Source organism: Rhipicephalus microplus, chromosome X (assembly GCF_043290135.1).
Source record: "Rhipicephalus microplus isolate Deutch F79 chromosome X, USDA_Rmic, whole genome shotgun sequence".
NCBI lineage: Eukaryota > Metazoa > Arthropoda > Arachnida > Ixodida > Ixodidae > Rhipicephalus > Rhipicephalus microplus.
The window spans coordinates 347,235,098-347,379,276 of record NC_134710.1 but is presented as its reverse complement, the minus strand read 5'-3'; the positions used below and the strand labels follow the sequence as shown (position 1 = coordinate 347,379,276).

Genomic DNA, 144,179 nt, shown 5'->3' with positions numbered 1-144,179 from the left:
GGTGTACCCTCCACCCCATCCAAAACTAATCAAAGAAGAAAGTTTTATCTTCAGACGCCTGCAAAGCAACACCTATACATATTTGGAACAATAATGCATCGCCTCTGCCCAACGACACATGACCACATGTGCCCGGTCTGCAGCGTACCGGACACCCTAGCACACTTGCTCCTTGAATGTCAGTGCCATCCAAAGCACGACACGCACCCGGAGTGGGACCAAACACTAAGAACGACCGACGACCACCTAATCAAAACGTTGGAGGCCAAACTCGTCCTCAAGCACCTGGAAGACCAATGAAAACCTGTTACCAGGGCAAAGATGGCAGTCAAAGTCAGAGGGTTCCTGGACTAGGGAACACTCCCACCTTAGGTTGATACCGCGCATCGCTCGGAACACTGTTTCAAAATGAACGTTTATTTCTCTCTGTATCTTACCATCACAACAGTACCATATCATTAAGACAGACGTTGTAGTGCAGGGCTCTGGAAGTTTTGCCTAGCTGGGGTTCTCTTTAACGTGCACCTAAATCTAAGCTCACGAGTCTCAAGTATTTTCACCGCCATCGAACGCAGCTAAAAAAACAGTGTGGTCATTATTGCCGTAACCAAGAAGCAAGTATGCGATAAGGTAAAGTTCAATTAAAAAAATGGCTGTAGTGCGTGATATCTTAGAGTCAGGTTTAATCTCCACAGATTCAAGATCATCCAATTCATACACCACTTAAATTCATCGCTCACTATATATCGGTGAGTTACAACTTTAGAAAAACATTGTTGCTTGAATCGCATTGCGTAGGGACATAATATATCCAATAGTACCTGGCTCTACATTATTCAGTACAGTTCAGTTTGTTCTTATTTCTTTGTAAAACGCATGACGCAGATTCACCGTCACATGTCATGAAGTTACTCCCCTGGTATATTCAATTTAACTCATCGATTATATACATCTGAAATGTGCAGCGCATTCGTTTTCTTTCTTCATCGGTGATGACTATGTTGTACGTTGAACAAAGATGGCCTATTTTTTAAGTATCAGCGTGACACAACGTGGCATTAGAACTTAAGTCTTTTTTACTTGTGACCATTTTAGCTAGTCATATGAGGTTTTTATTACGATGAAAGCATTTGCGCACTGTGGCGCACACGGGTCTTGGCGAGCCACAATATGTGGAGGAGTTTGGGTTCCAGCTTTAGCGTCCCCGTTGCTCTTTGTGGTATTGAAGACGCCATCAAATAATGTGAAATAGTTACGCGCTATTTCTACGTTTTGCTTCTGTATAATTTATCGCTTCTATCATGGTCTGTCAAATGTGACTATGTGGCATGTGCTGGCAGATGGTTGCCCGTGCGAACGCATGTTACGACGCTCTCAGTATTTGAGCCTAGCCCCTATAAAAGACGATTCTTTCAAACACACAAGAAATCACTTTTGTAGATTATTATTTATGTTTCTTCGGAATCCCACCGTGGCGGGCGTTAATGTTTGTCGAACCAGTCCTTTCTATGTTTTCTCTCAATGAACTTTATTGTATTGAGACTTGCATCAGAGGTGTAGCCTGGCGTTTTTTTCCGGACGAGGGTGAGGAGTCATTTAATCATAACTCATGTATAGTCGGGCAAAAGTATAGCAAAAGTATAGCCTGGCGAAGATGTGCTTCATGGGCTTCACACTTCTCCTTAATTCAACTGGAACTTAATTGCGTCGTATGGCAAAGATACACGAAAAAGTGCCCCTCAAGCACCATAAATAAAGATTTGGGTGACTGTACGTTCGTGCGTGTGATTCTATCACGTGGCTGCATGTGCAAGTAAAAACGTATGTATGTATGCATGTGTATATATATACAATTGGCAAATCTCTAGGGGGAGGTTTGAAACGATTGGCGGTCGCACGATTCATCATTATGGGGGGGGGGGGGAGGGGGGGAGTTTCACTGCTGATTTCGCTACACATATAAATATAGATTAATGGCATCACACGAACAAAACCTGGTGCATACTGTTCTTTATGCCCTGCAATAGCCAAAACAATTTTTAGTCTATTTGTTTTCAGCATTTAGACATACATATTTTGGTAAGAGAACAATACTCGCACAATTGAAAAAGTCAGCGAGGCAATGGAGGTAAGTCATAATGTGGCGCTATTGTTACGCTAATCACTACATTCTTTAAAATAGCACCAGTAGTGCTGTTTTCAAAGATGTCCTGAGTATCTGCTCGCCCCGCTGCGGTGATCTAGTGGCTAAGGTACTCGGCTGCTGACCCGGAGGTCGCGGGCTCGAATCCCGGCTGCGGCGGCTGCATTTCCGATGGAGGCGGAAATGTTGTAGGCCCGTGTGTTCAGGTTTGAGCGCACGTTATAGAACCCCAGTCGGTCTAAGTTTCCGGAGCCCTCCGCTACGGCGTCTCTCATAATCGTATGGTTTCCCTCATTTCAATCAATTAAGTGTCTGCTCATGGTTTCCCCTGGTTGATAAACGAAGCCCACGGTATTTGATAAATCCAAGGATACACTGAAACGCGCATCGGGAAGTAGCGCCATCTAAGAGATTCAATGTGATAAAGTCAGTATCGAGGGCGAAATGCAGAAAGAAAAAATATGATTGCTCTATCTGGCAACCCATGACCAAATAAACGCGCTGTTTTAGAGAGTCGAGAAGGATAACAACATTTCTCTGGCAACGTTTTCAATGAAACAGTCAACCATGAGATAACGATTCATAGAATCGAAGACATCAGTGTCAGGGCCCGTTCTGTATCCTTGTAAAGGGAGGAACGCCGTCTCTGGCTGCGGACAACAGGCATGGCGTTTTTTTTTTTTAAGTAAGCCTGTCCGAGGACGAAGCTTTCTTTTGTGGGTATAAGAGCGGAGCTTGGAGTTTTTTTTTTTCTTTTCTTTCGGGAGGCTTATTTATCAATAGGAAAAAAAATATCTCGTGATTAGTATGTTGTTGTAAATAGCGCAATTCGATGTATCTTGAACATGCCTTCACACGCTTCATTGGCATTTTCTTGATAATAAGCTGACTTTTTGCTTTTTTTCATCTTGCAGAACTTCATTGCGTAACGCCATTCGTATTTTCAAAAGTCATGCAGTGTAATAGTTAAAACACTTGTCTGTCTGCGCGTGCGTGAGTGCAAGCGTCGGGAGAGGGGGGGGAGGGCTGGGGTGCGAGCCATGTCCGAAAGAGTTCCAGTAACATAAGTACAAGTCACATGTGAATAGACTAAAAAAAGTACTCGAGCAATATCGCGCAATTTAGCACAGGCTGTTACGGCAATTCTGTTGACTGCGTTTCACCTCGTCACTTCCATCTTTGAAGTTAGAGATACGACGAAGCCCGTAGATTCAATGATAATAACGAAAATAATGATATCGGGTTTGTCCTGAAATCTCTACTCACAAGAAAAATACATTTAAGGAAGCTTCGCACTAGAGGTGCAAACGTGAAAGGAGTGCAAAACTGGGCAACCGTTTTCGTTTTAGAGAGCAGCCCTAAAGGCCTGACCCCACGCATCTGTCACATCGCGTCAGCACGAGGCTTTTTGACGCGGCGCCAAGCTCTCCCCCTTTAGAGAGAGTGGGCACGTGGCTACGCGAAGCCGCGCGCTCTCTCTTCCACGTGGGAAAAGGCGCGACCAAGCGTCAAAAAGGCACGCGCCCACGCGTGTGGTCAGGCCTTTAGGCGTCCGTTCCTGCGTGGAGTGGCGTCGCCGTCAGGCTACTGTGGCTGGATTTACTCTTGATGGGCACAGTTAGCTGCAACTTCCACGTGTATTCAATGCAGCAACCCGCACTCACACTCTCGCGACATAGCGCTGAGTGACGCTGACGTGAGCTCACGCAAGGGAGGCAAGAACTGAGAACTAGTGCGCGTGTCTCCATACGGACATGAGGACACGTCTCGTATGAATATGCATCCTATTCGCAATGCGTGAACGCAGGGTTACATATAACATGGGATACACCATGGGGTACATAAACATGTGTTGCAGCAAAAAAAAAAAAAGGCTTATCCCACGTACAGTGGCAATTGATGATATGAGAACCACGAATGAAGAAGGTTGATATGTAAATTTAAAATAGGCCCAGCGCTACGAGGCAGACGCAAATTATGCACTACAAGACTTCCATTTGATGCATATCATGTTTGGACCTGTCATTTTTCTTCGTCGACCGCTTGCGTCACGTAATAGCAACTTTTGTATATGTGAAACTAGCGAAATGGCCGTGAGCGCATTATGAGCATGCGACGTGGTGATGTTGTTACATGAGACGCCATTCGTTATTATCAAGTTTGCACCGGTCATAAACCTTCGCAATCCATTCACGTCCCGTAATACCAAATTTGTTATAAGTGATGCCTGTGAAACGGCCGCGAGCGCATCATGAGCGTGGCATGTAGTCATGATTTAAATTATATGCCTTTCATGATCTCCACATTAGGGTTTGTCCCTTAGTCTCCCGCCACGGTGATCTAATTGCTGAGGTACTCGGCTGCTGACCCGCAGGTTGCGGGTTCAAATCCTGGCTGTGGCGGCTGCATTTTCGATGGAGGTGATAATGCTGTAGGCTCGTGTGCTCAGACATGTGTGCACGTTAAAGAACCCCAGGTGGTCGAAATTTCAGGAGCCCACCACTACGGCGTCTCTCCTAATCATATGGTGGTTTTAGGATGTTAAACCTCAAATATGAATCAAATCTACTAAGGGTCTATAACTGATGTTCCCCATGCATTCATGTCATTATGATACGAGTTTTGCAATATGTCATGAGAACAAACCACCTTAAAAGCAGCAATACTATGAAATGCAAGTCATGGCATTCATGACATACATGTGGTGATTTTCATGTTATTACTGGTCACTTGTGCTCGTCGTACAGTCATACTACGCCATACCACTTTTGGTATGAATACCATCATCGAAACAGCCAGGAGAGCTAATGGTTGTAGGCGGCTAGTTGATGGATACGCTCAAAGTCACCGAAGTTAACTAAGAAATGTTTCGCATTTCAAACAGTGAACTATATATGCCGTACTTACCAATCCAATACAAGACGAATATGCGGGCTCACAGATTTTTCGCTTCACTTGAGCCAGCCAGAGTTGTGTTGGGCTTGGGCTCACTTGGAAGTGGAACATTCACACACCCTTTTTAGTGTCCAACCACGGTGGCCTAGTGGCTAAGGTACACACCCTTTATATAATGGCTAAGGTGCACAGTGGTATGTCGCATCCAGACGTTCTCGGGTCTCACCAACAGCGTTTAACACGCTACCAAAACGTTCAAGACCATATACTGTTGATTTTTACAAGGAACCGGGCGTAGTAGCACTGCGGGTACCAAGATGACACGATAGCGCGGCGTCGCTGTCTGGCAACATTGTGTTTTGGCGAGCGTCACTTCGTTGGCGGCATGTAGTGGTACAGTGGCTAGTAGTGGGTCAAAGGATGAGGTCAGCTTAATACGCTCGCTCACGTGGGCTCCCTCGAAAGGTGGTGCCTCGATGTTAATGCCGCTTCCCTCGGGATGAGGGTGGTAACACTCAATGTGCAAGAGAGCGTCATATTGGGTCGAAATTCTTCATGCAGGCACCGCCTCTTACTGTCACACGGAAATATAATAATAAGCACAAGCATGAAACTGCAGAAATAATAAGCAGTAACAGCCACAACCTACCTCAGATATTCTATTACCGGCAACTGCAATATCACGCATGCGCGAGCAGAGAGCACTTTGAACCATCTGTACATAAATACTTTTTTTTCATATAAACACACATATCTTCACTCTATAAAAAAGTCCCAGATTTGTCGAAGACCATGAAATGAACACGATAGCAACAAATTGGAAGGTCACGCGCAGACTGGCAAGCAGATCGAAATGTGCCCCGCATAGACAGTTTAGTTCAAAATACTGTAAAAAGTGTTGTTTACGGTAGTAACATAGACGCCAATACTATTTTTCATGATTTAGGTTTTTCTCGCTTCCAGGCTTTGTTCACAAAAAGAGTTGTTCTAAGATACAACTGGTGTTGGTGCCATACGTTGCGCGTCTATCTCTGAGAGAAAAAAAAACTAAAGTTTTACTGTGCCCGAATTTTTTACCAGATGTGGAGAAGTGTGTAGAAGTGAATATATTCTCGAAGTTTTCTATGATCTATCTGAGGAGTTTCTTCAGCTTGGTCATAAAAGCAAATAAAAATTCTCTCTGAGCTGTGAAATCACGGGGCTATGGTCTACTTGTATAACACATATGCTCTGGGTTTCTCCTTCGTTCTCTTTTTCTATTTACTACCTCTAAATAAATAATGATATTAACATGTAATCTGTTCGTAATCTCTGCCGGGCCTTGTCGCTCAAATCCTCGAAGACTTAGACAAGCTCGTTTCATTGTGTTTCTCATGCATGTGGATTATAAAGTTTTATTATTATTATTATTATTTTTATTATAATTAAATCTTTGTATCTATACTGCTCTAAAAGAAGGTTGAACGGTCTTTCAACTGCACGAATTTGAAGCGAAGTTCCGCAGATGTTTCATTGAATAAGTGCCCTGCCTTCAGCGACGGCGAAATAGACGGCACGGCCCGACCCAAGCCCACTATTTCTAACCCGAGCTTGGCTCTAAAGCTGGAGTTTTTGGCCCAAACCGGCCCGGGACACCGTGAAAGCCGCCGGGCCAGAGTTTTCGTTATACCCGAACGCGTGCACTGCTATAGCCCCGATGTATTCGTCTCTACACCCCCCCTCCCCCCCCCCCATTCCCGTGCCGCCCCCGCTCTGTTTAAACACCCTAATCCCAGTTTTGCACGACATAGCTAGCGACATCTGGCGTAGGTTAGTCGAACTGTTGAAAATACCTCTTTTAAAGCGTCCACAGATGGCGACACCTATCTCTAAAATACAAAGGAACCATTTAGAGTGTACTTGAGGAAGAGGAGGAAATAAAGCAGAGACCTATCTCTAAAACACAAAGGAACCATTTAGAGTGTACTTGAGGAAGAGGAGGAAATAAAGCAGAGACCATTTGGAGGTCGAAGTGGCCTCACTCGAACGTTTCTTTGAGAGGCCATTATCCCTTTCGTACAAGGAGAGAGAGGGGCTCCTAAATAAAAACAAGAGAGGTTTGCTTAGCAGCAAGCCCCAAGGCTTGCTATAAAGTGGCGTTACTTGGTAGGAAAGAAAAGAGCTGATTAGGCATATCAAATATTATTGTTAATGTTATAAATAATAATATTATCATTATTGCTTGTATTAATAACAAAAATAGTAATATTATTTATTATTATTAACATTATATTACTACAATTAGACGTAAACCGGAAGAATCTTGTCCATATGGACGGTTTCCGATATTCCGCATTACTTATCTGCAAGCTTTGGGCACAGAGCCCTCTGAAATGAAATGAAAATTAGCGTTGAAACCCGTCTTTTTGTGTTTATAACATGTAACCAAATAATTCAGTTGGCCCACTGCACTGAGCTAGACGTGCGGATTCACTTTGCATACACCACTAGAAGTTTTAACAAACGCATGTTCCTACGCATAGGCACAAAGGGGGGGGGGGGGTGACTAACCCTACCCACTCTCTAGTCATCTAAGAGATGTGGCGCAAAGTGAACCCTTTACATTCAAACAATTGGAAGGGGAATGCTGCCACTCGGGGGCGGGGCAAAATCAGCCCCTGACATTGACATAATAGGAAGGGGGGGGGGGGTGCTGCGATAAACCTTCAGCCCCCCCCCCTTTCTAACAGGGAACTCGACGCACGCCTATGTGCTAATGCACTGCATACGCGTTACAACATGCACAATCTGGCGTGCACTCACTTGCAGGTTTTCGTTGTTGCATTAATGGCCTTTCGCCACTTGCTTCTTCTGACCGGTTTGTTTTCGCCACAGAGGCATTGTTTTTGCTGACCACGATAGTTTATCGGGATTTGTTTTTCGGGCATCGACACTGCAAGGCTACGCTCGTGCGCAGTGAGCTGGTCTAATGCGTCTGAAAGTTAAGATAGATAGATAGATAGATAGATAGATAGATAGATAGATAGATAGATAGATAGATAGATAGATAGATATATAGATAGATAGATAGATAGATAGATAGATAGATAGATAGATAGATAGATAGATAGATAGATAGATAGATAGATAGATAGATAGATAGATAGATAGAAAAAGAGATTGCGTTATGCAAAGAAATGCGTGGCATTTAATAAATAACTGTACGCCATGACATCAGTTCACAGCCATGCATAGACGCCTACATGGCAGGTCAGAACAAAGGTATTATCAAACAATGATAACTAAAAAACACCGCTCTATACAGTAGCCTCATAAATACCAGTACGCTGATTTCACACAAAGAGTAGGGCGCTCTTATTTTATACAAAAATGAACACTAATATCACTTATTATACAGATGCATTGCAGTCAATTTCAACTCGCGAAGTCAATCTTCACTCATTGATGATCTAACAGTATATAGAACCCCCTCCCCCCCGGGTTCCCATATCTTGTGAAGTGGCATGTAGTTCAGCTTCGTAAATGGGCTATAATGTTGAAGTTATTTTCGGATTGCTTGTCTCATTTTAAAATTTGATGCGTAGTTTGTAGTTATACGGATAACGTGGTAATTATTTCGTACTTTAAATAATGCCACTGGCGAATACGCATAAGGAAAAGTAAAAATGAAACTAGAAATTTTTTTTCTGGAGTTTGGGAACATAATGCTGATTCGAGTATAAGTAATAGAGATATGATTTAAGCAAGTAGCTTACTCAGACCCAGTATGACTTCTTTAAAAAGGAGCTGTTGGGGGTTATCTATTACACAGGTATTCTGGGTCAGTATTTTTATATGCATATCAAGTGGCTGTTCAAAAGAGATTTCAGAAAGAAACAATGCCAGCACATTTAGACCCTTCAACGACTTTTACATATTGAAAAATTGTTGTAATATTGCTATGTGGTGTAAATATTGCGCTTTTAGGTCTAACTGTCACTGCGTTTGTTATGTTCTCATTTTAGCGGCATGCCAGTAGATATAAATACACCTTCTAATTTTGTCATGGCATTATTAGAAGTGATGAGTTGGTTTATTTAATTAAAAAATAATCCTTATCCGTACAACATCTTCGGAGGCGGTATGCATGTTTGTCGTGTCGTTAGCACAAAAGTTCAATAACAGGATCCCTTTATGCTACCCGTAGTTACACTATGAACCAAACTTAGAGATGACGTTTTCATGAGCCCTCTGCGTTGGCGACGTCGAAAATACAAGTTGATTACTTAGAGAGTGAGCTAACCAATAGCGCACTCGTATAGCTTCTTGCACAAAATATTGCCATTTCACTGAATCGCTTGCTTTTGAAGTGCGAATGAAAAAAAAAGAATAAGCCATTTCTTTGTTTCGAACTCTTTAATGCACTCCTGCTTGTGCAAGGTTTGCTCAGGTGATTTGTTTCTAAGAGAAGAACATTGAAAAGGTGTAATAGATTGCACTTATCGGGCGAATATTTGGAAAATATAATCTGCATTATTGTTAAAAAGTATGCAAAATTACTGGTCCAACAGACACATGTTTGTAGTTTGAAATTTCCCGTGCCATTATTTTTGTAACCAACCAGGGCTATTGCAACCTAGTTTTTGTCTAAGAGATCTTCGGCTGCTAAGCATACAATACACAAATGAATGGTACTGAACTGTTCTAAGATACGTCAACAGATGCACACCTTTCTGTAACCATACCTCCATACTCAGCCCAGCTCGTGCTGCTCCGTTCGCTTTTTGTATTTCGCCTGCTTCTCCTAAGTGTATGCGTTAATAATGCAGTTATTCACTTCTTCATTGTGTGGCAAATATTTTATTTTCTGTAATGAAACCCTTTCACAATGTAAACAGCTCAGGGGCGCCAGACAGCGAGACAAAGAGATAAGATCTGAAAACAAGTTCCCGTCACCTGAGGCTACACTACCTTTGAAGGGAAACCAGGATGTTGTATCATCTGATACTTGCAGCTGAAATAAAAAAGGGAATAGGCGTGCCAAACTGTGTCTTACTCAGCACCCTATAGGTTTGCAATACTGTAGTTGCTTTCATTGTGGTTGTCACTGGGGCCTTGCCTTTGAGCAATAAAGGAAAAACACAATGGCATATTAGTCCCTTGGATGGTGACAAATAAGCAGTGCTTAATTAAACAGTTTTGTGTACCAAACGGTGTGTGTATTAATGGCTGAAATTGTGGTGAAGCAAAGGAGTCGAACTTAGATTGTCTTGTTCATTATGCAGATCCCAATGATGTCTCCGGCTCTGAGCGCATTTACTGCTGCCGCGACATGTTGCCAGTCTCCTTCATTACTAGCTCCCCAATGAATAGTGCCCTCGTCGCAGCAGCTTCTTTAGAGGTACTTAAACAGCCTTTTTCAAAGTACAACAGATGCTGGCTAAGTAGACTTAACCAAGAGTGTAATGTTAATAATCAGATTAGAAAAATAACTGGTGAAATGTACGAAGATCTTTCATAAAACTTCAAGGGAGAGAGAAATTTTATTACAAACGAAATTATTTTAATATCTATTCTTAAAAAAATCCCCAGCGTGATCCCTCCCACCTATAGTAGTATTTTTTATTCAGGCCTCAGAAACAGATGCATTGACGGAAGCCACTGTTCAGAGTACGACGCGAAAAGACGCTTAAAGTTTTCTTCCCGAAATCAAGGTCAGAGCACTTTAGAGCCCATTGCTCAAATTACTGAGGGAGCGCAGGTGGGGTGAATGTTTTGTTAATGAAGGTGCATCGCATAAAGCAAAAAAGAACGTTGGAAGGGGAAATAGACAGACCATACTGTGGTCTTTGTCCTCTCTATGTGCGTCATTCTGACGCTCACGGATTTCTACGCTTGCTAATCGTGCAGACATTCGGACAATTCTTCATTGGCAACATTTACTGGGCACTCTTATGGTTACGTGCTCATTGTGCTCACAATACTGGTGCGCGTTGGTGGCCTAAATATTATTATCTGGGGTTTACTGTCCCAAAATCACGATATGATAATCAGAAACGCCGTGGTGAAAGGCTCCCAAAATTTCGACCACCTGAAGTTCTTTAACGTGCACCTAAATATAAGCACGCCAGTCTCAAGCAATTTTTCTCTTGAAAATACCCCTGCCGTGGTCGGGATTCATTCCCGCAACCTTCGAGTTAGCAGTAGAGCACCATAATCACTAGAATGTCATGGCAGCGCAATGGCATAAACATTAAGAATAAAAGCTGAGTACAACATGAAGCAGAGTTGGTGCTCAAAGTTCTGTTTGCTGATGCACGTCTTATGGTTAGGGCAACGCTCAACGTAAGCAGAAGATTGTCTGAGTCGAAGGAATAGCACAAATAGCACACATGATAGTTTAAAGCCCTCAACTGCAGGGACAGTTAAGAAATGGTGCCACGTGCATGCAAGCCCTCCGAAACACGACGACTTCTTAAAATGAAAATTGTTCGTGATGCAACCACCTGCATTTAACCTCATATGGGGTACTTCGTTCTTATGAAATCTGTGTATTTCCTATGTAGTGCCGATGGGAGTACGCCGGCTCACCTTATGAAGCCACACGAGTCAACAAGCTTCAAAAAAAAAACAAACAAAAAAACGCCCCGCCACGGTAGTATAGTGGCTAAGGTACTTGGCTGCTAACCCGCAGGTCGCGGGATCAATGCTGCATTTTTGATGGCGGCGAAAACGCTGCAGGCCCGTGTGCTCAGATTTGGGTGCACCCTAAAGAACCCCAGGAGGTCGGAATTTCCGGAGCCCTTCACTACTGCGTCTCTCATAATCAAATGGTGGCATTGGGACGTTCAAAGCCACACATAATTGATAGCTGTGATGGCGTAGTGGTTAGAGCATTAGCCTCGCATGCAAGAGGTCCGTGGTGCGAATCCCGATGTCGCGCTGTTTCCAACTGGATTAAAAAAATCCGCGTGGTGATGGAACTTCATTAAGAGGCCTGCGGTGCGGCCTCATCGGTGACCACCACCGGTAACGCACTGCCTCACCAGAGAAGAATTGACCACCCTGGTGCAGTATCTGGCCACCACCTTCCACGTGCATACGCCTGATAACTCACGGCCCTCGGTCTCTAGCAGCTGCGAAGCAACTGACCACGGCGGTGGTCAGATCTGCAACGCAGCAGAGGGTGCTAAGAATCTCTGGATCCGGACAGGCCGCCATTGGAACCCGAACTTGGCAACGTTTAACGCTAGAACCTTATCTAGTGAGGGAAGTCTACTTGTACCATTCGAGGAGCTAGAGGGTGTTAAATTTATTTATTTATTTTATTTATTTTATTTTCAGATTTACTGCCAGTCTTTGAAAAAGGGCTTTGGCAGGAGCGGGCAGAACAAATAAAAGAATGCGAGAACATACGCAAATACGTCCACAAAGCAACCACAACAATGAGCGGGAACAAAATAAAAAATAAAAATATACAATTACGCAATCAACAAAGTGACAGCAGGTACTATCAACAACTTGTTTGGTACCAAGCCAGACCTACACTGATAGAAACAATTAATAATATACAAGACATGACTGGAAAGAGCAGGAGAAATCTGGATTGTACAAGAGGACACTGTAATTAGTAACACCACCGAGGTGCATCGCTAAAACAAAGCAGAGTTACAATGTGACACACTCAACAACAACAACAACAAAAAAAAACATCAGAACGACATTATTGTTTCACAATCACATATCAGTTGCAGATGTCGCGATACTAGGAAAGCGGAGTGACGACAAAGATACCGAAAAAATTACAGATAATCTGACAATGCTTTAGCAAAAGAATTTAGTGTATTACAATCAATTACATTGGATGGAAGTCGATTCCATTCACGCGTTGTTCTCGGAAAAAAAGAGTTTTTGAACGTGTCTGTTTTACAGCTAAAATCCTTTATCTTTTTCGTGTGGTGTGATCGCGTCGAGCGCTTACCAACCCGGTCGATAAAATTACTCTTGTCTATTGCCAGCTTATCATGGTAAAGGGAGTACAAAAACTTGAGCCATTCACGCTGACGTCTCTTTTGCAATGTATCCAGCTCTGATTCTGCCAAGATTGAAGTTACAGATACTTGCCAGCGATAGCAATTATGAACAAACCTGATGCCCTTCCTTTGAACAAGTTCTATAGTTTATCAATGTTGTTTTTTGTGTACGGATCCCATATAACTGATGCATATTCGAGGGAGGGCCTAATGAAAGTTTTGTAAACCAGTAACTTTATTTCTTTGGTTGATTTTCGCAATGACCTTCGAAGGTATCCAAGTTTACGCATGGCTTTATTTGTAACATACGAAATGTGTTCTTTCATTCCATCTAAGGTCCGAGGTAATAATTACGCCTAAATATTTGTACCTTTCTACAACGGAAAGAGTGTGATTATCTATGTAATATGGAAAGCTTAGGGGATGCTGTTTACGCGTTATTGACATGGCTACCGTTTTAGTCTTGTTAACACTCATTTGCCACGTTGAACACCAAGTTTGTATTTTCGCTGAAGAAGAATTCAAAAGAACTTGGTCGCAGCGGCTTTGAACTTCATGATAGAGGATGCAGTCATCTGCGAATAGTCTAATTTTAACTGGTATATCCTTTACTATGTCATTAATGAACGCAAGAAAGAAAAGTGGCCCAAGCACCGAACCTTGAGGTATACCGGATATAACTGTCTCTGCTGGAGAGCACGTACCATCAATTGTTACACATTGTCGTCTTAAATTTAAGTAATATTTTATCCATGACAGAAGTGTATCGTTCTTCAGTATGGGTTGAAGTTTTAAGAGCAGCTTTTGGTGCGACACGCGATCGTACGCTTTCTCAAAATCTAGAAAAATAATATCAGTTTGACCTTGCCTGTCAAGGGTTTTGGCGAGTTCATGTACTGTTTCTAATAGTTGTGTTACGGTAGATAGGCCTTTTCGGAAGCCATGTTGCCTGGGGTCAATAAGTTTGTTTTCATCTAGAAATGTTGATAAGTGCTTAAACATAATATGTTCCAATATTTTTGCGCATGTACACAAGAGGGTGATAGGTCTATATGAAGTAACCAAATGTGGAGTGTTCGATTTAGGTATAGGCGTAATTTCCTCTGGGATCTTAGATTGGGATAAGGATTTGTTAAATATAAGATGCAGATAATGTGAGCTCCATTCAGCGTACCTCACCAAGAAGTGGTTATCAATACAGTCTATTCCGGGTGTTTTCTTACGATCAATTTGAAGCAAAAGAGAAAGGACACCTTCCTGGGATATCGAAATGTTGCTTATTGGGGGAATGTTCTCGAACTGATTGACTGAAGGTGTAATAGTGTCATCTTTCGCGAATACTGAACAGAAGAAGTCATTAAAAGACGTTGCAAAGGTGAGTCGGTCAGTGACGTTTTCCCCGTTAACTACAATGTTAGAAATTGACTTCTTATTTGAGGAAAAATGGCGCCAAAATTTTTCAGGAGACGAGAGAAGAAAATTTTTCATAGTTACTTTGTGGTACAATTCTTTAGCCTTTTTTAATGCTTTCTTGAAGGCGTTTGCGCATTGACACAAGTTTTTCACTGTTAGCTGGTGATGGAGACTTGCGATGCTGTTTTCTTAATTTTTTTGTCTTTCGTCCCATGCACACCATTTCCCTTGTAATCCATGGATTAACCCTATGGCTGAAAATTCCTCTGAAGGGCACAAATCGTTCAATGCACGACAAAACAAGTGATTTAAAAAAGTGCCACAAGTCTTCGACAGAGCAATCATTTGACTCGGAAAGAGAATAGAATGTTGGAAACGACATGTCTAGAGCGTCAATAATGTCCACATCTTGAGCACGTGAAAAAACTGGAACCGACCGTCGGTATTTCTCTGTTTTGGTGATACAATTTCCAGGGATCGACAAGAAAACCATTTTATGATCTGAAATTCCTTCCATTACTTGTACATCAACGTTTCGACTTGCAATACTCTGGCTAACAATAAAGAGATCCAAGAGTGAGCTCTTGTCTTTCTGAATGCGCGTGGGTTGTTTGACTAATTGCGTTAAATTATGAAAGAGCATAAGGTCCACAATAGGTTCCGCCGCACAGACGAGTGGCTGCGGAAAATCACCGGACCAGACGATGGACGGAACATTAAAGTCTCCAGCTAACAACACATTGCTTGTGTCACATCTGCTAGAACACAGGAACTCATTCAGTTTTTCGAAGAATGTGTGATCACTATTTGGGGGGCGATAGAATGCGCCTACAGACAAATTTAGGTCGTGTAAATAGAGTTTGATAATAACACATTTAACGCCCGGTATATCGGTTTGCCTTATCACTTGCAATGATTGTTTTACCATAACAGCAACGCCACCACCACGCGTGTCTCTATCTTTTCGATAAATCTTGTAGCCGGGTGGTGTAACTTCTTCATCGCTTATATCATAATTTAACCACGTTTCGGTGATTATCAGGATGTGAGGGCGATGTGTCATTACAATACTCTCCAAGTGTTCAAGTTTATTCATGACGCTACGAGCATTTTGGTTCAGGCATACGAGGGGTTTGCCATCTTCAATTTTATTTCATTTTTTGCGTACTTGGCTACCCCTGCCCTTCTTTAGGGGAATTCTTTTGTTTCCTTGGCTACCCCGGCCCTTCTTTACGGGAATTCTTTTGTTTTCAGTGTTATTCCATTCGAACAGCTCGTCATCAATTTTAATTTTGTCGTATTTCATTGTAACCTTTCCGCCTGCCTTTCTAATTTCAGAAGTGCTTTCCCACAGTTTTTTTCGTTTTTCTCTTGTGACTAGGGAGAAATCTTCGGAAACTGATATATCAGTACCTTTAAGCTTAAAGCAGTTAGCCAGCACTTCCTCTTTTTCGCGGTAATCAAACAATTTTAATATGACCGGTCGGTTTTTGTTTGTTTGCTTGCGCCCAAGTCTGTGCATTCGTTCTATTGATCTCAGCTGTACGCCAAGCACACCCTTAAACACACCTTTAACAACAGCATTAGCAAGGGCATCCGCGGTTTCCTTTTCATCCTCAGGTATACCGAACACAATAATATTATTGCGCCTACTGCGGTTTTCTAAGTTAATCACTTTGTGTTCCAAATATTGGACAGTTTTTTCCAGGCTTGACAATTTCACATTTACTTCTTTAATGTCCGAGGCCACAGCTTCTACCTGCTTTAATTTTGCTTCTATCGCCTCAAGCCTTGTTTGAATGTTCTTCTGGCCGGTGAGGAGCTCATCAAGAAGTTCCTCAACCGTAGGGCCTGGGTTCGACTCGATGTCCCCACATAGCATCAGTAAGGACACTACAAAATTCCGAATGACCAAACAAGCCAAAAAGACACTTTGTGGGCACGTCAGCTGAATCAAACAACGATTACTGGTTTTGACAGAATAATACTTGTTACCGACCTGTACAAAAAAGAGAAACGGATTTGGCATGTTGCTCACAGGCCAGCCGACGTGCCCACTAAAGCGGTAGGATGGGGACGGTCTTCTTATATGCTGCTCAATTGATGCCGATCGCCCAGGAGGTGGTGTCCACCAGCGGTTGTCGGCGAAAGTCGGTCCATGTGCGCATGCGTCTTCAGTCTTCGCTGCCGCGATGACTAAACGTAGTGCATCTTGCTGTGCGCCGGCCTCCGATGATATGCCGAGCAGCAGGAACTGTACAAAAAGGAGAAACGGATTTGGCATGTTGCTCACAGGCCAGCCGACGTGCCCACTGAAGCGGTAGGATGGGGACGGTCTTCTTATATGCTGCTCTGTTGATGTCGATCGCCCAGGAGGCGGTGTCCACCAGCGGTTGTCGGCGAAAGTCGGTCCATGTGCGCATGCGTCTTCAGTCTTCGCTGCCGCGATGACTAAACGTAGTGCATCTTGCTGTGCGCCGGCCTCCGATGATATGCCGAGCAGCAGGAACTGTACAAAAAAGAGAAACGGATTTGGCATGTTGCTCACAGGCCAGCCGACGTGCCCACTGGATATGAAAGGCTCAGTGAGGTTAGGAGGACAGATGAGGCATATACGGTGCAACAGAATGGGCACGTCCTTTGCTGTCGGGGCTTGGCTGACAGAAGAAAACTGGGAGTGGGGTTCCTCATTCACAGAAACATAGCTGGCAACACAGAGAAATACTATAGCAATAATGAAAGGGTGGTAGGTATCGTGATTAAACTCAATAATAGATACAAGATAGAGGTGGTACAGGCTTACGCTCCTACATCTAGCCATGATGACACGTCAGATGAAAGCTTCTATGAAGACGTGGAATCAGCAATGAGTGAGATAAAAACACAGTATATACCATACTGATGGGATACTTCAATGCAAAGGTAGGGAAGAAGCAGGGTCGAGACCAGGCAGTAGGATATTATGGCACCGGTACTAGATATGCCAGAGGGGAGCTACTAGTGGAATTCGCACAACGCCATAATTTACGGATTTTGAATACCTTCAACCGAAAACGAGGGAACTGTAAGTGGACATGGAGGAGCCCTAATGGCGACAATAAGACCGAAATAGGCTTTATACTGAGTGCACACCAAGGCATCGTGCGGAATGTGTAAGTGGTTGGCAAGGTACGATGCAGTGACCATAGAATGGTGCGGTCTCGAATTCACCTAGGCTTGAAGAACGAACGACAGAAACTGATACGCAAGAAGCCAATCAATGATATACCACTTAGAGGGAAAGGACAAGAATTAAGAGTCTGACTTCAGAACAGGTTGTCGGCGTTTATCGAGAAAACCAACCTTAGCGTTGAGGCAATGAATGATAATCTGACGAGTACTATTACGTAGTGTGCAGCGGAAGTTGGAAGTACGGCACTTATACAGGACACTGGCAAGCTGTCCCAGGAAACAAAGAATCTTATTAGGAAGCGTCGAAACATGAAAGTACAAAAGACAAAATAGAGTTGGTAGAGCTTTCAAAGTTGACGAATAAGCGTAAGGTATCCGATTTAAAAAGGTATGACGTGGAGAGAATTGAACACGCTCTGAAGAACGGAGGAAGCATGAAAGCAGTGAAGAGAAAACTTGAGATAACCGAAAATTGAATGTATGTGCTAAGAGACAAGAAAAGCAAAATAACTACCAATATGGATAGGATTGCTAATATAGCGGAGGAGATATCTGTAAAATAGCCAAGACAACCACGACCTTAATATAAGAACCACCAGTAACCGAGATTACACCCCACCAGTAATGATAGAAAAGCCAGAAAAGCCTTGGAAAGCACGCAAAGGGAGAAAACTGCTGGTGAGGATCAGGTAACATGAGATCTGCTGAAGGATGGAGGACATATTGTGTTAGAAAAACTAGCCACCCTGTTTACGAGGTGTCTCCTGACGAGAAGAGTACCAGAGGCTTGGAAGAACGCTAACATCATTTCAATACATAAGAAAGGAGATGACAAGGACTTGAAGAATTACAGGCTGATTAGCTTGCTCTCTGTATAGTACAAGCTATTCACAAAGGTAATTGCTAACAGAGTAAAAAAAACATTAGAATTCCATCAACCAAAGGAACAAGCAGGATTTCGAACAGGCTACTCAACAATCGACCACATTCATGCTATCAATCAGGTAATATAGAAATGCTCAGAATATAACCAACCACTATACATAGCCTTCATAGATTACAAGAAGGCGTTTCATTCAGTAGAAGTATCAGCCGTCATGCAGACACTGCAGAATCAGGGTGTCGATGAAGTATATATATACATCCTGGAAGAAATCTACAGGGGATCAACTGCTACCGTAGTGCTTCATAAAGAGAGCAACAGAATACCAATCAAGAAGGGTGTAAGGCTGGGGGACACAATCTCCCCAATGCTATTTACCACGTGCTTACAGTGGATTTTCAGAAGCCTAGAATGGGAACAGTTAGCGATAAGAGTTAACGGAGAGTACCTTAGTAACCTGCGCTTCGCCGATGACATTGCATTGCTGAGTAACTCAGGGGACGAATTTCAACTCATGATTACGGAGTTAGACATGGAGAGCAGAAAGGTGGGTTTTAAAATGTATCTGCAGAAAACGAAAGTAATGTACAACAACCTCGGCAGAGAGCAGCGCCTTGGGATAGGTAATAGCACTCTTGAAGTTCTAAATGACTATGTCCTCTTAGGAAAGGTAATAACCGTGGAGCCGAACAACGAGACTGAAGTGAATAGACGAATAAGAATAGGGTAGAGACAAGTTGGCAAGCACTCTCAAATTATGACAGCTGGATTACCACTATCCCTCAAGAAGAAGGTGCATAACAACTGCATCTTGCCGATACTTAGTTATGGAGCATAAACCTGGAGACTTACAAAAAGGGTTCAGCTTAAATAGAGGACGACGCAGCGAGCAATGGAAAGGAAAGTGGTTGGTGTAACCTTAAGAGACAAGAAGAGAGCAGAGTGGATTAGAGAACAATCAGGGGTGAAAGATATCATAGTTGAAATCAAGAAGAGGAAATGGACATGGGCTGGTCATATAGCGTGTAGACAGGATAACCGCTGGTCATTAAGGGTAAATAACTGGATTCCCAGAGAAGGCAAGCGGGCTAGAGGAAGACCGTAGTTTAGGTGGACAGATGGGATTAAGAAGTTTGCGGGTATAAATTGGCAGCAGCAAGCACAGGACCGAGTTGACTGCAGAACGTGGGAGAGGCCTTTGTCCTGCAGGGGACGTAGTCAGGCTGATGGTGATGAGGATTATGCTGATGATGATAATGATGATGATCAATAAATAAATCAAGATTAAATATGTGCAAAAAGTACCCATTATGGCATTTTTAGTGTTTTTATGATCGACACGACGAGATGTCAAAGAGATTCAGGAGCAACGTGCAGAAAAGTACTTCTCAGCTGCACGCCTCACTCATACCTTAAAACTTCTGCTTTCTTCAAAATCTTTCAAACAACAGGCGTCATGCCTAGAGCTGTAATCTAGCTCACCATAATACAAGACTGAATTCGCAAAGTAACTCATAATTCTAAACGGATGCAACATACATTTTTGCACATATCAGTCACTAAAAGATTGTATATTGTGTTGACTAAAACATGCGCTCTATTTTTTCATCATAATGTACTTAGTTTTAAACAAACTTTTTGTCTTAACTTTGTGACGTCATCGTGTGCGACATGTTTCAAGTTGGAGTGCTTTATTTCTAACTTTGGATCCTCAAGCCCAGTAATAGAGGTCACCAGTGCTAAGTTCTTAAAGTGTACCGATATATATTCAAGTGTAACTCTATCCTGTATATTCCAACAATATATTGGCGAATATATTCTATCACCTTATTATATAATCGAAAGGGTGATTCCTGTGCATAAATCTGGAAGTAAAAACTCCCTTCAACTACCGGCCAATTTCACTAACCAGCTTCCCTTGTGAAATTCATGAACATGACCTTTTCACTAACATTCTGATGTTTCTAGATCCTAACTCATTCTTTTCAAATGCTCAACAGGACCTCTGAAATTTTTGTCTTGCGAATTAGAGCTGGCTTCATTTACCTACACGTTACACACCATTATTCAATATCATTCTACCCTTGATTTTATTTTTCTTGATATTGCAAAACGTTTGAAAAAGCTAATTAGAGTTAAGGAACAGTTCGTACATATGTAAGTAGCAATAACAGCGATTGGGCAATCTGTGATACCATGTAAGTATTCGCAAACTAACGAAAGTTTAATTTAGTAAGTTTATGAAGTTTCTAACGAATGAATGCAGAAGTAGTCTTAGTGTAGTTGGGAAATCGAAGAAAACTGTATTTAAAAAACACAGTGGCTTTTGGATGCGATGAACTGTTAGTAGCTCCAGAGCTCAGTAAGTGAATCAAATCTGTGACCTAAGAGTATGCAAAGCTGTATCGAGAGACTATCAAGTGCGTCCGGCCCCGCGCTTCAAGCTAGGATTCTGCTTAGGTCACAGTTACTGCTTACAGTTCGCTTCAGACCCCTGGTTTCGCTATATCGCATGCAGAGAGAGAGTATTCTTTTCACGGCCGCTCAGGTCCCCTCACAATGGCCCCTATCAATAATCAATCATTGCAACAACTATTCGTAGGTTAAAATATTACTATAGTGTGCCCTTTTTAGCACTCAGTGTGTTACCTGCTCTCGAAAGCTTTAAAGAACCAAGAACTAGTGTACAGACAAAATATCTTCCTCTAAGCGTTGGCCCTGTCCGAATGAAAAGACGCACTTGAAAGCTTTCAAAAGGTCGTCACAGAAAAGTTTCGTTTCCTCATTCCAAAGCCATCCTCTTATTGTCCCTGAAGGGACATCAACCTTTTTTTTCTAAAAGTAACTTTCTTCCGTATACGTGACATAATTTTCACCAATAAAACAACGATTATGACATTTCTGGACACATCGGCTCATGGTTTTGTCACAACCTGAAGCTCACATGTGGCCCTGCGGATCGCTCCTTGAAGAAACTGGCTTACAAAGAAGATTTTTTGTAGTAACATGTGAGTAAATATGTCTACATGTCACAAATCACGCAGCCTTTCGGTGGATGCTAACGGGAATAATCTTTTTCTGATACAATATGTTCTTTTTTTTTGTTTAACTGCTCCTACCATGGCAAAGCTGCTGCACTCCGCTGAAAAAAGATCTGTCCATTTTTTTCTTCATTCTTCTTGTACATACGTGCCCGGAGTCCTAGTTATGATATATTTCTTTTTAGCGAATGAATAAACGTGCTGTTGATTATAGGAGGTCATGGTGGTTGCAATGTTTCTGTAGATAAGATTTGCCTATAAAACCTGGCCAGCAGTCACTCTTGAACCTGTCTTTTCACGTCACCCTTAATCGCATGGCACAACCTATGCGTCCACCATCCCGGAAATTTTATTGAACACAGACTCGTCAACAAACCCTCTGATTCTCTTGCTGTCTCAAGTGTATTGCTTTCTCTCGGCAGGTTTCGACTGTGGAACCCTCGTCTGTATATTTTTCTGTAACCGCATTTAATTGCGTGATTGAATAATAAATGACTTTGACTTTGAAGGAGCCCCGCCTGCAGATAATGACGAAGTATTATATACTGGAGCACTTCATTGCGCATGGTGTGCGATGGATAAGTGGCAACCCAAGATTTGAACATCCATGCAAGACTGAATGCAAGTCCTGTTCCCAATCTGTATTACAGGGTGGCTTTCGTTCGGCTAGGTCAATTTACAACACGGAACTACCATCGCAGCTTCCGAAGCGAACGATTGTGTTGAGGCTGTGGTTAATTTACCCGATAGATCACTGTCACCTGCCTTGGGAGCTCTGCAGTGCTAAGGTGTCATGTATTCCATCGGCAGTGGCACCAATATGCAAACGTAAAATTTCGATTCTCATTGCGATCACTTGAAAACTTCTCTTAAAAAACGGTGGTGAAGAGCGACACAATTTCGGTGGAACAATAGCATGAGATTGCTGTTAAACAGCCCCATGTGTCACCCAAGCAAATTATGTTTACTAAGAAAACAAGCAGTCAGCGTATACAGAATGAAAAGTTAGTTAAATGTACCTAAAAAAAGCGTGGTGATTAAGCAATAGTATGAGTAACGTTGTGTGCTTTTGTACCAACGAGCTGAAAGGCCTAAATTGGTGGGAGCAGGATGTTATGTGGCATTCAACACTGTCTCTTTCTGTGTGTTTTGCTCCTTTATATTTATCGAAGCAACATAGTTCTAAACGCATCCAAGCACAATGTCGTGGAACGGATCGCTCTCTTATTAAGAATTGTACTACGATTTGAACATAATAAATAGAGCAATTGTGTGAAACGACCGAGAAAGAGCCAGGGAATGCCCCAGTCAGGATGGACTAGCTAGTAGAATGCTGTTCTGACTTACGATCATATTACCACGATTACATGTGCATGTGCGGAATTCCCATCTACGTTCACATGCTCGGGGATGCCGAAAAAAAAAACAGGAGAATCCATGTTGAAAGAAGTAATCGCTATTAGTTGCAGGCGCGGACTGCCCCATTGTTTGGTGGGTTTTTTTGTTTTTTTTTGTTCTCACCCCATTACGAAGCAGAGACGGGTAAAGCATGGCGGTAGAGACAGGCTTGCTCCGCTACACCTTGCTAAGAGGTTACATCTGCCTCTCTCTAAAGCGGTGCATTGTCTGCGGTCTCTAATCACCGCCTAGGACGAAAGAAAGAAGCACCATACAACCCCCCCGCCTGTGTGATTTTATCGTGCCCAGCCTACGCGTGTTTCTGCGAAAGCTGCATGAAAACGAAAGAGAGCCTTTGCGAAACTTGATGGCCTGTTTCTTGATAATAGTCGGGCATGGGAACGTCTCTCCGGCTCTGTTCTGCGAAGTAAACTGAGCCGAGGAGCAATTTGAGGGGCACGTTGTAGGTGACTAAGAGGTCTCATTTTTTGCAGATCTTTATATTTCCTCCCGTTTGACACGTGCAGAATTTTCCTGCACACACCAACGCTTTCGGAGAAAGTTCGAGCCAGTACTATACAAATCAGCTGGGCACATTGGCATTCTAATAGAAAATACATGTACCTGCCTCATCAGTGAACGAATGTGTTGTTTTTTACTCCCCCTCTTTATGCAGTTTTGAGTCATCAACATCATCCTGATTATATGTGTATACCACTTCGAAGAAGTGTAACCCAGTGCCAAGCGTGTAGTCAGAAGTTTTATTCAGCGAGGGGGCCACCTCCTTGATCACGGGCGGGTACCTCTTGAAACGGTCCCTTTTTGCTATCTATGCTATGGCGGAAAAAAACTTTGGTGGGGTGGAGGAGGGGAAACTGGTTCGGTGTACTACCATTTGGTTACGCACTTCTCCAGTGATCTCTGATTACCCCCATCTTCTCTCAGCTCGCTCCAACGTATTTCTACTGAATTGTTATTATAAAATGAAAATAGGATTTGCCAATTTATCATGACAAACGTCCAAGAGATGAATGAACCGGGTTTCTGTGTTAAGCAAGCCGCGCGAGCACGATCCCGCACACACGCGAGTGACTTCACTTTAACGCAAATATAGTGTGTATACAAAAACATTTATCCCCTAACAACAATATTGTTATCAGAGAAATTGAAGTGCATCTACAGAAAAAATCAAATTATCTATTTTTGGTGAGCCCGGACTTGCTACAATTATTACCAGTTTTAAAGAATAATGACAACTCACCGAAAACAGTGCCAAAGAAAGGATAAGGAATGTTGTTAAAGGAATTTAGGGCACATGGGAAGAAACGAAAGTGGACTAGGAGTGGACGATGCGCAATACCATGCACTGAGACATCATCCCTCCAACCGCTTCTTAGCGTATAAGTTATTGGGGTATTTTATAGAGTAAATGTAATGGTATAGTGCCAGTCATGGCTTGCTTTGAAGCCCATCTTATTCACTTCAACGAATTTTTCATTCTTTATGTGTGTTTTTTATGTGAGCTCAGTAAATACGTAATCTAAATTGGCGTGAATACTACAGAACTATACGCTACTGACACGTTTATTGCATACCAACTCGGGCATCTTCCCACCTTGTGGCTGACAGGCTTTACTGAGGAGCCATTTCCCTGACCTGAATTGAGGGCTGGGCAAAGTTTCTTTAGTCTAGTGTTGCTTTAGTGCTCAATATTTTGTGATAGTGAATAATCATGCTTGATATTTTGTAATTACACGAGCTGCTCATGCTTTGTGTGCCTTTCGCGAAGCACCGATACTGTCACTAGGCAAGCTTTGGCTGCGTAAAACGGAAAACAATGATTGACACAAAACGTTACTGGGGAGTTTTCAACTGTTTTCGAATGATTTCGGCTTTAAATAGAAACTATACTGAACATTTTACGTTGAATAATACATGGCTATAGATTGTGATAGGCATTTGTGTTTTTACGTTAGATAACTAGTAAACTTATTATAGAACCGAACCCGTCATTAAGCTGTCAGAATGAACAATTTGCCATGTTGGTATTTTGTGATTTGAAATAGAAGGAGCAAAAAAGACGACGGATAAACAGAAGGTCAAAACACACGCGCATGGCTCCATCCAACAATGCTTATTGAAAAAAAAAAACTAGTGCTGATAATGCAGATAATCTCGTCCCGTTTTGCGAACCGTGCTTTTCTTGGGGGGGGGGGGATAGTTGGAAGGAAGCTGCCGTACCTTTTAATGAAGCTTACTAATTCATTCATTAATTTTTTGACCTAGTTGGTCGATCACTTCTGAAAGGAAAAATGCTGTAGTGCAAAGCAACACACGGAGAGAGAGAGAGCTAACCTTAGAAAGGTCAGGAATTTTTCAATGGTAGCGACATTGCCGTGCTCCTTGTCAGCGCGTTGCTTATGGCTACGATTTTTTTTTTTTTGCTTCAGAAGTCACGTTTCTCTGCTGCGCAGTCTCACTGAGAGATTTGAACTCTTAATGCAATAAAGATATGAGGAACACACTCACGCAATGATCACCGGCTTCAACGGCAGTGAGGGTCACTTGGCCATATAATTTAGAAATTTAAAGTGGTACTGAATTTTCGCGCATGCTCCGTGGTTGCTAAAAGTCCAAGTAAGTTAAACGGATTACTAATAGAGGCAAAAAAAAAATATGCAAGCGGTTGCTCATTGCATGAGTGTGGCCTTTACAACTTTATTGCGAAAACAGTTGCGATACTACAATGTGACTGCACAGTATTGAAGCGAGACAATACTATCTTCTTGAATAGCGCCTGTTTTTTCTTTGAATAAACTTTGTTGGAAGTGGCGCCATCTGTGTGTGTGTGTGTGTGTATGTGTGTGTGTGCTTGCATGCGTGCGCACCTTTTCATCCATAACTTTTGCGCTTTCTAAATAGAATCATGTAGTTAGATTTGTGATGCACCGACAACCATAAAGAAGATGACCTTTCCGCGTCCAGATAGTCCTTTTAAGTGGTAGTCATAATGCCTAAACCACCACGAGACAATTATCAGAAAAGGTAAAATGTTAAAAATTTATGTACGTACTACGAACTAAAGAAATCAATGTTGCAGAAAAAATGAAAAAAAAATGTTGACAGCTGTCTGTCAAATTTGATTTGGGCTTTCACAATCAATTTAGCAGTCAAAATTCCATGTTTGAGTGAAAACAGCAGTTGTGTGTTTTAAAAATGTGAGTGTGATTTCAATAAAAGCAGAAGAATGATTATAGTGACGCGCAAACTAAGATAATAAAATAGTTTCTACCTATACCGTTGGCTGTCAGTTCAACAGGCTTACGTTTAGGTTCTTTCCTCATGAGATGTTTGATAGGTACTAAGCCCGTGGAAATAAAATACGCAATATTGCGGCATTCGCAAGAATAATAGTACAATCGCACGTACTTCTGCGTAGCATATGCTACATAAACAGGTCTATTTGAAAACCACTCTGATTTTATTTGAACTGAGATACACAAAGCTCTTATCACACGAAATTTTGTTCCATATGTCGAAAACAAGGGATGATTTTTTTCTGTCTCATGTTTTAAAAAGGAAGAGAGATATTTTGGAAAATAAGTGGAGATGTTTGTTTGGCTTACGCCTGACATTCAACAACATGTTCTGCGTGAGGATTATGATGTCATCATCATCCTCCTCCTCCTCATCATCATCATCCTGACTACGCCCATTGCAAGACATAGGCCTCTCCCATGTTACGCCAGTCAGCTCGGTCCTGGGCTTGCTGTTGCCATTTTACTCCCGCAACTTCCTAATATCACCTGCCCACCTAACTCTCTGTCTCCCCTTAACACACTTGCCTTCTCTTGAAATTGAGTCTGTGATCCTTAATGACCATCGGTTATTTTTACTGTATTTGAGACACGTGAAATTATTGTTTGTGTGTGGGTAAATGAGTGAGGAAGTTAGTATTGTTGTGCAGGAAAATATGCTGGGAATTTCGTGAACATTTGGAGGGAACAATCCCCGAAATAGAAAATCATGTCCTTGAATGGGAATTTTTCGGCGTGGAACGAAACATCAGTAGTACAGAGGCCCATACTGGTGACTAGCTTCTGACCAGAGGGACCGGTGGAAGCGCCAAGTGTGTGCCAATACGAGTCTCGCAGCGTCTTGCGTCGAGAAAGGTATCTCGGCAATTTCTGTCGAAGCGTCAAGTCCTCCTTTAGCAATCTCATCAGCTCAGATGTTACCTTGTATTTCGCAGTAGGCAGGTATTCACTTTAGAACAATGCGGTGATGGAATTCAGTCGCAGGCTTTGTTACATAAGCGTTTGATGTCCCTGATGAGTTGGCCCTGCGTGCGTGCAGGGTTCAGAGCCTGCAGCGCCACACTTGATTCAGTAAATATGACCAAACACACAGCTGTCTGGTCAACAGGGTACTTAAAGGTAGCCCATAGTGCAGCCAGTACAGTGGCTGTAGATGAGAGGAAGTGACTGAGAGTGGCTTAGATGGTGACATTAAAAGATGGAGTCCAGACACCAATGACGAATTTTGCCAGCGTAGTAGAGCGGTCAGTGCAAATCTGACGGTGAGCTCTGTAGCGGTTTTGCACGTGCTCTCAAGTTAAATACGTGATTGCTGGTTCGGGTGTGCGTCTCTTGTTCATGAACCCATGCATTGAGTCGTCTATGTTAAACGAAAGAGTTTTCTACGATGGCTCCGAAGGCTTTGATGCACTTTTATAACGTAGTGGGAGCAAGCTCCGTACAACAGGAGTGCTGTCTTAGGCAAGCGGATAGTCCGACACACAGATGGCATAATGCAGGTGGAATAAAAAAAAACCCCTCCAGCTGCGGAAACACAGCAGATGAAGGCCGTCTACTTTCTCGGCAAGGCTTCCGATGCTTGACGCAATCTTTGGTAGGCCAAGGCAAATCATCGAGGCTTTTGTACACCATTTGGGCTTTCGCTTAGGCTTCAGTCAGTACGTGTATATTGATTCTGTATATGCCATGTAAAGGAGAAAAGCTGCAACGTAGAAGGCCTTCGCAGAGGATCGAACACATTTGCAGCAGGACACTAACGGAGCAGCTACAGGCATTGCTTGATAACAAGCGGAAGATGTTCACGTATGACGCAACCATTTCCTTTAATATCCGAACGTGGGGCGTCCACATCCGGTCGATTGTCACTCCCAGAAACTTACGGCATGTAACGTACCTAATGTGAGAATACGCTACCTTTAACGCATTGCGCGACACATCATGCGCTATGTTTTGTTACACACTGGCAGCTCTGGAGAGATCGAAACATAAGGCGGTAATTCCTTCTTCTTCTATTTGTTGGGTATGCAAGAGCACTACGTTTTCTCTTAAGAAATAAAAAAGTTAATATAAGTAGGTACATTGTCACCTTCACTTCGTTTTTTTTATTATTTGTTATTTATGTTGTTTTTTTCCCATGCAGAATTCTCGTACCTGCTGCGGGCTTTATGCGAGATGTACAAGAACCAGACATTCAAGACGTACCTGGGCTTTTCCCCATTCGTGATTATACAGGACCCTGAAAACGCTGAGGTAAGTTTACAACGATGTCCGCTGTGGTAGTATAGTGGTTACAGTGCTGGGCTGTTGACCCGGAGGTCGCGGGTTCGATTCCGGCCGCGGCGGTCGCATTTAGTGGAGGCAAAATGGTTGAGGCCCGTGTACTGCGCGATATATCATTGCATGAGAACAGCAGATGGTCCAAGCTTTCGGAGCCCTTCACTACCATGTCTCTCATAATCATGTCGTCGTTTTAGGGCGCAAAACCTTATATATCAAGTTTAGGATAAGGAAACTATACATACCATAGCACGACCTGCGGATCTTTTCTGGGGGCATGAATCACAAGACATACAGTTGTTTAGAATCTACGCGCTGCCGGTCCAGCACCTACTTCTCTTTTTTCGTAATATTCACGTGCATGTCTTGTAAAAAATAACATTGATACGAACTATGAGGTTCCGGTTTATCTCAAGAGTTAAATCAGGTACGTACATCAGGGTGTAAGTTTACTTCACACAAAAAGACGGATAACTGTACGGATATTTATTGAAAAATAAGTGAATGTGTTCATTGAAACAGTCGACAGTTTTCTTTTGAGCGTTCCGGATTGTCACAGCAGCTGGCGGAGCATGTTAGAACCACGCGCTTTTTTCCACGTGGCCTCTGAGATTGGTTTCGGCAATGAAACGGAACATGGAGTAAACCCAAGGCATAGACTACGCCGCACAATCGTCGAGGTGCGAGTGCGCCCAGAAGACACCGAGGGCAAGGATTAGAGTCGCCGACAACTTTCATTCGATAGCTCTCCTTCACCTTAATTAAAGCTCGAAGTAACAACCGCTCTTTTAATAAATGCGAAGCATTCCTTCGTGTACTGCAAGCACATGAGGCGTTGCAATGAATCTATCTATCTATCTATCTATCTATCTATCTATCTATCTATCTATCTATCTATCTATCTATCTATCTATCTATCTATCTATCTATCTATCTATCTATCTATCTATATTAGGTCTGGGTGCTTTTCTAATCACCTCTTTAACGTGGGCCCGCAGGGCGCGGGTTCGAATCCCGGCTGCGGCGGCTGCATTTCCGATGGAGGCGGAAATGTTGTAGGCCCGTGTGCTCAGATTTGGGTGCACGTTAAAGAACCCCAGGTGGTCTAAATTTCCGGAGCCCTCCACTACGGCGTCTCTCATAATCATATAGTGGTTTTGGGACGTTAAACCCCACATATCAATCAATCAATCAATCAATCAATCTTTAACGTGGAGGAAACCAAATTAGTAGGAGGGTAAGAGGATGTGACGAATATACCTGGCTGGTCATGAGAAGAATTAATAACTTGAAAATATTGTACCAAACGTCGTCAAACACTCTCCATCAAACCGGTCTAATTCATATCCGTTGTCACGAGGAGCAGTATGCGGGTATGCGCCGCAAGAGATTGACAGCGTATATCTATTAAGAAAGCGCGAGAGCACATATGGGTAATCTAAATGCAATATTGCTTAGAAAAACTGGCACCGGCAGCACTCACTTGACGAATGCAAAGAAATATCAAGTTCCCACCAGAAATCGAACCGAACTATTCCGTGCAGCAATCAAGTATTCTACCACAGAGCCTCTCGAAGTCTAGAAACGGCTTTGAAAAAATACCCTATGTATGCGTCATAGTATTTTTGAAACGTGAAGTTTGAATCCTGTGCTGGCTATCTAAATTTATGATCAGTATATACGTATTCCTATGATATAGGCGTCGCGTAGGGTGAACGTCGGTTGAATACGTAAGCGGCATTCACTCAAGTTCGTCTACGTAGTAGTAACGAGGGCTGCCATCGTCCTCTCAAGCACAAGCATATCTATCAGCTTACGAATTCTGGTGTTGTCAGTACCCATGTGCATGTTGCCATCGTTGCGCAACTGCACACAACGCGTTTTACAAATATATGTTTCTGTTCAACATGTATTTGTGCAGAAACTTGAAACATTCTTACATATCTATAGTGCCATTTCAACACATTGCGTTAAATAAAAATTTACACATAACTCACCTTCCCTCCACATGCTTCGCTTAACATAATTTCATGGTACATTGGATTTTTTATGCAATTTTTACTGTATTACTTTACAGCTGCACCGAAAACATCATTATCTGTCCACCTAAACAACGTCCTTCTAATGGTTCTTTTCTATGACCTTGTGCTGTGCATACCCGCGTAACGTAGTATCTGAAAGCTATGGGCATGCCAGGCCAAAACTCCGCAGTTGTATGGCTGCAGCAAATTATGACAAACTTGCTTGGATCACATTGTAGTTTTCTGACGTTTTGCTCAAAGTGAGATGTTACACCACTCTAGTACGATTTTCTAACAGCTATTCCAACGGCGTACTTGAGTGCATTGAGGCCTGCAAGTCTTACCCTACGAGCTAGAACTTCCTAAATTACTTTGAACGCTGAGTACCAGGGCTTGACGTCAGGGAGGCCCGGGGTATCCAGTGCCCCCCATCTATTTTCAAGAGGGAGGCTCGGCCCTCCCTCAGCTGCTCAACTGCGGCGGGAGGCACCCATTCGACAAGTGCTAACGGCGATTTTTTTTTTTTGTAGAAGTGCTTTGCGCAGGGAGCTCGCAACACCAATTTCCTTAATAATGATTTCATCGCGAATGTTGGGTTGATGCAGCTCGACCAAAACAAGAAACCAGGTATTGTCATACTGCTGCATACAATTTCTTGGGGTGTTCGCCTTCATAAATCAGTGGCTGGGGTGCTCGGCTGCTGACCCGAAGGTCGTGGGTTCGATCCCGGCCGTGATAGTTGCATCTTTATGAAGGTGAAATGGTAGAGGCCCGTGTACTGTGCGATGTTAGTGCCCACTTAAGAACACCAGATGGTCCAAATTTCCGGAGCCCTTCACTACGACGTCTCTCATCATCATATCATGGTGTTGGGACGCTAAACCCAACATGGTTTTTTTATCGAGGCACTGCACATGACGGGCCTGGCATTGTTTGATTAAGCTTCTTGGCACAGATTAATGGTTCACGAGGCACCTGAACGTTTAGCTACATGTTCGGTAAAAGTTCAATCTGGTCTCTTTACGTTAGCAGTCAATTTTCAATCGTTCACTTTAGAATCAAGAGTCAGATTTAATACTCGTGATGCATTCATTTTGCCACCTTGTCAGTAAGTAAATGAGAAAATGAAACATAGCAATGTCGTGCCTAAAGTTCTCGATGTAGCGAGTAAAATAACGGTCTGCCTTACGGCTTTCTTGTCGCGTTTAAGCTCACATATGTTTAACCGTCATCATCAAGGATTATTTCTGAAAAATTGTTTCTAAAATGACAATTTCAAGATTCTTGATTGGACCAGCACAATATACAGGTTCCAAAAATACACTCGGACTTATACCTGTAGTACATTCATGCACATCTGTTTAACTTACTTCGTTAATAAAATTTGCTTCACGGCAATGCGTGCATATATAAATATATATTATACCTCACCGCTCTATGAGAGCCCCCTTTAAATGAAGGGAAACTTTAAACCCTGCTCTTTGGACATTAAATGCAAACGATAAACGAAATATAAATACAATAAAAAAAGAGGTAAGAGGCGAGAGATCCGGTTTGCGTGACCGTGGAGGATTGCGACTCAAGTTCCACGGGCAGCCGACGCACTTCTTTGTTTAGGCTCTAACCGTTTTCAAGGGAAGCGCGTGTTCCAGTTTCTGTGAAAGTTTTTCGCTGCATTCATGCTTCCTCCTCGCCGCGTACGTTTTTTGTGCTCGCGTCAGCCACCAGTGACCTTGAACACAAAGACGCACCTTGTGCTCCACGTAATGACATATGAATAAAGAAAGATTATTTTCAACAGAAAAACAACCATGCAGGGTCAGTACAATTTGCCGGTAGTTCAATGAAAACCGAGAGTGCTTCCTGGCTGCTACAATTATAAACTATAGTTCGCTGTTTGAAGGAACGTTTTACAACACACATGTGCATTAAGACCAATGCAAACATTCCTGTGACAAATTAAGGCCGGAATGCAAACATGAACTCAAAAGAGAAATCAGGGCAACACGAACTCCGGGATTTCATGGCAAGTGTGAAATCGTGGCGTCCAGCGTTTGTGTTTCTACTTCTTTCTTCTGTCTACATATCAACGCCTACCACCTTTGATCACAAAACCCTACCAACTTCTCAGTATTTTTTCTTTTCTTTTCTTCTCCACCTCAGTGTAATAGTGGCTAGCGTGCTCGGCTGATAACTTCTTTTTTTTTTTGTTGCCCAGTTTCAATCCCGGCCGTGGCGGTCGCAATTTGATGGAGGCGAAATGGTAGAGGCCCATGTACTATGCGATGCCAGTACACCACGAGATGGTCCAAATTTCCGCAGCCCTTCCCTGCGGCGTCTCATAATCATTTCGTGGTTTCAAGACACCCAGTTATCTGTCATTCTCATACTCCTGAAATGCTGACTACATTGTAGTAGCCTGTCTTCTGAACATTACAGAATGTGCAATAATTTGCCCTTCCTAACTCGCACTGATGTTATGGCGCACTTCTCTATATGTTCAAAGTTACGTAAAGCTTGTAGCTCAGCGCAATTATATTTGTTTCTATTAAACATGCATGAAACTGCATGCAGCTTTGTTAAATAAGTCTTCTGCGCGCCTTACGGGTCGCAAAGGGCATACATGAGAGTGTGGAGAACATGTGCAAGGTGACTTCCTCGTTGGCTTTGGCCTCCTATCTTGCCCCCTTATCATCAATAGTTGTGTTTCGGATTAGTCCGCTTTTCAGCCTTGCTGTTACCTCGAGCACAGAGTTGTTTTCATGCTAGCGCCTCTTGTCAACATCAAGGGATTAGATTCAACTCCCAATGTTGTTTAGCCAAAAATTAAACATAACAGGCACGTGAAGAAAGGAGGCTCCGACAGTCTTCAACTGAGACATTTAGGTGATTCCACTAATACGTATAGTAAGGTTGCGATAATTTTTTTTTATTTTAGGCTGCCATAAAACGAAAAGAGTTTCTATGACATAATGTAAATCGCGCTAAGATATCATGCACGAGAATTCCTGATTGTTTAACATTTCAAGGTTCATCTAATGGGACGTTATGGAGGCGCACGTAGTGACGTGGAGTGGTTAAATTTGCATTAGAGTGGATTAGTTTAAGTAAAAAACGAAGAACCCCTATCCATTCACGTAGAACGAATGATTCCAATAATATCGCTGTTTTCTGTGAGTTGCTGAGAACAACCGATTGGACGGACGTCTACAATGCAACCGATCCAAATGAAGCGTACGAAAATTTCATTATAAAAGTTAATACCCATTACAATGTCGCTTTTCCTGTTGTGGCAATTGGAAAACACAGAAAGGCCCGTAAGAATTGGATAAACAAGGCTCTTATTATGAAAATAAAAGAAAAAAAACTTGATGTTCACTAAATTTCTTAAAACGAGAAGTTCTGAGATATTAGCTGAATACAAAAATTTCGTAATGTGCTAAATGCTGATCTAAAAAAAGCAAAGTCGTCATTTTACAGAAATAAGTTTTCAAACAGACGTAACAATATTAAGCAGATCTGGGAAGGAATTAAAACTCTCATCGGCAGCAAAGCTAACACAGCACCCGTCGAAATGCTGGTTAAGGGTATTATCTATGACGGTGTTGCATTGGCCGAAAAATTCAATGAACACTTTCTGGAAGCTGGTAAATATGCCGGCTCAATTCCCTTGCCTAATAATACCTCTCTTACGTCATGCATTCAGATTTCCAACTATGACTCGATATTTCTGACGGCAACAACAGAAGCAGAAATCACAACCATCATTAATTCTCTAAAAAATACTTGTGCTCTTGGTGATGATTACATCTCACCATTGCCAATTAAGAATTCCATTAGTTGCCTTATAGAACCACTGACCTATATATTCAATCAGATGTTGGCTACTGGCGTGTTCCCAGATAGATTAAAGATAGCACGTGTTACTGTTGTCTTTAAAGGTGGAAATAAAACAGAATTCGGTAATTACTGGCCAATATCAGTTCTGCCAATTTTTTTAAGGTTGCCGAAAAAATAATTTATGCACGTTCCTTTGGCTTCTTTTCCGCAAATATTGTGATAAGTGATCATCAATACGGTTTTCAACCTGAGAACTTGACTGAAACCGCATTGCTTTATATAACAAATGTCTTAATTTGAAACATTGAAATGAAACACTTTACTATCGGACTATTTCTCGACTTCAGTAAAGCGTTCAATTCGGTTGAACATGACATTTTCTTAGCAAAATTAGAAATTTATGGAATTCGTGGCATTGCAAGAAGCCTTGTGAAAAGCTACCTGACTGCACGTCAACAATACACAAATCTACATAACGACACTCGCTCTAACTACGGAACAGTAAAATATGGAGTACCTCAAGGATCAATATTAAGACTCCTTCTATTCACTGTGTACATAAATGATATTGTAAACATTCCTTCATCTTGGAACATTATCTTATATTCCGACGACACTAATATCTTCTTTTCTGGTCCCAACCTAAAAGAACTTGAGCAGAGAGCGAATAGTTGGCTTGAAGAATTAGAGGGATGGTTGAGGAAAAATCAGCTGAGAATAAACGGGAAAAAACTAATTTCATTTTATTCCGTGCTAAAAACAAAGCAATACACCACAATCCAAAACTCTATTTTGGTAATTCAGAAATAACATGTGACAGTAGCTGCAAGTTTCTGGGCGTACACTTCCGCAATGACTTGAGCTGATCTGATTACGTGAGTCATGTAAAACTGAAAATGGCTCGATCCATTGGTGTTATAAGCCGTATTAACCATCTTCTTCCTCATTCGGTGGCAAAGCAGCTATACTTTTCTCTCGTTCATTCGCACCTCACATACTGCAACTTATTTTGGGGCACATGTAATAGAACCAATGCACAAAAATTATTTACCATGCAACAAAAAGCATTTCAGCTATTAACTAAAAGGCTGGATAGACATAGACATAGCAATTTATTTTCTGTTTTTCGTGTATTGTGTTTCACTGAATGCTACAAACATAAAGTGATGGTTATTATTTAAAATCTTATAAAACAAGATTTTGTTTCCATCAGCAATATGTACCTCACTCGTCACATTGAATATAACTTACGAAGGACGTCACTTGTTTCAGCACGATCTAGAACAAATTATGGTACCCAAACACTTGACCATCAAATTATAGATATATGTAACAGTTTTCCTTCTGTAGTAGAATTATCATAGATAAACAGATCTGTACATTATTTTAAAACGAAAGTAAGATCACTCTTCGATCCAGGATGAAGAGCTTGATGCAATGTGTTTTGCCACTTGCGATGTATACTTTTGTTCACCAGGTTGTACTTCACGCCCCGCCGCGGTGGTCTAGTGGCTAAGGTACTCGGCTGCTGATCCGCAGGTCGCGGGTTCGAATCCCGGCTGCGGCGGCTGCATTTCCGATGGAGGCGGAAATGTTGTAGGCCCGTGTGCTCAGATTTGGGTGCACGTTAAAGAACCCCAGGTGGTCGAAATTTCCGGAGCCCTCCACTACGGTGTCTCTCATATTCAAATGGTGGTTATGGGACGTTAAGCCCCACATATCAATCAATCAGGTTGTACATCACTGCGTTTCATTTGTTAAGCTACGCACATTGTTAGCTCCACTTGTATTCTGAATTATAACGAATAATATTGCACCTCTTCATTCATTAAATCTATTCACAACTTTATTCTGATGGACATATCAACATGAAATGGTTTTCTTAGGTTTTCGTACTTTTATAGCGAAATCGCTTGAAATTCCATGACTTCTCTACAGTGATGCTGTCGAATTGTGCTGTACTGGATGCTTTTCGCTTTCCTCACAGCTGTCCTTGTTTTTGTTTTTGTTTTTTTGTTTTTTTGTTCACGAAAATGTTTACACGAGTATATGTCTCACTCCTCGTTTTTTTTTTTGTTCACGAGCCAGGATGTAGGCCTAGTCAGGAAACAGTTTCGTCTGTTCCCTTTTGCCTCATCTCGGTGGCATGTAACTGTTGTGTACACATGCCAGAATAAAGTATTATATATATATATATATATATATATATATATATATATATATATATATATATATATATATATAGAAATGCAGAAATGTAGTGCTATGCCAATGCTTCTGTCTTTTCAGTCCATACAAAACTTCTCTGGCGTTCACGCTTTACGCAGGTCCTTCTTTCAAGCTCAGAGAACCTGAGGAAGCCCTTGTTTTACACTTTCACCATACCGTGGTTGGGGCCAAGAAATATGCTTTATATGTGAGTAACTCCCAAGAACTTAGACGTATGTTTCAAACGCTTTCTATGAGAACGCTTAATTTACCTAATGTGTTCTTCTTTCATAGGCATGAGTATGGGTCGGCTAATACTAAAGCTCACCCAAACTCGCTCAAGAAATATACTTCCTTTTCAGCACACTCTTAGACTCACACTCACAAAAAATTCCTTCAAGCGGACTGACTCGAACTCAGACTCACTACACTTTTTCTCAACCAAACTCCCCATGAACTCAATCCCAGCTCCGTATTACTCAGCCGGATTCACTCAGACCCTGGCGTGGGGCCGGCTCCAACTCTGATGAGTGTGAATGAGTCGACTTCTTCGTTGTTTAACGAAAAATGGTCGTTTTAGATCATCATGTGGCTTCTTAACGTTCATATTTTGCATTACCGGTGCTCTCTGCCACCACTGTGGATTTTTTACTTTCAAACACGAGTTATCATACGTTTCAATGAAGTTAAGACATTTTCATGAAATACGTGACTCACATGAGATATTTGTACCAAGAATTGCCCGTTAAATAAGTTTGCGGAAAAAGCTCATGCCACGCCCCCCCCCCCCCCCCTGCAGAGGCATTTGATCAATGAATATTGATGTGGCGCATGAAAATTAGTTGGTTGAGATATGTGTGGACAGACTTCAGTATAATCGCAAGTCGGTAAGGCGGAAAGAGTGCATGAGTTACAGCTACGGGAACACGCAGTAAGTGCAACTATTATTGTGCAATCAAACGATTCCCACATCCGAAATTGCAGGTGGCTAACCAGAAGAGCGTTCTTTACTTATGCGATGAAATGAGAAACCTTAACCAGTGTTCCTCGAATGCCGAATACTGGTAGAATAAAGTTAAGTCAATGTAACTGCACCCGACATCGCTAAGTATCAACAGCTATACTTCGCAGTTTTTTTTATGCCGTACCTTGGTTTACATCAGCAGGTCCATCATTAGACGAAATTGGAAAAGCGCAAACTACAATAACGAAGCAAGCACAAGAGTAGTAGCACTTTACTTGCATTTGGCGTTTGTATGAAACAAAAATCATAATATACTCATGAACAAAACACGTACATATGCACACAGCCTCCCACAAGATATTGCATCAATCAGTGTTCGAGCAAGAAGTTTGAAAACAATTCATCGCGTATCAAAAATGCATTAAAGTAAAAGCTACTTTATTTTCTTTCAACACCAAAAATGAGCAGCTGACACACTTGTCACCCGCTCAAGAACGCCTCAACCTTTTCCGTTCTGTTTCTGATCTGCCTTTATTGTAAGCAGTGGTGTTGTGAAATAAAGGCGTACATGCACGTTTATTGCTATGTTCTGACGACTTGTTACCAAATACCTTCCTGGCATCATTATTGTGGTGTCGCACCCCGTCTTTGAACCACTGACTAGTCTGGCCAATAGACTTGACCCCAACTCAGAGGTATTTGGCGCGCCACTCTTTCAATACATACAGCGCTTTGATTGGTGTAACATTTTACACGTTTTCATCCTTGCAAAATTACAGATACCTGTTAGTCTGCAAGGCGCTGAAAAAATTACTTGATAATATGTCGCGGAGATACATTCTTCAAGTTATGAAACTTTTTAGGAAAGTTTGGAATTGCATCCACTCTCCGGATATTTTTTTTACCATTCCTCCGGCTGTTTGGATTTCTTAGGCCAAGTGTCGCAAACAGACAAGACAACGTACACTGGGAAACCTGCCTCCCTTAATCTAATAACTAGCTTGGACATGCTGGGATAAGTCAATTGCATGCATGATTTGCGCAAGGTATTCTTAAGGTTATGCTTCCTTTTATTTGCTTAGAATGGGTGCTGTGGAAGGGATAACAAGTTTATTTTATTTATGGCATTAAGACCAACAGGCATGACTAGATGATGAAAATATATTTTTAAAGTCGAATACTGGGTGGAATTATTATTCAAGAGCTCAAACTTAAGACTGAGCACTCCAGAAAGCTTTATGAAAAATTTGGGGGTCTGCCAATGCATCGTTAAGGAAAAGTACAGGTGGTAAATTAGGTACAATTAACTAATTACCTAGATGCATAAATTTACGAATGATTAGAATTTCAGGTAGTTGCACATTGACACATTTTTATTTTCAAGGGATGCCAAAAATGTGGCATAATATGGCGGCAATTATTGAGCTAATGCAAATGCCTATGACCTGAATGAGGTATGACCCACTATGAATAATTGCTGTCAAATGTACGTGGACATCTATCAACATTAAAAATTGTCACAGTTCATGCACACCGAATTCTGTAAGGAGAGTTAACATATTTTATTGGATTTTAACACGGAAATAGTTATGCCGGCATCCATCACAGCTTCGTTGACGTACTTCTGTCACGGGAGGCACGTTGAAAAATATACATGAAGAGATTGCGAAGAAAAAAAACGTGTACCATATAGCAGAAAGTAACCCTGTTTGGTTGCGAAGCAGCAACGTTGCGCACGGCGTTGACGCGATTGAAACTGGCGTCGACGCGGGTGCTGGAAGAACGGTTTTAAGCAAAACGCGGTGAAGTGTTTACTCGAGTAAATGTTTGCTTGAAACATGAAGACACAAAAGGCGGGATGCGTTTAGGATGCTTGCGCTCGGCTTCCTTGCCTCGCGCCTCGACAGTGTTACCGGAGCACCGCCTTTATTCTCGAACGCGATCGGCGTTCATGACTCACACCTCGTTGGTGTCACTAGTCTTCTACTGCCGACGCTTGCGTTTGGCTTCCCCGGCTCACGCCTCGCCAATATTGACATTGCCAATCGTGAATGCGATCAGCTTCGCTAAACCTCGCCACACCAGCGACAGCCGGGAAAGGTACGCGCGGGCACAGTAGCGGGAAGCATGCCACGATGGCGTCCCGCACATCGGTGCGATTGGGCGGCAAGCAACGACACGTTGGCCACATTGTAAGCGTCGTGAGATTCTCGAAGCACGCCCCCGCCGGCTTGCGGCTTCTTGTCGCCGACAGATGGGGAGGGGTTGCGAGGGTAAGATAATGCCCATGTGAGGAGTGGGCTCAAGCATTGCGAGCAGCGGAGAGGGTAAAAAGAGAGAGATGACACATGGCAAGCGGCAACAGGCTAGGCAGTGAGTGACGTCAACGCGCGAGCAATGCGAGGGAATGCGTGACCTACTTGGCACCGCCCGAATACCCGCGGCTAGGGGAGCGCGGTGCGGATGGAGGGACATTCATACACAGGCTAGTCTAAAAACTGCTTCACATCTAAAATTCCCAAGTCAAGCATTCATGACGCGGATTCGAACCAGCAACCTCTCGTTTTTCATCGCGCGGCACTAACCCCTGTCCCACGGTACGTGCGTTGTCGATAGTGCTAACGACAAGCCACATTTGTACACCGTACACCGTTTGGCACTCCTCGGAGCTTTGGCCCCACCGTGGTGGTCTAGTGGCTAAGGTACTCAACTGTTGATCCACAGGTCACGGGATCAAGTCCCTGCTGCGGCGGCTGCATTTCCGATGAAGGCGGAAATGTTGTAGGCCCGTGTGCTCAGATTTGGGTGTACAATAAAGAACCCCAGGCTGTCGAAATTTCCAGAACCATTCACTACGGCATCTCTCATTATCATATGGTGGTTCTTGGACGTTAAACTCCACATATAAATCAATCAGTCCTCGGGGCTTTAAAACTTAAGCGCGTTTTCATTATCAGTGGCGAAGTGATGCGTAGGGCTCGCATTGGGCGCACCCTAAAGATCGTCGTCTCCACGAAGCGTGGTGTCTCCTGCGGGGGCGCTTATCAGACTCGTCATTCGGAAGAGCAGGAAGGTCACTTCGCACGCTGCCGCGGCCCTGTTTACGAAAAGAGCGCGCTGCTGATAAGGCGAAGGACGAATTGTGACAGTGTTCGCGCTTGTCTTGTGTATACTTGTGCTCTAATGACGTGTGTCTTTCTTTCTGTTTGAACAGCGCATTTCAAGTCTCGAGCTGTGAGTCCTCCTATGTATGCTCATTTCGAGTGTGCTTTCTTAAGGTTTGCACAAGTTTCGGGCTGCTTGCCATTTTTAATGTGACTTTGCAATTTCTTGTTGTAGCTAAAACTACGCACAATACTTTCTTTGTAAAGACGCGTTCGAGTTACGTTATATACTGATTTCTTTACAAGGGGATCAGCCACGTTTTTTTTTCTTGTCTTGTACGTAAGGAACTTTCACGCATAGCAGAATAGTTCAAGTTCTTAACATCTAGAGAATTGATTGGGACAAATACGAGACCATCTTGTAGCTATACATGACAACGTCATCTGATCAGCCAGCTAAAAAATTGGCCCCGTATCTGCATGTTACAGTGCAAATGTCGTCGAAAGACGATAGTTTTTGTCTGGAGAGAGTGGAGAAAACGTTTATTTGGTGTTCTGTGCAAGAAAATTGTTGAATAGTATTCTGGAGGCGCTGCGTCAGAGTGCCTCGAGCGTGCAGTGGAGGCGAACGAGCGCTTCGAGTAACGTTACACGTGAAACATGGGCGCTATCTGCCAATTATCTTGCAACAATGACCGCGCGGCTTGCGCGCCCGTCTTGGAGGCGATAAGGTGTAGAACACAAGGCGACGGGTATGTACCACCACCTTGTCATCTTTGAAATCGTTGGAAACACTTGCCTTTTTAGCACCGTCTTGCACTGTCAGCGCAGCGTGATAAACGTTGTGGTCCTTAGAATTACTTATGTGTGCCTTCTGCAGACATAGAAAATATTGACGTTTTGTTATGGTGCCTCAAATATGCGCAATGATTGCTTTCTAATTGACAATCTCACAAGTATGAACGCTAAAACGTGGGCAATTTTGGTGGGCGCTGGGGATGGGGTCCGCTGTTTGGGGTATCATTTGGTGTCGTTTGGGATACCGTTAAGGGCAGACAAGCAGACAACTGTACAGACAGACAGACAGACAGACAGACAGACAGACAGACAGACAGACAGACAGACAGACAGACAGACAGACAGACAGACCAAAATTTTTGCGTAGAAGGTTTCCAAAAAAAATTATCGTCTGTAAAAGCAATCGTAAAGTGGAAGCCACTTCAAGTGTCCATGCAGGACTTTCATCAGTTGAAGCTGACATGAATATTTTTCAGAGACGGTTACATGGTGAGGATAGCCAGGCTTGTGTGTCTTTCTCGTAAAGAAGACTTTCAGGCAGATCTGTTTGCAAGGATAGTCTAGCTGTAGCTAAGCCGTTCTTTGGCATTAGCGCACATTTCTTTTGTCCCGCTCAATTGATATTAGTTTTTTCAAACTATTCCTAATAGCGGCTCTAGATTTGGCTTTCATAATGCTCCCAGGCAGTACAACAAATAAACCTTGTTTGTCTGCTTGGAGGATGGCCAGGTTTTGATTCTTCAAGCAGTTTACTATCTTAATGAGAGGCGAATGGGGCATTATTCCGCGGTAAAGTTTTATGAGCACACAGTCCACTGCTTCGCTTGTGACACGTTCTCACTCCCTTTTTTCTGCTCGGTCGTCTCTATATCTGGCTAGAGCTAAGGGCTGCCGGTCATTGAGCTCTGGATCAAAACTAAATTTTGAAGCTTTCTAAAGGCCCCGCCGCGGTGGTCTAGTGGCTAAGGTACTCGGCTGCTGACCCGCAGGGCGCGGGTTCGAATCCCGGCTGCGGCGGCTGCATTTCCGATGGAGGCGGAAATGTTGTAGGCCCGTGTGCTCAGATTTGGGTGCACGTTAAAGAACCCCAGGTGGTCTAAATTCCCGGAGCCCTCCACTACGGCGTCTCTCATAATCATATAGTGGTTTTGGGACGTTAAACCCCACATATCAATCAATCAAGCTTTCTAAAGGATCTTGTTCACTGAACTGGAAAGACAAGACTTTCGCTTACCTAAATAATTGCTACGTTATCGTCTCTGTTTCTTCGTAGTTTTTAGCTAACGTGAGCTTGGAGCTCTGAAGAAGAATTGGGATAGTGCACTAGCCAAATGTGCTGTACCCAATAACTAAGAGTTGTGGTCATGTCTATATTAGACTGACCAGTCAGTACTTTAGCGACCAGGCAAGACATTAACCACATTTGTGTTTTGAGTCGTAATACACCCCCGGCCAAAATGAGTTTCCACATACGCTGCTTTTGACTAGCGCAGCAATTGCACTAGCACACGCAATAAGGATCAAGTGCAAGCTGGAGCTGTAAGGTCAATAATGATACTTTGATAAAACGTCACGCGGTCTCTTGTGTACTTCAGTAAAACGACTAGCAGGCGAAAACCTTCATATTCTTCTCAGTCGACTGTACTGTTCAGCCCGATTGTATTGATATACCTAATTGTATGCGCAACCGATGTTTTTTTTTTTGCATTGCGTTTGGTATATGAGACCTTTGATACCCTCTGTACTCAAGTGTACATATTATTATACAACTTTCAGTGTATCGTAACCTATCACAAAGCGCTATTCTCAGCCGAGAGTGCTGCACGTCATTTTACTTTCATGAATATAAATGTTCAGACTTTCTCATCTGCTTTTCTTGTCCAGGTAAATAATCATAAGCTGTATTTGTCCCCTTAGTTACTCTTTAATGCAATGTCATCAGATAATAACAGGTCACCAACATACTCTTCATCAAACCTTATTACTAACTCTTCCCATTCTGAGACCCAAAAAACTTCCTGTACACGTGGTGACTATAACTGAAGAAATTCTGTCACCCTCTCTTACACCCGTCTTTATCAGAATTATTTGGCTTTCTTTGTGTAAGACAACGGTGTCGGTGGATCCACTGTAGAATTCTTCCAGTAGGTTCACATATAGCCTTCGTCAATGCCTTATCTCCGCAGTGCCTAATAAGTTCAGGTAGTAACCATGGAGCAGAAACTTGAGATCAAAATAACTAGAAGAATAAGAATGGGATGGAATTGATCTCATTCGGCAAGCACAATCAAATCATCGATGGTAGTGTTCCACTATTTCAAGAGGAATGTATGTAAGAGCTGCATCTCACCTGTACTTAATTACAGAGCAGAAACTTGGAGGCTTACAAGGAGGGTTTACCTAAATTGAGGACGATGCAGCAAGCGACGTAGTGTAAAATGATAGGGGTATTCTTAAGAGGTAGGAACACAGCAGAGTGGCAGAGTGGGCAAGAGAACAAACAGGGGTTAATTAAGCATAGCATAATTCAAATCTAGAAGAAATGAACATTAGTCAAGCACGTAGCGCACAGGTAGGATTGAGAGTAACTCACTCGATTCCGTGAGAAGGCAAACACTTGAGAGGGAGGCAGAAAATTAGGTGGACAGATGAGGTTAAGTTGTTTCCAGGTATAACGTGGCAGCAGAAGGCACCGGACACCGATGTATTGGCTGAACATGCAAGAGGCCTTCGCCCTCCAATGGTAGTAGTTAGGCTGATGTTGATTATTATTATTATTATTATTATTATTATTATTATTATTATTATTATTATTATTATTATGCAGTTTCACATGGTTCCAGCAATGCCTCCAGCACTAGCCCAATTTTGATCAAACAAGTAGCCCAGATGATGACGCCATGTGATGTCACGTGATGTCACCATAAGTGGCATTGGTAACGTTATACGATAACGTCATAACATGATGATTTTTTCCATCACGCGTGCCGACATCGACGCTAAAGTTTTACTCTTGTTGAGACATCAAAGGCATTTGTCTTGAAAAATACTAATGGTAACAAAGGCACTATTCTACTTTGTTGCATTGTTTTCGAATAATGTTACTCAATGCTATACGCCGTGTGAGATATCATGACGCTATCTTTTACGAAATGAAATGTTTTGTTATAGTCTAGCACAGTTTTTTTTGTTATGGTAGGTTGTTACCCTTATCACGCTACCTTTGTGATAATCGTGTTCAGTATTTGGGCCTTTACTATACAGCGCAGGAAACGTTTGGCGCTACAAAAGGAAGTTCCAGATGCCTGCCTTTCATTCGAAGACTTTGGAGAAATTCATGGACGTAATAAACGAACACGCAGACAGCATGGTTGAGCGCCTGGAAGAAGCGAGTGTCAAGAAAGAGCTGGCTCCTATACAAGAAATTGTCAAACGGTGCAGTCTGGATCTCATCGGAGGTATATCAGTATACATTTTAGAATAGCCAAGTAGCTACAGGGTATGTCAGTGTAATTAAGAGTTGGTTTTTGAAAGCCTTATATCTTAAGCTACACCGGTAATGCTTTCCTCCATGGTTTCGTTCGCACAAAAATGTGGCCGCTGTGACCAACAATCGGATTCGTGCAGTTGTGCTCAGTAGCACAACCCAGCAGCTGCAAAGCCATTATGGTGTAATAATAATTTATACTTGCCAAGTTGGTTAGGCCCCCTTAACCTACTATACACACCAAATTCAATAATCGCATTCCTAGCTCTTTAGTGTTTTCTTGGCACGTATTTCTGTCACCGATTTTCAGACCATACGCACTTGCTACCCTTCTCCCCCTCCCCCTCCTGCCACACACACACACACACACACAAGCCACTAAGCCTTCGTCTAATCTATCACTCTTCATTCGGATCAAGCTTTTCAAGGTCAGTTAAATGAAAATGCAATGATTGTTGTGTTGTTCTCGGCAAAATTTTTTCTGATAATACCTTCTGGTGAAACGCTCTCTAATAATAATATGTGAGTTTTGCGTTCCAAAACCACGATATTCTTATGAGGCACATCGTAGTGGAGGGATTCCGAATTATTAGACCATCTGGTGTTCCTTAACGGGAACTGACATCCAACAGTATACGGGATTCCAGCATTTCACCTCCATCAAAAGGAACTCCAAGAAGCAGAGACTTTTACGTTATTTATAATTTCTGCCTATACACGCAGAAAAATAACGTTACAGGGCAACATTACTAAGAGCAAACAGAGGATGATTGCATGGAAAGTATATAGGAGATGTTATTTGTAGTGGACGAAAAGATAACTTGCCGCAAGCAGGGAGCTAACCTGCGACCTTCGAATAAAGTGCTCGATGCTCTATCAACAGCACTACCGTCGCAGCGGTGCTTCTGTCTACTTAGTGCGGTTTATATGTGCCTTTAAACGTGGGAGTGTCAGTCAGCGCCACTAATAGCAAGCGCGGCGAGTGGGGGGCACTCTTGCTTTTTTTTGCCTCTCGGCGCTGCCATGCACATGACGCCAACAGTCAAGTGCTATATGACGTCATTGGGTAGAAAAAAAGTAATCCAAAATCGCCGTCTTAGATACTGACGGCACTGACTTAAACTCCCACGTTTATATGCACGTATACACCCTATAAAGGGTGCAGGAGGGATGATTGCCACCGTATCTCGGCTAGTGGTGCTCTCTATAGGGCAACGGATGCGTTATCGAAGGTCGCAGGTGCGGCCCCTGCTGGCGTCAAACCATCTTTTCGTGCACTTTTTTCACAATTACAGTTGAATTACTTTGAATTTCCGAATTTACTATAAATTTCATTGCATGATTGTTTGTCTAAATATTTATTGCGTGGAAAAAAGAAGAAAGCGAGCCCTTGAATTTATATTTCTTTCATTCAGTTGTACGGGAGTGTTTCTTACGATTTGTTATTCCTTTTGTCTTTACAGAAGTCCTGATGGGTGTGAACTTGAATACTCAGAAGAACCAGAACAGCCAGTATGGCGAATATATTGCTGGGTAATAATTACGGTGTCAGAAGTTATATTTATAGAAGTGCTATGACATGTGCATGATTAATATAAACAAGAGCAGCAGCTTTGAAGTATTTTCCGATGGAAGCGGAAGTGTTGTAGGCTGGTGTGTTCAGATTTGTTTGCACGTTAAAAAACCCCAGGTGGTCTGAATTTCTGAATACCTTCACTACGGCGTCTCTTATGATCATATGGTGGTTTTGGGACAATAAACTACACATATCAATCAATCAATTATTCAGCTTTCTGGTATTTCATAGTGAATTTCAACGATAGATCAGGAGCGCTTTCGGTAGTGGTTTCTTGCTCATCCTGGAGCAAGAAACTGATCGATTTGCTGAATGAGAGTGCTTCATCTAAGCTTCATTAAAATACGGGAAAAAACTAAAACAGACCTTTCTAAAACATCTCGTGTGCGTGTTCATGCGAAACAGGTTACAAACTGAAGAGGGTGCGCAATGTGAGAAAAACTAGGTGCCTCTGGAAACATATGTTCAATAGCGCCCATGCAACGCTGGCGATAGCACCTGTGTTTTATAGGGTAATTTGCTTTTGTTTCGCTCTGCCGGAGTAGAGTGCTTCGGTGCACAGTTAATTAGCCATTCCGAATATATTGTTGGAATTCATCAGCTGTATCAAAAACAAGTGCAAACTCGTGTATACAGAGCGCGCAGTTGTCTGTCACGCTGGCTTTGGCATAAAATCCCGCCAAGATTTCTGCGTGTTTTTCATGGTGGCTAGGCCTCTCCTTCTAAAATAAATAAAGACGTTATCGCTCGGTGCGAGTAGAGCCTGATCAGAGCGGAATATTGTAGAATGAATTACATTGTTCTAATCAGATTGGGTGCATAACGCGAAGACCAGTGTACGTTAAGGAACTTGCACAAGAGCCATCGACTATATTGAAAGGTACGATGACACTCACATCAAAGGCAACGCGTTTCACCCGCAGAGTCATTATGGATGATCAGTGACAGTGCCCATGGCGTTCATTAGGCTATGGGAGTTGGTTCCCTTGCAGGCCACAGTTTGGTCAATAAATATCTTAGTCTTAACGAAATTCTCGAAAACTTGGCCATCATTCATTACCAAAATCTACCATAATAATGAAATATATTTCCGTCGTGTGGACAGATATTGCAATGAACATTGTGGGGGCCCATTGGGTGATGTGTCTTCCTCTGAGCAAATGGGATACCTCTGTCTCCGTTTTCAGTTGGCTGCCTTATAGTGCGACTGAAAGAAAACAGCAAAGCAGATCAACCGATTCAAATAGTGGGCGTATCGTCCAGCCTAAAGGAGACGTCTACCATGCATGTACAGCTGTTGCTGTGAACTGCTGCCATCGTTCAATTACTCGTTAGGGTAGTAAAGTACAAGCAAACACCATCGTAACTCATTTACTTCTTGGGCCACATGAAAAAGATAGGTAAAAACGGAGAAGAAATGCAGGGAGGCTAACAAAACACATGCTTAGTTTTTGCATCCAGCAAAGCACACAACTACTACGTCACCTCAACCGCGTCCACTAAAAACACATCATTATGAAAGAAAACATTTCATCATCATGGTGGTGGATTGACGAAAATTGATTATTAAAGGGGCATGTATATTACGGTGGTTTGACTGCTGCGTTCTTTGAGCCAAGATGCAAGACATGTCATTGGCCCTAGACTTCACGTACCAAATAAATATTTTCGAGATCAGGCCTGAAGTACAAAGGGCGTGAACTAAAGAAGAAATGATGTCGTTAAATGAAGCAGTTTGTGGGCTTGAAGGAAACGGCCATTTTTTCTTTCCGTGTCCAAATTATTTCGTTTATGCTTTTAACAATTTAAAAGCCACAACAGCCCAGCAAAGCACTGTGTTGTCTCTGGAAACCATGAAGAGTATGAAAAACAGAGAAAATGTTTAAAATAACGCAATGTGGTCATTAGTAGGCAACAGACGAACAAAGCTATAGCACGTGCAAAAAGCAGAAGGACAGAAAGAATAAAAAACTTGACATTGCTTTACACACATCTATGTCACATAATTTGTTTGAGGACCTAATAACAGTCAAATTAGGACCTAATAACAGTCATTACCAAAAGAACAATGGTGGTTACTTTGATTTCTGCTTTACGATACGGTGCTATAATTATTTCTCAGTGCTTTTCTATTATCTGCCATCTTCGCTCTTGCAGAATAACGTTTCTGATGGCAGTGCGCGCTTTCCGACCTTGGATGTGGCTTAACAGCATCTACAACTACTCTTTCGAAGGCATGTGGTTCCGAAAAATGGTCAGTGGAATCAACGACTTCAATCTAAGGGTAAGTTGAGTAGAATATGTTTGGCAGTTGCGAATGCTGTAATAAAACACAGCACAGATAAACAGATAATGATGCAAGAATGAGCACGATTGAAGGAGGAAGGCCAGAGAGGTTAGCTAGTTCTCAGAAGACAAACTATGAAGCTAATGAGGTGTGAAATAGTCATTCAGGAGTAGTCCTTATTGGAGAAGAAAAAAATAAGCAGGTTTTAGGCACGTGTTTGAGCGCGTGTAGTAAAGTTTTATGGGAGTGGCTAAATAGGTGGGCCGCAAGACATGTCTTCTCAAACGTGGAAATTCGGGCAATGGTCATTTTTACGCATCGTAGAGCCAACAACGTTCGTATCTTTATTCATCGTCGACATGTATTCGTAAAAAGGTGTGAATCACTGAACCTCTTTTCTCACAGTGATATGCGAGAATTCTGCAGCCTATCTAAAATAGACGCACACCTATGACACACGAAACAAATGGCTAAATTACAAAAAAAAACGGAAAAAAGCACATGGCTGTATAACATAATGCTCCATTCTGTCAAGAGCTCAGTGAGGTTTACAGCAATGATTATGCCGGCATTTGTGTTTAGTTTTCCCACAGCAATAGTTTGTGCGTTATTTCACAAAACAGTGGCATGCTTTAAGAACGGAAGCTTTGGCATCTCTGTAAGAATCCTTAATGGTAAAAAAACTCCACAGGATGACGATATAACAAAGTTGTGTTACATAGGCTGCCTGCTTTACCGTTCACTGTCTTAGTATGTTTGCGCATCTTTATCCTTGTGTAGTAGTTGCCTGCCTTAACGGCCAGCCTATTATGTGTATGTAGGCTTATTTACAAGAGCCTGCATTTGGAATACATAAAGGGTCCCCATAGAAATTAGCAAACCAATGAACGTCGAAATAAAGATTGACACCAAACATCGGGAAATAAGGTATCACTTTATAAGTATGTGAAACATGAAGGGTTGACAGACGTAAGAAATTGGACAATTTAGGTTGAAATAAGCTTTCTGGAGGCCCTCACAATCCTGCATGAAATAATTTTAGATGGAAGAAGTTTCAGCTGCCTAATATCTATTATTTTAAATCGCTAGGTTGATGTCGATAGCGTTACAATTCTTTACTTTCTGCCTAAGCATCTCCTACTCCTCGCCTAAATATTGCCACGTTACAGATTTTCGCAACTAATGATTGCTTGTGGCTACAACGTAGAAATCGATGGTTCCTCCAAGCGAATCTTGAGCGTGGTCGAGATTGCGGAGACTATTGAATCAGTACTTACAGCCAGCCTTTTGTGCGGCTACGCAGGCTTGCATGAAGGCGGCAGAAGCCACTTGAGCTACACGAAACGACAAAACGACATAAATTAGCACCCATCAAGAGATTTTACTTTTGTTAATAACAAATGCCATGATACCAACGGATGATGAGAATCAAAGAAAGCATAAGGGAAATCATTGATATTGTAGGAAACTATGCGAACGACGACGAAGAAGCAAGAAACGGCAAGCCACAGCGTTTGTGCGCACGCGCGACCCGAGCTTGCGCTTGTTTTGTATTTTCGGCCTGTTGACGTTCCTCGCTCTTCTGGCGTTCCTTGGCCTTCCAGTAGGTCTATACGTAAATAAACTAGGGGACATCTGGTGGAGGTGCGTGTACTCCCGTACAAACCTGGAACTTCGCTCCCGTAAGCTTCCCCCTACGTGACACGAACATGGCCACCGAGACGCCTTTCCAGGTGGGACCTTCGACCGTCCACGTCACTTGCGGTGCCGTGTATCCTCAACGAGACCCTCCTATTTTCACGGGCTCCACTGAGTCGGATGTCGAAGATTGGTTGGCGAGGTACGACAAAGTCGGCGCAAGTAACAAATTGAACGACTCAAGTAAGCTGGGCTACGTCACGTTCTACCTTGCGGACACCGCGCAACTGTGGTTTAATAACCACGCAGCTGACATTCCTACGTGGCCTGCATTCAAGACTGCTATTATGGACGTCTTTGGACGACCTGCGGCACGCAAGCTTCAAGCCGAGCACCGTTTACGTCACCGTGCGCAGCAACCAGGTGAGACCTACACGGGCTACATTGAAGATGTGTTGCATCTATGCAACCGCGTAAACTCTACGATGCCTGAGGAAAAAATAATCAGGCACATTTTGAAAGGCATTGACGACGGCACCTTTCAGATGTTGCTCGCGAGAAATCCCCCCACAATTGCTGTGCTCGTTTCTCTCTGTCAGAGCTTCGATGAGTTGTGTAGGCAGCGCGCAATTGCTCGTCGAGCCCTCACGACGCCAGACACACTCGCAAGCTTGCACCTAGCTGCCCGTGCTACCGATCAGCAGCCGCTGCTTTCGACAATCAAGGACTTCGTCCGCGAAGAGGTAGCGCGCCAGCTGTCACTGCTGCCACTGACACATGAGCCCGCGCAAGCTTTGGCACCGGACCTCCAACACGCCATTCGAACCCAAGTCGCTGAGGCTCTTCCACCGATGCATCAGCAACCACCTGTCACTACGCCTCTCACGCACGCCGCCGTCGCTGCTCGGCCTACGTAACAGCGTAAGCGGTATGCTCAACCTGCCACGCCGCCCTATGTCGTGCCTACAACCCCAATGTCTGCGCCGTATCCCTACGTGAGATCTTCAGCTCCATTTTACCGTCGAGCAGACGCTTGGAGGACGCCGGATAATAGGCCCATCTGTTTCACCTGTGGTATCGCTGGACACGTCGCCCGCCACTGTCGACGATATCCCCCTCCAGTTGACACCGTGGGCAGGCCAATTGCGTCGTCGTCTAGAACGCCATCAAGGTACACCATTGACGGTCATCGACCCTTCGCAAACCATCGGTCACCATTGCCCCGATGACGCTCCCTATCACCTATGCGTCTCCGACCTGCTACGGAAGAGGGAAACTGATCGCTGCAGCTCCGGAGGCAACAGCTGCACACCATTCGAACTTTTTAAGGCCTCCATCCTTCTCGCCGAAAAACGTTATCGACGTCAATGTTGAGGGGACCGCCGCACAAGCGCTTATCGACACAGGAGCCGCCGTTTCCATAATCTGTGAGACCTTATGCCGCAAGTTAAAAATGTGACGACGCCTCTTTCAGGCCTGATGCTCCACACGGCCAACTCGCAGTGCATAGAACCTACAGCTGTGTGCACTGCACGTGTCATTATCCAAGGTGAACTTTATGCCATTGAATTTTTTGTGCTGGCATCATGCTCCCATGAAGTCATTCTTGGATGGGACTTTCTTTCGCGTCATCGGGCCATCATAGATTGCTCACGTGCAGAAGTTGCCCTTACGCAGCTGCCAAGCTCTTGTTTGGTAGATTCTCTTTCTGAAGCTTACAAACTTGTCGTTGTTGCAGACACGGAAATAGCACCGAGAACATCCACCCTTGTAGCCCTGACCTGTACGGCCGCTCCTGCCGGAACTATTTTGTTCACTACGTCTGACGTATTTACCCACCGCCATAGCCTACACCTGCCCTTTGCCATACTCACCGTGGAATCCGGTGCTACCACCATGCTCGTTACGAACTCGCTATCGTCACCAGTTACCTTACTTCGCAGAGAATGTTTGGGTAACATACAAGACGTTACCCTCTTGCGCCCTCTGGAGTTTGTAGAACACCCACCTAACCTCCAGCTCAATTCTATGACGCCACCTGTGGCCACACTGCCCACGCCAGACTCATTCCAGCCCTCTGTTGCCGCTGAGCTATCGCCGACACAAAGACGCGAACTCTCGCCCCTTCTTCGAGAGTTCCGTTCTGCCTTCGATTGCGCTACACCATCTTTGGATCGCACAGCGAACGTCACGCACCCCATTGACACCGGTACTCATGCTCCCTTACGCCAACGAACATATCGAATTTCAGCGGAAGAGCGTCGTATTATCAACGAACAAGTCGACGATATGCTCAAGCGTAGTGTCATCCAGCCATCGCAGAGCCCTTGGTCGTCCACTGTTGTACTTGTGCGTAAAAAGGATGGGTCTATCCGATTCTGTGTCGACTACCGCCGGCTCAATAAGATAACTCGGAAGGATGTGTACCCATTGCCACGCATCGACGATGCTCTCGATTGCTTGCAAGGAGCAGAATATTTCTCCTCTTTAGATTTACGCTCAGGATATTGGCAAGTTTCAATGGCTGATTCTGACCAATCGAAGACTGCATTTGTAACACCTGATGGGCTGTATGAGTTTAACGTCATGCCGTTTGGACTCTGCAACGCCCCAGCTACCTTCGAACGGATGATGGACACCATCCTTCGCGGCTACAAGTGGAACACGTGCCTCTGCTACCTAGACGACATCGTCGTTTTTTCTCGCGACTTTTCGACTCACCTTGTTCGTCTTCGTGCTATTCTCACGTGTCTCACCTCTGCTGGCCTTCAACTTAACATCAAGAAGTGCCATTTTGCCGCACGTCAGCTCACTATACTGGGTCACGTCGTCGGCAAAGAGGGTGTTCTCCCGGATCCGGCGAAACTCCGCGCCGTGGCCGATTATCCGAAGCCCAATTCCATCAAGACGCTTCGAAGTTTTATCGGCCTGTGCTCATACTTCCGTCGATTTGTGCGGAACTTCTCTTCCATCATCGCGCCTCTTACCAAGCTGTTGACAACTTCCAAAGGCATTTCTGCTTGGTGAAAAGAGTGTGACGAATCCTTCACCGCGCTTCGGTGGTTATTATCATCACCTCTAATACTACGTCATTTTGACCCCGATGCGCCTACGGAGGTCCACACCGACGCCAGTGGTGTCAGTCTTGGTGCTGTATTGGCTCAACGAAAACCAGGATACCACGAATACCTGGTCGCTTACGCGAGTCGAACCCTCAAGAAAACCGAGTGTAATTATTCCGTCACGGAGAAAGAGTGCCTCGCAATTGCCTGGGCTTTGACGAAGTTCCGCCCATACCTTTATGGCCGCCCTTTCGAAGTCGTTACGGACTACCACGCTCTATGCTGGCTATCATCGCTCAAAGACCCGTCGGGGCGCCTTGGTCGTTGGGCGATTCGCCTACAGGAATACGACATTCGTGTTGTATACTGATCCGGCTGCAAGCACTTCGACGCTGATGCGCTATCCCGCTCGCTGCTACCGGCTGACCCAACCTCCTCGTCACCTTCTTCAGCTGTCATAACACCAATCGACTTCACAGACATGGCATCGGAACAACGCAAAGATGTGTGGATTTCCCAGCTCCTCGCCTTTCTGACTGATCCGTCAGCTAGTTTGGTCTCAAGAACTATCCGCCGTCAAGCCACACATTTCGCTATTCGAGGCAACCTCCTCTATCGGCGGAATTACACGTCTGAAGATCAGAGGTGACTGTTAGTGATACCCAACCACATGCGTTCGGAAATCTGTACAGCTTTCCACAACGACCCGCAAAGCGCTCACGCCGGCGCTCTCAAAACGTACAACCGTCTACGTCAGCGGTACTACTGGCGCGGCATGTACACATTTCTTCGCAAGTACGTACGTGCTTGTACTGCATGTCAGCGACGGCAGCACTACCCGCAGAAACCGCGAGGGTAGTTGCGTTCTTCATCTTGCGCAACTTCGTTCTTCGCCACGGTGCTCCCCGCGAAATTTTGAATGACCGGGGGCATGTTTTCTTGTCTGACGCCGTTCAAGCCTTGCTCGCTCAGTGCAACATGGTTCATCGCATGACGACAGCATATCACCAGCAGAGTAATGGCCTCACAGAACAATGTAATCGCACTCTCGGTGGTATGTTGACGATGTACACAGCTTCAGACCAGACCAATTGGGACACTGTCCTTCCATTCATCACGTATGCGTATAACACCGCTACGCACGCGACAACAGGGTTTTCCCCTTTCTTTCTGTTGTACGGACGCGAACCATCGTGCACGCTGGACACTATCCTCCCATACACGCTCGACTCCTCTGAGTACACTGCAATTTCTGATGTTGCCAGGTACGCAGAAGATTGCAGACGATTGGCCCGTTCACTGACAACCGAGGACCAAGGCCCCCAGAAGCTACGGCATGACACCGACCGACATCCCTCTACTTTCGCGACTGGTGCTCTTGTTTGGCTCTGAATTCCACCGAGTACTCCTGGCCTTTCCTCGAAATTACTGGCACGATACCACGGGCCCTACCGCATTCTCGCCCGTACGTCACCAGTCAATTATGAGATTGAGCCTTTGACACAGTCTCATGACTTACGCCGTCATGGCCGAGAAATGGTGCATGTGAGTCGCCTGAAGCCGTATTACGACCCCGCTATAGTGACTACGCCTTAAGTCGCCAGGTTAGCTACGCTATTCACCGGGGGCCAATATAGGAAACTATGCGAACGATGACGAAGAAGCAAGAAACGGCAAGTCACAGCGTTGGTGCACACGCTCGACCTGAGCTTGCGCTTGTTTTGTATTTTAGGCCTGTGGACGTTTCTCGCTTTTCAGGCGTTCCTTGGCCTTCCAGTAGGTCTATACGTAAATAAACTACGTGACAATATAAACATTTCTACACTTTTGCTGGTTTTTTTAGTGAGTTGGCTTCAATAAAATGCAGCATATCAAAAAGGTGCTGTAGTTGAAAGATTATGTCATTGCAGAAAACGAACTACAGATAAAATAATTTGAAAGAAACAGGTTTGCTTATCGCCAAATATGACTCACCAGCCCGTAAGTAGGCCACCTGTTTGAATAATTTTTTGAGTGACGTGACATGACGTGACAATGATGGCTTCGTCCCTCTAGGCGGTATTAATTGCGAAGCATTTCTTAACGATTCAAAGAAACATTGTGCTCATCTATCTATCTATCTATCTATCTATCTATCTATCTATCTATCTATCTATCTATCTATCTATCTATCTATCTATCTATCTATCTATCTATCTATCTATCTATCTATCTATCTATCTATCTACGACTAGGTGCTCTCGTGATCGCCACCTTAACGTGGTGAACTACTAAAAGTATTGGAAGGTTCAAGGGTTTGACTAAGATGAGTTACAAGCCGTGCCATGAATAACGTGAAAATTCGGTTGTGCATAAGGCTAAAACTGTCCTCCAGACACGTGTAGCAAAAACCCGCATACCACTGGCCGAAGTATACGGGTATGTACCTTTTGTTAATGATAGTGTTATTAACGCAGGCACGGTGACAACAAGCATTATCAATTTAAATACACATGAGTGTTAAGAGATACTGGCATCGGCAGTGTTGACCCGACAAATGGAAATAAAAAAATTTGAAGATCCCAGCTCAAGAGGAACCCAAGCGTTCTGTGTGGCAGACAGTTATTCAGCCATAGATGCACGCTTGTTCTTGAAACTGTATTGGGAAAACAGCGTCTGCAGGCGTAATATCGGTGCATCGTCTATTATAGTAGTAGTGCTGACTTACTAAATTTATATCAAAACAGTAAACATTACACATACCGTCCTATAAAACAGGTGGCATGTTGGGTTACCGTCAATTGTGAACCTAGTATAGGCTCCACTTTTATAGCAGTTTATGGAATATTACACCTTTATTTCTATGATTCATCAAGCTATCTTCAATTATTGCTCCACATGGCAGAAAACGATAACGAAATTTACACTTTATATTCTGTTTACGCACCATTAAGTGCTCTTTCTTTCAATGAAACTGGCGTATGTGGTCTAACGTCAGTTCTGACGTAACGTCAGACCATAATTTACCCCTTGAACGCCAGCCAGTGTAGTCGATGTTTCTGGGAAGCCCTCGATGTGCACAGCACAACACTTATAAAAATAGATCGATCCAACTCGTAACGCTTGGCTCAAAAGCAGAAAAATGCAACATGGACAATTACTCGCCAAATGCTTCGCATGAATTCGATTCCCAGGTGGTGTGGGAACTGCCGATTTTTTTTTTCAGATAATGAGAGAGCGAAAGAAGACCTTTCACTTGTACAGGAACCAGGGGGACATCAGCGACAGTGAAAACGAGAGCGTCAAGGACAAGCAAGAGGATCAGCCCGAAAGACGTATGGCAGTGATCGATATCATGCTCGACAAGCACTTCAAAGACCCGAGCTACACTATGCAAGAGATACGCAAGGACATGGACTTGCTGCTGTTCGCGGTGGGTTTTATTATCGGGCCTTTCTAACCAACTCAAGCAAGCTGCTTGTTTCAAATTCATTCGTAACGGTATCTCCGCTGCGTCATTTTAGCCCTCGAAGGAGTGACTTTTGTGGTAATATAGGAGTTCATTGCTTCATTGGGTAGTGTGAGCAGTTCTGCGATAAAAATTATTCGGTGTATCATTGCTGTGTTCACCCACCTTACATTTTATGGAAGGTTCATCATGCTTTTTTTTCATCGAGGCACTTATGACGCTAAAGGATCTCACCAAGTTGTTGTGCAGAGACGCTGTCAACGTAACAGGGGCTCCAAGCATTATTAGAAGTTACAAATTCTTCTATCTCATATACTGAACAAGGTGTCAAGCAAAGCGGGTCGCCGAAAGAATGCCTAATTGTAGTCTTCAGAGCAAGACTCCCTGCTGCGCATGAATTGATTCGTTTAAGCGTGGTTTCGCGGAATATATGTGCCTGCAAAAGAAGTACCCAACCACCTGGATGTGGCATTAATAATCAGCATTTGTGTCTCAACGCAGGGTCACGACACTACCTCTATTGCTATGGGATGGACATTGTACCTCTTGGGACTTCATCCCGAAATCCAGAGGAAAGTACAGGAAGAATTGGACGCCATATTTATAGACGACATCAATCGAGACGTGACGAGAGATGACATAGAGCGTATGGAGTTCCTCGAAGCATGCTTCAAGGTAATGCGAAAAGCTATTTGCGCTTGTTGATAATGGGAGTAACCACCCGTTAAAATAATAAGCGCTGTTCAATTTGACTAGGGTGTGCTGTTCCCACCGAGGTTGCATTTTCTCTTACTTTTTCAAACAGGCCGGGGTAGGAACAAATTGTTGTTAGTGTGCTGAAGATGTGCAATATAAAGAAGTGCCAAATTTGCTGAAATAACGTTTTCTCGTTCTGCAGCTGGCAGTATTTGAAGAAATACGGTATCGCTTCCGTGTCTCTACAACGAATGAAGCAAACTATTTGCCATTCGGCATAACGTATTGTCAAAATAAATTGTAGCATTAAAGTAGTATATGCGGAGTGGCAAACCTAATAAATAAGGTCTTGACAGGATGCCGTTTTCGCCCCCGTAATACAAACCAATCCTTTCTTCACAAACTGCATAGTAATTAATACGTCTAAATTTATTCAACTATGTCCTCGCAATATCGTATATTTTCGGGGGTATAATTGGTCACTTTTTGACTAAAATATCTTACCATACACTTGCCGGACATGAATAGTGCTCGTTTCGGTAACGATAGATTTCAACTTGTTGCAAATGATAACTCAACCTGCTCATGTCACTAACACTTCATAATTAGGTTTCACTAACGTCCCTAAAATGAATATTAAAATCATCTTGTTGGATGGCTTCAGTGATTAAGCTACTACGGCGTACTTTTGTTATCCTTTTGAAGTTTATTGGCATCAATACAACAAAATGTTTTGTGACCGTAACAGTTGAGACTTCACAAAGGTAACAAAGAATTGGAGGCCATTCTTCTGGCACCCTTTTGCCTTCGTTTGCGGATTGGTCGCTTTATGAAAACAGTCTTTTTTTTAAAAAAAAAAGCAGTGTCTCTTAGAGAAAAGTATATCCCTCTAATCAAGATATTGGGGATTATGCGGAATCATTGGTTCACCAAATACCTCCGAAGGTTACGAAATAAAAAAAAGGCTAGACAAAAGCGCAAAGCGCAATAACTCGCCTTCGGCATGGAACAAATACGGTCTCTTTTTCGAAGCATATTGGGTGATTTTAGGAGAGGCTAACGATAAATACTACTCACATGATGTTTCATATCTGAACTCAAACACAATGCCCAGAAGTTTACACAGGCGCTTTCTCGTAGTAACGGATCGCGTCACATTTCGCTATGTGATAGTAATCAATTTCCTTTTAGTGAAAAGGAGTGAAAAGTCGCCTTTCTTACGCTATTCTCATCTATATTCACTACAGAAAATCATTGAAAGATTCCGCAAGTCAGTTATTCATATTACCAGTACATGAAATGCGCTGGTAATATCTTTTTCCGTAATTTTGTGATGCACCCCTTACTCAATCTCTCCATGGTGCCTGTGAAATTCCTTAAAATTGACGAAAAATGAGACCGACTGGACGCTGTGTAATGTGCCTAAAATAAAACATTGTTTATGGAGTGACATTTTCGTAAAATACTGCCTTCTAAACACAAGCGGAGGCGTCATGAAACGCAAATCAATGGACGTTTTCGACACCGTAACTGACTGAAATGCTGCCATTGCAATTTTTTCAAATGAAGATTAACCCTAAATTTTGATGGTAGGCCCAGCGCCTTGATATTACACGAGAGCTTAAGCTCCACGCGGGTTCCGTATAGAAATATTCGAAAGGACAGTCCCGCATTTTCATCGCATTTTCTAAGTACAGTGTGCACATATGATGTGCTCAACTGTAAATAACGTTTCTTGCAAATGAAACAATTGCTGTTCATTTTTACCAAGTTTGCTGTTATGACTAATATTTATAAGAAATGGCTATAATACCAATGGAGCTAGAGTAAAGCTTTCTTTTGAGCTGGTGTTTAAACGGGACACAAACGAAACCATCTGATTTTGAGATATATTCGAGGCAATGTTATGAAGGACAGAAACCAAGATTGAGATAGACTAACAAATATTCAGAGAACATTGGGATGATTTTTATGGTTAAGCGTGAGATTCGTAAACTTGCCAATCGACTGCCTAGGAACTTTCGGCAGCTAAGGAGAACAACTTGATTTCATTTAATGCTCAGGTTTTACTTTGTATATAACAGTTTTCTTCGAAGCACACACAGCACAAGAGTACACGTTGGTAATGATACAGCAAAATATAGGCATCGAAGGACAACCACCTCCACCATGTTATGACCCTATCACGCGTGGCTTCCTCCCATGCATGCCCTTTTGAAATGAGGGGTTATTGCAGAAATAGAGCATTCGCAGGTGGTATAGTCACTTCGCACATGGTACTGATACGACCATGGCACATGCTGCAGATATTGGTTTCACTAAATGGGGAACTAGATGGCGACGATGATGGGTGACACAAAAAAAATGCCACCCGGATATTTCCAAGGGGGGAACTCGAGTAAATGCGTCGCAAAGTGTTGAAGGTATCGCATGATTGTTGCGTATTTGGGTATGGTTTGGGAATTCCTAATTGTTATTTCGTTTTAATTATTCTTATTTATTCAAAGAAGCAGAGCCATTGCATTAAATGTCAAGCGAAAGCCAACCAAGGACGGCCTTGACTGAATTCCTAACGCACGATCAAATGCCTACACATATGAGGTGACCCTTGAACGGTTGTGCAGTGCAAGCAGTTGTTTTTTTTTTTTTACTAGCAGACGTTGCCGGCGTCGGCCGAGGCGAGAGAGGGGGAAAGGAGCGAAATTTTTGCTTTTGTTTTTTTAAGCTGGTATGAGACGCGAGCATGTGGCACGAGACGTGAGACGCGATCATGTACAGTGGGGATGTGGACGGTGCCACCACCAACGCCAAAGAGTGACTTCCTGGGACTAAGAAATGCTCCGCATTAAAAAAATTTTGGTAGAATATATCGATGAATAGGGCAACTATGGCTGAAACAAAAATTGAAGGAATTACATAACTGATCACAGGATGTATGACTGTTGCCGTCTTCAGAGAGCCCGATTTAACACTGGAAGCTTGAGAGTATCAATTACTCGGCCGTTAATCGGGCGACAATTTTCCTAAGAGAAGGTACCTATTAGACTAGCTTTCGTATGACTTTTATGCGAATTAGCGGCGGGTATCGTCTTCTGTGACCATCCCTAGGGAGTGTTCATGGCATCCCAAGTGTAGGGGATAACAGAGAGTGTGCCGAATTTCGCGGTGTTTCATGTGTTGATTCAACACATAAATACCACTTTCGCAATCATAACTTTTTTGGTTGCTCCAGAGAAAATTTACTGAAGCCTTCACCAAAGAGGCTTGCAGAAACTATTTTAATGAGCACTAAACTCACAGTTTACAATCATCGGCAAGTGAAATGTGTCGGGTCTTGCGCAAAATTTGTTTCTCTCGGTTATTTTCTGTGGATTAGTCGTATGTTTTTTTATCGCAAACTTTACCTCGTCGTTAACGGTAGCAACACGTTAGAAATCGGGCCATGAGCATTTTGTACCCTCAAACGAACTGCTATCTTATACTTGTTATTATTTTTTAGGAAGCCATGCGTCTTTTTCCTCCAATACCATTCATTGGAAGGGTCCTCGATGAAAGTATTAAGCTGGGTGAGTTTTCAATATCTTCTGTTAGATGTTCTTAAGATGCCTTTTTGTTTGTCATAGATCTGCCGCATTAGATCAGCATGTTTGGATCACCTATGTATTTATATGCAATTAAATGTTTTAGTAAGAATTGACATATAACCCTCACATCGCTGGTCACCTATGTGCTGCTGATCGTTCCCACTTTGCTGTTGTGCCAGCAGAGCCTTTTTACGCTCCTGTGGTACATATACTCCAATTTGTAATAAAATATTCTTATGGTTAAGGTACCGACCTCGGCCAGTGCTGCACTGCGAGAGGCTTTGGCATGCAAGTAGTGTAATTGCACCAGTTCTCATTAGGGTGTGCCTCCTAATCACACTCTGGTTCTCGCATGTAAAGTGTCAAATTTATCGAGAGTAGCGAAAAAAAAAAGCTCGATCCCTCCATTCTAGCAATCAGGAAGAAATTGTGTCGTTACAGTTTATAGTGGTTGTAAGGTTACTCTGCTTTGATATAGCATAGCTTACGCAATCTACATGATTTCTTTCATGAGCTCCATACTTTTGAAAGTCCACAGCCATGATTATATGTTGGTGATATAAATGTAGTTTGAACGCAAATGAAAAAAAAAGTGACACATATATATACAGAAGGGCAATGATTTGTTTCCGTATTACTCATTTTACTGAAGCAAAAAATAACTCCTAAAACGACTCTTTGGAATGAAAAGCCATATTCAGTTTATATACAGATACTGCAAATTGTATCGCGGTGTTCTGTTTGCCCAAAGACGTGTGGAATAAGAGCCGCATTCGAAGATTATTACAAAAGTTCGTTTGCCGCGGCTCGGCTTCAGGAGAATTTTGAAGAAAAAGATTAATTTCTTGCCCTTGGACCCCATTTACAAGCAGATGACTGACTGACTGTTGACGGGCCTATCACCAGAGAACAAATTATGTTTGCATTATTAACGCTACAGAAAAACAAAATACGCGGCCCAGTTGACAGTAGTAACAAAATACATAAACTCTAGCAACTTCTTATACCTTCTTTTGAAGTTTCTTAAAGAGGCTTATGAACGTGGTAAACTTCTTGCTTCTTTCTATCAAAGTTATGCAACATTAATCCCCCAAAGTACAGAATCTGAAGCATGAAAGAGTGTTAAAGGATATAGGTCTATATTGTTATGTAACGTTGACTCCATAATATTTGCAAAATCGGTGACAAATCGGCCACAGACGGTGATCGCTAAATCTTCAGGTCACCAGCAAACGAGTGAAACTCGAGGTCGCTCAGTACAGAGAAATATCTATATATCGCGGTCAGTTCCTGTGTTTATTGATGGAAGTGTCAACCAAGCAACTCTTCTTCGAATAGACCTTGCTAAGTCATTTCATAAGGTAGAGCATGCTTTATTTTTTTTTTTCAGCTCCTAAGACACCTGCAGCTGGGTGACGTACTTTACAATTACATTTGACTCTGTTATAAGAAGTGAACTACTAGGCTAATGGTAAACCACACACATACACATAAACATAAATAAAGCAGAGTTGAATTCATGTTTACGTCAGAAATGTCCGCTCTCGCCTTTGCTCTTTGCAATTTATCTGGAACCAATATGTTTATGCGTGCTTCTAAATTCTGGCATAAGAGGACGCCAATATGAGTCTGAGTAAGTTAAAGTTCTAGCTTATGCAGATGACATTGTCTTTTTTTTGCGTTAATAAACCCACCGTTCAAGGAGCAGTAAACACTTCTTTGCGTTTCTAGAAAGTGGCTAGCGCTAGCATAACTTTGATTAAAGTTGATAACTCAGTCTAGGCATGTGGGCCCAAACACCTTCGGTATTCTCAAATATCTATTGGAATGTGACTTCTATGCGGTATCTTCATGTGTCTCTCGATAACTATCGCAATGGCGGCCCACATTGAACCTTTGCGATAACAACGGTCCACTGAAAGTTGGCAACATGGCACGGAGGAGACCTTTCTGTTTTCGCGAGAGCGAAAGCGTGCAATACATTTCTTGCATCAAAGCTTATTTATGTTTCGCAGGTGCTGCACTGCTCTTTTGTGCACATTCACGAGATTCATAGGATTTGTGCTTGTTTTATTTAGTGCTTCTCATGGGGACCCATGTGGAGAGACATCCTTTTTCTTCCACTTGAAAAGAGTGGCCTCAGCCTGGTGTATCTGTTAGTGCGAAAGTTGGTGTTTCATTTTTTTTTACTCTCGTTACCCTGCGCACATATTATCGCTTCCTTCTTTTGTATTTCAGATGGCATTACGATTCCTAAAGGTACCACAGTGTTCATAAACATATTTGGTCTACACAGAAACAGCAATCACTTCGAAAAGCCCGAAGAATTCATACCTGCCAGGTTTTTAGATGGAGCTGACAAGAAGCGGCACCCTTTCGCATACATACCATTTTCAGCTGGTGCAAAGAATTGCATAGGTAAGATTGCACCCTACATACAGTGAACAATGAGGTTTTATTACGAATATGGTGGTGAAAGGTCAGGAACGAAATGTCATCTTTCTTTAGCTTATGTTCGTGCATTGATGAGGAAATAAAAGCATTTGGCTATGACCATCACCAAGCCAAATAGAACGGTGATCTCTTTCATTACCATTTTGTCATTATTTTAAAGCCTATTAGCACTACGGTAATACAGCCGACCAATCCTCTTATTAAGTGCATTCTATAGAAATCTTGGAATACTGCCGAGCTTGATAGTACATATATGAATGACCTAATCATACGGCAGAATGGTTCTTCGCGTACTTGTATGCAATTTTCATTAAACTTCATTAAGTGTCGCAGAACAGAGCTATAAGCCCATCAATGTTTACCAATATCAGATAATTAGAATCAATTCAAATTCAACAGATAGTATTCATTCCGTGATACATGATGCATGCAATAGCATTACGGCTGGATCAATGCACATTCATTAGATTGCATTCATTGCGTGATGCCTCATATGATAGGTTGATGCATGCATGCTCACCACGTATTCTACTTATTCAAAGAACCGAAAGAAGGAATTGGTCTCGGTGATTATAGAGCATTGTAGCTTGCATGTTTTCCGGAACCATAGACAAAAATGGATTTAAAGTACTTTTTTCAAATAAAGCAAAATAAACTTCGCATTGATAAGCTGTAATGGCTACGCCCCTCAGACAAAAGAAACGTGCGAACTAAGCCCGTTACGAAACCGTACTGAACAGTTGGATATTCAATCTTGTGTTAGCGAATACAATTGTGAAATTAACTACCCAACTCCACTGGCATCAATATGTCCGCGATTTTGAAAATGAGATCGATGTGTATTCAGGAAATTTGGCAAGCAAGTTTTCTAGTTTGAAGTGATAAGTACAATTTCGTACATATTTGGCAAAATGGCAGTGAAGTCATGCGTGTGCCGAACACTAACCGAGTGAATATTTTATTTAAAAATTCAGTGCCACATGTTAAGCGAATTTACAGGCATTTACCATATTTCGATATATGTAATCTTAGTGTGCTCTTTGTTTATGACCCTCTATGAGCGTTCACAATATAGTAAACACAAATAAGCTGGATATCCTGGTATGATGCAAGATTAACGTTTGAATATATCGTGTCTTTTTTGGAACATGTGTGCAATTACCTCTTTTTCGGTGACTTAGCAGGAGCACGTGTCGGTTCTTGAAAATCTTTCAGTCAACTCAATTACAACTATCTCACTCTGTAGCTGAAAGCCTGTTTTTAGTTGTGTTAGTGTAAGATAATACTCTTTTTCCGCTTTAGAGTAACATGAAGGCGCTTAAAGTTAAAAACTAAGTCCTATTAAGTTGTGTGTAGAAAGTGTATTTGAAATATTTGGCGAGACACAGAGAGAAAAATGCTGAAAATGAGCGGGCTGCTGGCCAAAGCTTGTGTTCCCCGCAAAGGCTCCTAAGCTAAGCTGGCGCACAAAACCGGATGCCGTCCAGAACCCCTGTTTCTAAACAGTGGCATGGTCTTTAGCAAATGCTGTTGCAGGCAAGGATAGGGTTATTGCTTTACGTAAAGAAATTATAAAGCTTTACAACGCGTAGCAGTGAGCTGTAGCGACTAAATTTGGTGACAGCAGCGAGATTTTATCACACTGTTGATTAGCGCTCATCAGGCACTCTATTCGTGCATAGCCTATGCTGCTTTGGTCTAAGAGGCAAGTGAAAGTGTTCTTATACGTCTCGAGAAGTTTAGTCTGGTGGACGTTAATTTGAATGCAAGCAGGTGAAATTCGCCGCAAACGTGGCGCCTGAATACCTGCTTTCGAATGACCTGCGCTTCTTTATAGCATATACCAACTTGAATTCAGGTTTGTCATTTACATGCTATGCCTGGTGAGGCTTCAGCCACTAGTTCAGCTACCCTCGCTTACCACCGTAATTTCCCTGAGAGCAGATTTTTTTCTCGTCTGCAGTTCCGGCTGCCTCTAATGAACGATATGCGGTAGGGGGAGGAACTCCGTACGATCGTACAGTCCGCGGTATTGCACGCACATTCGCATGTTGGGTGCCCGGCGGTGATTGCCGTCACGTCACCAGCAAGCTCGACGTAATTGCTCACAGTCGCCATATCAAATCATCGATGTGAAGGCATAATTGTCTCAGACATAGGGCATGTTTAGCAACTCCAAGTGTGGTCGCTGCAAATCTATTCATTTTATTTACAGCACACTAGGGTCACGAAAAACGATACAGGTGGGACACAATGTAGTAGCAAATGTCGATGCACAAGTGATGTAAGACACACAAGTTCAGATAAAAGTGAAATAAAGCAAACTTATCGGTATATCTTGAAGTATTTAAAAAACAGTGCAACCTATCCAGATAGCAAAATAAAACAGCTCAAAGGAGAGTGGTGCATACTATAGAATAAAAAAAAAGGCAAAGTAACCCCACTTCATTCTTCTAAACTTATTTCTCCCCAAATCGAGTACAAAGCATATAGCAACTGGACTTTAAAGAAAGGCTGGGCCTACACGGAACGCGCAGCACAGTCACTGCGACAGCTAGAAGAGCGGCCTTTAAGAGCCTTTTCTAAACACTCTTTAGAAAACTGCCAGAAGCACACTGCTGGGCACTCACTACGCCATAAATAATCATAATTTTTGTGTAGTAGGCCACCATTCACTATGCCATATTCCGTCATTCATTGGAGAAGCGTATGTTCGCTACGCTTTTGTTATAAATTTGGTGCAGTGACTGACGACGACGAAGAATTATGCCCGAAGTGGGTATGCACCACAGTTATTAGGAGATCAAGAACAAGTCTTCTATTGGGTTGGAACATTCTAGGACCCACTCTTAACGCGATTCGCATTGTGTGACCCCTAGCTGTTTCTTTGATGTTCTAAAACGCTTTATTACTCATATTTACGCAATTTCTTTCCGGACATCAAGCCTGCCTAAGGCCAGTTCAGACCGAGTTCCAAGTACTGGAATGGCTCAGTGGTAGAATACTGGGCTGGCACGCAGCGTACCCGGGTGTGAATTCAACTGCGCCAATAATGTTTTTTATTTACTGAGTTTTTTTAGGGATCTGGTTACGGGCAGCAGCGGCGGCGGCAGCGGACAACTGCGGCGCCGCGCGTGATCCATGTTCTGGTCTTATAACAGCTTTCGTTGTAAAAAAAGTAAAAAGCCTCTTTGAAATACGTCGGGTGCGTAGATACAGTATATGCAGATTGTGAAATAACAATGTGTTATAAGGCATGTAGTGAAAAATGACAAAGTACAAAAGTGAAAAAGAAAAAAAAGGTAAAAATCAATTGGTGATTTATTCTAGAAACACGTACCGCGCAGCTTCAGTTCCGCCTTTGTCAACTCCAGTTTGGATGCGGAGTAGCTTTGCCCTTATTACAATGAAAGCTGTTATGAGATCACAAGAAGGGCCACTTTTGCACCGTAGTTGTCCGCCACCGCCGGTGTCCGTAACCACTATCACACCAAGTGAAAAAAAAAGAAAACTCACAGAATAAAAATCATAAAGGACACAATGGGTTTCAAACCCGGGTCGCTGCGCACCAGCCAGTATCCTACCATTGAGGTACGCCGTTGCTCCGAAATCCGAGGCAAACGGACCCTAGGCACGCTTCATGTCGGAAAATGAGTCACTATAATGTACGTCGTAAAGTGCTTTAAAACGGCAAAGGAATAGCCAGGCATCACACAATGCGAATTTTTTCATGAGTGGGCCGTCAAATGGTACAACCCTATCACATTAACGCTAGGCGTAATTGTTCATCGTTGTCAGCCACAGAAGAAAAAAAAATTGCTCAAAATTTCTTGCAAGTGTCTAGCGGGTACTATTCTTCACTGAAAAATGAGGAAGCATGGCATAGAATCCCCTGAAGTGGGTGTGAGTCATACATATAGGTCATCATCGTCATCATCATCATCATGAATGCATCCCTTCTTCACAAAAACTACGATAGCTTACGGCGTAGTGGGTACCCTGAAAGTGTGCTTGTAGCATTTACCCAAACTGTTTCAAAAAAGCTCTCAAAAGCTGCTCTGCCAGCCTCTACTGTGACTGTGCAGCACGTTCCACGCAGGCCTGGTGGTTTTTGTTTTATTTACTCCCCTTATTTTGGCATCTGTCATCATGATCCGGAGGCGAAGTCATGATACAATTATGTGACATGCATTGGGTGTGGCTCGCTGCACAACACTAGGAAACAATCTACTCACTATGCGCTTACATAAAGTCTTTTAAATCGAAATAGTGTTATATCATTTAAAAACTTCAATAATGACCTAAATCAAATAGTGAAAAGGTATTAAAAGTACTTAGGTAAACAAAGAGCACTCAGAAGGCACTATTAGGTCTGTCTGTTAATAAAGTCCATATCACTTCACCCTTTCCCATTTAGAAAATATACTCTTCCTAAATAGCAGCTGACTACTGAAGTCTAGCTTTGTGGGTTGTTTTGCTTTTGCGTTGTATTATTTGGCACCGTTTTCCCACTTACTGCAGCCTGTCCCCCCTTGTATCACTCAAAACAAAGAAAACGAGTATAATGATTGTGGTTTACTCTAATGTTACCCTACTGAATAAGTAAATTATTATTTTGCTGCCATATCTAATCGCTTATCCGCTAACTTTAAGTATGCGTGCCCTTAATTATGCTGCTTACGCCACGCATGATGTCAGATATCTTCTTGCCTCCACCTGCAGGTCAGCGCTTCGCGTATCGCCAGGGCAAAGTCGTCTTGGCCAAGGTGCTTTTGCGGTACACCTTCAAGGCCAGCTGGCCTCTGGACAGGCTTAAACTGAGTACAGAAATGGTAACCAAGGTCAAGGGAGGACTCCGCGTCTGGGTGCGTCACAGGAAGCCCGGCCAGTACGCATGAACCTTCAAACACTTTGTAAACTGACAGGTGTGATCAATTTAACGCTCCTGTCACTGCCACTATTTGTGCGCGACCACGTGAACCATGACGAGAGGCCGCGCTTCAAGAGTGCTTTGCCGGCATGCGAAGTCTTGGACGGAGACCGAGACAACTGCTTTGCGAGCGAAAACGCAGCTGAGCGGAACAATGGCCAGGGAACTATAAGCGTGTCTCTTAGATACAAAAAAGGTAGTTTCACTGAACACAGTTTTCACGCAGAATGCTAGCGTATTTGGCGACGCCATTGCGACTACAAGACGGGCAACATTCGTCGGCGTAATCAGATAATTAGCATTATTAAGCCTTGTTTAGTGTTGTGTCTGAAGAACTTTAATACAAAAATCAAGGCCAACCTAAGAAAAAAATACAAGACTTGTTTTCACAGGATTGGTGTATTTTTCTACTATTTTATGTTCTTCTGATGCGTGCTGTGGAACCACAATCAGGCGAAGTTATGAGCTCGTCTTGGCCACATGGTGCACGTTGTGTTTGTTGTCATACGTTCACGATAATTACTGGTAAAACCTCTGAAATGTTAGGTTATTGAAAACAATTTTTTTCATTTGCTACAATTTATTCCTGGTAATATAGCTTGTATTGGAGGAAACTGTAATATAAATATACAACTCAGACTTCATTTTTTTGTTTTTTTTTCGGGAGGCTATGTAATGCCTACAACTGCAAGCACATAATTGGATACGAAAATCTGCTCGATGAGGAGGGCATAGATCTGTTTTAGTCCCTTGAATTGATTAATCACAGGGTATGCCTCGCCCAGTCCTGCTTTCTAGTGTCTTGTCCAGCTTTTTTATTTTGTTGTCCTTTTTGACGTTATACACTGCTCTGCAGTTTTGTACCCTTGGTCGTCTGACATCAAGCATCCCCTGATGCTGCCTTTGCTTCCATCGGCTCGCTTGTACGACCACTGATGCAAAGCGTAGTGTCTAAAAATACACATATACAACAAAGCATTGCTAATTGAAGGAAAAAAGTAAGGAAAGAGACCTCTTCTGGCCCACAGAGGAAGAATACTTGTCAAGCTGGAAAGTGACTACAGCGAAGCAAGCCTAGACGTCATGATAAAGAATAAATTTTGTCAAAGTGCAAGCGTTCTCTGTAAGCATGAGTAATCGCAGTCACATAAAGCAACGAGTCCCGACTTCTTACTTCACCTTGGCTTGTGAAGGGCTTCTTAAAAAACAAAAAAAAAGGTTTGCTTGAGAGACAATATCCACTCCTGCGTGCTCTCCTAAAGTGATGACGTCATAGTGTGCGAAAGCAATTAGACCTTCCGGCGCGTGACGTAGGCACCGCAGCGTTCTGAGGCAAGGAGGCCTCAGTCACCCCATTGTGTTAAATGAGCAAGGTTCACTTGTACACCGAGGACCATGAACAAAGCGAAGGAAGTTGGCAGATAACGGGAAGCACACGTGTGTGAGCCATGTGATTGCAACGTTTCGGAATGCGTGATATGAGCAGCGATATGCAGAAGGGAGGTGGCTTGAAGTACTAACCCTGCGAGTGACTCAAGTCTCTCCTATTTTTAGAGCACATTGAAAATTATCTATATTCAGGTGTAAGAAATACGTTGGTGATGTACTTTGGCGCACAACGCTTGAATAGCCCAATTACAACTCTAGGCAAAATTTTGCACAGAGTAAAAGCCATAGCACCGGCCCATGACCTCGCATTTGGTTCAATATTAACAAGTGAACAAGTTCAATATTAACAATATTAACAAATAGAAGTTTGTGTCATTGCCTATAGTAGTGGCTGTAAGTGTAGACGTGTAATATGTTTTCGTCTTTCTTATTCATTCCGTATTTTTTAATGAACTGCAAGCTACCTTTTATAGACCTCTAGTGGCATGCTCCAGTGAAAGTCGTCACATAACACAGCTATGGCGTTGCCGCCGACAGGCTATAGAGCTTTCGGCGTTACGCATATATGGCTCTCCTAATTTTTGCCAGAACCGATGCAGTTCTCAAACGAGCACACAGGCCTATGAGACCTATAGCCGACATAAGTACTCTGAGTGGCCCGCCATTTTTTGTTTGTTTTTTGGAAGAGGCAACGATTATCTTAATAGACACGAAGGACGCCTACTTTTTCATGGACAATATCAGCCGGGAGTCGCACTCTCAATCTTGGCAGCACAACATAGTAGCATCGTCGCGCGACGAGCGGAATAAGAAATCAAACAAGGGTAGAACACAGAGGTAAAGTTGTATGTTTATTCCTTCCTTGTTTAGCTTGTAGCAATAATATACGGCTATATTGGTTCGATGACAAATAAATTGAATCGGAACTGCCACTTCGGGAAACGTTGGCAGCTCGCGACTCAGTTCCGTGTCTGTTTCCAACGCTTCAAGTTAGCGCACTTCCTACAGTCATAAAACTGCTGCGTGTTATATCATACTGAGTTACATCACAGTCAAGAGCTAACTGGGAACGCCACGCGACTGCGTTCTCCCAACAGATGGAATGTATGAAATGTGGAACTGGTCCCACTTCATGAATTGTTTCACAAGAAAGAAGAAAATGACCATTTATACTTTTCAGAAGCTCGAGAATCGACGAACTGGTATTGAGCATTGAAACCCAGCAGCCATACTTGTAGGCACCTTTCAAAGTGTGCTAGATTTGCTTTTGAGCAGATTTGTTCATAGTCGATGTCAATCTTACATGTATGGGCAGTCTCAGTATAAAAAGCTTCGGTTGATCCACGCCGGCACCACCTACATTGTTACTAAGACGCGTATTGAAGGAACATGAAGAACCAAAGAATAGAGCTTTTCCTCTTACTTCGAATTTTCCTTCATAATGACTGGTAGCATTATGTGGCTCTGTTATCCCCTTTATTATAGATTAACTTACACGGAGCCACTGAATTTTTCAAGTGAACGGCCTAATGCACCATGTTTCGAGACATAGAAAAATGTGTATGAATTAATGCATTCATTCAAGTGATCATGCAGTCAGTTTCGAGGTATGCTGGAAAGAATTCTTGGCGTATGCGTCAACGTTTATAGAGGCATGGTTGTAAATTTCACCTGACCAATAATTATTGTGTATCCTGGTTGGCTCATGTAGCCGAGAAACTAGCGAATGGATTGTTTTTTTTTCTTCTTTTATTTTTCAAATGCAACGCCGATGTCACTGTCATCGTGACACGACATTACGGCTTTTCATACACCTACAAACAAAAACACATGCTGTATATATGGGAATAATGTGATCACATGTGCCATTGCAAGTGTTGTTTGCTTAAGATCACATAACCTTGGAAACCACTTTCAACTAAAAAATGCGCTATTTTTTCAAACAAAACTTCATCCCATGTATGTATGCATGAAGGCAAAGCGTTGCGGCACGTCATTATCGAAACATATCTTCGGTTTAGAAGGATAATATTAATCTGTATGATTATGAGGTTTCGCATCTCAAAAGCACGATAGGAGTATGAGAGACGCCGTAGTGGAGTTCTCCAAAACTTTTGACCAGCTGGGGTTCTTTAACCCACACCCAGATCTAAGCACAAGAGCTTGAAGCATTCTCGCCTCCATCAAAATTGCGGCCGTAATGGCCGGGATTAATCCCTGTGACCAGCAGGTAAGCAGCTGAGTGCCTTAGCCACTTGACTCGGTGGAGAAGGAAGTACACACTGTGCTTAAAGAAACAATACTTGCATGAGAAAGGAAAAGACAAGACGTGCATTGTGACAGGAAAGCTCTCTTGTGTTTCATGTTTATATTCACATTTCCGACTTATTGTCTATGTGGCCCTGCCTCGCTTTTGTTTCTTTCTTTAAACAAGCGTTTTGTGCTAGAATTTATTCCGTAACCAGCTTCATTATGGCGTGAAAACCTATTTTATGCGCCAAGTTATAATCGCGACCCGAAAGGAAAAGAAAGAGCATTAGATATGCGATGATAATATAAGTCACTTCGAAGCAAGAACTGCAGCGTACCCGTCCGCAACAAAAAAATGAGAGAAAAAGAAGCAATGCGCGTATATTTTCTTCGCTTGGCTATTTATTTGAAGTTTCCTCAAGTGTCCAGAAAATATATTGCTTTCCATTTTGGTCCATCCACTGCATTGTACTCAGAGGCAAACAGGAAATATGGCACAACTTTCTTCTCTTGCTATTCATTGCAATAAACCTAAGAAAACCGGAAACAATTGAAAAATGAGAAAATCGCTCGAGGTTTTTTGTGTACTGCGTGAGAACTTTGGCTTTATCATTAATTTTAACCTTGGGCTGAAGAATTTCTGGATGCCACGACAACTCCTGTCTTTATTGTTTCCCTCTTTTCCTGAAAGCGGCTTCAGTGAAAGGGGCATAAAGCTATTGGCTACATGGAACAACGGTAAAAGTGCTATATAAAGCGGTTTCGTTGATCAAGGTATGAATCTAAACCTGTATTTATTTGCCATACGCATGAATATTCGAGTGAAACGAAAGTCCCTGTTCAAGACCTTAAGGAAATGAAAGTTATTGCGAGGTGCTTAACGTTCACTACAACCTTCAGACATGTTTTTCGAGATATCTCGGCAATGACAACAATACTGATTAGGTTAACACGCAGGAAACTTCCGAGTTTTTGGTGCTCTTGATTGGTTTTCCTACCATTTTTTTACGTTTTCTTTTCTTAGTTCTTGACACGTGTTTGTTTCTGGTTGTGTGCCATCGATTATGGGAGTGCATACTTTCTTATATCACGTTCTTCATGATGACAGGGGAAGTCGGGAATGACGTACATGCGTGTTATGTATTTATCAGTGTTCGCTTTGAAATAAAATTTTCAGTTGCTAGTAAGCGCTGGTCTGTGTCCTCTCTGAGTGTGTGTATTTTTAGCGCTTGTTTCATCAGGAGCGATTTGTATACGTATTTAGAAGCGATCGATCATTACGAGTTATTTAAAAGCAGCTCAGTTGCTCTACTTAGTCATTTCTTAGTGACAATTCACACACAAAAAAAAGAGGTGAGGCGAACACGCAGATTTTCTCAGGGTATACTTAAGGCGTTCGTAATATGAAGGCACTTTTCAGCTTCTAGCAATATGTGCGTATGTCGTAAAAGTTTTTTCACATCGGTTCATTTACGTACACACACATTCATGCATATATATATATATATATATATATATATATATATATATATATATATATATATATATATATATATATATATATATATATATATATATATATATATATATATATATATATATATATATATATATATAATGTGTTTTAAGCAATATATCCGATATTCATGAAGAAACGGGAAAATGCGCAATATACTCAGTGTCTGCACAATTTCTTGTTCTGTAGCGGCAGCTTTATTGAGATGGTCAAAGCCATCAATTCCAAATAAAATGAGTAAGTTAAATTAGTTTTACTTAGTGCTGTTAGATGGTTAAGTCAAATGGGAGAGTGTAAGTCCTTTTTGCGAAGAGCCAATTGCAGTGTTCAGATTTCGAAAAAGTGGCCAATAGTAATTACTGTGGCATAATAAAGCTAACGCAAAGTCGTCAGCGAAACTGAAACCGATGCACCGATGAGTGCAAAGAGCAGACGACTAGAGTGACGTCACTGTTCAAGACAACGATTACAGATGCGCACTTCTTCCGCGTTCATTAACGCATGTGCGCCATGCGCACTATTATTGCAAGCGATGCACTCACAGCCACCCAACTAAATCTTTTCGTGGTTGAAAAACCCTTATTCTGGACGCCTCCAATGAATGCACAGTTTGTGCTTTTCGGCGTTTCGGTTTCGCCACACAATATGGTACGATTTCACTGCTTCGTAGTTATTCGCCGCTTTTTTTAAATCTCAAAACTGCAATGACTTCTTTGCATGAAGGACTTAAGTTGCGCCATTAACTCTAACCACCTATATTTTCGCTAAGAAAAAAGGTAATCGATTTATTTGGCTTAATTATTATTCCAAATGATGCTTTGGGTATCTTAAGAAGGTTGTCGCCACAGAAAAAGAAATTGTGGCAATTGTGAAGACAGTGAGCAAAGACCTCATTTTCCAGATTTTGAAGAAATGTTGGCCACATATTTTTAAACACCAATATATATATATATATATATATATATATATATATATATATATATATATATATATATATATATATATATATGTATATATATATATATATATATATATATATATATATATATATATATATATATCCATGGTAGGTCATTACATATCTAGTATTAGCGGCATGCAAAAACGTTTGAAGCGCCCTCTAAGCAACACAATCTTTTTTGCGAAATATAACGCTTCAATAACTACCTATAACATTCATATTTTTTCACATGATCGAAGATGCAAAATGTCCGCCCACACTTGATATATAATGACAAACATATATATATATATATATATATATATATATATATATATATATATATGTATATATATATATATACATATATAAACATATATAAACATATATATATATATATATATATATATATATATATATATATATATATATATATTTGTCATTATATATATATATATATATATATATATATGGTTACAGTAGCGATGCCATCAGCTGCGTCACTTCCGTTCACATGCCAAACATGACATCACACAGACAGTGTTACCAATAATTCTGGCCAGCGAAGGGAGCTTTTCTCGCCCCCCTTGCTCAATGTTCCTACGGGAACCTGTAAGGTAGTGTGAATAAATAAATAAATAAATAAAAATAAGCAACGACTAGAAACACACAAAGGAAGAAAAAATGAAAGGAAAAAACGAAGTGGGTGTAGGGGGGAAGTTAGAGCGAACAGGCGGGGAAAAAGAAACAAAAAGAAAAGGAGACGGAGAGAACTTTCTGGGCTGGCAACGACCTTAACGACGCGCGGCAGGAGTGGTTTCAGAAGTGCGGAAAGATGAAAGAGATCAGTGGTTGAAAGGTTCTAGAAAATAAAAACTTAGTACTTGTATGTAGGTCTAAGCATATCTATATTTAAACTTTAAAAATATAAAGACAATATTATCAGTACAATATGTAGGCTAGGAGCGATTTCATCTAATACCGGTTATGTATATTGGAAGGCTGAACGTTTCTTGGCTCTAAATACTGCCGCAATTTTGCTATGGCTTTCATCGATTCCCAATCACCACGTGCTACAATGATTCCTGATGGGTGTATAAAGTTATAATTGTGTATTATAAAATATGATTCTATCTTTTTCCTCTCTTGTGGGGTCGAGAAATTAGTTTGTAGAACATAAAGCTTTGCTTAGTCCAAATTGTGCTCCTGTTGAATGAAGTGACTGGCTATGGCTTTTGGTAAATTACTTTATGGCTGCACGGTGGCCGATCAGTCTTACGTGAATTGGCTGCTCAGTTTCACCTATACATTGTTTTTTACATGTGGCACACTCAAAACAGTATATTAGGTTCTTTGAAGTGCATGTGAAGCTTGATGTCACCTTGTGAATGTAATCAGATGCTGTGCTTTTTACGTTGGTAGCCAGCTGTATATGTTTGCAGGTGGAGCATCTGCACTGGTCACAGGGACCAGACGTTATCAAGTCTTTGATTTAACTTTCGCGTGAACAAGCATGTCTTTGAAGCTAGCGTTGCGTCTGTAGGCGGCCTTAGGTTGTTTGGAAAAATTTTTCTTAAGTTTCTGGTTGGTTGATAGAACTGGATAGCATTTTGTGAGGATGTTGTTTATCTTCACGAGTGCATTAGAAAACTTTTGTAGTGGGAAGAGGCGAAGTTGCTGTTGTTGTACTTTTAGAGCGTGTTTTGAACGCTTCATTGCAGTCCAGTTCCAGTGCGTCCTCAATGGCTTTGTCAAAGAATGTATAAGGAGGGTTTCTTTAGGATAGTGTTCCTTTTAGGGTGGTAACTCTTTTTACGTAATCCTCGTTTTCTGTGCATATGTGGCATAACCTTGTTGCCTGACTCTTGAAAATGCCCTCTTTACAGTGTCTCGGGTGGTGGCTTGTATAATCTGAGTATTGTTGCTTGTCGAATGATTTTTATACACGTCTTCATACAACTGGGGGCCATCTTCTTTTGTTTTTGTAAAATTTAATAAATTTTTCTCAAAAAACCACAAAAATTTAAAACGGTGATTAAAATTAGTGCGTCTTTACAATGTCGAAGTACCAAACGCGGAATCGTGGGAAGTATGGTTGATACTCCGGCTAGCTGCAGAAGGGTGCTATTTTAGGCTTCTCATCCCGCCATTATTGCTGTTAAAAACGTTGTCCTCTGCCATCACAGCATCATATATACAACTTGGTTAATACTAATCAGCGTCGGCTAATAAACACACCGACTTGGACGGTCACACATTAGAGTTTCCTAACGTTAACTAGAGGAGACTCTGGTGCTGCGATTGTTCAGCCACCGAGAAAATGATTGGTAGTACACGGATTTGCCTGGTCTTCATGCCCACGGGCTTCTAACGCACTTGTGACTTTCTTATTTATCGTTCTTGGCCTTTGTTTTGGATAAAATAACCGACCGTTGTGAACTTCAAGAGTACATTAGAGTTGGTGAGCCTAAAAAAGTCAAGTGGGGAAGCGTATGCTGCTAAAACTTTGCTGAACTTCGCCTTGCTGTAGAGCGGATTCAAGACACGAAGTGAAACGGACCTGAAAGAATGAAGATTAAAAACAAGTCCGTGTACTACACATAATTCCCATACGGGCTGAAGCACCGTACGTTTTAACTGCTTTAGACCTTAGCCCAAGGGTTCCCTCTAGTGTATTTTTTAGTAACGCTATGATTCCCGCCGTGAGCGCCTGGAACTCACCGTCTCTGTAGCCTACACTCCCTTTCTCTAAACTCTTTACTAACAGAGAGTGGGTTTCCGGGTGAGGAAAAAAACACAAAAATAAGTACCGCCTGGGTTTTTTTCTTTGCTGGCGTGTCCCATTCTCGACTACAGAGGACTCGCCTTATACTTCCTTCCACTAACAAGACTGCCTTACATTGTCTAGTGAGAGACCGTATTTAAGAGAAGTAGTGCAAACCCACATGACGTTCACAGAAACCGCCAAAGAGAGGCGCTGTTGCCAGGAATTCCTACCGGAACTGAATTACCAAAGTAGGGAATAACTGCTTTTCGCAGGCAGTTCTTTTGACAGCTTGAGTCACACGCATATGCCTTATGACTCAGAAAATTATCATGAGCTGATCGCAAATAGTTAAGTACCATAAACGTTTCTTATGGATAAAAACGTTTCCTCTCTCTCTCCCTCTCTATGAGAGCAAGCAGAAACACGCATGCATGCATGAGTAAAACTTTTTTTTTTGCATGAGCCGCTACAAGTTCTTGCGAAAGGGAAATATAACGATTGCTAGTTTTAAAAATATCTGTTAAGTGTGAAAGACTGAGGTGGTAACAATACGATGCACGTGCTATTGCAGTTGACGGAAGTACGCGGCTCGTCTTTTATAAAGAAACTAAACTGGGATCTTAATTGCCCCTTACAGAGTTTGACCCTGAGGTGTTCTCACCCCTTGCTTTTTTTCTAGCCTGTTCGTTTTTCACACGCTTTCTTTTGTCTCCTTGTGTCGTTCTCTCACGCCAGCCCTTCTCGCAGTGACGTCGCAAAAACAAAAACACCAACAGAGGAGCCATTCTTATTACCGCTGACCCTGGCCAAGTAACCTGCTTGACCGGGGCCACTCTGATACGAAGAAGGAGGGAAACGAAAAATAAAAAAATAGAAAGCTTAAACAAAAGCGAAAATCGAGAATGTGCACGTCTTCTTTCCCCGTGGACCTAATCTGCCTTTGCATCACACCGCAGCTTGCGCGCCCGCATACTCACAAAAAAGGGGGCGCTCTCACTCGACCGTTGTTCATATGTCGTGGTTACCCTTGCGTGCACCACAAGCACGTATGCGTTAAGTATCACTGCTCGAAAGTGCACCAGGGTCAGTTGCACAAAAACTGCTTTCTATCCAGTTCCGCGCAAGATTTTGTCCCGCAGAGAGTCCCTCCGAGCGTTCTCACGTACAGCATCCAGCCTATGGGCGATATCATGAGCCACGGGATATCGTCCGCCAATTGACGTTGCTTCGAATTGTCCAAGTTATTAAGCACACACTTTCGTCATCAAGCAAGACGTTCGAATTTTCGTAGTTTCGGAACCTACAATTTTCCTCTTTACTGGCTCTATGGAAGATTTTGCGACGCGGTGATGTCGAGCTCAAAAAGCTGAGTAACTTTTAGCGCCGACCAAAAAGGACAAAACGCAATCAATTTGCTCGACGTTCTGTATAGTACATCGGTCTTCAGTAGAACGTGCTTCACGTGTGTTCCCACTGAGAAAACGACGCACCGACGTTTCGCTCTCTTGGTCCTCTATATATCCTATTGCCCGAGACATGTTTGTGCAACTCTCTTCGGAGTATTCGTCACTGTCGTCGCAATTCAATGTTCTACTGGCGCGAGTATCACCCTGGCTGGTCGCCCTCCTCGCATGGGCCTTCGTGGTCAGGCCGCTGGTGCAGTGGCTCAAGATATGGGTGGCTCTGAGGCCTATACCGGGCCCTTGGGACGGCATTCCTTTTTGGTTCTCCGTAAAGGCCTACTGGACCCACCGGAAGATAATCGGGCTCAAGGACGCGACCGCCGGTGAGTGTCTTTTTTTTCTGAGATGGTGCTGAGATGGTGATTTTTGACGTGTGTGTTTTCGTTCGTCGAAATTCTACAGGGTTAATACGCCTTGCAAGGCAATATTCACGGCGAGCGCGTGATACAAAGTATTATGGTAAAATTATGTTGTACACAACAATCTTCACAACGCAGGAAGATGGGGCTACTCGGTAAAAACTACCAAAGCAAATGTGCGTGTGGCTTGAAGTGAATCTGCTCCACATAACAAATTAAGTAGAGAAATTATGCAGCCTCATCACTTGACGACCATAATCTGAATGCCAAGAAAGGTGACTGAGATAGCTTGTGATGCATATGAACAGCTAAGAGTGCACCAGAAAAAGCAGAAAATTACAAGCGGACGCAAAGCATGCACATGGAACCAGCGCTTGTCCCATGTGAATGCTCTTTCGTTCCTGTCTGTTCACTGCTGATAGGTATCCCAAGAGTTATCTTGGGCAAGAGGTAAATGAAGGTACGCGCATCGTGAGAAACTGAGATTCTTTACACTCTACTAAGAGAGCCGCGCCGGGAAAAGTGATACCCAGTGTGACATGACCACTTCATTGGTATTTATTCCTTCAAGACCAATTTTGACAATTTTTCGATCATTTCAAGGCAATGGTGGTTTTATATTTCTGAGATACTCTTTTCACGATCCTTGAAGCTAAAATGCTCAGCAAATTCACAAATATTCATAAGCAAAACGGTGCAAGACTGAAACCGATACCCGACCGGGTGCCCTGTCTGCGTGTGACGTACTATTCGGTAAGAACTCGAAGCTGTATACTCGTCCTGCGCGCGACTAGTATAAAAATTGTGAAGGCCAGAGAATCACCAGCCAAACACCACAGAGGAAAGAAGAAAGCATTCCTGTGCTATACCCGTTTCAAACACCACCGCCGTCGCCTTGTGGCCAGCACAATAAATGCTGTAGTGGCCAAAGTAGCAATGCCATCAGCTGCGTCACTTCCATTCACAAGCCAAACATGACGTCACACAGACAGTGTTGTCAATAATTCTGGCAAGCGAAGTGAGCTTTTCGAGTAAATCTTCCAAATTCATTTGTAAACAATCAGCGCAACTCTCCAGCCTGTAATTTGTCGTAAATCACGATGATGTGCAAAACACGTGCCAAGCAAATTTATTTCAGATTCATTGAGCTCGACTAATTGCCGGGTTTGGCCTTCAAGAACTCTGTGAAAGATCTGATAGGTAAGCATAATGGATTGACTGATATGTAGGGTTTAACGTCCCAAAGCCGCCATATGATTATGAGAGACGTCGTAGTAGAGGGCTCCGGAAATTTCGACCACCTGGGGTTCTTTAACGTGCACCCAAATCGGAGCGCATGGGCCTAAAACATTCCCGCCTCCATGGAAAATACAGCCGCCACAGCCGGGACTCGATCCCGCGACCTGCAGGTCAGCAGTCGAGTACTTTAGCCACTACACCACCTCGGTGGAGCATAGATAAGCATAAAGCCACTCGTTGTAGAAATACCCACAAAATCGCCTGGCTGTAGTTGTGTTACCCAATATCAAGTGAAAAAAAAACAATTACGCATTATACCTACACACACACACACACATATATATATATATATATATATATATATATATATATATATATATATATATATATATATATATATGTATATAAGGAAACGAAGTGTATACCTAAGGGCTCGTTTTACCGTGTTTCGACACAATAATAATGAGATCTAGCACACAACAATGCCAAGGAATATATAGGGGAAGTTATTAGAACAAATTTAATGTCAATAATAAGAAAGAAAAGTGGGTGAAAAAATAGGCAGCCGTGAGCTGGATTCGAACATACGACCTACGAATAACGCGTTCGACGCTCTAACCACTGAGCTATCACAGCGGCCGCTGTGATAGCTGAGTGGTAGCTCACTGATATCACTATCACTGATATCACTATCAGTGATAGCTCACTGATAGCTTAGTGTATACTGATCTGTCATAGCTCAGTGGTTAGAGCATCGAACGCCTTATTCGAAGGTCGTAGGTTCGATTCCTGCTCATGGCTGGTTATTTTTTCACCCACTTTTCTGTCTTCTTATTTACATTCCATTTGTTCTAATAACTTCCCCTATACATTCCTTGGCATTATTGCCTGTTAGATCACACACACACACACACACACATATATATATATAAATATATACATATATATGTGATATATATATCATATATATATATATATATATATATATATTTATATATATATATATGTGATATATATATATATATATGTGATATATATATCATATATATATATATATATATATATATATATATATATATATATATATATATATATATATATATATATACACACATATAGCTCAGTGGTTAGAGCATCGAACGCGTTATTCGAAGGCCGTAGGTTCGATTCCTGCTCACGGCTGGTTATTTTGTCACCCACTTTTCTTTCCATTATATTTAGGTATGTATATAAGGGTAACAGGTGTATACTTAAGGGCTCGTTTTTCGTATTTCACACAATATTACTGAGATCTAACAGACAATAATGCCAACGAAGGTATAGGGGAAGTTATTAGGCCAATTGTAATGTAAATGAGAAAAAAGAAAAGTGGGTGAAAAAATAACTATATATATATATATATATATATATATATATATATATATATATATATATATATATATATATATATATATATATATATATATATATATATATATATATATATATATATTAATATATATTTATATATATATATATATTAAAATAGAGGTGTTGTACGTCGAGAAAGGTTCAGACGTAGCTTGGCAAAATGTCCTTTATCAGGCAGGTCTGGCTAATGGCGAGCGGCCTGCGCGAGCTACTACTGCAGCCACCGATCATCATCGTCGTCTTCATTACCAGCAGAGCGTCCGTTATTCAGATTCATTACAATTACTCCCCGCGAAATAAGGATCCATCCTGACGACCTATGGACAAGTAAACACGGGAAGGTCGTAGCAGGGCTCAAGTCTCGAGACGTGGACAATTTCCTGGCCACGACGACGTTAGTCAGAAGATGGTTCCAGTGGCTCGATGAGGTAATTCACCAGTGACGTTTTTTGTAGCACACGATATGGGCCGTGATACTTGGGGACCAACTTGGTAGAAAGGCCAGGTGTAGCAGAAGGGACATGCAGCCAGACGAGTGAACCTGGATCGTAGGAAGTAGTGTTATTTGATGCGTCATGGTGGTGCTTTTGGCGTCCTTGGTCTTGGGTTGTGAATGATCTTGCCAGTTGGCGGCATTCTTCAGCGTATGTAGCGGCTTGAGACAAAGTCGTGGACTCTGAGGAGTCAGGTTTGTACGAAAGAATGGTGTCCATAGTGCAAGAAGGTTCGCGTCCGTAAAAGAGGAAAAAAGTAGAGAACCCAGTAGTGCTTTGAATGGCGGTATTATAAGCGAACGTGATAAACGGGAGCACTCGGTCCCAATTGGAGTGGTCTGACGAGATATACATAGACAGCATGTCACCAAGGGTGCGGTTGAAGTGCTCTGTCATTCCATTGGTCTGGGGATGATAGGCGCTTGTAGTGCGGTGAACGACGTGGCACTCACGCAGCAATGCTGTGATGACGTCTGACAAGAATACGCGACCACGATCGCTCAGTAACTCCCGAGGTGCTCCATGACGTAATACGATGTTGTGAAGAACGAAAGTCGCAACGTCTTTTGCTGTAGACGAGGGAAGGGATGAAGTTTCGGCATACCGCGTGAGATGGTCGACGGCAACTATGATCCAGCGGTTACCGTCAGCGGTGTTGGGAAGGGGACCATAGATATCAATGCCGACGCGGTCGAATGGTCGGGATGGGCATGGTAAGGGTAGCAAGGTACCGCTGGCGTGACAAGGGGGAGTTTTTCGTCTCGGGCACGTCGAGCAGGCCCGAACGTATTGTCGTATAAAACGGTACATGCCACGCCAGTAATATCGGAGACCTATGCGAGAATAAGTCTTCAGGAAACCTGCGTGGCCACATTGGGGGTTGTCATGAAACGTGGAACAAATTTCGGATCGCAGATGACGTGGAATGACGAGTAGCCACTGACGTCCACCGGGTGCGTAGTTGCGTCAGTACAGCACGTCGTCGCGAGTGGCGAAGTGCTCGACTTGCCGACGCAACGTGCGAGAAGGGGGGGAAGCCGTCCGCCCAGCCAGGATGTCTAGAATCGAAGCAACCCAAGGGTCCTTGTGTTGCTCAGATGGCATGTCGGCGATGGTGACGGCATTGGCATCACAGGTTAGACTTTCGCAGCAGTCCGGGTCAGGGGGTAGAGGCGAACGGGATAGGGCGTCTGCGTCCGAATGTTTCCGGCCGGAGCGATAGACCACGCGAATATTATATTCTTGGAGGCGTAATGCCCATCGGGCGAGGCGACCGCTTGGATCCTTCAGTGACGACTAGCAGCAGAGGGCGTAGTGGTCAGTCACGACGTCAAAAAGGCGCCCGTAAACGTAAGGTCGAAATTTCTCTATCGCCCAAATAATGGTGAGGCATTCCTTTTCAGTGACAGAATAGTTGGTTTCGGCTTTGCTAAGAGTTCGGCTTGCGTAGGCACCCACGTACTCTTGGAAGCCGTCTTTCTTCTGTGCAAGAATAGCGCCTAGCCCGACACCACTAGCGTCGGTGTGGATCTCTGTGGGTGCCGATGGGTCGTAGTGTCGCAGAATAGGCGGCGACGTGAGGAGGCGGCGCAGTTCATTGAAAGAGTCGTGACAGGTGGCAGACCAGGCTGAAAGGTCTCTAGAGCCGGCGAGGAGCTTGGTCAAAGGAGCGATGATCGTCGCGAAATTGCGGATGAAGCGCCGGAAGTAAGAGCAAAGGCCTATGAAGCTTCGGAGCTCTTTCATGGTGGTCGGTTTGGGAAACGCTGAAACGGCTGTAAGTTTGGCAGGGTCAGGAAGAATGCCGTTTTTTGAAACCACGTGGCCAAGGATCGTAAGCTTTCGAGCGGCGAAATTGCACTTCTTCAGATTCAGTTGCAGCCCCGCGGCAGTAATACACGCGAGGACTTTCTCGAGGCGGGTTAAATGGGTTGCGAAATCAGTTGAAAAGACGACAATATCATCTAAATAACAAAGGCAAACGTTCCATTTGAGGCCTCGAAGGATAGAGTCCATCATCCGCTCGAAAGTAGCTGGCGCGTTGCAGAGGCCGAAGGGCATGACTGTGAGTTCATAAAGCCCGTCGGGCGTGATGAAAGCAGTTTTTTCACGATCGGCCTCTGCCATGGGTACCTGCGAGTATCCAGAGCGCAGATCTAAAGAAGAGAAAAATTCGGCTCCCTGTAGGCAGTCCAAGGCATCGTCAATGCGTGGCAGCGGATAGACATCCTTGCGCATGATTCTGTTGAGACGCCGGTAGTCCACGCAAAACCTGATGGATCCGTCCATCTTCTTCACCAACACAACTGGAGAGGCCCAGGGACTGCTTGACGGTTCGATTATGCCACGTGTCAGCATGTCATCAACCTGTTCATTGATGGCACGGCGTTCGGTAGTTGACACACGATATGGACGCTGCCGTAATGGCGTCTCTTGACCGGTATATATACGGTGAACAACAGATGACGCTCGACCTAAGGAAGGCTGATTGTGGTCAAACGAGGCTCGAAAACGCTGTAGGAGCTTGATCAGCTGTTTTTGCTGCCCAGGCGTGAGGTTACAACCAATGGACTTGCGGAATACATCCATAGGTTCATTGGCGTCAGTTGCGGGTGCAATGGCACAAGTCGGTAAAAATGGCTTGTCTGGATAGATCAGGTCTTCGAAAATACAATTTAAGGTCTCGAGGCTTCCCAGACACTCACCGCGTAGCAGGATGTATGGACAAGCAGAAACGTTGCACGCATAAAGCACCGCCGAACCACTGGAAAAGTTGATGACGGCAAACGGGAGGACGATGGTTCGGTGTTGCACACTAGCTATAGTTCGTTGGAACAGGAGCGTTGAGTTAGTGGCAGCAGGGGAAAACACAGGCACTAGGATGGCGGACAACGGCGCGATGTGGACGTCAGCTGCGGCAAACACTTTCGAGGGACTGTGGTGGTCGATATCAAGGCACGGATTCGTCAACGTGAGTTCAGCACGAGCGCAGTCGACGAGGGCCTGATGGGTAGAAAGGAAATCCCATCCTAGTATGACGTCGTAAGATGAACGTGGGAGAACAACAAAGTTGACGGCGTACCAAACATCTTGAATAAGAACGCTTGCTGTGCACTGAGCTGTCGGCGCGATGAAATGGGAGGGGGCTGTACGCAGAGCAAGATTCGTAAGCGGCGTTGTAACTTTTCTCAAATCGCGACACAGTTTTTCACTAATCACAGAAACGACGGCGCCTGTGTCGACAAATGCACGTAGAGCAACACCTTCTACTAGCACATCAATTTCGTTGGTCGGACAAAGAGGAGGTCTTTGAAAGTTCGACGGCGACGCAGTTCTTGCCTCCGGAACTGCGGCTGTCAGTTTTCCTCTCGAGCGGGGCTCTTGCACCGAAGCATCGGGGAGACAGATCGGCGACGGGGTGGTAATGACCGGTGAGAATCGACGGGGCGTCGTGGGGACAATGAGTCGGTGATAGGAGAAGATGGTCGCTGGGGATTCTGGGCAGCCTGGCAATTTGCAGAATTCCCATGGTCTGGAGGCTGGAAGTTGCGACGGCGACAGTAGCGTGCTATATGTCCCACGAAACCGCAAGCGAAACAGATGGGTCGATTATCCAAGGTGCGCCATGGGTTAACGACAGAAGGTGCAGGGGGCGAAACGGGATGGGGTGCCGTGTATGTAGGCAGCGTCGTAAGGTAGGAGGACCCGGTGCCCCGGTATGCGCCAGAGATAGGTGGGGCTGGGGGTCTAGCAACGACGGCAGCGTAGGTCAGCGGCGTAGGGACAGATGGCGATGGAGGCAGTGCCTGCGTGACCTGTGTCTCGATGACCTGGCGTAGACGTGGGTCTAACGCCCCGACGCGGTGGTCTAGTGGCTAAGGTACTCGGCTGCTGACCCGCAGGTCGCGGGTTCGATTCCCGGCTGCGGCGGCTGCATTTCCGGGGGAGGCGGAAATGTTGTAGGCCCGTGTGCTCAGATTTGGGCGCACGTTAAAGAACCCAAGGTGGTCGAAATTTCCGGAGCCCTCCACTACGGCGTCTCTCATAATCATATGGTGGTTTTGGGACGTTAAACCCTACAAACCAATCAGACGTGGGTCTAATGAGGTCACTGGCGCGGATGCTTCGGCCACAAGAGAAAGCTGACACGCAACTTCCTCACGAATGAATTGTTTGATTTGGGGCAGTAAGACGGTGTGATCAGCAGCGACGTCGTGTACGAGGGCGGAAACTTCAGCCGTATCTTCTGCGGCCCTGCGCGTCGAGACACGCTGCTTACGCAACTCGTCGTACTCCTGACAGAGCTGGACAACATCGGTGAAGGTCTGTGGATTTCGAGCCACGAGCATCTGGAAGGTGTCGTCGTCAACTCCTTTGATGAAGTGCTTGATTTTGTCGCGTTCGGTTAAGGATGCATCGACGCGCTTGCAAAGAGACAAGACATCTTCAATGTAACTCGTAAAGGTCTCGTCCCTGTGCTGGACTCGAGTACGGAGACGCTGTTCCGCGCGAAGCCGGCGCACGGCGGGACGACTGAAGACCGCGGCGATGGTGGTCTTGAAGGCGGAGTAGTTGGTAATTTCGCCTTCGTGGTTCTTGAACCAGAGGCTGGCCACATCATCGAGGTAAAAGCGCACGTTTGTGAGCTGGTCGCAGGCGTTCCACTTGTTGGAAGCGCTTACGATTTCGTAGTCGACGAGCCAGTCCTCGACGTCTTGTTCGTCGTTGCCGCGAAAAATTGGTGGGTCGCGTTGCCGAGGCGCGCCAGTACAGTAGACTGTCGTTGGTAAGGCAGCTTGAGAAGGGCTAGGAGCAGTCATGGTGAACAATGAGGGTAGCGTCCGATTTCGAAGTTCCAGGTTGATGGGAACCCCGGCTCCTCCACCACTTAAAATAGAGGTGTTGTACGTCAAGAAAGGTTCAGACGTAACTTGGCAAAATGTCCTTTATCAGGCAGGTCTGGCTAATGGCGAGCAGCCTGCGCGAGCTACTACTGCAGCCACCGATCATCATCGTCGTCTTCATTACCAGCAGAGCGTCCGTTATTCAGATTCATTACAATATATATATATATATATATATATATATATATATATATATATATATATATATATATATATATATATATATATATATATGTGTAGGGGAAGATATTACCCCGAATTGTAATGTAATTGCACGACATTCGAATAACGCATTTGATGCCCTACCACTAAACTACCACAGCGGCTATCCCCCCCTGCCACTTCATTGGGTATATATGTGAATTTGAGCGCGTGGAAGTGTCAGTCAGCGCCCCCAGTAGCCATGGCGGCAAGTGTGGCACACTCTTTTCGAGCCTGTTTGGTGTCACGTAGCACGTGAACTTATTATGAGCTGGCAGCTGACCATTGGTCGCTCGTATACAACCTAAGGGCACCAAGTCTGGCAGTATGAGATTCACGAGACTCTCGTTAATAAATTACGGGAAGAAATGCGAGCTCGGTTTTACGCACGTGTTTACCACAATATTTACAATATATATATATATATATATATATAGCGCAACGAGAGCGTTGTGAACAGGGAGAAATAAATATTTATAATTTCCAATTTCCAACAGTTTCGGGAAGGTTCCTCTTTTCATCAAGGGATGAGTTAGACTAACTCATCCCCTGAAGAAGGGATTCTCGTGAAATTGATGGGAAATAAATTTATTTACCCTTGTTGACATCGCTCTCGTTAAGCTACATCCCATATCTTCACAGACAAACTGGCCCACTGAAATGTTACTCTCAGCATATATATATATATATATATATATATATATATATATATATATATATATATATATATATATATATATATATATATATATATATATGTACTGCAGGTAGCGGGATCAAATCCCGGCAGTGGCGGCTGCATTTCCGATGGAGGCGGAAATGTTGTTGGCCCGTGTACTCAGATTTGGGTGCACGTTAAAGAACCCCAGGTGGTCAAAATTTCCGGAGCCCTCCACTACGGCGTCTCTCATAATCAAATTGTGGTTTTGGGTTGTTAAACCCCACAAATCAATCGATCAATAAATATAGGTACTGCAATCGCCTGGATGGATTTTCGCAGGAGAGTACAAAAGACGTAAATATCAGCATATAACACAAAGCAAACAAATAACAATCACTTGCGTTTCATAGCGTAAACAAACGTAACAAAATGTAACCGATGGCACATCAATCTCATTTTAAGAAATAAAACAGAGCTAGCACAGAAGTATAATTATTTCTAGGTTTTTCCGCACTCTATATGTAGATATATATATATATATATATCATGCATACCCAGCAAACTTTTGAACATTGCCAATCACGCTGAGCAAAATTGTGCAGGTCTACGTGAATGGGAGAAGTAGTTATTGAGGCGTTATCTTTCGCAAACGAATTTTGTTTCCTAGAGGGCACGTCCTACTTTGGGCTCCTAAGGCAAACTACGTCACGCTAAATATTTTATATACTAATATAGGCTTGAGTATTTATTACAAAATAGTTTTTTTTTATTATTTCAAGGCGGTACCTTTGATGACAACGACAGCTTTTTCATTTGTGAGTTAATTTTCTTTCCTTTTCACTTTGGCGAAAAATTGCACAATGCTGCACGTTGATCAATTTGTTGAAAAGTAAGCATTTTTTCGCCAGTTATATTTTTACAGTTTCTGTTTTTTACGCACCTATAATAAATAAAAAAAGCCCTCGAGAGCAAATGAAGGGAAAATATTGCGAAAATATTGTGGCAAATTTGGGAAAAACAGTATGTTGACTGATACTGCGGCCTATTTTTCGCCGTGTAGCGGTCTAAGTTAAAATTTAGCATTTATATTGTTGCATAGCGTAATTTGTCAGTAGGATAAGCATAAAGTTTCAAAAGAGTAGATTTGGTGTCAATGTAGAAAAAGATTTCCAACTGAACCGCCGCAAGGTAGTACCAAGCCTGTCTTTGCTTCACCTTCACGACATAGCAGGCTGTAAAAGCGAAAATGCACCTTTCGTAAATGCTGGGTGTTCTGAAGAGCCTATTGACCTTGTCCATGATACTAATGTTCCACATACACCTATGATAAAACACACACTCTTCTTGCTTATATTAACATTATTTTTACTATACGAAACTCTCCTGAAATTATTATGTATACCGACGGCACAAATAGTTTATTTTAATCCATTGATTTAACTGATTTGGAAAGTAAGACCAGCGAGTGCCTTGCGTTGCTCTCTACTTGGCTAAGCAAAAATATACTGCAGTTAATGTACCAAAGACAAACTATGTCATATTTCGTGCTCTCAACAAACAACTCAACCGAAATATTGTTCTAGCTATTCAAGGGCAAGATTTAACCAGAGTTAAAGTGCAAAAGTTTCTTGGTGTCTGGTTGGAAGAAGATATTTTGTCGAACAATGTTGCTAATAGTTTAGTTGTTGAACTCTTTTTAGCTGTTGGATGCTTGTATAAAATGGCACCCTAGATAACCGCGGTTGAAGCAAAACTTACAACATATAATGTTTTACTCTAGACTGTGCTACTTTAGACTGTGCCGAATTTCAGCCAGACAAGAAGAAGTTAGTAGAGAATAAACGCATGAGAAGGAGGATCATCCATGCGTGAAATTTGATCTGGCGTTTTAATTCACCTGCAACATAAGTTGACTCATGAGGCCCACACTCTTGCACATTGAGGCATTCGTTAATCTTGAACCGCATGTCTGTTCACGTCCGAATCATTTAACATTAAGTGTGCACTCTAAATAAAAAAAGCTAAATAGTATCAATCTTCTAAATACAAGTATATATTTAGTAACACGACCTGTTACTAACTTTCTTGGGCACTTACTATCTTTTGTGACCGTAATATTGCAAACACTAAAGATTGCAACAGTTCCTTTGAGCACTGTTCCTAACTTTTTGTCAAGCTCCTCTTGCATCTCATGTACCTCATGCAAACTGCTTAATCTCATCTGCCCACCTAACTTTCTGTTTCCCCCTCACCCGCTTGCCTTCTCTGTGAATTTTCATAGCCCTTTAAATAGATATGTGGGGTTTAACGTCCCATAACCACCATACGAGTATGAGAGACGCCGTAGTGGAGGGCTCCGGAAATTTCGACCACCTGAGGTTCTTAACATGCCCCCAAATCTGAGCACACAGGCCTACAACATTTCCGCCTCCATCGTAAATGCAGCCGCCGCAGCCGGGATTCAATCCCGTGATCTGCGGGTCAGCAGCCGAGTACCTTATCTATTAGGCCACCGCAGCGGGGCAATTCCATAGCCCTCTACTACGGCGTCTCTCACAATCATGTGGCGGTTATGCGGACGTTCAACCTCACATATAAATCTATCAATCTCCTCTGTAGGTAAGTACTGGCAAAATCTAGCTGTTATATATATCTTCCTCTTGAGCGATAGTGGTAGTCTACCAGTCACCATTCCAGAATGCTTTCCAAATGTGCTCCACCCCATTCCTGTTCGTCTAGATACTTGAATATTGCGGTTCCTCTCCACGGTTACTACCTGTCCTAAGTAGTCAGGAAAGCCTTGGAGAGAATACAGAGGCAAAGCTGCTGGTGAGGATCAGGCAACATCAGACCTGCTGAAAGACAAAGAACAGAATGTGTTGGAAAAACTAGCCACCCTGTTTACGAAGTGTCTTCTGACTGGTAGGGTGCCAAAATCTTAGAAGAATACTAGCATCATCTCAATGCATGAGAAAGGGGATGACAAGTACTTGAACAATTACAGGGCGATCAGCTCGCTCTCCGTCGTATACAAGCTATTTACAAAGGTATTGTTAACAGAAGTAGGAGAACTTTATAATGCAACCAAACATTGAATCAAGAAGGATTTCGTACAGGCTACTCAACAATCGACCACATTCATACTATCAATCTGTTGGTAGAGAAATGCCCAAAATACACCGAATCACTATGCATAGCCTTCATGAAAGCCTTTGCTTCAGTTGATATATCAGCAGACATGCAGAAACTGCAGATTTAGTGCCTCAACGTAGCATATATATATAAATATATATATATATATATATATATATATATATATATATATATATATATATATTTATATATATATATATATATATACATATATATATATATATATATATATATATATATATATATATATATATATATATATATATATATATATATATATATGTACATATATATATATATATATATATATATATATATATATATATATATATATATATATATATATATATATATATATATATATATATATGCATCCTAGAAGAAATCTTCAGCGGACTAACTAGCACCACACTGCTTCATAAAGAAAGCGACAGAATTCCAATAAATAATGGTGAAAGTCAAGGGGATGCGACCTCCCCAATGCTATTTACCACGTGCTTGCAGGAGGTTTTCAGAGGCCTAGAATGGGAAGAGTTAGGGATACGAGTTTATGAAGAATACCTTAGTACTCTCATCATGTACTGATGCATCAGGTACTGATGCCATTTCACTGCTGAATAACTAATGGGACAAATTACAGTTACCCAAGAATGATAGGTCTTAATTATTCTGCAGAAAACGAAAGTATTGCACATACTGATGCCATTTCACCGCTGGATAACTAATGGGACAAATTACAGTTAGACAAGAATGATAGGTCTTAATTATTCTGCAGAAAACGAAAGTAATGCGCAGCAACCTTGAAAGAGAACGGCGCTTCCGAATAGGAAGCATTGAACTTCGCCCTGTATGCTATGGCAAAAAAATATTGGCCGAGGAGGTGGGCAAGGGTCTGGTGTGCCACCACCTGGCTACACTACGGCCGGGCTGTTGTTTCCTCCATAAAATGTACTCACATCGCAGCGCAGGGGGTACGGCCATTCACTTGCTCGGCCATGTGATGGCGCTCTCTCTCAACCTCACTGGAGTGAGCTTCATGTTTGCAAACGTTTTCGCAATTTTAAATGATGTGTTGAAATTACCTCTTACTTCTCTTTTTAAATATATCATTCTAAATCTTGTTCCCTCCTGTTAACCGTGGTTTGATTACTGCTAGCCTTGTTACGGCCTCTATTGAGCTCTCTGCTGTCAGCGTGACCACATCATAAGAGGTGTATGAACGAACGACAAGGCCGTATCATCGAAGTGCTGCGCACCTAAAAGCAACGCTGCAGTATGTCTCAAAACTTACCACATGATGATATACCTACATGCAGAAGCCTAAACACCATTGGCACAGAATGCTCTTTTATTTCCTGTTTCGGCATGCCGGCTTAAATGAAAAATGACAATACTAAAGTGCTTGCCTTCGACCCATAAATTGTTCGAAGCTATATTACATTTCTAGGCTCTAATAGTTATTTATTATTTTCTTGTTTTCTGTGATATGGAAACTTACTTTTGCGATATTATACAGAAAAATTTGTAGCACGAGTTCTTCAGTGTAAACCCTTAACTGAGAACATTTGTTTTGCCAAACTTAAGCAGGTCGCTTTTCTTGTGCTGTTTAATTGCAAAATTGACAGCTTTGCTCATTAGTAGCTGCTGATTGTTTTTCAATTTGGCTGTGCGAGATGTGATCTCGACAATTCGCGAGCTGATACTTCATGTTCTCAGGAATAATCACTTCGTCAAGGCCGATAGAAATTTACAGTGGCCTTACTAAGAGCATTTGGGTCTATTTAGGTGATTGAAACGAACGAGAACGACGCCGCACCGAGTCGGACAAAAAATGAGAAGCGTGTGTAGAAAACTCCCTTAGCTCGAGCCTTTCCACCACTTATTAAGGGGTCCTTGGAGCTCTGTAGTGAGACCATATTTTATTTTTACATTATTGAGCTGCTCGATGCGGGGCCATGAAGAAATAACAATAAAAATTTTAATAAGAAAATTGCCTCTTGCTTACTCACACTTCCCCCTTCTTCCCAATGAGGGAAATGCGCGTAAGCATGTCGTCAACGGCTCTGACAAGAAAGTATGAATAGTAATACATCAAACAATATTATTGATTTTTAAGCAGTGAAAATTTTTTGAAAGTGTTTACTTTTTGGACTTATGAGCACTGACGTTGCAATAATAATGAAGAAATAGGTAGCGTTGGTATCGTAAAAATCCAACCAAGAGTTTGTTGTAAGCAGCTTGAGTGTGTGTATGTGTGTGTGTGCCTTTTTGTGCTTTTTTATCTTTTTTCTAGGAACATAATAATTCACACCAGCGATTTTTTTATTATGCAATTTTCGTGCTTCCACACTCTCACCTACGCTAAGAAGTATACTTACGCGCTTTGACATGTCGCTTTACGGTAACGAATATCGTGCATTCATATATTATTTGCCTATTTTAAGTCATTCATTACAGCACACGGCAGAAGGGTTTTGAGTGTGTATATTATCTAAATCAATATAGATTTATTTAAATCCAACTACAATGAAAAAAAGCAAGAATAGTACAGGCAAACAAGCTAGCCAAGGCAACTATGTTCACGAGAGTAGAAACAAGATCACACGAGATTTCTAAGGTGCAGCTAAACTCCATCTTGCATGCAGTCATCTTCGGCAACTTACGCCTTTAACAACGATGACGTCACGTGAATTGCCCAGGGATCTCAAAACGGCGCATTAGGTCATAACATTCGAGAAAGGACCTATATTCATGGAGGAATTAAGGAATGCTGACTAAAATTACCTGCACAACCACTGAAGGTGTAAGAGAGAAAGGGGTTGGGGAACTGCAAGTGGGAGGGGATCATTGTCAGTGTTGACGCTCTGATGGTAGAGTGCCGAGCAGCCGTAGCAAAATGGTCGTTCAGCTCACGCACTCTGCTGCGTGTAACTATTTATTTTTTCTAAGAGCTAATTCTCTTGAGACCTATGGTTTCAAACAACGCGTGAATATACTGGTCGATATTCGATCTTGCGATCTACGCAGGTTTCTTGACTATTGTGAACGAGCTGACCCGACAGTACCAATGGAAAACGTTCAAGGTGTATCTCGGCCCGATGCCCGTGGTCATCATTCATACTCCAGATGCGGCTGAGGTGAATATTGTACAAAATAGAGAGTTTTGTAATACCGTATGCAAAGCTTGCGGGTGCCGTAAGCTTAGCGTTGCAGGCGTTACTTAACCGGAGCTTGCGAAAGGTTAGCGTATGACGTATGCCCTGCAACTACCGCAGGCTTTGTGTTGGGAGTACTAAAACTCTCTAATAAACGGTGCAAAACAATGCGGCCATAATATCCTTCTGTGTGGTAGGTATTAAAAAAATGAGCTTTCAATAGGTAGAATTCTGGATAACATAAAAGAATACGTAATTCATGCAACTTGAACTACGCTTCTTTTGCCGTTGCTTTATTTTTTTCTTTAGTAATTGACGTTAGTTTTTGACAGCGGAAGGAAGTGGATCTTTATTTCCTTAGAGTGGTATAGCTATACAAGTTATAAATTATGTTTTCCCGCTTTTGCTATCACTATATTGGACAATACAAAGTATACAGTTATGAAATACATTTCCATGTAGTCAGACTCAATTAACTAATATTCTTATCGGTATCACGCATTACAGACTCTACTGACGAGCAAAGAAAACTTCCGGAAACCTTTCGTATACAGGTTCCTGTCAAGCTGGCTTGGCCCGCATAACCTGGTGACGGCGTAAGTTGGAAACTGCTTATACTTAGCATTTTTTATCAGCAACTTTTAATGTAGTGTGTAGTCGTACAAAAAACATTACAGAAAAACAAAAGAAAAAAGAATCTTTTTAGATTTGGATACAAACTACATATGCATCACAATGACAACCAGTATTCCGGTGCTTTCAGCAAGTGCATCTTCATGGTGCAGTTTAGCGAATTTATGAGAGCATGATGCTATTTCTCAATGAAGCTCACAGCTATTCCACACAAGGCAAATCGTACAACGATCGCGCATAAAGCATTTATTGCATATGTTTCGTCAAAGCATAGTGCATATGTTACGACTGAAGAATTGAAGCAAGACCTGGGAGCCTTACATGCTTGCCGATCAGGATATTATTAGCTATTGTCGCCGTCTGATAACAAACTGTATATGAACGAAGAAATTGATAGACGACATTTCGTGAAGCCGTGACGCCATGTTCAATAACCTGATCATAACTGGCCTTCGGCTAGTGAAGCAGCCTTGGCCGTACCACACAAGCTGGTTGCAGCAAGGTGTTAGCAAGTCACATGCTTGCACGTCAAAACACACTTTAATATTTTTTCTCTTAGAAGTTGACGAGATTGAAACATTTGTGTTTGTTTGTAAACTACTAAGCGGCAGCGATAAGTTATGTGTTCATCCTACTTCACATTGAAGACACACGCATTGAATTGGGGTATCAGCGACCACTAGTAGATGTGGTTACATGTCAACACGGCAGCAACCATGCAGACGCCAACTCACGCTTTCATCCCAACTAGCAGTTCCTATTTTCACCCACCTATTTCTCACGATCGGGACAAAGCATCAGGTACCTTTTGTCTTTATTACTGAGATCAGCTGTGTTTATTATCGGTGTCTGGTAAACCTTGTATCCGAGATTTTGAGAATATATCTTGGAAGGACTGCCAAATTGCAATGTATTGCTCTTGAAGTTTCAAGACGTATATATGAAGCAAATAAATGCGCACATTTTCACTTACGGGCTACACAGCACATGAAGAAAGGAAAAAACATTCACAGCTGTACCCACGTTGACTTGTTTCCGGTGCTGCCATCTGCTCACTTTTGCTCGCTCAACATAGCGCAGAAGCTATGAGGTCGCTGAGCGGATGACGTGGCGCAGATGAAGATATATTGAGCACTGCTGCTAAAGGTAACGTTCTTGGACTGAAAGGCTACAATGCCGACCCCATCTGGTTTTATTTGAAAATCTTCAATGGCGGAAAGGAATGCTGGCAAATCTCATGCACTGTCATAGCCAATGTTATGCGAAGCAGGCAGGAGTGATGAACGTATACATAAAAATATTTTCTGAAGAATCTAAAAACCTCTCTTTGCATTGATGTAAAAGAGCTCCATGCGCGAACACTGTTTACAACGCACAGGACCTGCTTTTCAGGTATGAAAATTTCTAGACGCTCACGCGGTCACTGCAGAACAGTACTTGGATGTACATTAATAATGATACTGTAAACACATTCTCCGGTGGTTGGACCTCTCTGTCAACAAGTGAGATAGTTTTTCCACATGCGACACACGGCAGAATTTGTCAGATACGTTAGCATGGGTCATAATTTTAGTACGCTGGACTATCAAATCGTGTCCAACGCTTCCACGGCGTCTGCCGAAAGAGGAAATTTCTTGAGGTGTGAAGCAATCTTTAAATAGGCAGCATTAGCTCTTTTCCGCGCACCGTAGGCGTGGCATTCGGACGAATTAGCGTAGCCTCAGCGAAACTTCAGTGCCCTTTTTTCTCCGCCATCCCCCCTCGCCTCTCTACTTCGCCGAGAGGCGAAGGAGGATGGGCGGTGTTTGAGCTAGTTACAACATGCTTCGTGGGCGATATGCCCCTCCCCCCGGGAATTTGAAAGATGCACTTTCTCCTTTGTTCGCTTTTATTACTTCCTGTTTGCGCAGCTTGTCATGAAGAAAACTTAAGGACAGTATAAAAACGGGCTTGTTGATAATATATTTCGATGGAGACTGATGAGCACAAAAAAATAGTCACATAAAAGAACACAGACAGACGAAGCGCAAAGTAACAGTTTATTGCCGAGAAATGGGACCTTTCCTATACCAACGCCTAAGACTCATGTTGTATCATGAAACAATGATTGATATGTGGGATTTAACGCCCCGAAACACCATATGATTATGAGAGACGCTGTAGTGGAGGGCTCTGGAAATTTCGACCACCTTGGGTTCTTTAACGTGCACCCAAATCTGAGCCCACGGGCCTACAACATTTCCGCCTCCATTGTATCATGAAACAAAGCAAACACAAAACCAACACACACGTGTCGAACCGTTGAGATAAACAATCTCTTGGGCTTCTAAATATATTGGTGGCATGCTCATGCAATTGTATTTGAGGCATGAGATATTGTGAGCTTCAATGATTGGGCATGTTGTTTCACTTCTGTTGTTTAGGGTTACAGTGATAATTCGAACTTCAGGTTTGTTATTATAATTCTTGCACTGAAGAAACAGCCACATCACTGTTTTCTTTCCAACGTTGTACATGCTTCTGGCGGTGGTCATTATTACAGCGACCTTTTTGACCGATACACAGGCGGTTGCATGTAAGCGGAGTATGGTGCACAAACCCCTCAGTGCAATTTACACATCTGGCTTGATTTTTCCTATGACAAAATTTCCTTTATTTGCGTCATGGTGCGTCATTCACACACGCTTGCTAGTTTGGTTGGCGCAGAAATTTAAACCTTCATGTCAGCTTTTAGCGCGCATTTTTTATGACAAGAGACAATTTATGAGTGTACGGGATTAGAAAAAAAGTTTTTTATCCCTCTCTTGAAGTGAAGGCGGAATGTTCAAAGTAGAAGCTTCTGCGTTAGTAGCTCTTCGGCTTCGGAAACAACAGTTGCCTGGAGTGACCTGCTTGTTATAAATGTTATATATTCGCTGACAGAAGCTTTCATGCATTTGATAGAAGTAGAATTTCTCCATTGCAATATTTGAGCAAAGATTGGAAAGTCTCCTTTTTACTAACCTTGATTGCTTTAATTTAAAATAATGAATTGGTGAATTAGCTCGGGATTGATAGCCCAGCACGCACAGTTTTCTGAAAATCTGAATTGGGCATCATGAGAAGGATTGCTCCTATTGCTGGGAAGTTCATGAGTTACGTTTTCTAGGATGACACTCATTAACATGGCCGACATATTCATGAGCGACATTTACATTACAATACTTCTAATAAAATCTCTTAAACATTCCTTGGCATGATTGTCTGTTAGATATCAATATATTGTGTCTAACAAAGAAAAACGAGGCTTTAATTGTACACTTCTTTCCGTCATTCATAGCGAGAGTCTCGTTCTGGTTGACTTGGTGCTTTGAGGTAGCATATGAGAGATTATTGGTCAGCTGCCCGATCCTAATAAGATCACGTTCTACGTGACACCAAACAGGCACAAAAAAAGTGTTATACACTCGCCATTATGATTACTGGTGGCGCTGACAGACGCTCTCAAGTTTAATGCACACATAAACCCTGTAATGTAGACGGGAGATTGCCGCCGTGGTAGCTCAGTTAGATAAATCATGGGACCCGTTATTCGAAGCTCACAGGTTCGCTCCCTGCCCACAGCAAGTCATCTTTACGGCCGCTTTTCTTTTCTTCACATCCACATTACAATAGCTTTCAATAACATCCCCTATCTTCTCCTTGGCATGATTGTCTGTTAGACCTCATTATGAAGGAGTCCAAGAATTTTCAAACACGAACCAAGAACATTTTTTTAGTTTTGAATGCAAACCTGGCTCGTCACATCTAAAAGAAGCAAGTATTTATCAAGAAATCTAACAGCCTTTATCACATTCTTGTAGCTAAGATCAGGGGATAGTGCGTTGTAAATCCAGATAAAAAGAAATCATTAGAAACAGGGGCTGTGCATGAGCCTGTGCAGACGCCTGCCTTCTGAAGAATACCCTGTCATTCCGTTTCATCATGGCTGATTTAAAATCGAGCGGAAGTTATTCTACAAAAATGTCCTTTCAAGATATCGGAATCAGCTTGGAAAGCTCTTTCGCCAAAATCTTTGTTAGCTCTTTCAACGCAGCTTAGAAAACTACAGTCGGGTAGTCTATAGTATCGATTGGTGATGTCTACAAAAAAAAAAAACATTCAGGTTCTTGCCTGTGAATGAGCTACTGAATGGCTGATCGGGCGAGTTAGTGATTCATAATACTTGAAATACGAGTGCGTTTGCACAAACAAAAAATAAAGAAGACAAGCGGAAGCACGTCCTTGTCCATGTTTAGAATGTACATAGACTCCATGTAAATCGTTATAACGAGACGGTCACTTTGCTTCCATTTACATGCACCATACGTTATTTATCTGATAGGGCGCTGTGTGTGTTACAGGCCGACAAAGAAGGTGCTTTCACAGTTTTAACTGTTAAGCCAGGCAGACAATTATGAAATCTTTCAACCCACAAGCAGACATTTCAATCCAGAAGCAAGAAAGAAAAAACTAAATAACATGCCCACGAATCTAGCGCAGGTCATGAAAAATAAATTTAAGACCTCGTTTTACTATCTGGATGTTTTCTTCACGATGTAAACGCCCTTCATTACAACGCCCTTCATTACTCACATTGTAGGAAAATACTTCTGAACAGGTGCTAATTTGAAAACTTGCTCAATTGCTAGCATATACAAATTTCTTCTGAAGGTTGAACAGTCCTGACGTAAGTACATTTATGCGCGTAGAAGCCTTGCTAAAGCTTTTTGTCGACATTTTCTGCTACGTTCAAAACTTCCATCTAATTTTCGGAATGCTTTGCACAATCTGAATGCAGTCAAGTGTTGACGAAGAGTTTTATCAATCACCTCAATTTAGGCCAGATTCCCCGAAAGTCTGCACACGCTGGTAAGTGCTCCCAGTAAGCGTAGAAATAATTGGGCCGCTTCCTTTCCTCGAGCTTTCCTCCCCTTCCTCCTTACAATCAGGGTTTTATTTCCATTTTATATACATGTGTGCTTCTGTCCCATTTTAGAGTGAAATTAGGTAACATGCTGCAAATATCTTGTCACCTGTTCGACTAGCGTTAAGTTTCAAGTAGGCATTAAGACTACGTTTATATATTTAGGAACGGTCACGGAGGTGTTTTCAGGAATACGTGATGCGAAACCAGGACCCGTATTCCTGGAAACACCCGTAAGATATGAGCGGTTAAATATTCCTGGCATGTACTATGCAGTACATTGCAAGATCTCAGTGATCAGTTTTATGCTGAGGTTTATGCACGCAGTTGGATGGCCGGATTTGTTTCGTCATCTGTACAACATTGTTACCAGTTCGAACAACGTGTTCAAGGCGATCTTATGTGTTTGTGTTACCAAAGTAGCATAGCGACGAGGATGGCACGGTAAATAACTCATTATACAGCAAAGAAACCTTACTTCTGGGGCTTCACATTGTAGCAATCACGAAACTGCTGTTACTTCAGAAAAAAAAATAATAAAAGCGGCAGCTGTCACAGCCAAAGCCCTTAAAAAAAGGGGGCGGGGTGTAAAACTTATAGTGGAGCAATGTTGCATAGTGTCTCAAAACTCTTGGCTGCGCGAAAGCGCCGTGACATTATCTCTCATAAGCAACATTTCGGGGTATCACTTCACACCAACGATTACCGATGACAAGCTTGACAATCGAAAGAACTACGACTAGGCCCATGAACTCTTTGAAAAGTAGAATGCATGTGGTTGTCTTAATCACCAATTAGTTTGGGTTCGGAAAGTTGTTTGGCCACTCAGTGTCACCAATGATGTAATCTTTCATTAAATGCCACAGACTTGCCATTTGAAGTAGGTGTGACAGGTTCGGCAAATAATGCTGGTCGGGCAAGCTATCAAATGATATTCTTCGACAACAGAAAGAGGTGACCGTTTGATTTGTAAAAAAATATATATATATGCGTTTGCAGAAACACAAAAAGAACACGAAAAGGGAATGCTAAAGTGCACAAAAGATAGACTAAAAAGCATCGGCCAGGCGGAAAGCATATACAGTTCTCATCAACGAGGGGAACCTCTAAAAGTCTGAATGGTCTACCGAGTGCAACCGTTAAAGTTCTTGCACAGTTAGATAGAATATCGACGCAGTTCTCGTTAAAGAGGGGAACCCTCTACGAGTGTAAACGGACTTTGCTTACAGCCGTTGAAGTTCTGGTATTAGAGTCCGGACGCGCAAAGAGACATTTACGGTTCACGGGCGGTTCGCGCCCATCAACAGTCTAGTAAGGAAGCCGCCGTAGTGGGAGTGTACAAGCTGAAGCCCGTAGCCCGACGCCTCGCTCCGATTCCTTGTTGACGACATCGTCTGCGGCACTGTCCTCGGTATGAACACCAGAACCAGGCCTTGCCAGAAACTAGCCAATAGCCTTGGTGGTTGAATGGTAAGCAGGACCCCGTGAACGTCGTCGCCGGCGAGGTGGACGCCTTGACGCCCCGGTACCTGCACCTGATGAGCTCGCGCGCTACACCCTAGCCACATTCTTCTAACCAGCCGCTCGACTCTTCCTCCTTTCCTTTCTTCGATGTCCTCGCTCTAGATTTTGTCTTCAGTTTTCTTCAGTTCTTCTTTTTCATTCGCCAGTGTTCATCGCGCTGGCGCAGGTAACATATGTCCAGCAGCGCTTCTTTGTAACCTTAACGCGCCATTTTTAAAGTCACTTCACTCGCGCACTTCAGTAATAACAGTAGAGTTATGTGTTGTACTGACTCACATAAGAAGCACAGGGCGCCACGCAAGCGAACTTAGTACGCGAAACACTTCATGGACTGCATGCAGCTCTACTTATAAGGTAGAGTGCTATAGCGGGTACAAGCATCACAGATCACTGCAACCAATTATATTAAAAACGCTTCTTTTCTATTTCACTGAAAAACACAGTACCCCGCTAAGGTGCACATTGATCTCGCTTATAGTAGTTCTATACGTAGTTCTCTTCAAGACATCTAAACGAGACGAGCAAAGATGGGGGCTGAAAGGGATGAGAAATGGTTAAAGTTCGAAGGTACTGGAACAAACGTTTCTACAATGAGACTCGTTTTTGTCAAGGAAGTCACTGTCTTCCTTCGCGCTGTGTATGTTCATGCTTTCCTCCCTCCATCCAACTCCCGACCACAAATGTGGAGAAGGAAAAGAGGCCAACTGAGAAAATAAAGGACATGGTAGGGTGTAAAGCACGTGAAGAAGCTATTAAAGATAGGTCAGCGCGTCAAATGAGGAGGAGCAAAACGAAACTAACAGAAAGGAAACAAGGTCAGGGCTCGAGGCATGCTGTTCTGGCCTCTTTTTTTATTATTCGCTGACACTACTGTAAGTAAGCAAAGCGACAACCTATTGTTCATAAAAGCTTTTGTATCACGTCAGCCGATGCTTTTGCACGTTTTCGCTCCGGTAGCAAGCTGGTGCGCATCGACGCGCCCAAATGATGGCACTACAGCAATCATACATATACGGAGCGCTATGACTCGGTTGCGTTCGTGCAGGCAACTGCAGGGTTAGCATGCTGGTTGCGCTGCATGTCATCTCAGCTGATTCTGAGTGCAAGCTTATAACGCTGATGCTGAGGGCATATTCTCAGAGGAGAATTCTGCGAAAACAGAGATACACAAAAAATGAAGCTGGTCTGTTCATATTCAACCAAATTTGTTTCCATCACTGGTGTTTCACGTGGGTCATAATCCTTCACCTACATATTGAGTGTTCACCTTGAATGTGCCCAGTTATTTCAGGGAATTATCAATATTTGTGATTAATTACATGCAAGTACAATGCACCTGTAAGCATATAGCTATTTCTATTTACAACTTACCGGTAGCATGGAATTCATGCGCGATAAGAAGATTTTGCACTTGATTTGCCATTTGTCTTGATTCATTATGCTATTATTTATTGCTCTCTATTGAAAATGCGTTATAATATTGCGCCTTTTTTTTTCTTTCGCTACAGGCTTGACGCTGAGATCAAGTGAGACGGCTACTTTTTGTTAAACTATATATTCACTTGAGTTTTAGTTTCTTTTAAAAATCTGCCCTAAGGCAACACTGGTGGGACGGGTTCCCTTGTGTCGCAATATTTATTTATTTTATTTATTTATGAATACTGCAACCCTAACATAGGATTTTGGCAGGGTGGATATACATTTGATAAGCTTACAAATCGGCAAACAAATAAATATAAAACAGTTAAGGCATTTACACACTTTCATAACAAAAAAAAAGAACAGTGGTTTGTAATAAACCGGCATAAGAACATATAGAAAAATGAGCGCTAAATTTAAGATGATCACAAGTGGAGAATGGTTACAGTGATTGAAATAAACAACAGGAGCACATGTCATAGAAATTAGACACTCGCTGCTAGAGCTGCGCAGCAAAAAGGTTCAAGGATAACTGGGAAACAACTTCGTTACTAAGGTTATTCCATTCGGTAATTGTCCTAGGGAAGAACGAATACTTGAATGTGTTATTACGGGTGGAAAATGTGGTTATTGTAAAGGCATGCCTCTGCCTTGTGGTATATCCTGTGGACAAATGAAGTATATGTGATAAGTCTAACTTAAAATAACCTTTAACTAGCTGAAAGAAAAATTTCAATCTTAATACTTTATTTCTTTGTGTAGGTGTTGGGAGGTTAGCTTTTGCTAATAAAGATGTTATTGAAGTACGACCAAAACTGTTATAAATAAACCTAACAGCCCTCTTTTGAATTTTTTCTATTTCACTGATATTTTTTCTGGTGTAAGAGTACCAAATTATGGATGCATAATCTAAAGTAGGTTGAACATTTCATTAAATGCAACAAGGCGAACGGTGGGAGTGGAGTGCTTAAGAGCTCGTCTAAGATAAAATAATTTGTAATTGCACGAGCTTATTACATTCTTAATATGTCTAGTCCAGTTAGGGTCATTTTAAATCCAAAGACCAAGGTACTTGTAGTGTTGTACCTCCTGCAAAAAAAACATAATTGGCTGAATATGCAAAATGAAGAGTGTTACGTTTGTGAGAAATTTTCATGAAAACGGTCTTTTTAAATTTATATAGCTGCGGGAAATTAAATAACTGGTAGCCTTATCTCGTTTAACATTCCAATTAGTTGCTATCGCATTTATTACTTTATCCTAATTACGGAACTGACTTTTTGCGAAAGTGATGTACTTGAACCAGGCATAAAAATACTCGCTTTAAAACATTTCACACTGGCCAGTTTGGAGTCCCCCCTTTCAAAATAAGAAAACAAAACAAAAACCAATCCACGTGTCGAACTACCACCTCCAGCACCTCTCCCTGTTAAACGACTTATCGTGCCTTCAAGCCTCCATATGCCCCGTAACTTCTTTCTCGTCTAAATTTCTTGACACTTTGTTGCCAGAAAAGAGGTATGCATGACCCAGCTTTAAAAATTGGTGACGGGCATGCAAAGCTCTCCTGGGTGTGAGAATGCAGGTAGTCTTAGCTGTGAGCATTGTAGTAATCACTTCTACATAATGACGAAGTTTCATCGGGGGAGTTGACGTAGATGCATCATTAGCTATAGCAGAACGAGAATGCGAAAAAATAAAACGAATACACAAAACACTTATCTGAGGGTAAATTATTTCAATGGAAAAAGAAACAAAGCAATGAGCATGCCCAGGTTCCGATGACATTTCAAAATGTTGCCCCGAGGGTTCAAAAAGTTCATGCTACGCAAAGAATCTTTCAGTCACCTCCTTCCCCCAACTTGCACACATCTGTATTCTTCATGTGTTTAATTACCAGACTAACAAGAGAAGAAAAAATGAATAAGGACATGGAAGTAAACATTAGTGCACGCTATTACTGCTATAACACTTTTTGCTTTATGTTTTGTTCGAAATAATTGTGCCTCTTTATAACTCGACTTCACAGGCGCTTCGCTGATGCACTTTTGTACACATTAAAAGATCCGAAAATAATTTTTTTCTTCTCATATGTTTGTCTATTACCTCTAGCTCTCTCCCGAAGCATAGATATGAACCAGTGAGAGCTTTTAGATTTCTACGTCATTGCCTTCTGTTCTTTTTTTCATTAATTCGACTCTTTGTTGCTCTAGTGCCCCTTTCATTAGCTTTCGTGCCCTTTAGTCCTAACTTTCAAAACACATTTTGCAGTAAACATTAGAGCAGCTAACCAAATGGAACAGAGAAAGTCACAGTATTTGGCCTTATCTTCAAGACAAGTTGGGATTCGTGTAAATATCGATGGAACCCAGTAACGCATTATTGTTGACTGGTCCACTTTCCGGATATCGCTCAGTTTCATGGTTTTTTCCGAACACACTCAATACCCGCCACGGTAGTCTATAGTTACAGTGTTCGATTGCTAACTTGAAGGTGACAAGATTGAATCGCGGCCGTGGCGACTGCGTGTTCGACGGTGGCAAAATAATGGAGGTCCATGTACTTCTATTTAGGTGCACGTTAAAGGAACCCTAAAGACAATTATTAAATTGATGTATAATGTTAAAATAGCAGTCGAGAAACCTCGTAGTGCTACATTCGTATCAAGTAAATGCTTCTTTTGAAATGAAATGACGTTTTAGGAGTCTGCACAGTGTTGGCTCATTTCAAATTATACGCCTGAACTGACATATCAGTTGCCTTGGCCAATGGTCCCGCCGTTACTGCGCGGCCACTGAGACTAATAGCAGCAGAGCACTGCTCAGAAGTGCACGTGGGAAGCCTTGCCCAAGATGTCATTAGTCTCGTACTCATCCGCACGAAAGTGCAGCGAACACCCGCACACATTTTTTGGCTTCTACACACTGGCGTAGAGGCACTACACTGAGACACTTCGAACGTAATGATTCGCTTTGCGGCACCGAACGAAATCACGTGGCCTTATTTGCTGCAACTCAACCTGAGTACACCGTGCGGGCATCCAGCAGCATCACATGCGCGTGCCATTTTGTAGAAGTTTCAGGGACAGCGACCTTCTTAATCGTGCGAACCACCCGCAGCAGAACGCGGTACCGGAGCTACACCATTGAGATGCGACCACGTGAGCGCAGTGCAGTTGTTGCGAAAACAGACTTTTGAACCACTCGCGTCGTTACCCTCCGTTACAACAATGTTTTTTTTTTCTGTTTTCATGCGTCATAGAGATACATACAAGCAGCACTTTATTGCGTGTTGTAATGCACGGAATTCTTTTTTTTGTAGCAACTGATTTGAATACTGGTGTATAATTGTATTCGAGACTCTTTATGTTGTTGGGATCATTCTAGAATTTTCCATTTATGGTGCTTATGGCGTTATACACTTACCTTAATTTATCGAGTAATAGAGCTATGCTGTTGACATTGGCATGATGTTGATGATTTAGACGTGCTCAAACGTTTCATCTGTCATTCTCATTTAAATGTTTATTTCCTTTAGTGTCCCTTCAAAGTACACCAGATGGTCCTGATTACCGGAGGCCTCCACAGCAGTGTACCTTATAAGATTATCATGGTTTGCAGACGTAAAGCGCCGGCAACTATTACCGAAGACACTGAATAGGGTAAAAGTACGGAAACGTGGGACACTATCTATGCCTATCACCAAATAGTTTATAATTTAAGATTACTTGTGTAGTTAGTTTGGCGTGAGTGTAATAAGTACCTACAAAACTCTGCTTTCTTTATTAGCAGTCTCTACGTGGGACTGAGTTTTGTGCGCGACGCTGTCACGTTTCGCTGAACAAATATTGGTTATTTTCCATTCTACTTCATTTCATGATGAATTCGTAGAGAACGATGTCTTTAGGTGGCACCGACTGTTCCTTGTCGCCTAGCATAGTAAACAAAAATACAAATCACAAAAACATTCATGGTTCACACTATGAGATGAGATGTATAAGAAAGTACAAGTAATCGGCTTCTTTACTATATTCAGCATCCCCTAAGCACAAAACTCTTTAAAGAGCACATAAACGAGAACACAATAATCTTCAATTTAGGAACGTCTACAAGAAACTGCACTTTTTCTCACAGCTTGTCTTAATGTAAAACGATGCAAATATTTTCTTAATGTAAAACAGGAGAAAGCAATAGGCGTTACCAAATCTCCATGTACATCACCTGCTGACGCGCAGTCGTAACTAAGCCTGCAGGTGTGCTATTCAGAACGACAAGACAAAGAATAATTTCAAAGATCTTAAGAGGAAACTTCCGTTCTGCGAGACCACGCAAACTCGCTTGAAAGTATACCGCAAGAAAATGTGCTACGTGACCTTGAGCTCGCAACTGAGTGTCCAAAAAAAAAGAAAAAAAAAGAGAACTGCTTCACGTGGCATGACAATAAACGCTGCCGTGCAACTCGCCTCGACACGCATGCGCTTAATAGTGGGAGAGAGAGTTTATGAACCTGCGGACTCACGAAAACTCAGCCAAGGCCGTGGAAACTGCTTGCAAACGCCGGCTGAGCGACGGGCAGGGACATTTACGGCGTTAAGAGCCCCGGGAGAGCCGAAACTGCCTCCACGACTTCTCTAGTTGAAAGATATATATATATATATATATATATATATATATATATATATATATATATATATATATATATATATATATATATATATATATATATATATATATATATATACATATATATATATATATATATATATATATATATATATATATATATATATATACATATATATACATATATATATATATATATATATATATATACATATATATATATATATATATATATATATATATATATATATATATATATATATATATATATATAAACTCTTAATTTTTTTTCCGTCCCAGCCCCTTTCAGTCAGGGAGCGTGCGGCGGCAGCTTCCTCCCTTCGGTGCGGACCTTCTGCAGCGACCGCTCTCACGCCAGCAAAAAGGGAAAACAAACAAAAGCAGCGAAGGTTACAGAGCGTCCTGTTCATGCCGCGGCAGGAAACAAATTTCGCGAGTGGCCGCCAGTGGCGGCGTGTTTTACTTTACCCTACTATACGTCCGGTTACTTTTCGTTACGTACCCGCGGTTGCGAAAACATACCTGCGCAATTGCTCTCCACATAAAGACGCAATCTATAAAGTGGAGGTTACTAGTATATGAATTAACGAAGATGAGAAATACCCCACTCCCTCCTTACTTTGTACACTCTCCATCTAAGTGTTTGCGCACACACTTAGATGAAGAGTCGGAGGCAGGAGTGATGCAATGAAACCGATTTTATTACACTCCTTTCCACGCTTCGTCTCAATTGTGGTTATGAATTGAGTTAATCAGCTATTGAACACAGTAAATGTTCGTTCGTGTGTTCACAGTGTGAAAACTTTCATTCATTAAGCGACGCCTTGCAGGCTACCAAGACTAAAATAATAAAATAAACACGCACATTTTATGTCAAGAATAGCTATAAAAGAAAACGCCTTTACGAGATTGAAGTGATACGTGCTATGCAGCGACCAGCGAAAATAACGCTTTCTTGCAACCAGTGACAAGCCTGATGAGTATACCCGTGCTGGTATCTTTCACCTGAGTTGTAGCGTAAATTTCGAAAATTTTGGCGCTGTTTTACGTCATCTGCAAACTAGAAACGTTGTAAAGCGTCTTAAATTGCGCGATAATCTCCGAAAACTTCTCACTCTCAGAAGTAATCTTGCATCATATTTGCCGCCGTGAAGCCACCTCAGAATAACACCAGGTGCGCATCATACTATGTCCGTGCATTTGAAATGTTGTTACACAGCTGGCTGTTCTTCTAATGTTGGCGCTTTACGTGGTAATGTAGATGGGGTCACGACTGTCCCTCACACCATTCAACAAACATCCTAGTCGTCATTACTGATGTCATTATGAACATTGTGTGGCGCAGTCCAGTGCCTAATATTACGGCGAACTATACGTGCATTTACGGTGAGTGTTCTACACTCACCTTGATGGCAGTTGGTTCTTCCTATTATTATGCACTATACAGCGTAATCACCACAGGCGGCCCTGATTGACTCTACCACCCATGAATTCACCTATATATTTTCTAAAGTGAGCTGGGGGATGACCATCGCCGTAGCTTTGTGGTTCAGCATCGAACAATACGGAAGTCGCAGGATCGATCCCTGCTGGTGGCGAGTTATCTTTTCGTTCACTATTCTTTCAACACATTTAGAATACGATTACTTCTAATAACATCTCATATACGTTCCTTCACATCACAGTCTGTTAGTTCTTAGTATCTTGCGTGTAACGAAGAAAAGGAGTAGGGCTATTTAAATTTACACTTCTTTCTTGCAGTCAATGCACATTTGCGTAAATATTCAAGAGTGTGGGCGTGGACACAATCACCTGCTATACATGAGTGCAAACGTAATGATGTTAAATTATGCTTATTACTTGTATTCTTCACCAGTACTGGCGACATATGGCGATTCAAGCGGCGCCTGTTCACGCCGGCGTTCCACTTTCGAGTGTTGGAGAACTACATATGCCACTTCAACGAGAACGGCAACGTGCTCATCAAGAAACTTGAAAAGCACATCGACGAGAAGCCGGACGAAGCCCTGGCAACCTTCCCGCTCATGCAGCACCTGACGCTCGACATCATCGGCCGTGAGCACATACCGTTTACCTTTTTATTTCTTGTTTAAGTGCATAATAATCAGCAGCAACGCATACCTAGTGCGTTTTAAGGGCAAATGTCTCAGGTTCATGAAAACAAGCTATCCAGTAAAAACTACAGCATAATTAAATTAAAGCGAGATACTAATCTACTTTACGCTCATGAACTATATTTTGAGGGTGACAGTCCTAATTGTATTGAGTTCCTAGCGATGTGTACTATAAGAGCCGAATATGGAGTTTGATGTTTCATTTTTCACGTTTAAGATCGATACTCTGGCACAACTGGTCGTCAATAAGATGTCACAAATTTAGAAGCATTTATTTGTATTTCGTCTGCATTGGCACAATATATAAGTACCTGAAATTTCCCATGTCTCTGCAACATACTGCAATTTATTTTCAACGATAACAAGTTAAGTGCACCTTAGTACATGGTGTCCTAATCAGTGACGTTACGATGCGTTGGCGCGAGAACTACTAGGTGGCATAGCCAGTTTATTCTGTCTGCAAGTTTTCTCACTTGTGTAGTGTAAGCTGACATCTTCCTACGTACATTGCCACAGGTTGTGAGCAGGTTTTAGATTGTAGTGAACAGGAACGCCTTCCTGCGATCACTCAGGAAGACGCGAGGAGCACCGTGTTGCAATACAGTGATGTTGAGAAGAAAGTCTGGGACATCTGAAGCAGACTTGTGCGTAGCGGAGCAGTTTCAGGTGCCATGTCTGGTAATTGACAGCCGTCAAAATTTAACGATGGCCTTTAGGCATGACGGAGAAAGGTCCGAACAGATCTATTCCAACAATGACGAAAGGTGTCTCAGGACACGGGAGTGGTTGCAGAAAGCCAGCAGGACGCAAAGTTGGTCGCTTCCACCGCTGACGCAGAAGGCAAGATGCGACGTACTTGGCTACAAAGGGCAGAAGAAACAACTCTTGGTACGGCTTTGTGTTTTATGGAGCCCCAAGTGGCCTGCACATGACTCGTCGTAAAAGTCTTCGAGGACTTGGTGACATAGTGAACACGGAAGTACTAGAACTCAGCAGTGACTATCAGTGGTGTAAACATAACCATGGAGCACATTGTTATCGAGCTTAAATTGATGTAATTGTTGGCGCAATCTAGCATTACAAGATGATGATCTGCCACTTAGGCGCTGGATAATGCAGTCGCAATATAAATCATCACGCTGGTGTCTAGCAAATTCGGTGTAGCGATTGGAAGCCAGCGTGTCTGTAACCGCAAAGTGGTATAATGTGAGGGGTGACTCAGTGTCCTGCCCACGTGACGAACAATTAGCAGACGTACTCGACCATGACAGTGGTAGAGGGCGGCGAGAGAGAGATTTTGCATATTGTTGTTTCTTGTCATCAATGTAGATGACGTTAAAATTGTACTCTTGTCGGCAGAGAACTCTACGACCGAGGTGATCAGAAATGTTTTTCAGCGACGCTAGCCAGCGTAAGGCGTGATGCTCTGTGATAACTGTGGAGTGGCGTCCAAAAAGATACGGTCGACATTTTTGGAGGGCCCAAGTTACAGCGAGGCCCTCCTGCTCAGTTATCGAGTAGTTCTGTTGAGCAGTCGGGAGAGCATGACTAGCACACGCAATAACTCTGTCTCGTGAAGAGGATTCCCACTGTAAAATAACTGCACCAATGACATGGACGCTCGCGTCAGTGTCCAGAAATGTAGGTGCGTTTTCGTCGAAGTGACACAGAACGAGGCCGGACATTTAAGCATACTAGAGGGCTTGAAAGATAAGCACGCAGTCTTCGTTCCAAATGAAGGCAGATCCTGATGTCAGCAGCTTGTGCAGTGGCGACGCGATGGCGGCAAAATGACAGATGAAGCAGCGGAAGTAGGACAAAAGGCCCAAAAAACTTCCTAGGCGTTTATGATTTTCTGGCCGATGAAAGCATATCACAGCCGTAATCTTTTAAGGATGCAGACAAACGTAACTTTTGCTTACAAGGTGGCTAAACACCTTGAGGGTTTTGTGCCAAAATGGCATTTCTTTTTGTTCAGCTGAAATTGAGCGTCGGAAATGCACGTAGAAACATCGTCTAAACAGTCAGGATGCTAACGAAAATGAAAGGAGATAATGACCTTCGCATCTAGATAACAGAGACATTTTTTTAACTCAAGGCCATGAAGAATTATGTCTATGATACGTTCAAACGTGCAGGAGCACTACACAACCCCAAAGGCGTGACGTTGAATTCATACAGCCTGTCTGGTGTTGCAAAGGAAGTTTTTTCGTTGTCCGCTTCATGCATAGGCATTTGCCGATAACCAGACTTTAGGTTGAAGCTGGAGAAACATTAAGCGCCTTGCATAGAGTTAAGTACGTCGTCGATTCGTAGCGCCGCGTTCACGCCCTTGGGCGTGACCTTATTAAGTGCTCAATAATCGAAGCAGACTCGCAACAAACCATCCTTTTTTCGGACCAGCACTACAGGTGATGACCTAGAGCCGGACGAAGAACGTATAACATATCATTTGACCCTAAAAGCAACGTTGTGTTCGATGATTTTTCGCTCCTCGGAAGACACTCGATATGGGCGGCGGCGTACCATTGCGTCGCTTTCAGTTTCCATGCAATGCACGGTGACTAAATTGCGACCCAGAAGCTGTGCTCAGTGAGAGTGTTGCAATGTAATACGAACGTGGCGTGCAAGTTTATTTACGTGTGATCAATATTGTGTGCTCATACTGCAATTTAATTGTATTTATGCTTCGGGATGGTAGGCTGCGCTAATTGTTTTCTTTCTCAAGGGAGGTAAAAATGTACTCCCATGCGCACCTGAAAAAGTTCCCCGATGAATGTAAATAAATACTTCCCTAAATAAATTCAAAAACCCCGTTCTGTTGGAGAGTAAATAATTTACTCCCTCCGGATGGTGTTCATCACATCCCCATCGGGACTTGCGCTAAAGGACCAGTCGTTCACTCCCATCTGGGCCTATTTTTTATTTAGAATGTTGTGTAAGCAGTCTTATTACAGAAACAGGGTCGCGAATTTCTACAAACTGTGAACGATCTCTTTATTTGTGAACAACATTTCGCTTAAAGCGTATTACATATGTTAAATAATATTTTCCTACCTCTTTTCATAAAGTTTCAATGAGCAACTCATTTTGTGTGTCGACACTGCGAATACTGTTCGTTTCGCAGGAGTGTCCATGGGAACGGTACTTGGCATGCAGACCGACTCGGGCAACCCCTTCGGAAAAAACCTCAACAGGTAATTGGCTTTCTTAATGCAGAGGGCTGGCAATGTTGCGAAGTTCGAACGGCTAGCGCAGCTTTTGAAAGGCCTTATAGCAAAAAAAGTTATAATAATAGAGAGAAATAAGGAATTGCCATGAAAGGAACGTCTAATAACGAAGTGCCTAGTTGAACAAATGAGAGCTAGTTCATGCCTGTGCTATTTTAAGAAGCAGTGGAGCTTCAAGCAAACGCCACCACATGGCAGACGCAAAATTTTCTTTCTTCATTTTTTTCATTTATGTTTTCTTTTTTAGTGCTTTCTTACATGTTATTTTTTCTTCTTTATTTCAACTTTCTTTTCTTGTCTCTTTTTGTATTGCCCTCTATGATATGCACGGCTATTTTATGCAAGAAGCTGCTCGGCATCTATTAGCTTTTGTGGCTGGTCACGACAAACAGTGGAACCAAACGTTTAGGCAGCTCGTCTGTAACAATTACATTCGTTCGAAAAGGACGCGTGCCCTTTGCCCGCCATATTAGCGAATGTTTTTGTTGAGCGTAGAATTCACTTGGTATGTGGTAGTAGGAAATCGCCCTTTACTAAAATTATAAAATTACTAAAATAATTTTACTATAGCGCAAGTAACAATCATATAACTGTAGACACTTACTAATAAAAATGTTTTGCACTATTTCCAGATTATCCTTTATGGTAGTCTTGCGGGGCTTCAGGCCATGGATGTGGATACAGCAAATATACGACTTCACGTACGAAGGAAAGGTATTCAGAGAGACTCTCCTTGACATGGAGAAATTTAGCATGTCGGTAAGTGCGCTGAATATGTTCGTGATGTTATAATATTTCTTGTTAATATTTTGGGAAACATCAGCTTGTTACGCGCGCATTACGCTGCTCGGCCTATTAGGACGAGTAAAATGAAAGGATGGGTCTTATTTCCACAACAAATTTTTGTTAGCTTGACAAAATGTTTGATTATACTAAATTATGACAGACGTGCAGCGCAGAAGATATGAAGGGCTGAAAAAAAGACCAAACGAGTGTTGACAGACAACTGAGCTACTGAACGTGTGCGCACCAAAATTTACTTCAAGGTCACATGATGCGTGCGGAGCACACGAAAGAGCCCACAAGTTATTGAAATATTGTTTTTTACACGATGTGGTAGAGGTTTGTTTGACACAAGCAGAAAAATCTAGGTGTACATGATGTGCCTCGACTATCTCTCAGCTTGATTGATTTCTAATATTGGTCATTACCACTGTTCCTGAAGCAGAGGCCCGAATTGGCATCTTCGGCAATATCCAGCCTTGTTAGAGCTACAGTTGATTTTTTCCCACAAGCGTGATGATGTCGGTGGCAAACGCTAAAGCAACATGCAGCCTCCCCGAAGTAAACTTCGCCACATGATATCGTTATTAAAGGGGTAGATCAATGGTCTCTATGGATGACTGCACAAACATCCGCGTGCGCTCAATCGGAGCAGTAATTTTTCGGCTGTAAGTGAGCGCTTCTCTTTGTTTTTTTAAATCTTTTTTATAAGGGTTAAGGAGACGTTTAGTATAATATGTTAACTTACTTGCTCACTCTGGTTTGGCTGTCAATTCACTGCATTTTATCAGAGTTTAATCGCCATTTGGATAAATAACTCTGCCATAAGCACAGTAACTTTAAAGTTGAAACGGATAGGTAATGACGCCATTCCGGGATAAATCAAAATACTTCGTTGACTGTCACAGTAGAGATTCTTTTGTCATACGTGCACTGCGAAGTACGATGTGTTACGTTTGGCAGTTTCCTAGAATTTTTCATGCGTTACTCAGAGATAACTGAAGCTCGGGTGCCCCCAACGCACCCTAGTTTCTGTCAAGTGGTTGTAATTCCGTCAAAATGATGTAACTCACTGTAATTCAATACCTTTGTTTCATATATGGTGTCTAAATGACTCTAGAAGCCAAATGAACAAGAGATGTAGCCATAAGTTCAAATTAAATTTTTCAATGGAAGCGTAATTGTGAAATTTGCCGAACTTACACAGTGCACCATTTGCCATTTGTATACTGTCATTTCGTGTAGCGCTAATGTGTTGTCTTGCTTTGTTGCTGGACAGGTGATGCAACAGCGCAAAGAAAAACTACAGGAAATGGAACTGAGTAACGAAGGCGATGATGAGGGCGCTGATGATGAAAATGATGACGATGGAGATGGAAACAGCAAACCCATTGGGAAGGAGTCCATTGTACTCGACTACTTGCTCAAAAAGCACCTAGAAGAGAGCAGTTACACCATCGACGAGGTCAAGAAGGATATCGACACCATTATATTTGGAGTACGTTGAAATGCTATTATATATATATATATATATATATATATATATATATATATATATATATATATATATATATATATATATATATATATATATATATATATTGAATCAGCGAATGGTTTTATTTTTCTTAAGTTGAGCGTCGACCTTCATGTGTGTTTTCTTTTCTTGGTGGAAGCTTTATGATTTCTCACGTCCTTTTGTACCTTTCGATGCGAATGAAGATGCCTCGTACGCCCGCTTAAGAACATTCTGTTGAGCAATACGTGAAGTGTTCTGCATAACTGAGAACAGCGGGAGTCAGTGGTGGCACGCACACAATAGCTGTGATCCACGCTCTGTGCAAAGATAGCACCAATTCTGATAAACTACCGTATCGTATGTATCTAAATACCAAAAACTTGCAATGAAACTTTGCGCAGAGTCTGCCCATGCCATTACTATGGAGTGAGGAATTCCGTACAGTGCAGTGTTTGATAACAAAGGGTTGAAGCTATTTCAATGGTTCGTTGCAATGAAAATGAAAGAAGTACAGGCATTTCAATAAAAAGGTTTCGCTAACCATGCGCCTCATGCTACTTCACATGAATACAAAGGTAAATGGAAAGATGGGCTATGGGCTACGTGCAAGGGCCTTTTAACACCATTAGCATAACAAAAAATATACATCAATGAAACCAGGTTCTCGCAGAAAAGTTTTATACGCCCCGCAGCACACGATGCAAAGGCATGCCTGTGTATAACTAAAGCAAAAAACATACAGGTTTGAGACTAGAAAGTTGAGACTAGCAGGGTGTAGTTGGTATTGAATGATATGTGGGGTTGAACATCCTAAAAGCATAATAAGATTATGATAGACGCCGTAGTGGAGGGCTCTGGAAATGTCGACCACCTGGGGTTCTTTAACGTGCACTCAAATCTCTTAACACACAGGCCTACAGAATTTTCGCCTGCATCGAAAATGTAGTCACCGCAGCCGGGATTTGATCCGGTGACCTGCGGGTCAGCAGCCAAATAACTTAGTCACTAGACCACCGCGGTGAAGCAAAGGCGATAGTATTCATTTTTCTGAACAATCAAGGTGCCAGGTTGAATAAGCCTGAACCCTCGCCGCGATCTTCTAGCAGTCACAGTACTTGATTGTTAACCAAAAGGTCGTTGAAGCGGCTCCCGGTCACGGCGGATACATTTAAATGGAGGCGAAGCGCAGCATGCCTATGTGCTTACTCTCACAGAATTTGAGAGAGTAGTGCAAAAGCAAAATACTTGTGTTACTCTTCCCATAGTTATTTAGTTCTGCGGAAGAGTAGGGCAGAGTTGGCCACGGAACTTACTCTTTCCTTGAAGGCAGAGTAAAATAGACTGCGAACGCTCGGCTACTTAGGTGGAGTTCCCTATCAATGCAACTCTCGTGCCGATGAAGCATGAATGGGGCCTCGCACTCCGTCCTTGCTAACAGAGTGCTGTCTAGCACGTGCATTATGCCACTGATGCCGCAAAGCAATGTATCTGTCTCATAACCATACGCCTCTGAGCATAGACGCCCGAGATGTAAGTTTAATTCGTCCAGTTAATAGGATAACTTTTGCTGATAACAAATGCATGGTTCTGTGGTTATGGACTTTTCGTTTCCGAAGCGCCAATGGTAACACCTTCGAAGCAAGAAAAAGCGACATCTAACGTGTCACCAAAAGTGCTACGTGAGTAAGTGAGAGCCTCGACACATAGAGTGGAAAAATATGTGTTACAAAAATAAAACTTATTAGCAGGGTTCGAACTCGCCACCTACGTATAACGAAGCAAGCATCACTAGGCCACGTTGCGCCACGCTTGCTACGTGGTAAAGAAAAACAAACTGGTAATCAGAAAGCACGCCGTTCTGCTTCACGGGTCGCTGCTAGATCACATACGTGATATTGGTTTCCAACTTAACCTTGCTTTTACAGAATGGAAGCTACTGCGTCCACGCATGACGTGCCACTAATTGAGAGAGGCCAAGCTTTTTTTTTTTTTTTCAGAATTCACAACATACAAAACAAAATATACAAAAAATCGAGATCCCGGGGCAGATTTCAAGCTTTTACTGCCGAGTGGAAAAGCCGTTTGTCACTCCTTTAGCTGATTGACGTACGCAGAAGTTTTATATCGACTGCAATGCTCAATAGATGCGCGCGTAGTTGATTTATCAAGGTGTATTTTTTTGCCCTAGCGATGTTATGCTGTAGTGTAGTGGTCGTGTCAGAGTGTACTGATTTGCATCTGTAAATCGATAGCTGTAACTACATAGCCGATTGCTAAAAACCAAATTGCATGTGTACAAAAGTTTTTCTTCATGTTAATTTGAACGCGCATTGCTCGACTAGCCTGTGTTTTCACGTATAAGTCAGCGATGTGCCGATGAGTGCTTTCGGCGGCGGTCCGTGTGCGCGGCACCCCAGGCTGAAAGCGCGTCGCATCGATGCTTATCACTATTTGTGTGGACATCATACTCAAGAAGCAAGGGCACAATCAAGTTAATCGATGGCAAAGCTCTACTGCACTGTCATTCTTGGTAGTCGGCATCAATATTAATAAACCCGGAAGCGCCGATGACTTGTATGATGAGTTCAGCCCGTAAATGAGGCCAACAATCCTCAGGAGTTGTAGCCGTATGGGTCACATTTAGTTGCACCGATCTCGGCGCAGTTGGCTTGCGAAAGCTTAAGTTTGTGCATTCTGAAAGTTTCTCATTGTGGCATTAAAGTGTCGACAAGGTAAGCAAAACTATAAAAGTTGCCAGAGATGCGTTTAAGTAGTGGTATTGCCGACCGGTGTTGTTTTCTGGCGTATACTAGTACACATCGCGACATCGCACGTCGCATCGGACGCCGGATCCTAACGTTCGTAGATTATTTCTCGGCCATTACTGCTGAAAGGTCGTGGCAACTGTGTTCGTAAGAGCCTAGCGACTACTTCCAAGCTTGGGCGTAAGTGCGTATGTGGCTTCAGCGATGGAGCCGATATGGCAGAATGGTAGCTGATAACTATAATTTAGTATTGAAAATAGCGTTCAATGTCTTGTAGTTATATAATAAAAGGTCCACCAGCCTACAGAGTACCTAACGATCACCAGATACTTACACATGCCAGATGTATATTTGCTCTTCTCAACCCGCAATAGAATGGGGCTAGACATCACGAGTATAAATACCGGTTGCTGTAGAACTGGTTGTCCGTATAGCAAGAGCAGTGTTGCCGAAGATGCCAGTTCGGTCCTCTGCTTCAGGAACAGCGGTAATGCTCTCACACACACACACACACACACACACACACACACACACACACACACACACACACACACACACACACACACACACACACACACACACACACACACACACACATATATATATATATATATATATATATATATATATATATATATATATATATATATATATATATATATGTGTGTGTGTGTGTGTGTGTGTGTGTGTGTGTGTGTGTGTGTGTGTGTGTGTGTGCGTGTGTGTGTGTTCAGTGTTGCTGTTTGCTTTGTTGCGTACGATTATATTGTGTGCGCTTTTGTCCGTCCTGTACATTTGACGGAAGCTTGAAATAGTCTATGCAGTTCACTTTCTTTAGAAAATGCTCAGCATAATTGTTTCAGACGTCAGTGCTAGAGGAGGAGAAATGATTCTACTCTTGGAGGGAATTGATGCATTACGCCGACCAGATGGCAAAACTCTGCGTGAGAGTAGCGCAACTCCTGCAGAGCGTGTGTGAACTCTATTTCAGAAGCGTAACTGTGCTCGGCGAGGGGGCTTGTTTACTCTCGTTCAGCCAAAGTACCGGAACTCTGTCAGGAGAGTGTGCCTACTCTGTGCAGCAGAGAATTCTTAGCCCACCTGAATAGAGAGAGGAATATGAAACAATGAAGCCTAATGGCCAGTACTGTCTTAGAGCTGTGACTAGATATAAATGAACTTTAAAGACCACCAGATAGTCTAAATTTCTGCAGCCTTCCACTAAGTTATCACTCATAATCATATCGTGCTTTGTGAAGCAAAACCCCAACAAATGTTGTTAATAGAATATATTAATCTTACAAAATATTATTATTATTATTATTATTATTATTATTATTATTATTAATATTATTATTATTATTATTATTATTATTATTATTATTATTATTATTATTATTATTATTATTATTATTATTATTATTATTATTATTATTATTATTATTATTATTATTATTATTATTATTTGAGCTAGTGCTTGGTGTTAAAAGTACCGTGTAACGTAGACACATTATACCAAAATGCTTGTGGTCTGCATACCAAGAAAACAAGTTTTTCGCTACGCTCTTTCGTCTTCTTTTCCTGTAAGTGCTGCTATTTGTAAAGCCTGCTTGGGCCTCGAAACTTTCTCGTGTGACATTTTTTTCCACGAACTTCACCAATTTCCGCACCGACCTAGATGTCAGTGCAACCGAATTTCAGTGAAGCCAGCCGACGAAGGTTTCAGTGTCCGTGCCACAAACAGTTCATTTATATTCGTTAGACAGAAAGACTTGGAATCTTTCGAAGAAATCATCTGATATAAATCAACTTCGAGTGCCGGTAAAAACTTTTGATTGCACGTTTCTATTTACCACCGAGCATATCTTCTGCCTTGTTTGGTGATGTTATGTCTCCCATTGAACATGTATAATAGTCTAGTAGTGGGCACAACAATATTGTTCTTGGTGACTTATATGTTCCTGGATTTGACTAGAGTGCGCTTAACTCTTCTAGTTGTAGTTACTTCAGTGGAAAAAAGGTCCAGTCTCCTTTTGGATTTTCTGGCGTTTAATTTCTTACTGCAACATAACCTAGTAGCTAATAATAGAGAAAACATCTTATACCTCTGTCTATCAAACGATCAACCCGTTCAAGTTTCAAGCTCCGACATTTCTCTTGTTGTCCTGACGAATTGTACCCACCACTTAATCTAAGATTTTCTGTATGTGTCGAAACAAGTAGCTACGGCAGTCACTTTAACCAATCTCCAATATTTGTTTTAAAGAAACTACATGAGCTTTTATCACTACTTCTCACCGTTGATGGGTCACAGGTTACTCACAAACCAGATATTGATGACCAAGCTGAGCAGTATACGGAACTTGCATTAAATAGCATACGTAAGTTTAGTCTGCAATCGACACCTAAACATCGTAAACATCTCGACTGGTATTTTCCTGAAACTATACGTGCACTGAAGCATAAAAACCGCTCACAAAAAGTATAAATGTTCTCCATTTGGCAGGTGAAAGGAATAGTTCAGCTTTTTACGAACATTATCTAAACTCCTTCATAAATGATACCACAGATGATATACTGTATATTTAGGAAAAAAAGCTTCTGGCAGGCCAGCTGAGGTTTTGGAGTAAGCATGCGAATGGTCTAGCGAAATATGGGAGTCCTTCAGGCTACTGACTCGGATGGTGTCAAAGTGCATGGCATCACTGATTATTTTACCATACATTTTCGTTCGTTTATAAGGCCTCGGACCATATGGCTCACATAGGAAAACACCACAAGGCAGTCAACACATCTAGTGGCTTGTCGCTGGAAGAAAATCTCATCTGCTCATATTTAGGCGCCTGAAACCGTCGTTGTCGTAAGGCGCAGTTGTTATCATTTCCGCCATAAATAATGATTATGGTAGTATGTTTCTGCCAGTATTGACAACAACATTTAATAACTGTCTGAACGAATCTATCTTTTTCAGCACGTTGAAAACAGCGCGTATATTTCACTATTGAAGTTTTGCTGTTAAACTGATGTTTCTCTTTATCGACAGATTTCTCTGCTCTGCGCCACATCAAAGGTCTTTGAGCTCTCTTTTCACCACAATGACTACATTGATTACTAATCAACACTGGTTTCAATGCGACAAATATCGCAAGTTGCAGACGCAAGTATCGCTACCTATTTCTCAGAGAGGACAGGTATTCCTCAAAGGGGACTGGTTGGCGTAGTCTACTGTCACCTGGGCAAAGCTTTTGAAGTAGCCAGCCACTCACTGTTCTTTTTTTTTTTGTTTAACTTGCAAAGTTTTATGTTGACTCGTCTGTTGTGATTCTCCTGCACAGCTATCTGCTATAGATCATGTTGTGTTGCCGTAAATGGCCAAACATCTTTTTTGTATAAAGTGTTCAGTGGTCCCCCAAGCGTCGGTATAGGCCCACTTTTATTTTAATTTCACGTTATTGATGCTTCTTTTTCAATTAGTTATTCTTCATTCCCTTGTATACCAATGACATCAAGATCTTTAACAAAATTGAATAAGTTAACAACTGTCGCTTGATGCAGTGATGTCATGTTGTTTCTCTGAATGGTGTGACAACAATAACCTTTCGCTCAATACATCAAAAACATAATTCATGAGTATGCCTCGCAAAACATACATCGTGCGATTTCCATACTCTGTCAATACCTTGTTGTTATGCAAGGTTTGTGAGTTCAATGATTTTGGTGTTTGTTTTGATAGCGTGGTATATTTTTTCTGCTCACACTAAATATGCTGCCATGCAAGGCACTCGTCCTCTCAACTGTGTTTGCAGAATAACGCGAGAATTCGGTGCTGCAGCCTTCCACAAATTCAACGTCACAATATGTCGTACACAGCTTGAGTATACAACTGTGATCTGGAATACCATTGCTAAATATGGTTGGAATGTCATTCAGCAAGTCCGAAAAAATTATAAGCATTTAAAACCACAGTTTTGCTAGAAATGTATGGATTCGATGTAACACTGTTATGTTTTTATCATCACCATCACTTCACTGCTCAATAAATCGCGCTGGCCTGTTATCTCTTTAGAAACCAGTTAACGGTATGATATACTGTCGTTTACTTCTCCGCTGTTTAAATTTTTGGATTGCGCGTAAGTTAAGCAGAGAGAATCTATCATTTCATGTACTTGCCAACTTCTTTCAACACACCGCTCACAGAAAACGTACCCCCGTATTCTAGAACGTCCCTTCACTCAACGCTTCACCTTCACTTGAGAAAGCCGAGAGAAGCACCCTCTCTAGTCACGGCAAGTCACTGCATATCAGCAATAATGTGGTGCGATTTTCGTGCAGCGCAGCGTCATTTTCAGCTGAGCAGCGGCGCAGTGTTCAGCTCTGTCAAGTGAAGGGCGAAAGTCGAGTCGAGGAGCGTTTGTGAATACGGGGAATAGTCTATATAATGTTAACTTTCATGATCTTGAAGTTTTTTACAGTTCATTGTCATAGTTATTATCTCAGCTTTCCGATTCCTTAACATTGTTTTTCACAATGCACAGATTCCTCCCTTTTGCGTCTTTCAAAAAGCCTTCCACATAGTTGTGTATACTGCCCTTTATTTTTAATTGATTCCATGATTCTCGTCTTGTCTTCTTATTCTTCCTATTCTTAGCTTATTTCTTTTGCTATGTGCGTTCTCGCTCGTTTTATTTGATTTCTTTTCTGAACACAGTCTCTCATGTACTTGTATAGTTATTATTTTACTTTTGCGTGTGCCTCCACAAAGACCTTATGGTTGTTTTGGGGTAGATTAGACTGCTTGATTCATTTTATAGTAATAATATAATATTATTAGGAGTAGTAGTATTGTTGAACAAACCTTCGTCCCTGCTATTGTTGAGGCCTTCCACATGGTAAACTATGGTAAGTAAATATAATTTTAAAGAGCTATTCTACATGATAGGTAATTTAGTTTGCGGTCGGTGAGTGCAGTCGTATACCTCAAAATCTAATAACTGTACACTTGCTGTGCCTATTTAGGAATTTCCATGCAATTTTAAGCTCCGGTTTTGTTTTGTAGCTCACACAACTCAACATTTTCACAGCTTGTAGTGTGCAATTTTCTTCAAAAAAGCGTTTTTTACTCGTTGTAGATTTGAACAGCGTTCATTGTGTCGTATATGACAACTAAGACACCGTTCACAGGCTACCAGCTCCGATTTGAAGCCGTTCTTGAAACAGACACTCTAAATACAGTACTACCGCAAGTTCTCAAAAGAAAGTTGTTAAAGTAAGACGACTTCCAGACTGCCACTCCATTACTCTAAACGGAGAGGCAGACGGAAGTAAGTAGAGTGAACACAGGTCCGAAAAGCCCGTCGATGCCAGCAGAACTGGCTTGGTGACCACGTTTCGTGCGCATACATCTCAGGCTGACATCCAAAGCTTTTAGTTCGTGAGTGCTATGGTTTAATGGCCAGTTACTTTCACTGTTATGTGTAAATATTCGCTAAGTTTTGCGCTTATCGACAGTCCAATAGCATGAAACACTTATTATTTGAACCTTACTGTACACTCCTTATTAACTTACTTTTTTCGGGTATTTCTAATCTATCGTGACTCCCTAACTCTGAACTGTGAAGTTACTTTGTCAGAAAGCTCTCTCTGCTGTTACCTCTCTTAAAAAATGTTTATGAGGACCGGAATGTAGTGTGCATTTGTTAATTCATGGCCATAACCTAACAGTTCATGTATTTCTGATGTAGTGACTACGCGTGTAAACCACACAGATGTTTTAGTAGCAAACAACGTTTTTTAATAGAGAGTATTACCATCACATACATCGGGGCACGCGCATCAGGCAATAGTTCTTTTGTAAATGGTCTTTTGTACGCCAGTGTAATGATTTCCTTGGAAAAGGGCTGGAAACCTGAGTCTACAAATAAGAAAAGTGAGCTGTGAATGTGTTTTAGAGCATATTGCTGGAGAAATGTGAGGCCGCAAGTTTACTACTTTGATGAGAAAGTACTGCATCATTGTGTTAGCTAGCTTCAGTAATCTTGGATCACATTCACATCACTTTTTTCGTAAGTGTTTTTTATAATTTCCCCGCTTTCGTCACTAATACACTTCAGCATTGGCAGACGTTTACTTACACGAACAGGTACAACGCTTGACTTTTCAGTGACACGTAATCATTATTTTTATAGTGATACAGTCACTGTTTTTTCTACCCTGTATCCCCATCACGCAAGTACACTATTAAGTATATATTGCCACGAAATTATGGTGGCCTTTCATGACTTTTCTTTAACGTAGGGAAACGACACGACTACATCTGCAATGAGCTGGGCTTTTTACCTTCTTGGACTTCACCCGGACAAGCAGGCCAAGGTGCACGCAGAGTTGGACGAAGTCTTCGGTACTGACCGTGACCGGGACGTGACGAAGGCTGACGTCAACCAGCTCAAATATCTCGAGTGCTGCATCAAGGTGCGTGCACCGTTTCAGAAACATGCGTCATGGCTTTCCTCCAAAACACTGCATCTCGTTCAGACCGACTCAGATTCAGGACTCCACTCTTCTCGACTTTTAACATTATATGTAAGATTATTGTTAAGCAGAGGGAGAAATTCGCTTTGCGATGTGCTCTCATCTTGCTCCCTAAAATTGTACTTGAAGTTAATGCAGACCGTAGGAATACGTGCATCTAGATCGTCGCTGATCTGACTTTCTTTCAGATCACACCCGTTCTTGGCGTTCTTTAATCATAGCTATACATCGTACCGCACAAGTGCGCATAACACCATCGCAGATGACATCGTTATCATCTGAAGGGCGTGCCGCTGAAAATGACGTTGAGTGCTTCGGTTTTTATGTGATCATTCTAGTGAATGTGCTCGTGATCTTGATCTTTGTACAGTTAACTGGTTATTGTTCTTGTGCGTATTGCCATTATTAGCAGACAGACAAAAGTAAGGTGCTGAGAAGTATCGCGATGCTAGCTTAGTGATGCTTTTGAGTATCTTAATTCTATATCTAGATACATTCAAAAAATTGTATTTTAGCTCAGTAGTGAAATACTTTTATAATGTATTGGTTGTGTTGTAATACTGTGCAGGTCACGAGCATCCCGTTGCTTTTTGTTGGAGATGATTCAACGTGTTAGTGTAAAGGAAACAAAGACAATTTATGCTAAGCCAAGCGAATTCACACCATCTTTCTAAAAGAAACCCTGAAGGGATGTGAAGCAGCAGTGTTTAGCACGGGTGGCGTCACAGGTTGAACGGCGCTGATGCGGGTGCTACGGTTAGCGCTAAAAGATTCGTTTGAAGCGATGGATGGCGTAGGTCTTGTCGTTTCTTGAGAGTGGAGATGGACGCCAGGCCAGAGCTGGCCCACGTTTCACTTCGACTACCACGTCCTTGTGATCGCTGAAGTGCATGCACGCTGAGGGGTTTCTGCAGAAAATGCACGTCGAAGTTGGCAAAGACCAGGCCGGTGCACATTTCCCTTATTGTGGTGAGTAGTTTCCGTACAGCTGCCGCACACTTCAGCGAGTGCACGTCACGCCTGTAATCGTCCAGACGTTCTCCTCCTGCTCTACTGGCGTCAACGTTGAAGTATACAGCGACTATAAGAAGCGTGCGTCGACACGCCTCGCCGCTATCACTCAGTGTCTACTCCAGACAGCGCAGGTTGGGAGTGAGGTAGAGCGCAAGGATCACGACATCGCTGATGCGCACGACAACTTATTTGTAGAAAGAATGCCTTCGAAAGGTTCCGCATTGTTCTTCCAGTACCGGCGAGTCGGCTTTGTAGTGAGCGGCCGTCGTGGTAGCGGAGCGAGTGACGCCAGTGGCAAGTGTAGTGATCGAGCGGATGAGGTGGCAGATGCGCTCGCTGTGGTGAGCACGTGGCAGGCGAGGGAGAGAGCAACCTCAGCGTGCACTCTGAGGGGACCGTGACGTCAACGCGCAGCTCCGGAATCAACTACTTGGCACCGCTCAAACACTTGTGGAGATAGCAGCGCGTTGCAGCGCCTTCGTATGGTCGCACGGAGGAACAGCACTACACAGGGTTCAAAGAGCTCCTTCGCACCAAAAAGGCGTGCCACAGGTCGTCAACATAAGCACACAATGTCCCATGTAGTAAAACCCTCTACGCCGGAGATGCAGAACCTCAGAAGCCGTATTCTCTGCCTTGCCGATAAAGTCGCTAATTTTTAAGGCTGGCACAGTAGCCCAAATTTCGTCTGAGGGCCGGACCGTTGGTGAGTTCACAAGTCTTGTTTAGAAGATGAACCAACGTTCTCTATGAGACAGTATACTTGAGAAACTGTTGTTGCCTAAATGCAGGTAAATGAAGGAACAGCTTTTGCTGCAAAGCAGAGTTTTTCTGTAAAAAAAAATATTTTATGCCTCCTTTTTTGCCACTCACATTCGTTAGTGAGTCGAGTGATAGGCTTTACTTGCAAGCTTCAATAAACTGCAACATCACTCACAATATCATACTGCACTTTCTTAAATGCATTTGCAGAGTATCGTCATTCCTGAAAAAAAAAAGAATCCTGTAACCTTATCCCTTCATACTTTTTATATGAGAAGCACTTTTGGAGGAACATGAGTGCCTTTACTCGTATCTATCTATCTATCTATCTATCTATCTTTCTATCTATCTATCTATCTATCTATCTATCTATCTATCTATCTATCTATCTATCTATCTATCTATCTATCTATCTATCTATCTATCTATCTATCTATCTATCTAGCTATCTATCTATCTATCTATCTATCTATCTATCTATTTATCTATCTATCTATCTATCTATCTATCTATCTATCTATCTATCTATCTATCTATCTATCTATCTATCTATCTATCTATCTATCTATCTATCTATCTATCTATGACTTTTAGCTCTCCTGTCCATTTCAATAAAGAGATCTATACGAATATTAGTATGGCATACCATCACTGTATCACAAGCCTAAGTGACTATTCGTAACATGAAAACCATGACACATATGTCATGAACGTCATGATTTACATGCCGTGGTATTGTTGCTCTAGCACTGGTTTAATTCTCATCACATTGCAAGACTGGTAGGGTATGACATGACTGCATGTCGAACATAAGTGACAGACCCTAACGTAGAAATCATGACAGGCATGTCTTTTAAGTTATAACCACAAGCCCCGCTCATGTTGCACTCGCGGTCGTTTCGGTAGCTGCAGATATATCAAATTTGGTATTACGTGGCGTGAATGAATGACGAAGATACATTACTGGTGCAAAGATGATAATCACGAAATGCGCGTCATATAATACCAAATTTCGTATTACGAGATGCGAATGGATGACGAAGGTAAAAGCCACGTCCAAACATGACAATCCTGACATGCGTGTAATATAAAACACGACTACATGCTACGCTCATTGCGCCCTTGCGGCCGGTTTACTAGTTTGGCGTGGATGACGAAGGTATGCCTCATGCAAACATGATAATCATGACATGCGTGTCATGTAAGAACTTGACTACATGCCATGCTCAAACGCTCACAGCCGTTTTGCTAGCTTCACATATACAAAGTTTAGTATTAAGTGACGCGAACGGACGGCGAAGGTAAATGACAAGTCCAAACATTATAATCATAACACTCGTGCCTTGTAAAACACGATTACAGGCTACGCTCATAGCGTACTCGCGGCTATTTCGCTAACTTCACATATAGGAAATTCAGTATTACGTGATGTGAAAGGACTGAGAACACAAATGCTGGGCGCAAACATGATAATCATGACATGGAAGTCATGTACGCCATAATTTACATATACTTAACACTGGTGGTGCTGGTATCACAAACGTTCGTGGGGCCGTCGTTACGCGACTATAAACAACATTGTATCTTAGGTAGATAGTTGAGTGCGCATACCATTTCTACTTATTTTTACTATGTACATGTTGTGCTGATTTTAGAGAAACATATCAACTGTCCCCATTTTTCCTTTGCATATCATCGATTCCCACTGTACGTGGGATCTGCCAATTTTTTTTCCTCTCATTGCAAATAATTTTTCGAAAGATCCTGTTACATCAAAGAGAAATATATATCAGTATCTGTATCTTAGACTTCTGGCGCATGCAGTTTGCTTTCTGTATTGCGGAATACTTTTTTCAGCAGCTGTGCCCAACCGTAGTGCCGGTAACCAGTTTTTCAAAATGCATTTTTTATGTTGACCAATATTTTTTTTCAATCATAGAAACGCTTTTTCGCGTGAGGTCGCACATAATATTAATCTAGCAGCGTTCGAGATGAGAGCCCAATAAAAAATTTTGTAACAACTCAAAATTCTGGAACAGTGAACAGAATAGTCTTCTGAAGAAATCTACCTCTACAGCAGGAATGTCAGCCTGCAGGCATTTGCTTTAGGAGTTTGCCTGGGTAAAGTTGTGTCATCTGGAAGCTCGCATGTTCGTGTGCGTGTGTGTTAGCTAGTTGCTACCATGTTGGTAATTAGAAGATTTTTTTACGTTCATGAAACTTCGCAACGCAACACAGTCGCACAGAAATATTCCTGTCAGCATTGTTTTAATGCGTACGTTTGATTCTAATTGAAATTATAGCAAGAGTTGTGTGACTCGAGGTTAAAGTCCTCGTCTTACTAATATGGACAGAATTCAGTCGAATCCAGGACTTTATTTCCGAAAAACGTGTGACGGCGCTAGTAACAAACGTGGCAAGAAAAATACCGTTTAGTGAGTTTCAGTCCTAACTGGTTTATACCTGTGTTGTTTTTTTTTAATATTTTCCTGGGAATTTTAGCGCATATTGTTTATTAGATAACCGTGTACGTTCTGTGTATGTAGATAATGGGATAGACGATAATGCCAGAACGAATATGGATCATGGAAGAAATCGGTCACCCTTTCGGGATTATTGTTTTCATTTTCCCTAAGCAGCCGGCTTTAATAATATAGTTGGCAAAAGTGATGATTTAGACAGCACTCTCGGATTACGGAGACGTAGCCGTCGGGCACATTGTTGCCGAGGACTGCGCAAATAAACGATACCCAGAGTATGGGCGTGGCACTTAGTTCGAGGGTCGTGCTGTATGATTTGCGCTCTTAGTCACAATGTACTGCCTTTGCCAGACAGCATGAAAGTATCACTCTTTCCGGAGAAAGAAAGCCGTGAAAGGAGTGTCAGAACTTGAAGTGTGTTTTAAATATCCTGAAGCATCATTGTATGCAAAATTGGAACAGGAGGTTTTGGTTATGACTTGGAAGGTGATATTTGCAGGACAACTGCTTCTGGAGAGCTACATATGTAGTTATCTCAGAGAGTAACAGGGAATGGTCGTTACCCACAGGTTGTTACCCAGAGGTGCTTATTTCTGGCTATAAGTGTTACCCAACACTTATAGCCAGAAATAATCTCATTGTCAAAGAATGTGAACGTATATTCAATCAGGCATTAGGTCAGAGAGGTACATACGCGTTTAATCTGACCCCTGCAGCGATGCTAGACGTACTTTTGGTCGTATATTACTGCCCGTTGCTCTTGATATTTCGGTCAGTTGCTTCGGTATACTTCCTACAGATCATAACTTTAAACCATTGCTTTATGCCTAAGGGAAACACAACTAACAGTACTTTTCAACGCACAGTTGTTTAGACGAGGCTAAAAAACACAGTATTTTTATACCATGTATTTTTGACGCTCTTGCAGGAGACTCTTCGCCTGTTTCCTTCAATACCACTGATTGGGAGGCACTTAGAAGAAGATTTAGTTATCGGTATGTTTCACAAATTTTTGCCCCTAAATCTCCAACAATGACTGGGTTGCATTTTTCCGTATACGTTGAAGTAGTGAAGTAGGTGAAACAAAAAATGCCTGTTGCTGACGACATAAAAAATCCTCATTTCTGTAGGCCCAAAGGAGGGATTGCAGAGTTGAATGCAATATAAGAGTTTTGCTGCTTGTTTTTTTCGGCGTGCGTTTACGCACTCATTACACATACAATCCCCCATTCAGAGAAGAAGTTTTTGACCACGCGCTTGCGTGTTTAAAACACTCACGATGACACGTGGAGCAGACAACAGAATTGATGTATGTGAACCAACATCATAAAAGTGTTTGCCGGACAAGCGTCGTCCACGTGTTTCACCTTGAGCGCTGAAGTACCAACCGAGTAAGGCGGTAAGTTTGCTTCCGTCCCGGGAAGGCATTGTATGGTAATACAGAGACACAGCCTGTCATTTCCAGACACGTAGACATTATTTGTGGGCCAGAAGTGTGACTGCCATGAACGCATAGACGTGAATGATTACCTTTTTAGCCGTAAAGGATCTCTAATATTGGTGGGGTTAGCAAAGTGACGAGAACATGTGGCACGATTACCACTATATATTGTCAGCATTTCTTCCTGCAATGTACAACTAATAAAAGGTTAATCTTCTAAAGCCTCTAGGTAAATGTTGGCCTCTGTGGCTTTATGTTGACACTAGACCTTCACTTCTTAAGTACACCGTGTGGCAATTCACTCGCACGGTTATCAGAGAGCAAGGTCCCTTGTGCAGTTCAAACTTAAATACCTTAATGATAAAATGAATGGATCAGGAAAAAGGGGGGGAAATAGCCGAGATACGCAATTGTAATGCTACTGCAGACGTGTTTTATTAAGAACAAATACATGCTCGAAGAACAAAGCATTTTACTAGAAGAAAAATAGAATATCTTTGGTCGATGCTACATTTGAGTGAGAAATGCAAGAAAGTATGTCTGGTGTAGCGGCTTCTGTCTATATATGGGACTTATTTGGTTTACTCTTTTATTTATCTGTATCTTTTGGAAATATTTTGTAAAGTCATTGCAATTTATTCCGAAATGTTCCAAACCAAAACCACGTCGATTGTTTTACATGCCGTACTTCTACTCAAGTGCCACACATCGCTACTTCTGCGACCGTTTAGCGCTCTGCTGGGCGTTTTTGTATGGCGTGACTCTGCGGGTTTGGCATTAAGGCTCACATGTTATGCTCCGGCACAAATAAATAGTGTATGGTAAATCACATGCGCTTAGGCATTAGACCAGAACCTGCATTCTTAAACCTATTCATTGTTCAAACAACAATTGCCATTGGCTGGTAGTCTTTACTGAAAATGTATTAGGACCAACCTTGTGCATAGTTTTTTCTTGAAAACAGATCTCTCGTATTACGATCTTGTAAATATATGAACAGGAAGGGAGACGTGAGGCTTCACTCGGAGCAGCTTATTTGTGATTCCAATACCTCTTTTTCACTTGGCTACAACATTTCTAACAGTTTTATACGCTACAAGTTTTTGTGGACTGTTATTTACCGAGAGCAAAGGTGAGCGACCAAAAACCATGTTGTTTCTACAGATACTCTCCATAACGACAATGATTTGTGCGCCCTACATAACTGCTCGCTCTTTCTACTGCCACTTGCAGACGGCTACCGTATTCCGAAAGGTGCCAATGTCTACATCAACCTGTTCAGCTTACATCAGAACCCGAAGTATTTCAAGGACCCGGAATCGTTCATCCCCGAGAGGTTCCTGACAGAGGAGTTCACCGCACGCCACCCATATTCCTACCTTCCTTTCTCTGGAGGGCCCAAGAACTGCATAGGTTTGTGATACGCATATACAAATAGCGCGAGGCCAACCTGCGCTTCAGCGGTCAAGCAGAATCATTTTATTGCTGCACTAGAGGAGCCAGCAAGCTGCTTTACTTTTTTTCGACGATCATTTGGCGCTATGTATGATACGCTAGTTCAACCTATTCTCTTAGAAAATTGAGGAAAGTGGTTACTTCCTGTTCTACTTAAGGGAAATCAACCGATTTGAATTACTTGTGGAATCGAAAGGAGCGAAGATTATAAGAGATGACCAAAATGAATTGAAGTAGGTTCTGTCTAGTTCGTATTTACATTCAAGTACAGTAAAGCAATCATCTAGCATTTACAGCTAAATGCGCCTGTCTGGAAACATAGCACGAAGTTATGACCTCACGATGTACTGAAGTGACGCTTAATAACACATTACGGCGTTTAAGGGTTTAAGGTGTTACTTACCAGAATGGTTGAAGTTGGCTCTATTCTGCTGTACAAACCTGTTGGAATACAGTTAGCTCTGAACAAGTGTGAAATTCAGTTAATGTAGAAAAAATATTTTATTGTGACAATGAAGTCGCTTTTTACATGGCACATGCACACTATATCCAATGTTTTCGAACGTCCAGGAGGCTTCCGCTACGTAATTCATGTCTGTGACGACCTCCTAAAGCAGGTTTTTTTTACAATAAGTGTTCTAGTTTGAGTTTCGCCTGGGTGAGTTTTATATGAGAGTATACACAATTAAATGAATGTTGCCGCTTGAAGAAGGTCCCCGCTGTTCCTTTGAAGGTGTTGATTGCGTTGGACACAGAACCTTGACAGGTAAATAAATTACGTGTCAAGCAACCTTCTCACAGTAACAACAGCTGCAATAAATACTTGATAGAAGCATATACAGCATAAATAATACCACAGCACTGCAGAAGAAAATCTCAAATACACAAAAGTGTTACCGAACAAAGACGTCGGTAGTCAATGGTCGGCACATTCATTATCTCGATCAATTATCTCATACAGGAGTAATGTGGCGGTCAGTGCAAGAAAATAAGAAAGGACAGGCGTATGTAAGACTGATTTAAACTATTGGTAACAGTAAATACTTTCCTAACAGTGCAGCACTGTTTTACAAAAGTGGTAATGGTTCTCAGAGCATAGATCTCTTATAGTTTGGTCCAAAAATTTCCTTTCAGTTGAATGGTTGTGGTCTTATGCCAGCTCTAAAGCATTACTCATTTTTCTGTATTTTATTCCTGAAAATGCGTTTTATTTTGAACTAAAAGCGCTCTTGAAACACTACAAAGCGTCCACAGAATGCTTCGCATTAAAAGGAAACTCATACCGCATGTACAGAGGAGTACACTGTTAAAGTGAACACCGGAGCGTGTGTCGTCTGCTAGGCTCTACCGCCAGCCCACCGCGGCAACTGGTTTCGTGCAGAAGCAGTCAGCGCAGTGGGCGGTGCTTGTTTGTCGTCTGCTACAGTTTTGGGCTCATCGCGAAGCGCTGCCGTGGTCGCGGAATCTTTAGATAGCGCTTTCCTTTGAGCTAGAATGAAAATGCCTGTAAGGATCTATATTCAGATAGCTATCCCCTGGCCTGTCAGGTGGGCAGTCATCTTTCGTTCTCCTTTTCGTAAGATAAACAATTGCCCACTTCGAAAAAGCTTTCGCTTGATGCCAGTTGAAGGCGCTTGTAGACACTTTGTTCAGCTTATGCACTGCAGCAGACCAAATCCGCGTTAGTGCACGTGAAACACGCCCTCCACAAGAATGACTGATTGATAGTATGCGCGATTCATCATCCCGAAACTACCTATCAATACGTGAGACGCCATAGGGGAGGGTTTCGAAAATTGCGACCACCTGTGGTTCTTTAACGTGCACCCAAATCTAAGCACATAGTCCTACAGCACTTTGGCCTCCATCGGAAATGTAGCCGCCGCACCTAGGATTCGATCCTGTGACCTGCGGGTCATCAGCCGAGTACCTTCGCTGTTAGACCACCACGGCGGGGCCTTGCTCCACACACACACACGCAAGCAAATACTCTTTATAAAGCCATGCTAGGAAAAAGACGACTTTAAAGAAGACATGCTTCTTTAAGCGCCTAAACTATCAGTGAGGTAATATGTTAGATAATCTAATTTCCTTGCAGCTTTCCCGCAACTTTCCATCTGAGCTCACCATGCAGCCTGCAGACAAATTTCAAAGCGCGATGCCTGACTTTGCGACGAGCTGAAGCGAGGCCGCAACTGTAGCACATGACAAACGAGTGCCGCCTTCTGCGCTCACTGCTCCTGGGCCAAACTAGTTTTCGCTGCCAGCCGGCAGTGGTGCCGAGCAGACGGCACATGCTACAGTGTTCCTCTTAACAGGGGACACCTCTGTACATTGCCTATCGTTTACTAGACGCCGCGCATTATCGCATGACGACAAACTTCAACACATCGAGAACTGTTTATAGAAATTTTAGCATCTATTGACGTCAGTGCAGTTGGAAGCCTTGTCTAAGAACTCGCTAATTGTTTCCCTCTACTAACCTCAACCTACAGCTGCGCGAGAAAATGCAAAACGTATTCCGCAGGCAAAACCCTAACAAAATGCCGCTTATCGCAGCAGCTCACAAGAATATCATTCATAGAATATATATGACAACTTTTGGCTAGTTCTAGCAGCTTATTTCTGAAACTTGACTCACTAAAGCTGATCATTCATTCCACTTCATCAGTTATCATTGTCACTGGTGTCGATGATTATATCAGTAACAACGACTAATGCCATCAGACATCAGCAGCTGTGAGATGTGAACTAACACCATTGGTTAGTTCACAATCTAGGCATGCTGAACATCTTCATTTTTTCATTTAAGTCACTACCACGATCTCCCGCAACTACTTCATGACTCGAAGGTGGTAATAACTGTTTACGTCTCTTATTCACAAAACATCCTGCACTGCTGTGCGAGCTAACAGTGAAAAGATACACCAAATGATGCATTATCTGAGTGTTACCTAATGCTACATGCATTGCTGATGTCCTTCTCTTTGCAGGTCAGCGATTTGCCCTTTTGGAATCTAAGGTGATCATGGCTAAACTGCTGCTGAAGTTTTCGGTCGAGTCGACTCGCCCGCTCGACCAGCTGCGAGTGAGCTATGAGATCATCGTAAAAGCCCGTGGTGGCCTGCGCGTCTGGTTTCGGAGGCGTCCTCCAATCAGCGATAAGTGGCAGGCGTCAAGGACGTGAAGACTGGACCTTTTTTTTAAGAATTATATGCATTTTGTATGTGACTATTATATGTGCCACGTTACTATTTGTACGTCTTTGCATTATTTTTGTGCCATGTCAAAATATATGCGACACAATTTTTTCCCTATTTTTGCCTGTGCGTGTATTCGAGCTTAAGTAAAATAAATCACCTTTAACGTGAAGAAAACGAACGTGTCCAGTAGCTTTCTTTACTCTGCCTTCCGGAACTTGTTATTACTCATTCATTTGGTTTCATAGCAGCCTACCATGAAGACATATATAGCTCACTCTAAATCATATCTGCAGAAGAATATTTAGAACTAGCATTGGAAATTTGCAATGAAATTTGTGAAATTTTATAGAGTTTAATCATTGTACTAAAACTCAACTTTCTTTCAAAATATCTGTGACATACCTTACTATTATTGGGGCTAAAAAACTAGTGTTCTTAGCTGAGAGCCAACGTTTTCAAGAGGCAGAAACCAGACAACTTTTATCAAAACATTAACTTTATTAAAAGGTACCCTTATGGATATATGCGTTCCGGCTTACATAGCCACTGTGTGTTGGCTCCCTCTGCAGTGGCGGTATGGGCACAACAGTTGTGTTTGATCAAACAATACAGCAATGAACACTCAAAGCTTTTACTCATTCTGTCACCTAATAGGGGCAGCTGGCTGCTGTGCTAACTTCTCAAAGACAAAAAGAAAACACAAAGGGGACTGCACACCACGCTGCGTGTATGTCTTCTTTGTGCCTACTTGTGGCCTTCAATCAAGTTCGCGCTGGAACCAGTTGTTTCTAATGGTCAACCGGAAAGTCCATTTTGCTTCTTTATAGCTTATCTTATAGGTGCGTCGTATTCGAACAAATCTTTTAAAGCGGAAGTCTTAGCTGCCTCATTAAATGAGCAAATTGACATTTCGCTATGGCTGCGTCACAACATGGGATGCAAATACCATCACCAGATGATGCCATTATACAACGTCACCGTGACGTCACAGAACCGGATATATCTTGATGACAACATCACATCGTCCCTTGGCTATAGGTGTATCAATCAGTAAGGCACTGCTAATCAAGGAAAGGTGGAAAATTTTGGCAACACCTCCAATTGCATATGCACTTCAAAAGTAGGTTAGGTGCAGAAAGTGTTAGGAAGGTGGCAGTCGAGGATCAATACAATCATCATCGTTATCAGCCTGACTACGCCAACTGCAGGGCGAAGGCCTCTCCCATGATCCGCCAATCAACTTGGTTTTGTTCTTTCTGCTGCCACGTTCTTCCTAAGAACGTTTTAATTTCATCGGCCCACCTAATTTTCTGTCTCCTCCTCGTGCATTTGCCTTCTCTGGGAATCCAGTCAGTTACCCTAATGACGCGCAGTTATCCTGCCTACGCGCTACGTGCACAGCCCACGTCCATTTCTTGACTTACACTATGACCCTTAACATCTGTTTGTTCGCTAACCAAGTCTGCTTTTTATTGTCTCTGAAGGTTACACCCATCATTTTCATTTCCCTCGCTCACTGCGTCGTCCTCATTTTAAGCAGAACCCCCTTTGTGAGCCTACAGTTTTCTACTCCGTACGCAAGTACCGGCAAGATGCAGCTCTTATATACCTGCTCCTGGGGGTTACTCCTAGATAACAATTCATTATATGCAAATGCTTGCCAAATGTTAACCACCCTATCTTTATTCTTCTAGTTAATTCAGTCTCATCGTTCGCCTCCACGGTCACTACCTGTCCTAAGTAGACATAATCCTTTACAACTTCCTGCGTCTCTCCACCTGTTGCAAAGTGCTGTTATCTGCCGAGACTGTTGCACATAACTTTAGTTCTATGCACAATAATATTCAGGCCTACTCTTCTTTTTTTTCGTGTCCAGTTCTGTAATCTTGCGCTTTAATTATTCGTCCCCTGAGTTTCTCATCAAAGCAATGCCATCAGTAAATCACAGGTTACTAAGATACTGTCCGTTAACACTTATTACTAACTCTTCCCAATCTGGGGTCCTGAAAACCTCCTGTAAACACGAGGTGAATAGCATTCGAGAGATCGTGTCTCCCTACCTTACACTCTTCTTTTTCGGTATTCTGTCGCTTTTTCATAGAGAACTATTGGGGTTGTGAATCTGCTGTAGATTTGTTCCCGTATGTTTATAAGGGTTTGTTGATGCTCTGAATCCACAGTGCCTACATCACTGCTAATGTCTCGATTGAATCAAAAGCCGTCTCGTAATCTATGAAGGCAATGTATAAGGGTTGGCTGTTTTTCGCGGATTCCTATATCACCTCATTGACAGTATGAATATGGTCTATTGTGGAGCAGTCTGTATAAAATCCTGCTTTGTCCTTTCGTTGATTGAATTCTGTTGTCGCCCTAATTCTGTAAGCTATATTTTGTAAATATTGTCAGGACATAAGTGGGAAAAAATAGTAAGCTGATCGGCCTATTTTTTTTCACGTCTTTCACGTTTCCTTCCTTACGAATTAAAATGATGTTGGCGTTCTTCCAAGAATCTGGCACCACTCCCGTTAAAAGACGCTTTGTATATAAGGTGGCAGGTTTTCCCATCTGTGCCATCTTACAGCAGATCCATCCTTACCTTAACCTAACCAGCGGCTTTGCCTCTTTGCATTCCTTATAAGCTTTCATTACTTGCCCTGTCGTTACTGTTAGAATTCGGATTCCTCTGGGCTAATATTGCTTAAAGGGCCACCATCATAAAGGGCCAATCACAACCCCACGTTTAAAACAGAAGGAGTGATTCTCTCCTCTCCTTCATACACACGATGCATCCTCTTCGCCCCTTAGTTCCAAATGCACGTGAACAATATCTGAACTAAGTGCTAAAGCCTATCAGGATGTCGCGCTTCTCGGCTGCACGCTGTTAACGCCGCTTGCGCAGTTGTAAACACAAAAATTGAAGTTTGATCGGTTGATTGTGCACAATATTCATACGAGACAAAAAAAAAACGGATAGGTGGCTGCAAGGCAAAGCAGCGTAAGAGACAAATAACATGTGATATTTTGCGTATATCAAGGAATTCGTATCATGTACGCTGTAGACGTCACAGCATTACGCCGAGAAGGACAAGAAATATCAGGAAAAAATATTGCGCTTTTTTCTATTTTGGGAACCGTGTGAGTGGCCCTCTAAATAAGTAAGCCATTCAAGGCACCATTTCAATCTTCGCAACAGTTGCTCTACCATCGGAACTACCTCGGTGACGGACTCAAATGATTGTTATTCCGTGCCATCTACGTTAAGACACATACGAGTTTTGAACGCTGAGACACAGTATACACATACTAAAGGATTAAAGACTTGTACTTTCCTCAAACTCTGCCAATGTAGAATGTACCGCTGCGTCCACCCGTGGTGAAACCGCAGGGGGGGGGGGGGGGTCGCACTCTTCCTCACTCCAAAATTTTCACTGTCGCTTCCGTATATATACGGGCACACATGCAAACACACGAAGAAAGATGCACGAAGCATGCCTTGAGCCTGCCTCTCTCCCACCCCTTAAAAAATGTGGGGCTGTGCCCCTGTTGCCCACCGCTACGACTGTTGCGTCGTGCGCAGTGCCGCTAAAATCCCCCTTGCCATTTCCCTCTCCGTAACCACCCCTACTTGCCCTCTGAGCTGCCCCGCCGCGGTGGTCTAGTGGCTAAGGTACTCGGCTGCTGACCCGCAGGTCGCGGGATCGAATCCCGGCTGTGGTGGCTGCATTTCCGTTGGAGGTGGAAATGTATAGGCCCTTGTGCTCAGATTTTGGTGCAGGTTAAGAACCCCAGGTGGTCGAAATTTCCGGAGCCCTCCACTACGGTGTCTCTTACAATCATATGGTGGTTTTGGGACGTGAAACCCCAAATATCAATAATCATCAATTGCCCTCTGAGCCCTTTTAACTACGCCGGCGGTAATTTGTATGCTTTTCATTGCTCGTGCTACCAAAAGATAGATAATTGTCATCAATCGCACGCTATGCAGACTTCACCATCGCCATCTGAATCGGCTAGCAAAGTTCCATCTCATTTCACACCCCCATAGGCGTGCGCAGCGTCCCCGTTCATGGGGGGAGAAGCTATTATTAATCGCAGCACCCCCTCTCTATTAGGCAATGTATGTGGAAGATATTGCGGACTCCCATTAGGTGACTGGAGGGCACCCCGCCCCTTAGTCAATATATAGAGCAGATTTCGCGCCCCCCCCCCCCTTATGTTTTAAAAGGGGGGGGGGTGTATTGGGCCCCCTAGTGCACACCACTATGCACACCACATAATTATACAGCACAGCGCAATACGATAGCTGCTTATTGACCAAAATATGTGTATTTTCGTCGGACGTGGTCAAACAGTTCTGATGACGTGCAACGTCTCTGACCGGACCACCACCAGTTACAATCAAGAAACAAGTGGTTTACCTGAATTATGTATTTGAACAACAGGTAAAATGCTGACAATGTCCGTCCCTACATATTACACAGACCGGAATCGCGTGATTTTCATCATAACTTGTACGCCCAAAACACTCCGACCACGACTGACTCTCTCCTGTCTTCTACCCTACGGTCTCGAGCACTCCAGTACGTTATGCGCAATACCTCCTTTTTCATGCTTAGCCCCGCCACGCTGGTCTAGTGGCTAACGCACTCGCCTACAAATACGCAGGCAGGTCGCGGGTTCGAATCACAGCGGCGGTGGCTGCACTTTTGGCGAAGGCGAAAATGCTGTAGGCCTGTGTGCTCAGGTTTTGATGCACGTTAAAGAACGAACACCTAGTGGTCAAAATAACCGAAGCTTTCACTACGACGTCTCTAATAATTATATGGTGGTTTTGGGACGTCAATCCACTAGAATCATAATAATTATTATATTCTTTCAACGCCCATGTGAGTGAATTGACGGCAGTTTCCCAAGCTGCTAAGCGTTGAAAAAGTTCGCCATAGAGCGCGATGTCACGCCACTGCTGGTAAGCAGCGACAAATATACCACAAAATTCTCTTTACGCCTTTTAGCGTCGTCTGCCCTTGACCTAGTTAAATGGCTCTGGACTCCTTGATGCAGCCTATGTCGTCAAGTCACCTGCGTTGTTTTCTAGTGCAGTAAGCAACAATCTCGAGACATGAGATTGCGCATAGGAACTGCTAAAGCTTTACTATCCGCTGTGCCGTGGTGTCTTGCCTGTAATTCTCCAGGATGGCTGTGTTTCGGATGAAAAAAGCACCACTGCTTGCTAGAGCAGAGAACTCTGCTCATGTAAAAAAAAAAAGATGATCAGCAACACAAGCTTCGCGCTTGTTTTGCCATTGCTAATAAGTCTGTAATATTAAAGGGCGTATTTAAAATGTATAATTTCATTTCAACAAGCTTCTCTTACGCTTTCCTTCAATTCAAAATATGTTGCGTTACTGATTCTGCAGTTGACTAAGCGAACCCCTGGTTCCCCTTGCGTTGTTATTTATAATCAGTAGCGCAATAAGAGAGAAATGATAAAACAAAAGAAAATTATGTGTTTCATTTCGAAGAAAGAAATTGGAACTACACTAAAAATTTTAGGCGCGACGCTTTAGCAAAAACAAAACAAGCAACCAAATCTTCAACAATCATGCACAAGTACAAATAATTGCTGAAGAATTAGGCGCCAAAACTAGGATGTGTTAATGAGGTGCACCATGGAGGGGGACTGGACTGGAAAATCGATGCTCAACAGGCTTCAGCACGCGCTTAGCGCGTAGCGGGCGTCTGCCATTCTCTGTTGTGGCAGAGGTGGGTGCCTTAAATTTTGATAATATGGCGTTCACGCGAATATACTCTTAGGTCCTCGGCACACGCATCTAAATCTAATTTCTCTATAGTATTCTCGCCTACATCAAAATGCTGGAGCCGCGCTCACAATTAAACCCGCATCCTCCGGATCGGCAGCTGAGCACCGTACCCATCGACTGAAATTCCGTAAACAAATAAAAAGGAAACTTTGCTTAGGACTCGAATCCTCGGTGCGCCAAACTGACCACGTGCGAACCATCAGCTCGGTCTCTCAACGAACTCAACCATAACCATAACGCCAGGTGGATGCGCAACGATAAGTTCGGTGTTATCAACATACTATGGTCCAAGACGCGAATTGAAGACGCGACTGTGTTGTACAAAACTGCATTTTGGAACGTATTTGTTTCCGCACAGAAACATAATTGCAGGCTCAGATAAAAGCTTAATTCGTACTTAGATCTCCAAGAAACTTGCAGGTTTTCGTGTAGTGTTTCTGGGCGGCCATTTTTTTTGTACTAAAAGACAAGGTGTCATTTCGGCAGCTTTCATTGGGTCCCATTGTGTAAACCTTATTTTTTGTGGGAACAGAATTGAAAAACCTGGTGTTAACGATGCTGCATTTGTGATGTGCAGTACAGCTCCTAGAAATTGTACCTTTAAGATGTTTTACAATTGTATTCGTCGAAAATTGACCCCAAAGTTATTGAAAACAAGAGAACTTCCAACGTTGGCTGCAGGAGCGCTCATCAGTCGTATCTGAAAGCTGGATATGAGAGCACAATGTGGTGCATGGTGGCAGGTGTTATAATTACGTTTATTGTTAGGTACAAGATGGTGATGCAGAGCTACGCAGCTACATCCAGCCTCGATGATCATTTGTTTGATCGTTTTTACGAAGACGTATAATCAGCAATGAGCAAGATCAAGACACAAAATACTGCTCTGGGGGGGCAAATTTCATGCCAAAGTAGGCAAGAGTCAGGCTGGAGACCATGGAGTGGGCGAAAATGGCTTCGGCTTAAAAATGTCCAGGGGTAAGCTACTAGTTTAAGTTACAGAACGTAATAACTTGATGACCAAGAATACTATCTAAAGGAAACAGGCTAACATTAAGTGGACGTGCATCACTCCTAATCGCGCAACTAAAATTGAAACTGACTTCATCCTGTGTGCACATCCGGGCGTTGTACATGATGTAGACATAGTTCGTAATATTTGATTCAGTCACTCTAGAATGATAAGGTATCGAATTCGCTTAGACTTGCGAAAAAATGGCAGAACCTGAACCGCAAGAAGCCAATAGTGAGCTAGCGCTGAAAGGAAAACTATGGAGAAAAGTACGAGCTGCCATACCCATAGCGAAACCACCCGAAGACATCGTCTTTATTGCAAACATTGGCCTAAACTTCTCCTTGTGATGAAATCACAGCTCCTTCTCTTCTACACAATTTTCAACATCCTCCGCGCCCCCACTGTGGCGCTGGACGAGAAATAAAACTAAACACTCACATGAGTACTCACTACAAAATGTTCGTCATCGTTAGTCCTAGGTAAGTCCTAGTGGTGTCATCCGGGTCTTCTCCTGCACTTAATCTTCAAGCGATCTTTTTGGCGCTTGTGCACCCTTCATGCTATTGAGTGTGTTGTCATCGATGCGAATGCGCTGTCGCTGAACAGGTTTCCTTGGTATGAAAACTCTCACTCAAAGCTCTTCCAGAAATATCTTGTACAGCTGTTTCTGAGGAATCATTTTTTCCCTTTCTCTTCCGGACTCCATTTACATCGCAAGCATCGTCTTTCTGCCTCCGTCCTCCTTTGATCTCTCCGTTTCACTGCTGTGACATTGTCTCCGTTTTTCGCAGCTTTGTGGAAATAAGCCGTACCGTACAAACTCCCTTCAATTTCAACTTATGCACCTTCTTCTTTTAGCAGATGTTTTGAGCTGTCGAAAAAGCTTCATTTTATGTCGCCACGGTCATTCTTTTTTTTGCTTTCATTTCTTGTCGCCTAATAAAGTGGCCTTGATTTTCTTAGGTTAGGCGCTTGTACATATAGTGATGAGGACCTAATAACATCCGAGTCTGCTAGATTTTGCTTGTATGCATCCTTAATATCTCGAGCGTGGCCCTTTGGATCTACAAAGTATTCCAAGTTTTTAATCTTGGAAATGCCTTCCACCTCAAAGACCTAATAACATCCGAGTCTGCTAGATTTTGCTTGTATGCATCCTTAATATCTCGAGCGTGGCCCTTTGGATCTACAAAATATTCCAAGTTTTTAATCTTGGAAATGCCTTCCACCTCAAAGACCGGAGTTATTGTACACGTCATGTTAATACATTCATGGGTAGTGCACGCTGACGGCAGTTTTAAAGGCGTGGGCTAGATTTTTGTAGTGAGTGGTTGTTACGTGCGGGTTATTTAAACACACTTGAAAAAGTGTACAGCGGATCCTTAGGTACAGCGCATTTGCAGGTTTTTGCTTCGTAGTTAAGTTTACTTAACTACAGAGCATAAACCTGGAGGCTTGCAAATAGGGTTCAACTTGAATTAGGAGTGATGCAGCGAGCCATAGAAAGAAAAATAAAGAGAAAAGAGGGGGTCAGATGACAAAGGGGTGTTAAGGCTATCATAGTTGAAATCAAGAAGACGTGGTTCGGGCGCGCAGCTGGTGACTAACTTGATTGCTGGAGAAGGCAAATGTGTGAGAGAGGCACCTAAAATGACGTGGACCTATGGCATTAAGATGTTTGCAGCTATCGTGGCAGGAGAAAGCACAGGACCAGGTGTTGATTGGCGAAACATGTGAGAGGCGTTTTGCTCAGCTGTCGGTACAATAAGGCTAATGGTAATGACTATGTATACTGTACTTTTCTGTGTTATAAGTTTTCCTTCGGTTGCGTCTAGGTGCATTTGAGAGTGCAGAAGTGATAGAAGACGTAACAGTGGCGCTGAGCCACCAGAACCAAGTAAAAATACCGAGAAGCAGTAAAGCATCGATGACAACATATGGTGGTACACCTTACGCTCCATGTGCAAAAAAGTGTGACAGCAAATCAAAGTCCTTAACCATCTTTCCGCAAGATTGCGTGTATGCGTTGACAATATATGGCGTGTTTTATGGTCTACGCGTCTGCGCGCTATACATTATGAGATATACAAGTGCTTGTTCTTACACGCAGTGCGTGTCCGTGACTGGAAATCATCAGGTGAATTTCGGTCTAACATAGAATTCTCACAATTGAGTCATCGGTCCGTCGCTGCAGTTACACAATCTGGCAGCTGTAGCGAACAATAAAGCTGCAGTTATTCTAGAGTCGATAAGTGTTATCGTCGCAGGAAACACATCAATAGTGTCGCACACCTGAAAGAATTTTGCTTTTTTTT

At 42.5% G+C, this 144,179-nt stretch overlaps 2 protein-coding genes across 2 annotated transcripts; both read left to right on the top strand.

Annotated features, from left to right (window-relative positions):
• Positions 1-28,419: 28,419 nt before the first annotated feature.
• On the top strand, positions 28,420-73,473 carry LOC119162009 (cytochrome P450 4c3-like). Its single transcript, XM_075879841.1, has 10 exons — positions 28,420-28,523; positions 36,739-36,827; positions 44,750-44,943; positions 46,436-46,505; positions 48,706-48,832; positions 56,741-56,947; positions 57,485-57,658; positions 61,179-61,245; positions 63,502-63,681; positions 68,440-73,473. Exons 1-10 carry the CDS (start codon positions 28,446-28,448, stop codon positions 68,613-68,615), a joined length of 1,362 nt encoding a protein of 453 aa, XP_075735956.1. The 5' UTR covers positions 28,420-28,445; the 3' UTR covers positions 68,616-73,473.
• Positions 73,474-78,443: 4,970 nt separating this feature from the next.
• Positions 78,444-135,201, top strand: LOC119161157 (cytochrome P450 4V2). Its single transcript, XM_037413509.2, has 11 exons — positions 78,444-79,295; positions 94,421-94,530; positions 95,056-95,144; positions 109,589-109,788; positions 112,975-113,044; positions 113,710-113,836; positions 115,140-115,358; positions 124,439-124,612; positions 129,857-129,923; positions 131,603-131,782; positions 134,818-135,201. The coding sequence occupies exons 1-11, from the start codon at positions 79,046-79,048 to the stop codon at positions 135,009-135,011; spliced, it is 1,680 nt and encodes a 559-aa protein (XP_037269406.2). The 5' UTR covers positions 78,444-79,045; the 3' UTR covers positions 135,012-135,201.
• The last annotated feature ends 8,978 nt before the right edge of the window (positions 135,202-144,179 follow it).

What these genes read in the sequence shown, in the direction of transcription:
- LOC119162009 (XM_075879841.1), top strand. Translation starts at nt 28,446, where the DNA reads ATGTACAAGAACCAGACATTCAAGACGTACCTGGGCTTTTCCCCATTC. An exon ending in CAGTCTGGATCTCATCGGAG is followed by an intron (nt 44,944 to 46,435) that starts GTATATCAGTAT and finishes TTGTCTTTACAG; the next exon opens with AAGTCCTGATGGGTGTGAAC. An exon ending in TATGGCGAATATATTGCTGG is followed by an intron (nt 46,506 to 48,705) that starts GTAATAATTACG and finishes TCGCTCTTGCAG; the next exon opens with AATAACGTTTCTGATGGCAG.
- LOC119161157 (XM_037413509.2), top strand. Translation starts at nt 79,046, where the DNA reads ATGTTTGTGCAACTCTCTTCGGAGTATTCGTCACTGTCGTCGCAATTC. An exon ending in GACGCTCGACATCATCGGCC is followed by an intron (nt 109,789 to 112,974) that starts GTGAGCACATAC and finishes TTCGTTTCGCAG; the next exon opens with GAGTGTCCATGGGAACGGTA. An exon ending in TCGACACCATTATATTTGGA is followed by an intron (nt 115,359 to 124,438) that starts GTACGTTGAAAT and finishes TCTTTAACGTAG; the next exon opens with GGAAACGACACGACTACATC.